This window comes from Moschus berezovskii, chromosome 1 (genome assembly GCF_049115385.1).
Source record: "Moschus berezovskii isolate FMDL1 chromosome 1, NW_MosBer_1.0, whole genome shotgun sequence".
NCBI lineage: Eukaryota > Metazoa > Chordata > Mammalia > Artiodactyla > Moschidae > Moschus > Moschus berezovskii.
Window position 1 is genome coordinate 50,588,859 of NC_142460.1, and position 144,179 is coordinate 50,733,037.

Consider the following 144,179-nt stretch of genomic DNA (forward strand, 5'->3'; position numbering starts at 1 on the left):
CTATAACCCACCAGGCTCCTCTGTCCATGGGGTTGTCCAGGCAAGAATGCTTTCCATTCTCATCTCCAGGGCATCTTCCCAGCCCAGGGATTGAACCCAGGTGTCCTGCATTGTGGGGAAATTCTTTACCATCTTAGCCATCAAGGAAGCAACACAGACAATGAATTAAAAAATCAAGGTATCTGGGGTCTTTCAAGAAACTTGCTTGAAAAACAAATAACACCATTGAGATGCAGTTTGACTTTTATAGCTTCTGAGAATTATAATGATTCTCTTATGAAGTGTCTATGAAAGGACACTTCTATAATATGATAAATTCCTCCATAAATTTTGTTTAAAATCTTTTTTTAAAAACTTCTCAAATTTTGATTTATTTTGTAAATCAACCATTTCTATTTAATGAAATGGTTCATTCTAAACTTTGAGAAACTGAATTAAATTTTCATACCAAATTGAATTGGCATGAAATCTGTTTTGCTTTTAAAGACAATGATATTAACTTTTTAAAAATTTTATATACTGCCTCATATTCTTCCATAAGTGCTATATTCATATAGTATAAACAAACACGAAGATACTTGTTTATAACATACTAAGAAGAAGTTACAAATTCTTCTGTAACTGCTATATTCATGTTCTTAAGCTTAATAATGTAACTCTCTATTAAGTGTTTGCATAAAATAAGTTGTGCATTTGTGTGAAGAAACTATTATAAGAAACATGTAGAGGCAAGTGCCATTACCACAAACATAAAAGAAGCAAACAAAAGAATGCTTTAATAATTCAGTATTAGGTATAATGATAAACTCATTCAATGACTATAAAAAGAAAAATCAAAGAAATAATAAAGGGAAAGAAAAGTATGGCATTGACCAGAGAAATTAAGCAACAAGTGGTAATTTTGGAAAAGGGTAAAACACGGTGATTAAAGATTACAGATTTATGGGCTTAAATATTTCTGAAGAGATTTCTGTAAACAAAAGGAAGATCTATTCTTCAAAGTTACTCTATAATCCTTGGACTCAGCATATTCTAAGATGAAGAGAATTGCTCTCTATTGACTAATAAAACTGTTCAGTGCAGTTCAGTTGCTCAGTCGTGTCCGACTCTCCGTGACCCCATGAACCAAAGCACGCCAGGCCTCCCTGTCCATCACCAACTCCCGGAGTTCACTCAAACTCATGTCCATCGAGTCGGTAATGCCATTCAGTCATCTCATTCTCTGCCGTCCCCGTCTCCTCCTACTCCCAATCCCTCCTAACATCAGACACTTTTCCAGTATGTCAACTCGTCGCATGAGATGGCCAAAGTACTGGAGTTTCAGCTTTAGCATAAGTCCTTCCAATGAACACCCAGGATTGATCTCTTTTAGAATGGACTGGTTGGATTTCCTTGCAGTCCAAGGGACTCTCAAGAGTCTTCTACAGCACCACAGTTCAAAAGTATCAATTCTTCGGCGATCAGCTTTCTTCACAGTCCAACTCTCACATCCATACATGATCACGGGAAAAACCATAGCCTTGACTAGACTGAGCTTTGTTGGCAAAGTAATGTCTCTGCTTTTTAATATGCTATGAGGCTGGTCATAACTTTCCTTCCAAGGAGCAAGCATCTTTTAATTTCATGGCTGCAATCAGCATCCGAAGTGATTTTGGAGCCCAAAAAAATAAAGTCTGACACTGTCTCCACTGTTTTTCCATCTATTTCCCATGAAGTGATGGGACCAGATGCCATGATCTTTGTTTTCTGAATGTTGAGCTTCAAGCCAACCTTTTCACTCTCCTCTTTCACTTTTATCAAAAGGCCTTTGAGTTCCTCTTCACTTTCTGCCATAAGGGTGGTGTCATCTGCATATCTGAGGTTATTAAGATTTCTCCCGGCAATCTTGATTCCAGCTTGTGCTTCTTCCAGCCCAGCGTTCCTCATGATGTACTCTGCATATAAGTTAAGTAAGCAGGGTGACAATATACAGCCTTGACGTACTCCTTTTCCTATTTGGAACCAGTCTGTTGTTCCATGTCCAGTCTTAACTGTTGCTTCCTGACCTGCATACAGGTTTCTCAAGAGGCAGGTCAGGTGGTCTGGGATTCCCATCTCTTTCAGAATGTTCCACAGTTTATTGTGATCGACACAGTCAAAGGCTTTGGCATAGTCAATGAAGCGGAAATAGATGTTTTTCTGGAACTCTCTTGCTTTCTCCGTGATCCAGCGGATGTTGGCCATTTGATCTCTGGTGCCTCTGCCTTTTCTAAAACCTGCTTGAACATCTGGAAGTTCATGATTCACATATTGCTGAAGCCTAGCTTGGAGAATTTTGAGCATGACTTTACTAGCATGTGAGATGAGTGCAATTGTGCGGTAGTTTGAGCATTCTTTGGCATTCCCTTTCTTTGGGATTGGAATGAAGACTGATCTTTTCCAGTCCTGTGACCACTGTTGAGTTTTCCAAATTTGCTGGCATATTGAGTGCAGCACTTTCACAGCATCATCTTTCAGGATTTGAAATAGCTCAATTGGAATTCCATCACCTCCACTAGCTTTGTTTGTAGTGATGCTCTCTAAGGCCCCCTTGACTTCACATTCCAAGATGTCTGGTTCCAGGTGAGTGATCATGCCATCATGATTATCTTCATCGTGAAGATCTTTTTTGTACAGTTCTTCTGTGTATTCTTGCCACCTCTTCTTAATATCTTCTGCTTCTGTTAGGTCCATACCATCTCTGTCCTTCATCGAGCCCATCTTTGCATGAAATGTTCCCTTGATATCTTTAATTTTCTTGAAAAGATCTCTTGTTTTTCCTATTCTGTTGTTTTCCTCTATTTCTTTGCATTGATCACTGAGGAAGGCTTTCTTATCTCTCCTTGCTATTCTTTGGAACTCTGCATTCAGATGCTTATATCTTTCCTTTTCTCTTTTGCTTTTCACTTCTCTTCTTTTCACAGCTATTTGTAAGGCCTCCTCAGACAGCCATTTTGCTTTTTTGCATTTCTTTTCCATGGGGATGGTCTTGGTCCCTGTCTCCTGTACAATGTCACGAACCTCCGTCCAGAGTTCTTCAGGCACTCTATCTATCAGATCTAGACCTTAAATCTATTTCTTACTTCCACTGTATAGTCATAAGGGATTTGATTTAGGTCATATCTGAATGGTCTAGTGGTTTTCCCTATTTTCTTCAATTTAAGTCTGAATTTCGCAATAAGGAGTTCATGATCTGAGCCACAGTCAGCTCCTGGTCTTGTTTTTGCTAACTATATAGAGCTTCTCCATCTTTGGCTGCAAAGAATATAATCAATCTGATTTCGGTGTTGACCATCTTGTGATATCCATGTGTAGAGTCTTCTCTTGTGTTGTTGGAAGAGGGTGTTTGCTATGACCAGTGCGTTCTCTTGGCAAAACTCTATTAGACTTTGCCCTGCTTCATTCCGTGCTCCAAGGCCAAATTTGCCTGTTATTCCAGGGGTTTCTTGACTTCCTCCTTTTGCATTCCAGTCCCCTATGATGAAAACGACATCTTTTTTGGGTGTTAGTTCTAAAAGGTCTTGTAGGTCTTCATAGACCGTTCAACTTCGGCTTCTTCAGCATTACTGGTTGGGGCATAGACTTGGATTACTGTAATATTGAATGGTTTGCCTTGGAAACAAACAGAAATCATTCTGTCGTTTTTAAGATTGCATCCAAGTACTGCATTTCGGACTCTTTTGTTAACCATGATGGCCACTCCATTTCTTCTAAGGGATTCCTGCCCACAGTAGGAGATATAATGGTCATCTGAGTTAAATTCACCCATTCCAGTCCACTTTAGTTCGCTGATTCCTAGAATGTCTATGTTCACTCTTGCCATTTCCTGTTTGTCCACTTACAATTTGCCTTGATTCATGGACCTTAACATTCCAGGTTCCTATGCAATATTGTTCTTTTCAACATAGGACCTTGCTTGTATCACCGATCACATCCACAACTGGGTATTGGTTTTGCTTTGGCTCCATCGCTTCATTCTTTCTGGAATTATTTCTCCACTGATCTCCAGTAGCATACTGGGCACCTAGCGACCTGGGGTATTCCTCATTCAGTATCCTATCATTTTGCCTTTTGATACTGTTCATGGGGTTCTCAAGGCAAGTATACTGAAGTGGTTTGCCATTCCCTTCTCCAGTGGACCACATTCCATCAGACCTCTCCATCATGACCCTTCTGTCTTGGGTGGCCCCACATGGCATGTCTTAGTTTCATTGAGTTAGACAGGGCTGTGGTCCATATGATCAGATCAACTAATTTTTTGTGATTATGATTTCAGTGTGTCTGCCCTCTAATACCCCCTCCCAATACCTACCGTCTTATTTGGGTTTCAATAAGAAACCTTGGTCGTGGAGTATCTCTTCACAGCTGCTCCAAGAAAGCGCAGCCGCTGTACCTTACCTTGGACGAGGGGTATCTCCTCAAGGCCACCCCCTAGTCCTTGACGAATAAAACTATAATCCACTCAAGAAAGATAATTCTCACTCTTTCAGAGTCTGAATGCTGAGATGGACTTAGAAAACTGAAAGATAAAAAGTAGACTATGATTCATAACAGTAAGGTAATTTTAATATTAGTGAGGCTTGAGGTATTCAAAATGTTAAGATCTTGAAATATATAAGCTGTTCATATATAATTGAGTAAATACTGCTGCTGCTGCTGCTGCTGCTAAGTCGCTTCAGTCGTGTCTGACTCTGTGCGACCCCATAGACGGCAGCCCACCAGGCTCCGCCATCCCTGGGATTCTCCAGGCAAGAACACTGGAGTGGGTTGCCATTTCCTTCTCCAGTGTGTGAAAGTGAAAAGTGAAAGTGAAGTCGCTCAGTCTTGTCCGACTAGTAGCGACCCCATGGACTGTAGCCCACCAGGCTCCTCTGTCCATGGGATTTTCTAGGCAAGAGTATTGGAGTGGCTTGCCATTACTACTATCTATATAATTGTGTTGGAAGTTTGGGATCAATTTGATTACAATATACAGAAATACTACAAGATATAAAAATCATGTAGATCCCAGTAACAGTAGAGTTGCAATATTTTGTCTTCATATACTTAAACACTAAAGATTAGGAATTGAAATCCCATAACTGTGGTAGAACCCCCATGTTCTACCTTCAACAAACATGAAAACGATTCTAAATTGTAGATCCCACCTCCCTTGTAATGTGTAAATATAGCCCTTTACAAAAGTTTTATAGAAGTAATAAGGCAATTTCTTCATTGAACATCACCAAAATGAATTTACACATTAGGGAGGATCTTTTATTTACTGGAGAAATTTCATGGGCTATAGGTTTGCAATATTAAGCTATTTCCATATTCTGTTAATGGCTTCTCAGATAAGGCTTTGTATGGTAAATATTGTACTTCTCACATTTTTATGTTCTAGATAAAAAAACAAGAAAATTATCTTATATGTTCTCTTCAAGTGTTTAAAACATTTCTTTAATTTTTTTGCACAAGTCTTCTGGGAGGTACAAGCAGCTTATTCAAGGCTTTGAAATTATTCACACAAGTCATTTATTGCTTTCTTTGCTAAAATTCTTTCCCTTTCTCTTTTGATTGCTTCTTTTCCTTCTTTTCTGATTATTCCCTCGTTGGACAATTTTTCATGCTACTAAGAAATATAAAGTTATTTTTATCACAGAAGAATATGAATAACTATTCAAAACATATTCAATTTATTTAGCCTTTTCTGGGATAAAGTCCAATTACACATTTTCAAGTATGCCCTAGTTGATACTATGCCTGCATTGAACTTTCAAGATGCTTTATGATAAAGAGCCATTTAAGGAGTGTATATTGGTGTGTGCTGATTTTAAGGAACTGTTTTAGTTACTATTTTTTTTTGCCAATTAATCTTCCCTGTATAATCTGTGTATACATGTAAACAGCATACATTTTTAAAAAATCACATTAAGCAAATGAGCACTTTGCAAACACAATTTGTTTTATCAGTGCTTAAATTAATTGTAATTGCTCACTATATTTAGATGACAAAATAATTTAAACTGACTACTGGGGTAAACTTTCATATTTTTCCAATTTGAAACATACAATCAATTTGTTCATTTTATTAAAGAATATTTTTCTACAATATTTGTGAATGCCTAAATAAAATAAGGTTCATATGTAACAAATTTCAAATACAATTTTCAATTTTAATAAAGCTTGGGTACTTTATGCTAACCACAAATATACCAGTATTCAGAATGGCAGGTCCTTTAAACAAGTAAATATTAGTTCAAAAATTTATAAGAATTATCTTTTGGTTCAAGATGTTTCTATCCCAGGTTGCATTAAGTGGAATATGGCCCTTGCCCTTTTCCTAATGCAACTATTTCTGTCATTTATCTCCTTTTAATCATGCTTTTTCTGATACTAAAGAAGTTGCCTTATTTCTATTCATTGAAATTATCAACTTTTAGTGGATAACTCTTGGTAAACATAATTGAACTTGTAATCATAGGACCTTAAATATGTGATTCAGAGTAAGCAGAGCATCTCATTGAGTATAGAAAATAATAACTATTTAGTTATCTGTATATTGGGAAAAATAAAATTCATTTTTATTTGTAAATAAACATATCAGGGCTCTTCAATGCTACTTGAAGTATGGAATTCAAAAAAATAAATCTCTACATTCAATGTACTTATGTGTTTTTCATTTAAGTAAGATAATAAATTTTGTGACTATTTGTTACTGAAGAAACTTTTAATTGATTATTTTGAAAATACATGCATAGCTGGTTTATAGCCTTGAGTAAGGGTAGAGAATGGACTGGTTGGATCTCCTTGCAATACAAGGGACTCTCAAGAGTCTTCTCCAGCACCACAGTTCAAAAGTAGGGAGGCCTGGCGTGCTGTGATTCATGGGGTCACAAAGAGTTGGACATGACTGAGTGACTGAACTGAACTGAACTGAATGGTAGAGAGGAGAGAATAGCAGGGTACTCCTTTGGAGGGAGTGTTTTAATTGTAAATTAAATATATTAAATAGATTAATATATCCCTTCATTTAAAATTTTAATAAACAATATAGTTTCAGCAAGTTTAATAACTCATGCTTTCCCCCCCCAAAATTAAATAATTATCCTACGACAGAAGGGGTCTTTTACTAATGATTCTTCTCATTCTCATTGCTTAGATATGAGATGTAAAAAATGATTTGTGAAAATGATGATGTTCATCACCTTAAACATGTATTCTCAAGTTCAAATATCTGCCAAAATCTGCCAGATACAATTTGCATTTGATTAGTCCTTTGAATTCAAACTTGTTCATAAATAAAATGACTTCATGGTCAAAAATCACTTGACAAAATTTTATGATTTATCATTATGAGGTCACCTATATTATATAACTTAGTTATCAGAAAAAACATAAGCCAGAATATAAAGACTATAGGCCATGATTAATGTAGTACCGCTATTTCCCTCCTGACCTCTTGTCATTGTAGTCCAGAGTTGTAAATGCTCCATAGTGTACACAGCACCAGCACAACCATTTCATGTTCTCAAAATCACCGAAAGAGGAAGACTTATGATAGCCCAGACATCCAGAAAAGGCTTCCAAGAATAACAGAGTTTAAATCTATGTAAGCCTGGCCTTTATTTTGTTTAGTTGAGTCTGACTCTTTGTGACTCCATGGACTGCAGCACACCAGGCTTCCCCTGTCCTTCACAATCTCTTGGAGTTTGCTCAAGTTCGTGTCCATTGAGTCAGTGATGCTGTCTAACAATTTCATCTCTCTCTCACCTCTTCCTTATTTTGTATTCAATCCTTCCCACATCTGTGGGAAAGACTGACTCATTTTCCAATGAGTCAGCGGTTCACATCAGGTAGCCAAGTAATGGAACCTCAGCTTCAGCCTTTCCAATGAGCATTCAAGGTTGATTTCCTTTAGGATTGACTGGTTTGATCTCCATGCAGTCCAAGGGACTCTCAAGAGTCTTCTCCAGCATCACAATTTGGAAGCATCTATTCTTCAGTGCTCAGGCTTCTTTATACTCCAGCTCTCACATCCATACATGCTAGAAAAATCATAGCTTTGACTATTTGGACCTTAGCTGGAAAAGTAATGTCTCTGCTTTTTAACATGAAGTCTAGATTTGCCATAGCTTTCCTTCCAAGGAGCAAGTGTCTTTTAATTTCACGGCTACAGTCATCATCCACAGTGATTTTGGAGCTGAAAAAAAAACAGTTTCTCACTGTTTCCATTTTCCCCATCTGTTTGACATGAAGTGATGGGATTGGATGCCATGACCTTAGTTTTTGATTAAGTTTGATTGAGTTTTAAGACAGCTTTTTCACTCTTTTTCACTCTCATCAAGAGGCTCTTTGGTTCCTCTTTCTGCCATTAGAGTGTTATCTGCATATCTGAGGTTGTTGATATTTCTCCCAGCAATCTTGATCCCACCTCATGATTCATTCTGCCCAATATTTTACATTATGTACTCTAAATATAAATTAAATAAGCAGGTGACAATACTCAGCCTTGTCATACTCCTTTTCCAATTTTGAACCAGTTCATTGTTCCATGTCCAGTTCTAACTGTTACTTTTTGACCTACATACAGGTTTCTCAGGAGATGAAAACAGGTAAGATGGTTTGGCCCTTATAAATATTGTTTATTATAGATAACTGCTGTTATAGGGCAGTTATTTTAAATAGCCAAATCAAGTATGCAGGAGAATACTGATAATACAAAGACAAAAATGCCAGAAAACCTGAATTTTATTTATGTATTTATATTTGTTTTTCCTATGATTTTGTTTTTCTTCTCCTAGCTAATCCAGTCATGTTGAAAATCATTGATGTTAACTACATAAAACTAAAGCATTTTCTTAAAATTTTGTAAACCACTGATATTTGTGTGTGTGTGTGTGCCTTGTTTTGTTTGTTTGTTTTTTAATTTATTTATTTTAATTGGAGGCTAATTACTTTACATTACTGTATTGGTTTTGCCATACATTGACATGAATCTGCCACGGGTGTAAGTGTGTTCCCCATCTTGAACCTCCCTCCTACATCCGTCCCCATCCCATCCCTCTGGTTCATCCCAGTACACCAGCCTCGAGCATCCTGTATCATGCATCAAACCTGGACTGGCAATTCGTTTCACATATAATATACATATTTCAATGCCATTCTCCCAAATCGTCCCACCCTCATCCTTTCCCACAGAGGCCAAAAGACTGTTCTATACATCTGTGTCTCTTTTGCTGTCTGGTATGCAGGGTTATCGTTATCATCTTTCTAAATTCCATATATATGCGTTAGTATATTGTATTGATGTTTTTCTTTCTGGCTTACTTCACTCTGTATAATAGGCTCCTGTTTCATCCAACTCATTAGAACGAATTCAAATGTATTCTTTTTAACGGTTAAGCAATATTCCATTGTGTATATGTACCACAGCTTTATTATCCATTTGTCTACAGATGGACGTGTAGGTTATTTCCATGTCCTGGCTATTATAAACAGTGCTGAGATGAACATTGGAGTACATGTGTCTCTTTCGCTTCTGGTTTCCTCAGTGTGTATGCCCAGGAGTGTGATTGCTGGGTCGTATAGCAGTTCTATTTCCAGTTTTTTAAGGAATCTCCACACTGTTCTCCATAGTGGTGTACTAGTTTGCATTCCCACCAACAGTGTAAAGAGGGTTTCTCCACAACCTCTCCAGCATTTATTGCCTGTAGACGTTTGGATAGCAGCCATTCTCACTGGCATGAAATGGTACCTCATTGTGGTTTTGATTTGCATTTCTCTGATTATGAGTGATGTTGAGCATCTTTTCATGTGTTTGTTAGCCATTTGTATGTTTTCTTTGGAGAAATGTCTGTTTAGTTCTTTGGCCCATTTTTTGATTGGGGCATTTATTTATCTGGAATTGAGCTGCAGGAGTTGCTTGTATATTTTTCAGATTAATCCTTTGTCCGTTGCTTCATTTGCTGTTATTTTCTCCCATTCTGAAGGCTGTCTTTTCACCTTGCTTATAGCTTCCTTTATTTTGCAGAAGTTTTAAATTTTAATTAGGTCCCATTTGTTTATTTTTGCTTTTATTTCCAATATTCTGGGAGGTGGATCATGGAGGATCCTGCTGTGATTTATTTCGGAGAGTGTTTTGCCTATGTTCTCCTCTAGGAGTTTTATAGTTTCTGGTCTTACATTTAGATCTTTAATTCATTTTGAGTTTATTTTGGTGTATGGCATTAGGGAGTGTTCTAGTTTCATTCTTTTACAAGTGGTTGACCAGTTTTCCCAGCACCACTTGTTAAAGAGATTGTCTTTTCTCCATTGAATATTCTTGCTTCCTTTGTCAAAAATAAGGTGTCCATAGGTGCATGGATTTATCTCTGGGCTTTCTATTTTGTTCCACTGATCTATATTTCTGTCTTTATGCCAGTACCATACTGTCTTGATGACTGTGACTTTGTAGTAGAGCCTGAAGTCTGGCAGGTTGATTACCCCAGTTCCATTCTTCTTTCTCAAGATTTCTATGGCTATTCAAGGTTTCTTGTATTTCCATACAAATTGTGAAATTATTTGATCTAGCTCTGTGAAAAATACTCTTGGTAGCTTGATAGGGATTGCACTGAACCTATAAACTACATTGGTTAATGTATTCATTTTCACAATATTTATTCTTCCAATCCATGAACATGGTATATTTCTCCATCTAATGTTTTCCTGTTTTCTTTCACCATTGTTTTATACTTTTCTATATATAGGTCTTTTGTTTCTTTAGGTAGATATATTCCTAAGTATTTTATTCTTTTCATTGCAATGGTGAATGGAATTGTTTCCTTAATTTCTGTTTCTATTTTCTCATTATTAGTGTATAGGCATGCAAGGGATTTCTCTGTGTTGATTTTATATCCTGCAACTTTGCTATATTCATTATAGCAAAGTTGCAGGAGAGGATCATGTCATCTGCAAGCAGTGAGAGTTTTACTTCTTTTTTTCCAATTTGGATTCCTTTTATGTCTTTTTCCACTCTGATTGCTGTGGTCAAAACTTCCAAAACGATGTTGAATAGTAGTGGTGAGAGTGGGCACCCTTGTCTTGTTCCTGACTTTAGGGGAAACGTTTTCAATTTTTCACCATTGAGGATAATGTTTGCTGTGGGTTTGTCATATATAGCTTCTATTATGTTGAGAAATGTTCCTTCTATTCCCACCTTCTGGAGGGTTTTTATCATAAATGGATGTTGAATTTTATCAAAGGCTTTCTCTGCATCTATTGAGATAATCATATGGTTTTTATTTTTCATTTTGTTAATGTGGTGTATTACATTGATTGATTTGCAGATATTGAAGAATCCTTGCATCCCTGGGATAAAGCCTACTTGGTCATGATGTATGATATTTTTAATGTGTTGTTGGATTCTGATTGCTAGAATTTTAAGAAAATTAAATAAATAATCCCATTTACCATCATATTAAAAATTATTTTGAATATTAATAATCCTCCTTAAGGAAACATAAGACCTGTCCTCCAAATAATACAAGATGTTGATTAAGGAAAGTGAAAGTCTCTCAGTCACTTTCAACTCTTTGCAACCCCATGGACTATACAGTCCATGGAATTCTCCAACCAGAATACTGGAGTTGGTAGCTACTTCCTTCTCCGGGGGATCTTCCCAACCCAGGGATTGAACTCAGGTCTCCTACATTGCAGGTGGACTCTTCACCAGCTGAGCCACCAGGGAAGCCCATAATACTGGAGTGGATAGCCTATCTCTTCTCCTGCCACTCTTCCCCACCCAGGAATTGAACCAGAGTCTCCTGTATTGCAGGCAGATTCTTCACAGCTTAGCTACTAGGGAATTGATGATAACACAAACAGATGGAAAGATATACTGTTTTCTCAAGTTTTAAGAATCAATATTCTTAAAATTACCACTTTGCCCAAAGCAGTTGACAAATTAAATGTAATCCCTATCAAAATACCAATGGGATTTTTCACAGAACTAGAACAAATAATACAAAATTTGTATGGAAACATAAAAGACCCCAAACAGCCAAAAGAATCTTGAGAAAAAAGAACAGAGGTGGAGGAATCATGCTTCCTGATTTGGGACTATAATACAAAGCTATAGGAATAAAAAAAATATAGCACTGGTATGCACACACACACACACACACACACACAAATCAACAGAACAGGCTAGAGAGCACAGAAATAAATCCACACACTTATGGTTCATTAATCTATGACAAAGAAGGCAAAAACATACAATAAGAAAATAATAGTCTCTTCCATAAAGCTCCTAGAAGAAAACATATGCAGGACAATCTTTGACATAAATCATAATGATCTTATTTTTGGATCTGTTTCCTGAAGCAAAGTAAATTAAAGTAAATACCAACCAATCAAACAAACAAACAAAGGTGACGTAACTAAACTTAAAAGATTTGGCACAGCAAAGAAAAATACTGATGGCACAAAAAGACAACCTACTGAATGGGAGAAAATATTTGCAAATGATATGATGGATAAGGTATTCACATCTAAGACATATAACAACTCATACTACTCAACACTGAAAAACTAACATCCTGATTAAATAATGGGCAGAAGATCTGAATAAACACACTTCAAAGAAGACATACTCATGATCCACAAGCATATTAAAAGATGTTTAACATTACTAATCATTAGGAAAATGCAAATGAAATCCACAATGAAATTATCATCTCACATCTGTCAAAACGGCTATCATCAAAAAGAAACACAAATAAAGGTTGCAACAGTGTGGATGGAAGCAAATCCTCACATACTGCTAAGGAGAATGTAAACTGGTGGAAAACAGTTTAGAGATTCTCAAAAAACTTTAAGTAGCACTATCATATGACCCAGCAATCTCCGTCTTGGGAATATAGCCAATGAAAGCTAAAATTCTAATTCGAAAAGATACATGCAGCTAAATGTTCATGGCAGCATTATTTACAATTGCCAAGATAGGAAAGCACACCAAGTGTTCATCAACAGACAAAAGGATGAAGATGTAAGCCATGCACTCATAATGGCATACTACCCAGGCATATAGAAGAATGAAATCTTGCCAACTGTAGCAACATGGATGAACTTGGAGGGTATTATGCTAAGTGAAATAAGTCCAACAGAAAAAAACAAATATTGTATGATATCACTCATATAGGGAGTCTTAAAAATACAAACTAGTAAACATAACAAAAGGGAAATAGACCCACAAATATTGAGCACAATCCATTGGTTACCAGTGGAGTGAGGAAAAAACGGTGAGGTAAAATACAAGTGTAGAAGATTAAGAAGTACAAACTCCTACGTGTAAAATAAGCTACAAGAATATCTAGTCCAACACAGAGTATAGCCAGTATTTTACAATAACTATAAATGGAGTATAAGTTCTAAAAAGTATGACTCACTATACTGTGCAACTATAAATATATGATATTATATATTGATTGTCCCTCAATTTAAAAAATAGAAATGCTGAATCTCCAGCCCCACCCTCGTTGATTAACATACACATTGGAGTTTATGTTTGTAGACACAAATTTTATGTTTGTAGACACAAATTTTACATAGTCACATTCAAAAAGGTAAAATTCCTAATTGTTACCTAGGGTATATATAGCAAAATAGCTATCATTTCAGTTTAAGTTAAATCTCCTTCTCCAAGTACACCCGGGTTATCAGAGAAACAGGAATGTACACTATAAAGTGTGCTATTGCCACTCAACCTTCCAAAGCTGGGTGCAAAACAGTATTAGAAAAATTGTAACTTAGGAATCCTATGAATATAGATGAAAATCAATTTTTAAAAAGACAGAAAATTAAACTTTTTGCAGTGTTTTTGGTAAGAAAGAATTTTAATTCAACAGCACTCACAATGAGTATTCAAGGAAATTGCTAAAGAGCACCAAATCTTCTTTTCACTCAGGCCTGAATATTATTCAGCCCCTTTTAACAGGCTGGTGATTCTTAATAAATAGATTATCTGCTGGAGTGTCCTTATCTCATAAATAAATTGGGGATACCAAGAATTTTGTTTAGGTTGGTTGGGGATATTATGAATCATGTGCAGAAATCATGTGGTTAATAAAAGGAGATTGATTATTTTAAAATCATACATTGTGTGATACATGTTGATTAAAAAAAACAAAATCTTACGGCATATTTTATATGCTAGTTAACAAATACATTTCCCAAACTTGGAAACTAATAGTGATTCTTTTAACTTTATCATTGTTATTGCAGTGTTCCAGGAGTGTAAGCAGTCTCAGAATGAGGAGCGAGGGAGCATTAACCATCGATGTCAAAGTCTAATTCCATTATGATATACCGTCCATAAGAATAGAGTCTTAGTCAGTCTTTCCCAGGATATGAGAACTGATTTTACTGAGCTGGTACCTTTGGTTTGAAGAAACTGACCTTGCCTGGATTGGTTTATTCTGAGTTTTACATTTTAGTTCTTGTCTGCAAATAAGAATTGTAAATGTGGGGAGGTGGAGAGAGGGGAAAGATATGGTATTTAATTTACTTCAGAATTCATAGGAGCAGTGATCACTTTGGCTGCAGATCTAAACTATGGTTTCTATAATAATCTTCAACAAAATAAAAAAAAAATAGCTGATGTTTTTCATTCCTACATTTTTCCTGTCTTTTATGGAAATCAATTTTTGCTGAACTTGGAGGTCATGTTTATTGGTTCCATAAACCTTAGCAGAATCATAGGTATTACTAACAAAATGATTATTGCATATGAATATACCCCAATGGTTTAAAGTATGTGTTATTTTGGAAGTTGCTCAGTTATATTTTAGCATTCTGATTTGAAAGAATTATGACACAGGGGCAGGGCTAACTAAGGCTATAAAATATTTAATTTTAGAGGAGATACTGGCATCATAATCAAGGTTCTTATTCAGACAAAACACACTTGCCCAGCTCATTGTTAAAATATCCTTTTTCTTGTTGACAATTATTGTTGTCAATCTCCCCACCCCACTTTCTTCCTATAATCTATAGGAATAGATTTCAAGAGTTAATGCTTGCTTCAGTGTGGCACTTCCCAATCAGTCTATCTTTTCTACTTTTGAATGTGTCCTGCCTATAATTTTGTATCTTTCCCCTGCATCCTGAACCCATTATGAAATGTCTCTGTGTAAGGAGAGAACCTCTTCTTTGGTTCATACCAGGTGATCTAGTGGAAGAATCAAGTTGCTTTCTGTTTCTACCTTCAAGGAAGTCCAGTTTACTCACTTATTTGAACCTGTCTTTACTATGCTAGGGAAACAAGAGATTTTTAAACATAGTATTTTATTGAAATTGTTTATTTTTTCTTTTCTGTTTTCAGTATAACTCAATGCTCCAAATTGGAAAAATATGGTTTTCAGGTAAGTTGAGAAGGAATTTTGGTGAAGAATATGATAGTTTTCTTTCTAAAAACTAAACAAATAACATACATATAGATTAATTGTATTCTTATCCCCAGTTGTCTGGTGCTAACACATAACCACAAAATTATGTGCTAGCCTGATATCACCATTAGGATTAGAATGAGAGCAATACAAAGGATTCTACTTATCAATGTCACCGTAGTTCTAGTACAAATTAGTAGCTAAGGCCAAAAGTGCAAACGCTATGATTCTTCAGAGATAGACAACATCAGAAGATACATAGAATCAGAAACAGTAGAGGAAAAATCGATAAAGAATAAGATAGACTGAGTACTAAGTACTATTGAAGCCTGAAGAAAAGACAGTAAAATTCTTGCTTTATTTTTTCAATCACCTACTTCAGTATATTAACATATAACTATATGTCAAATTATTAATTTGATATTGATATTGCAATGCTGTGTTCACTTAAATATTAGTCAAGTTTTGCCAAAACTTGATTGACAGAATCACAGGGAACATTGGCCTGAACACTTTTTTGTTTTGATTACTATCTTTCTACTGTAGCCAATTATGAGATCCATGTGGTGAGAAACCATATGTCTTATCCCTTACCAAATGCATATCACTATCACTTAGGATGGAAGTCAATACAACTGTATCAAATTGACTGAAATCTCACTGTTTATATATAACAAATATTTTATACTCATGAAGGTCTTCTGAGAATTAGAAGGATCTTTAGAACTACATTGTTCCAATCAATTACTCATGAATCTAGACTGCTTTCATTTTACATCCTGTAATATCAATGGTTGCTTTTAGCTCTCCCAGAAGGGAATATAATGAGAGAGTTGTCACGTTGTGACTCTAAATTATTTCACTCAGAAGTGATACATGGCCCTTTCAAACTTCAAAGGGGCTGGAAGAATATGGGGAAATGTGGGTATAATTGTGGGCCTTGAATATGTTTATAATATTTGGTAAATGACTGAAGCATATTAGGCACTAGATAATTGGTACCAGACAATTGTTCATATAACAAATGTACTAGTGAAATATACTTTATCCATAAAAATATGCTGATTTCTCAATAATTTGACTAATGATATAAACTTTTAAAATACAACTCTTACAGTAAGTTGCAAATCAGGTTAATTTAGTGAAGTCAAAGTCGCTCAGTCATGTCGGACTCTTTGCGACCCCATGGAGCATGGAGTATACAGTCCGCAAAATTCCACAGGCCAGAATACTGGAGTGGGTAGCCTTTCCCTTCTCCAGGGGTTAATTCCGTATTCTAATTCAAAAATAAGGTTCACAACGTAGAGTTCTTCCTCTACACGTTGAAGCCCCTGGTGGCTCAGATGGTAAAGAATCTGCCTGCAATGCAGGACACCCAGATTTGATCCCTGTGTCAGTAAGATTCTCTGGATAAGGGAATTGTAATGACCAACCTAGATAGCATATTAAAAAGCAGAGACATTACTTTGCCAACAAAGGTCCATCTAGTCAAGGCTATGGTTTTTCCAGTGGTCGTGTATGGATGTGAGAGTTGGACTCTGAAGAAAGCTGAGCGCCGAAGAATTGATGTTTTTGAACTGTGGTGTTGGAGAAGACTCTTGAGAGTCCCTTGGACTGCAAGGAGATCCAACCAGTTCATTCTAAAGGAGATCAATCCTGGGAGTTCATTGGAGGAACTGATGCTAAAGCTGAAACTCCAGTACTTTGGCCAACTCATGTGAAGAGTTGACTCACTGGAAAAGATTCTGATGCTGGGAAAGATTGGGGGCGGGAGGAGAAGGCGACGACAGAGAGTGAGATGGCTGGATGGCATCACCGACTCAATGGACATGAGTTTGAACTCTGGGAGTTGGTGATGGACAGGGAGGCCTGGTGTGCTGTGATTCATGGGGTCACAAAGAGTCGCACATGACTGAGTGACTGAACTGAACTGAACCCATTCCAGTATTCCCTCCAGTAAAATCCCATGGACAGAGGAGCCTGTGCCATGGAGTTCGCAAAGAGTCGGCCAAGATTTAGTGACTAACACTTTCCTTTATACATTAAATTGGGGAACTACTCTGTATGTAGTATTTAAATCTGTACACTATGCCCCTAATCAGTTTCCTAACTATGTAGCAATCCTTCAGGTGTTTCAGACTTATTTTCTCTGGGAAACTCAGAGACAGGCACTCTATTCATACTCAGAATGTGTGCGTATGCTCATTCCTGTCCAACTCTTTGGCGACCCCATGGGCTGTAGCCTGCCTGGCTCCTCTGTCCATAAAGGCAAGAATACTGGAGCCGGTTTCCATTTACCAGTTCAGGGGATATTTCTGACCCAGGAATTGAACCTGCATCTCTAGTGTCTCCTGCATTGCAGGCAGATTCTTTACCACTGCAACCCCTGGGAAGCCAGGTAATAATAATAATAAAGTGAAAGTGCAGTCGCTCAGTCGTGTCCAACTCTGCGACCCCGTAGACTATAGCCCACCAGGCTCCTCCGTCCATGGGATTCTCCAGGCGAGAATACTGGAGTGGGTTGCCATTCCCTTCTCCAGGGTATACTTCCCGACCCAGGGATCGAACCCAGGTCTCCCGCAGTGCAGGCAGACACTTTAACCTCTGAGCCACCAGGGAAGCCCAATAATAAAAATAGGCCTTCTAAATACCTAGCTTCTTTTCTGGTGCGCACATAAAGCAGATAGTGAGGTCTATTAAAACGTTTTCACTGTTGAACTGATCAGGAAATGTGACAAAAATTATAGCTACATACTATTCATTGATAGTGGTTGAAAGTACAGACTAAAATTAAATTCCAGTTCTGTTATTTCCTGATTATGCAATACTAGTCAAGTTATCTATAGGAATATTGAGACAGGGTGAGGGAATTTATTGAAATACTTTTTAACAGTGCTTGGCACAAATTAAGGATTTTCAAAAGTTAAGTATTAATGCATAAAAATAGAAAAAGATGAGCTTTATAATTAATGTCATTGGAATTGAATTGTTTTTCTTGGACTTAGTTATGCATTGTACAATTTTGATCAGGTGTGGATAATTACAACTTGACAAATAATTATATTAATCTATTTTAATATTTTAATTATTCTTAGGACTGATACTACTATTCAGTCATTTGACTTTACAAACCATCATTCTATTAAAAGGAGGGTGTGTAATCTAATTAATGTTCTATTAAAGAGGCAAATTTCACATTTCCTTTAGCAGTATCATCAAAATTATCCATGTAAACACGCACACATATGGGAATGTTTGTGTGACTGGAAAATTTATATAAAATATATGAATGGCCTTTCTTAGTTCTATAAAGAGTACAGCTTAAAAAGAAAATGATATTTATTGCCTGCTAATTATTTTATCCATGCTAAGAAATTAATGTCTTATAACTTGATCATTGTATCCTTTAAACTTTTTTCTAATTTACTGATATCTCAGATTCATTGAAGAGAAAATACAAAATTTCTGTTTCATAGGTAAATGTAACCATTTATATGTCGAGCTTTTAAATTTCTTTTAACCAATTTCTCTTTACAAATCATATTTTCAAATATTCCACATACTTTCCAATATTGGCCTTGCATTTCTTAAAAGGCCTATTTTGATTTCTTTACTAATATATACTATTTTACTGCTTTTACTCTACTCCATATCAAAATGCTGCACTTTTGAGTTTTGCACCCTGATGTACATAATTACTAACTTTTAAAATTATGGTCATTTCATGTAGACTATTTTTCTCATAATTTTTAACATATTTGACTATAAATTAAAAACTGGTGTGAATATAGTATGTATCATACAGGTAAGGATTCAATAAAGCTATATTACTTTTTTTCTGATGTAGATGACTAATTAATTTTCTTACAAAATTATAATGGAATTCAACCATATTCTCATCTTGCAGTACGTGGTATTTTAATGTGTTTAAAATTTGCTTTAACCTTTGAGTCATTCATATTGGAAGGCAAGAAGCAACTGCTAGCTAAATCAAGTATGTATTGCAAATAAGGATATTTCATATTGCAGTCAAGGAAACAGAGCTTTTATGATAATGCTTCAATTTTTATCAAAATTGATCCCCTTTCTAAAATGATTCCACTCAACTCACCCTACTCATTAACATGAAATATATGAAGGACGTGTGCCTGGGAAACCAATAATACTTCAGTCCCTAGAGAAAACTTTATCTGAATACCAAGATATGATGAGCTGGATTGCCTAAAAAAATGGGGTACAGGTGGGAGGTCTCATTTTAATTATTCAAAAGTAACTCTATCTAAAAGTTTGAAGTGGAATTTTTTACAATTTATTGAGGTCACCTTCATCTCTTACATATTAATTGAAATGAGTTTTTTCATACTTGTCTCCAAGCATATAGAAGAACATTTGAAGGATCTTGTTAAGCACACTCTGGTACTTAACTATAATATAATTTCACAATGTTCTGAAGAGTGTGCTAGTGAAATAATACAGTTAATAAAATGTTACATCATAAAAGTTATAAAGATTTAAATCAAACAAAAATTATCATATTCCACCCAATGCTTCCTTAATGGTAGCAAATAATTGAGACCTGCTAATTGTAAAGATAAAAGTATCATTTCCTTAAGGAATAATAGTCTGGAATGGGTTCAGAGAAAGATTAAGTAAGCAATGCACTTTGTAATTTGTCTTTATAAATCAATAAGACCATTAAAACTCAAGTGCATTAAAACATGCTATCAAAATTGGGCTATCAAATAATGATAAGGTTGCCAATGATAAAGTTCCAATTTGTTATAAAAACAAAGAGATACCCACTTTTCTATGTAAACCTCTTTGAGCTCCTTTCATCTTACTATCTGAAAGACTGCACAGTAAGCAGAATCTCCATCCCCCTGGTCAATATACCACTGGAAAACAAAATAACTATTTTAACTGCAGCAACAAAATGGTCCCAAATATTCATTTTGCCAGTATACAGAAGTAGTTTATATTCAAAATTATACAATAAAAATAGTATCTTCTCTGACATATGAAAATCTGCTTTTTATGCAAAATGTATGCTAATGTTTTAGGCCAACCAAAGCCCAAAATGTCAAAGATTGGCTCTGAGGCCAAGATGCCCAGACAAATTTACACCATCCTAAAGAGGAATGCCTACTGCAAGCAGATTTGTGGTCTGAAATCATAAAATCAACTTGAAAATATAATGTTAATATAGATGAGAGTATTTTTTATAGTTTACAGTTATGACTTTGCTTATATAATGTTTAATTAAGTTATTTTCCATGTAAACTTTTCTCAATAATGATATTAAAAATATTAAAGAAAACACAGTAGTTAGGAGATAGATGCTTCATTTTTGATCTGTCACCCTTAATTAACTATAATTAAATAACAAGTTTAATTTTACTAATTCTTGAATATATGTGTTGAAAATGATTTAAAATTCAAGGTCATATAATTTTTATGATAAGAAACACTCTGAAATATTTTAATAGGAAATTAGATATTTACAATTATAGATATGATTAATGCAACTGTGAAAAAAGTTGTCATTTTTGTTTATAACCTACCGCTAGTAAGACCAGATCTCTCCTACTTAGGTATCCAGAGTAGCTGCTTCTCTTTTACTTGACCTTACAAAATCTATTTGATACACTATCCACTATTAAAATATGAAGGAAACTTAGGAAAGCATTCATTTCATTACCATATATTATATTGGTTATTAATACAGTTAACACCTAAAACCAATACCAATCTCTATTTTTCAGCACTGTGTATTATTACAAATGCTTATAATTTATACTGATAAAACTCACTGTTATTTTTATTAATTTACTCATTCTGAATGAGGGTTGTGACTAGTCAATATTAGAATTAAGTATACAGGATTGATGCTGAAGCTGAAACTCCAATACTTTGGCCACAAGATTGAAGGCGGGAGGAGAAGGGGATGACAGAGGATGAGATGATTGGATGGCATCACTGACTCAATGGACATAAGTGTGAGTAAACTCTGGAAACTGGTGATGGACAGGGAGGCCTGGCGTGCTGTAGTCCATGGGGTTACAAAGATTCAGACACGACTGAGTGACTGAACTGAACTGATACCCCAATAATTTAGCAATGACACAGCAGAATGTTCAGAAGTTTCTTTTGTTCTTCTTTAAGTACTTTGGACTTCAAAAATACTTTGTGAAGAGAGCACAAAGGCTCTATAAAATTATATTACCTTGTAGTAACATTGTAAACAATAATTAAGGTAAATTAATTATAGGCATTTTTTATTTCTTGAAAATTTCTTAGAGTGTAAACCATTTTGAGTACCAGCATACAACAAATAAGAAAATAAGTTTACATTTATCCTCTATATTTTATTTAATTTTTTTTAATTCTTATTTATTTTTTTTTTTAGTTTTATTGGAAGCAAATTACCTTACATTAATATATTGGTTGGTTTTGCCATACATTGACACGAATCCGCCCCGGATGTACATGTGTTCCCTTTCTTGAACCCCCTTCCCACCTCCCTCTTCCCCATATCCTCCCTCTATATTTTAATAGATAGTAAAGAACAGGAAAAAGATTTTGTGGGATCAGAAATAGCTAAGTCCTATTTCTACGCCAACCATTTATCAAACTGTGATCCTCTGCAATTTGCACACCATTTTAGAATAACACCTTGTGCAATTTAAGAAAATAATTCCTTTCAGGTTTATTGTGCCTAAACACAATAGATTGCACATATAAAAGTACTTAACACATCTTATTTTGCCATTCTTCACATTGACACATACATTGTGCTATATTTAAAATAGATAACCAACAAGGACCTGCTATATAGCACAGGGAACTCTGCTCAATACTCTGTAATAACCTAAATGTGAAAATAATTTGAAGAAGGATATATATATGTGCATAACTGAATTACTTTGCTGTTCACTTGAAACTAAAACATTGGTAATCAACTATTTTTGATATAAAATAAAATTTAAAAAATCAAAAGGAATATCCAATTCCTGAATGGCTCATAATAAGAACTATAGTGATATTAAACAAAGCTCACATGACAATTGATTTCTATCACCTTTTCAAAGCTTGTAAGACTCTGAGTCTTTATGTCTTTATCATGACTATGACTATAAAAAGTTGTGCCCTAAAGTTTAAATGAGATACCAGTTGCAAATTAGGTAATGTTAAGACATTATATATATTATAATAGTTTTTTTAGTTATCTGATTAAAAATGACCATTATCTTATTAGAATTGAAGATCAAAACACATCTTACTGACACACCACTGAAGACTCCAATTTCTGATTTATCAAGAATGTAAGAGAAAGCAAACTAAAAATGGACACACCCTTAATACTCACTCAGACACCACTCTAGTCATCAATACCTGTTGACTTCTATTATATATTTCATGGTATCCTTAATGTGCTTTTATTTTCCATAATATGATAGGAAAATAAAAGCATATTGAAAGACTTCATGAGAGATGCTCTGCTAAAATTATATTCCACATAAGAATTTCTTGTATTTTCTTGGACAAAAGGACATATAATATTTGAATGGATGTGTGCAAACTAACAATACCATAGACTATATATCATAACAGCAAAATGTCATTTGATGATATTCTAAACAATAACAAAAAGGGGGGATAAATGGAACCAGGCTTATTATGCCTTCATTTGATTAATAAGATTTAAAGATTCTTCTCAAATGGTTTCTATAGATATTTGAGGAAATTATGCAATATTTGGTTGAAAGACATATCACATTGTTTTTCTTTTAAAGTTCACTTTGTGAACGGGCTTTCCTGGATAGCTCAGTTGGTAAAGAATCCGCTTACTATGGGGGAGACATGGGTTCAATCCCTGGGTTGGGAAGATCCCCTGGAGAAGGGAAAGGCTACCCACTCCAGTATTCTGGCCTGGAGAATTCCATGGACTGTATAGTCCATGGGGTCACAAAGAGTCAGACAAGACTGAGTGGCTTTCACTTTCTGAATAAATTTTTTAGTTTATTGGGTAAAGATGAAATACAATTCAAACAGGTCAACAATCTGAGCCTGATGATTACTGAAGAAGTCATCGAGATACTTATGCAAATATGATGAACACACATAATTATTCGAAATGTAAGAAATGCCATTCAAGATAATGGGTACCATATTCTGGGGTGCTTTTTCTACACTAAGCACCAACTAAATGCTATGAATCTATCACTTATGATGGATAAAAAAAGCATTTTAACAAGTCATATAATGGCACTCAACCCAAGAATCCAAATACAATTAAATAACATAAGAGATTTTATATTTTGCCACAAAGAAATTCATATAATAAATCTTTTACCAGTTGCTATCAAAGACTATCTATGCTTACAAGAGCTAATATTTGTAATGTATTTTATTTTTTTAATTTTTATTTATTTATTTATTTATTTATTTTTTAAATGAGGCTTTTAATTAATGTTTGACAGAGCTGATTCAAGTTGAACAGACTAAATTTCTTTAAATAAACTTACTTATACTCCAGAGTCCTTTAAAAACTTAATAGCATTTATACATTGAAGGTATTTGATTTTCTTGTAACTAGCACTTCAAATGCAACAAGCATTTGAAGCAACAAGCATTTAACCCAACAAGTAAAACTTTCTACAGTTCATAACTTTTATAAATAAAATAAATTAAATGTACAGTGAATAAGTTCTCTGAAATATTTCAATATTTCTGCAGGTTTAGTAACATCGTAAAATACATTTCAACTAAAATTCACAAATCTAAAAACCTATTAGGCATTTTTAGGCGTTTTAAGTTGGAAATGAAGACCAATGTTACATCGTAATATGCCAATTACAAATAGTACTTCAAATAGCAAATACTACAGTTTGTCCCAAACTTTAAAAACTATTCATGAGCTCAACACTGAACTATTGATGGCTATGAGAACTGTTTCCTAGCTTTTTTGAAAATTTCAACCCATTTACGTTTAAGGTAATTATTGATAAGTACGATCCCGTAGCCATTTTCTTTATTGTTTTGGGTTCAAGTTTATATACTCTTTCTGTGTTTCCTGTCTATAGAAGATCCATTAGCATTTGTTGGAGAGCTGGTTTGGTGACGCTGAATCCCCTCAGCTTTTGCTTGTCTGTAAAGCTTTTGATTTCTCCTTCATATTTGAATGAGATCCTTGCTGGGTATAGTAATCTGGGCTGTAGGGTATTTTCTTTCATCACTTTAAGTATGTCTTGCCACTCCCTTCTGGCCTGAAGAGTTTCTGTTGAAAGATCAGCTGTTATCCTTATGGGAATCCCCTTATGTGTTATTTGCTGCTTTTCCCTTGCTGCTTTTAATATTTGTTCTTTGTGTTTGATCTTTGTTAATTTGATTAATATGTGTCTTGGAGTATTTCACCTTGGGTTTATCCTGTTGGTGACTCTCTGGGTTTCTTGGACTTGGGTGATTATTTCTTTCCCTATTTTAGGGAGAAGGCAATGGCAAGCCACTCCAATACTCTTGCCTAGAAAATCCCATGGATGAAGGAGCCTGGTAGGCTGCAGTCCATGGGGTCGCTAAGGGTCGGACACGACTGAGCGACTTCACTTTCACTTTTCACTTTCACACATTGGAGAAGGAAATGGCAACCCACTCCAGTGTTCTTGCCTGGAGAATCCCAGGGATGGGGGAGCCTGGTGGGCTTCTGTCTATGGGGTCACACAGAGTCGGACACGACTGAAGTGACTTAGCAGCAGCATTTTAGGGAAGTTTTCAACTATTATCTCCTCAAGTATTCTCTCATGGTCTTTCTTTTTGTCTTCTTCTTCTGGGACTCCTATGATTCGAATGTTAGAGCGTTTAACATTGTCCCAGAGGTCTCTAATATTGTCCTCATTTCTTTTAATTCGTTTTTCTTTTTTCCTCTGTGTTTCATTTATTTCTACAATTCTATCTTCTAGTTCGCTTATCCTGTCTTCTGCCTCTGTTACTCTACTGTTTGTTCCCTCCAGAGTGTTTCTGATCTCATCTATTGCATTATTCATTGTATATTGACTCTTTTTTATTTCTTCTAAGTCCTTATTAAATCTTTCTTCCATCTTCTCAATCCTTTTCTCCAGGTTATTTATCTGTAACTCCATTTTGCTTTCAAGATTTTGAATCATTTTCACCATCAAAATTTGAAATTCTTTATCAGGTAAATTCCCTATATCTTTCTCTTTTGTTTGTGTTGGTGGGCAATTATCTTGTTCCTTTACTTGCTGGGTATTTCTCTGCCTCTTTATCTTGCTTATATTGCTTTGCTTGGGGTGGCCTTTCCCTCTTCTTGCAGTTTGTGGAGTTCTCTTTATTATGTAGTTTCCTCGCTGTGTGTGGGGTTGGACGGGTGACTTGTCCGGGTTCCCTGGTTAGGGAAGCATGTGTCGGTGTTCTGGTGGGTGGAGCTGGATTTCTTCTCTCTCCTTTAGAAGACAATGGGCTGCTTTTCTGGGAGCCTGATGTCCTCTGCCAGTATTCAGAAGTTGTTTTGTGGACTTTACTCTGAGTTCAAATGTTCTTTTGATGAATTTGTGGGGGAGAAAGTGGTCTCGCCGCCTTATCCCTCCGCCATCTTGTTCCTTCCTCCCCAGAACACTGGATTCTTATATTCCACTTGGTCGTGGAGTATCTCTTCCCAGCTGCTCCAGCAAGGTGCAGCAGCTGTACCTTACCTTGGATGAGGGGTATCTCCTCAAGGCCGCCCCTCCTGCTTTGAATGTGGATCAGCTCCTCTCGGCCCTCTGGTGCCCAAGCAGCCACCGCCTCCTGGACGTGGTACAGCTCCTCTTGGCCACTGCCCTAACCCTGGGCGCAGGGCAGCTCGTCTCAGCCACGATTCTGCACGTGGTCGGTTGCGCCGGAGCTGGGCATCTCTTGCGTCTGCGCCGCCAGAGCCGGGCATCTCTTGCGTCTGCCTTGTAATATATTTTAAAATTCTAAAATCACATTGCTGTTCTTTCTATAATATTTTATACAGGATTAGCAACAAGGCACTAGCCTACACTATGAAACAGTTTGGCAGATACGTAGCTTTATCACCATTCCAAAAAGGCAAAGCTTCTAAAAGGAAAGGACTTAAAAAATGCTAGTTCTTCCATCTACTATTTATAAGTAGGTTTTGGTAAAAACAGTAATTTAGGTGAAAGAAGGTAACATGTAGAAGGGTTTATGAGGTAAACATATTTCATTAGCAAGCAAAGCAGAAAATATATATTCTAGTGCTTTATATTTGGAGAAAAATAAAAACTCAATAATAATTTCTATATTCTAAATACTCTGTTGAATGAATTATTCAAGTCCTTCAGATCATGTTCAAGTACTGTATACACTGGATAAGGAAGCATTTATATTTTTACTGGCTTTTCTTATTTGACAATTTATGTCTGTCTTCTGGTTTCCATTTTTATTGACACCATAAGTATTTTATAACTAACAACTCAAGGGCATTATGGGTTAGATCAGAAAAAATTGGCTGAGAATTGACCTATCAAAAGCATGCATATAACTATAGCAAAAACTGTGAATACTCTTTGTTATGCACATTGAGGTACTAGTGACTAGCATTAAGGATTTGTAGTAAAATTTAAAAGATTTGGTTGCTACCCAAGTCCAAACAGTTTTTGCACACATGCTTTTGCCATATATGCCTTTATCCACATTAATTTTGTCCAAGCTATTATTAATACAGAATCACAATGATTTATAGTTGTGTTCTTTATTGTTGTTTTAGTATGTTGTTTTAGTCACTAAGACGTGTCCAACTCTTTTGCAACCCCATGAACCAGGGCCCACCAGGCTCCTCTATCTACAGGATTTCCCAAGCAATAGAATACTGGAGTGGGTTTCCATTTCCACCTTCAGGGTATCTTCCCAACCTAGGGATTGAACTTGCATTTCCTGCTTGGTTGGTGGATTCTTTACCACTGAGCCACCTGAGAAGACATTAAGACAATATAATTCCACTCAATTTTATGTGGCAGCCTAGACGGGAAGGCCTGGAGTGCTGAAGTTCATGAGGTCACAAAGAGTCAGACATGACTGAGCAACTGAACAACAACATATTCACACATTTCTTGACTAAAGACTTTTACTTTTTAATAATTACCTTCTGAGTCATCTTTTTTATTGCAATGTCTTATTTATGTAAATATCATACTATATATATATATATATATATATATATTTAAATTTTCAATGTCCTGTTGGTTTCTGCCATACAATAATGCAAATCAGCCATAATTAAATATACATCCCCTCCCTATGGGTAGCCTCCCTTCCCTCCCCCATACCTTATACATTTGAATATTTCCCATTTAGAAATAGAAGGAAAAGTATGATGATACACCTCATAATAAAAGATTCTCACAAAGTAAAATTTTCTTGCTCTTACACAATAGGAATTGTTTATATTTTGGTCTGGTTATCCTTTTATTTAACAATTATCATTGATCTCTTACAAACAATACATTTCAGGTAACAGAGAAAATGCTTTTAAATAAAATGGAAAACATTTTTCCTCAATCATCCAGACATTCAAAAACATGTGTTTTGTACCATTAAAACTTCTATATGTTGGGAACACAGTTGTGAGCAAATAAAAAGCTGTCTTACTTAGCTGCAGTTTTTGTGAAGGAAGAATACTGCTAAAGACAACAGGTCCAGGATGAAGTTGCTTATACAAATTCCCAGGTCATCAAACCAAAAATGAACTTAATTACAGTTTTGGCTCTCCCAGAAATGGAATCTTAGCCAACCAATCAGGAATCACCTGATTAACGTTAGGTATTCTCCCAGATAACCACCCCCAACCCAGTCATCACCTATAAAGAAAGTTTTCAGTAATAAATCTGTGTCATGCTAATATAACATCCTTACTCTTGTTCCCTTCTGCCTATAATCTTTGTAGATCCTTTTTATCTGCTAGATTTGGTGTTGCCTGATTCATGAATGACTGACCAAAGCCAATAAGATCTTAAAAATTGACTCAGTGGAATTTTTTTCTTTGACAACAATTTTAAAAATTATCACTTTAGATGTTAATATATGTTTGACATATATTTTTAAAACATAGGATTTAAAAGAATATAATCAGAAAAGTGCTCAAATATAAGCTAACATTTTATAAAATGCCTGAAAGATGAGAAATGGAACTACATGGGTATCAGAGGGAAGAATGTCTTAAGCTCAGAAATACCAACTATAAAGTACTCAAGTTTTATTTGCCACACTAGAGGAATACAGGCAGAAGGCAACGGCAACCCACTCCAGTACTCTTGCCTGGAAAATCCCATGGACAGAGGAGCCTGGTGGGCTGCAGTCCATGGGGTCGCTAAGAGTCGGACATGACTGAGCGAATTCACTTTCACTTTTCACTTTCATGCATTGGAAAAGGAAATGGCAAGCCACTCCAGTGTTCTTGCCTGGAGAATCCCAGGGACGGGGGAGCCCAGTGGGCTGCTGTCTATGGGGTCATACAGCATCGGACATGGCTGAAGTGACTTAGCAGCAGCAGAAGCAGCAGAGAAATACAGAGGACATATGTGCATCTGGATTGACTGATCAAAGGGAGAATAGGAAATTAATTGAGATATTTGAGAGGGAGGCCAGAGTATTTGAAAATATTTTGTAAGAAATTTTAATTCCAATTTGAAGAAACTAGGAAGCCATTTGAGGAATATGATTAGAAGAGTGACTCCCCAAAAAGGATCTCCTTAGCTGCTATGTTTGGAATGAATTGGGGAAGGGAAAAAAGGCAGAAATATGGATAGCAGTTTCAGGTTATTGGACAATTTTGCCAAGAGTTAATGGTAGCTTGGACTAGTTTGCTAAGACATATGTGCTGAAAAGTGTTGGATTCTGGTATGTTTTGAAGATAAAGTAATCAGGATTAGCAGAATTTGCTAGGAGATATGATGGAAAAAATTTTTAAATATTCCAAGTTTTTTGATCTGAGCAACTGAAAAAGTGGAGTTGCTATTTATAAGAGAATGCAAAATAGCCAATTTTGGAGGGAAGATTATGAGATTAAATGTGACTTGTTAAGTTTGATGTATCTAATAGAAATCAAAGAAAATACAGTTAGATATACTAATCTACACAAGATTGGTCTTCCATAGATATTTAAATTAGGAAAAAATAATTTGACTGAATTTACATGACATATGCCATTAAATGAGAAGAGAAAATGTATAGAACTGGTCCAGATAGAGAACAGAATTATGAAGTCTTAGCATTGAAGCAAATGAAATTTAAATTTTGAAGGGATAAGAAGGAAAAACTAAAGGAATTTAAAGGCAGCAGCTTGTAAGCCAGGAATGAAATCAGGACTGTGTGATATTATGAAGCCAAAGAGGGAGGGAGTGCCTAAAAAATAGGTCAAGTAAAAGGTCTGAATATTGACCATTAGAATTAAGACAATGGGATTCATGTCCATCTTGATGAGCAGTTTGTGTAAAGTGGTATGGGGGAAAGATCTCTATTGTAGTTAAAGGGTGAGATCCTAAGATTGAGGACAAAGCAAGACAGTCCTCTCTCCCCACTTTTGTTCAATAGTGGACTAGAGATCCTAGCCAGTACTTTGTTAACCAAAAGGAATAATAAATGAATAAAAATAAAACTGCTTAAGATGGAAGATTATCTGCATATGAAATCCAAAAAACTTAAAGTGTCTTAAGTAGTTAGTAGAATTTAGGTTCTATCAAAGTCCTTAGGAAAATAAAGAAATGGGATTATCAAGGACTCAGCAATTATTGGTAGTAATGGATTTAAAGATGAGTTGATCTAGTGTTTTGGTTTTTTTAGACATGTACTTCAGAAGGAGAAAGAGAATTTAACACATGAATAGACTAACAATAACAACAAATAAAACAGTACAAATTCAGTTAGAATCAATAGATTTTCAGATATAACAAGTTCTAAAAAATTTGGAGTCAAGGTGTTTGTGGGAGAGAAATAGAAAGGTTGTTCCTTGTAAAGTGGGATGCTTAAAACTGAGACTAGCATATAGGTACAATTCTTGGTAATGACAAAACCTCTGGTGACACAGTATAGAAGAAAAGCTCCCTGAAAAACTCAAGGACTGAGAAGCTTTGAGATAGAAGTGAGTGAAGTTGCTCAGTCATGTCCGACTCTTTACAACCCCATGGACTTTAGCCTACCAGGCTCCTCCATCCATGGGATTTTCTAGGCAAGAATACTGGAGTGGGTTGCCATTTCCTTTTCCAGGGGATCTTCCCAACCCAGGGATCAAACACAGGTTTCCCGCATTTCAGGCAGATGCTTTACTGCCTGAGTCATAGAGGTATATAAACATCAATATTGAAATTACTAAATATTATCACAGGAATATTTTAATTAATATGCTGAATAACCATGATATCTGTAGTTGATTATAAAAAGTAGGAAAAATGACAGGATATAATTTGTTTCTCAAAAGACTAAAATATAGGTGCTTATAGGAAAAAAAAAAAAAAATGTGAGAATAGAACCAGAGAGAATGTGTTGATATTGAGTGGAAGTACTATTACTTTGCCCACCCTGATATCCTTAGTGACCTCAAGAGAATGATGGGATTCATGGATACGTTATGAGTCAACTGTATAAATGGAATCATTAATTTGCAGAAAGACATTACATTAAATTGTTTGAGATATTTTAACAACCTAGGACAATGCATTTTCTTAATACATTTCATTTAAAATCTACATTCTTGAAAGACAAGAATATTGTAGAGCAAACTTATTTTTATGAGAATATTGTTAAGGAGATCAATCCTGGGTGTTCATTGGAAGGACTGATGCTAAAGCTGAAACTCCAATACTTTGACTCACTGGAAAAGACTCTGATGCTGGGAGTGATTGGGGGTGGGAGGAGACGGGAACGACAGAGAATGAGATGGCTGGATGGCATCACCGACTCGATGGACATGAGTTTGAGTGAACTCCGAGATTTGGTGATGGACAGAGAGGCCTGGAGTGCTGTGATTCATGGGGTCGCAAAGAGTTGGACACGATTGAGTGAGTGAACTGAACTGAACCAAATGGTGTTTTTTACTAAGGTCTTAGAGAATGAATTTTTTTAAAAAATCTTGTTTAAACCTTATTCTTGTTTTGTCCCTTGATTTGCTTAGATATATCTGAATAAATAAGTTTCATATTTCTTAGTCATATATATGGAAACTAAATTTCTCTAGCTGAGGATAAAACAGTGTTCTGTTATTTAAAATATTTTATTTCTTAAAAATAAATCAAATAATATATATTTATATAATTTAATCTCTCATGTAAGTATATTTTGCTCAGTCATGTCCGACTCTTTGCAACCCCATGAACTGTAGCCCAGCAGGCTCCTCTGTTCATGGTGTTCTCCAGGTAAGAATACTGGAGTGGATTGCCATGCACTTCTCCAGATATTTCACCCAACATAATATGGACACTGATATACAATCATTTCTGTTGGATCAATTGATTTTGAGAATAGCATAGAAAATCAATGATACCAATAGCTATCAATTGCTGAGGCACTGTGAGGAGGGTTTTTTCATATATAAATTCTATAAAGGTATTTAGAATTCAAAAAAAAACCTGTAAAAGACTCCATTTTGATCCCCACTTTACTTATGAGGGAATTGAAGCATAGAAAATGTAAGCCACATGCCTAATGTCAAAGATTTAAGTAAAGGGGCTGAGATTTGAACCTTAGAATCTTGGCTCCAGATGCCATGTTATTAACTACCACATTAATTTATATTACAGATCACCCAATACCCCCAAATTGCATATTTTAATCTGGTTACAAAAAACCAATTCTTCACCTGTCGTCAAAAGTCTTATTTTTATTTATGCTTTTATGATTCGTTGCATTAGTGAAATGTTTTTCCCAGTGTACAGACTATTGAGGGAAAAAAAAAAAAAAAACAGAAGGCAACTTATATGCCTCAGGTTCCCAACAGTTTTGCTTTAGACGATACACATGGAGATAAATATAAGTTATTTAATTTTGGAGCATAAGAAACAAAATTTGAAAGTAAAAACAGTAACAAAACTAATTTGAAAATGTATTTTTCCATTTTCTAGCAAAATGGAAAGTTTTGAATTTAATTTCCTAAACATCAGGGTTCAAACTGTAGTTCTTTCAGCAACTAACTTAATAATGCTGCTAGACAAGTGAAGTTAACTTTCTAGGCTTCTATTTCATCTGCCCAATAAGGGTAATGATACTTCCCTTATAGAAATTATTGGTAATTGAATAAAATTAGAAATTGAGATACCTAGACAGAGACTGGCTCATTGTGAGCATTCAGTAAATGTTAATGCCATACTCCATCTCATCTATAACCAAAAAGCTTTCCTGGGTGGAGGGACAGGAACAAAATTTTTTATTAAAGATCATTAAATTAAGATTTACATGAAATATTTAACAGAACTACCCTCCAATATTGTCATTTGACCCACCCATATTTCCAAAATACAGTGTCAAGCTAAGCAATATGTAAACATGGTACAAATAGAAACTTGAAAAACATTTTTAATTTAATCTTAGTTGCTATTCTTACAATTTTGTCTTTTATGTCTTAGATTATATATAGAAAACTCTTACAAAAACTAAAATTCTAAGAATATCTACTATCTTTCAATATTCATTAAATATATCTTAAAGATGCCTTTTTTTTTTTTTTTAATGAAAACAACTACATAGCACAAAGCTAAATGGCTTGGTATTCCTTCCCTCCTAAAATGAAAGCAAAATGAATTTTCTGAGTTTTGTTTTAGTTAATGCAGGCTTTCTTCTTTTTTGAAGATATACTTTGTGATAGCAGATACCTCATTATATTTTCATGGCCCATATCTACACACAAGATAGAAAACCATCATTGGTTCTTAAGCAAACTGATGATAGAACCAAAAGTTAGGGGGAAAATAATTCTTGCTTTTATAAATCCTTTATAACCCCAAAATCAGTAAGATCTTTTTAGTATCAAGTCAAAAAATAATTCAAGTAGATTACTCTTTAAGTATTCAATAACTTGAAATGCTGCCATCCTATTCTAGACTTTTGGAAATCAATACTAGAAATGAATCAAGCTGAAAGGGATTCATCTACTAAAGCTTTCTTCTGAATCCAGACAAAATAAGAAGGGTTATGTTATATATCACTGGAAAAGTGTCATGGAACATTGATTTACTATGTTAGTGACAGAACTGAAAAAACAAATCAAACTACCCAAGAAATAGCAAAAAATGTACTCTAAAAATGTCCTTTGGATAACATTATTAGCCCTGGGTAAAATCATGAGGCAGAAAAGTATTGAAAGTAGGCATAAACCTCACTCAATTCATTTGACCTCTTACCTTACAAAACTCTAAAATTTTCAGTTTATTTTAATATATCTGTTATACATTTGTCTCTATGAAATGCAGTTCTACTTATATCTATTAAAAACAAGGTCGAATGAATAAATGACACAAACTTGTAGAAAATGTATTCTTTTGAAACAATGCAGCCTATGTAATTTGAGCATCCAATTCTTAAGCAATGCTCCGAGAAGTCAAAGGTGAATTCTTTTTTCCTAAGCAACAGGTAAGATATTAAATACACATATTTTCTATTTAATATAGAATAATAATTTTTTATCACAGCACAGGCTTTTCACAAGCCAATTTGGCAGATATCTCATTATTCATTTTCTTTTGCTTTATATCAAATTTTGATTAATATTTCATTGCAATATAATGACATTTCTTTCCAAGTAGCCACAGAGAGTTTAATTTTATCCTATGATGGTGTTATGTCATATAATAGAGGCTCTTTGGTTATCCATAAATTCAGACATATGTTATAATTAAAATGTAATTGAACAGTAGCCTAAGGTAGGTAAAAGGATTGGGATATATAATTCAAGTAATATGCCTTTTTTGCCCCATCTCATATATTAGGTAAACTCATGGCATAAATGAAAGTCAAATGAGATTTAATATTTAATTAAATTGTTTCAGATTAAGAGGATAATTTCTATTGCCATTTAAGAACTGATATGTAAATCTAAAAATTAACATTCACCTAAAATATTTTTAATAATTAAAAATCAGAAAGTCACTCCTTTCCATAATTATATTTATAATTTCCTCCATACATGAAATATTTATGACTATGAGTCTTACAAGAAGATGAACAGATGCAAATTCAGATGCAGAATTGTGGTCATTTTTGAGAGAAGAATCACAACTTCCTAAGAATTACTGCTTGGATTAAGAACACTTTGTTTCATAGAACATCAGTTTCTAGTTTTTAAAAGAGCAATTTCACAATCCTGAATGAGAAGGCATGACTATTGGCCCCCTTACAGAGACTACGGCCATGTGAGCAGGTATGGTGCCCAGTAGAAACTGTGATTTATCATGCTACTGTCAACAAACTACAGAAAACTTTGGGCCAAACAAATAGGAAGCCATGGTGGAGGGCCATGGTACAAGAAAGCCAAGTAACTGGGGAGCCAAACTTGTGCTGGGCTAATTTAATTTTTTAAAGCTGTAACTCAGTCCATGCCTTAGGGACACTATTTCTGTTTGGCAACATTTTCTGTGAAACTAAAACAGCTGCTCCACCTATCTCATATCAGATACTGTGCTATTTCAAGCAAATGTTTACCAAAAATAACAATTGTCAGGCATGCTTTTCCAGAAAACTTAGATTGAACAAAACAGGTCACTGTGCCTCTATCAATTGAGGGTTGATACAAATTATATTTGCTAATAAAATTACTGATATTTCTAGTAATGTTAAGAAATTAAGCAAATTTCTAAAGATGCTAAAAATAATATATAACCATATGATTCAATAACATCATTTAAAAATTAATTGTAGGCATAAAGGGTAAAAGATTGATTAAATATATACCAATCCAATTTGGAACACTTTTAACCTTTTACAGAAGAGTTCTAGAGTACTGAAAATACTGGTTTAGTAATGAAAATTTAACTACCATTATATTTTGCTAGCTTTTCATCCTCCTAATGAAAAGATAGTCTTACCAGAATGCCTGGTTTGATATCTGAAACACTGAGTGTACTTTTCATACTCCTTTGGGTTTTTCAGTACATTGATTGAAGTCTAAATCAGAAACTGCTAAAGGACTAGCCAGCATACATTTGAAAAGAAACTTTCACCAGTTTTGACAATGAAAATACAACATATTTATCTATTCATCATAGCGCATAGAAGTCAGCAAAATTCAATATGGTAGCTGAAGCAGGACTTGTTTTGCTTTGTTTCCCAGTGCTAAATGCCAGCTCCTCTTTTGTAATCTGAACCTTTAATCTTACAAAGATAGAATGAACATACTAAACAGGATAAAGCACGCATGACTTAGTATTTTTCTATGAATGTCAGTTGGAATCAATATTACTTAAGCACAAAACATATTCGACAGCACAATCTTAGATGACTCTTATATGCCTCAGGAACAGAAAGGCTACAAGACCTCAGCAGAAACTGAAGGTCAGGAGGTAAAGAAACCTGTATCTAGGTTCAGGAAATGCATAAAAAAATGCTAGAAGGCAAATTCTCTAGCTTCTGGCTAAATTCAGTGAGATGTCACAGTCCAGATGAATCAGGTTTCAGGAAGTAGGATGAATGTCAAATGGCTTATGCCAAAGAGCAGCTTGTTCTTGGAGCATGCTTAAGGCCATTTTGTTCAGAGATTTCAGAGAGGAAACAACCTGCAATTGTAATTCTGAAAAGCCCACTAAAAATCATTTAAAAAAAATATCTTTCAGACACACTGAATTATACAAAATGACTGACTAGACCAGAAGCTTCCTGAAAAAATTTTTTTGTTGTTAGAAAATTGTTTCAAGAGCAGAATGACTGAGAATAAGTCCATGCAGATTTCTGAGCCAAAGTTAGCAGATGTCTTCTTATCTTAAATGTTACATGAACAACAAGGAAAACAGAGTAAAGCATATGGACTTGACAAAATTCAGAGTTGGGTTTAAATAGAAACATACAGTGGCCAGTTTTAGTTTTGACTATACCTCCCTTCCAAATAATATGACTGACAGTTACGTGCTCGGTTGGCCATAGACTTCCAGCCAGTCATGACAGCCCTTCCAGTGCTGCCAAGATGACTTCAATGGTTCCAAGTGGCAATGCCACAGCTATCACTTTAGTACCATACTTTCAATGCTCATAGCACCCAACATTAGTTACACGGATGTTCCATCTGTCAGAGACATATCTGGCACCTGAATAATAAATGATGCTCTATTAGCATGGCTTAACAGAGTAACAATTAATAGCCACCATCTGTTTATTAAAAGCAAGGAAATTTGTCTAAACCTTGGCAAAATCTTGCTTTGTAAATATTTTCGACTGGTGAATTGGGTCAAAAATATTATAACAAATCTTATTTAAAATAAATGTTTTTAAATGAACTAAATAGTTTATCAAATATGATGCTGCTTTACAATACAATATATTCTGTTAAAAAGTATTTAAGTAAAAATTATATTTGGTGAGAGAATCAACAATGCTTGTTCATGGAAGTAGAATGGAATAAAAGACTGTAGACATAAAAATAAAGATCACCCATATACAGAAATAATAGTCTTCCCTTGGTTTTTTCAGGAGATTGGTATCCACAGGGGGTCCCAGAACCAAACTCCAAGGATGCTCAAGTTATTTATAAAAAAATGGAGTAGCTCTGTGAGTATAGAATCTGTAGATTCAGGTGGTTTACTGCATTAAATATTACATTAAAAGTCACAAGAAATTTGAACTCTTTACAACATATAATATAATCTTCCAGAGGAAAACAAGTTTAAGAGCACAACAAAAAGAAACTTCTACCCAACTCCTTTCCCTACTTAAAATTACTAACTATGCTCCCCCAACATTTTACCTAGTTATTAAAGAAAGAAAATACAGAAGGAAACCAAAATCTGTAAGTGAATAAATGGGGAAATTGGAGGTTGGTGAAGTCAGATTTCTATAAACATATAACTTAAAGAACTTAAAAAGTCCCCATTTTTTTTTTTTTATGTAAGACACAGAAAGCAAATACGCTGAATTAGAAATGTTCTTAAAAAGTATCTACAAATTTATTTTCAATTTAGGATGACAAATATATAATTCCACTTTTATTCCAAAGAGAATAACTTCTTCAATGATACATGTGTGGGATTCTCTAGGCAAGAACACTAGAACAGACTGTCATACCCCACTCCAGGGGACCTTCCAAACCCACAGGTAGAACCCATGTCTCTTATGTCTCCTGTATTGCCAGGTGGATTCTATATCACTAGCACCATCTGTGAAGCCTTCAATTATATATAGATAGTATATAACTGACTTTTCACTTGAAATTTATAATTCACACTTTTTGGAAAATATTAATTTATGTTGTTATTCTTGATAGCATTATTAAAATTATCAGAGAAACTGAACACTAAATGTAAAATCAGTCTTCCTAGATTAGTAATAATTGATTACTGCATGAAGGCACTTATAGATTTCTCATGGAGCCAGTTAGTTTTATACTTATTCTTCCTGTTTTAAAATTTCACAGATATGGTACACCAAGATATTAATGCAGCTAAATATTTATTAAGCATTTAGGAGGAGAAGGGGACAACAGAGAATGAAATGGCTGGATGGCATCACCGACTCTGTGGACATGAGTTTGAGTGAACTCTGGGAGCTGGTGATGGACAGGGAGGCCTGGCATGCTGTGATTCATGGGGTCGCGGAGAGTCGGACATGACTGAGCGACTGAACTGAACTTAACTGAAGTACAAGGAATTAGTCTAATTTCATATTAATTATTTAGTTTAACTCTAACAACTCTTTGAGATAAGCTTCATTATTCATTTAATTTTACATACGGTGATTTGAGTGACACAGCCCAAAAAACAGTCACTCAAAGTATTAGAACTGGTTTTCAGCCGCTGGGACTCTGGATCCAAAGCCTGCATTCTCACTTCATGAGCATGTTTCTCCACGAAAACTTTGAATACTACATTAGGTTTTTGTTCTTGTTCAGTTGCCCAGGTGTGTCCAACTCTTTGCAACCCCATGGACTACAGCACTCCAGGCCTCCCTGTCACTATCTCCTGAATTTGCCCAAGTTCATGTTCATTGCATTAGTGATGCCATCCAGCCATCTCATCTCATGATGCCCTCTTCTCCTCCTGCCTTCAATCTTTCCCAGCATCTGGGACTTTTCCAATGATTGTATCACTTTTCCATTGATTGATACAATGTTTGTATCAGATGATCAAAATACTGGAGTTTCAGCTTCAGCATCAGTCCTTCCAATGAATATTCAGGGTTGATCTCCCTTAAGATTGACTGGTTTGATATCCTTGCTGCAAAAGGGACTCTCAGGAGTATTCTCCAGCACCACAGTTTGAAGCCATCAATTCTTTGGTGTTCTGCCTTCTTCATGGCACAGTTCTCACAACCATATATGACCACTGGAAAAACCATAGCCTTGACTATACAGACCTTTGTCAGCAGAATAATGTCTCCACTTTTCAATACTATCTAGGTTTGTCACTTTGTTAGATCAGATCTGATATATCACACATACTGTGGGATTATTTCCATTCAGCTATTAATACACATATGTTTCCTACTTCCTGTCATTTACAGGGCACCCACTCCGGTGTTCTTGCCTGGAGAATCCCAGGGATGGCGAAGCCTGGTGGGCTGCCGTTTATGGGGTCGCACAGAATCGGACACGACTGAAGCGATTTAGCAGCAGCAGCAGCAGCAAGATGTGGATACACTAAAACTGAATCTAATTTTATACTAATAATTTTAACTCATGTCATTCAGTAGGGAGCTTAGTTTCAAGCAGGATTTCCAGGTGTTTTTGAAACAATAAACCTTTTAAAACTGTTTTTCAGCATTATAAGAACTAGAATGAACTTTATTTTTACTTTTTTTTGTGACTTTCCCTTTTATTTTTATTTTTTTTTTGCAAGTGCATGAGTTTTTATTTATTACAATAAAATGAATATGTATTCATTAGTCCCATAAACATGTTGAGCACCTATTTTATATCAAGCAAGCAGTACCTAGGCACTGAGGATACAAAGACAATTAGGCCCTATTCCCTATATCATGGGGCTTAGTCCAGCAAAGGAGATAAGCAAGTAAAAGCATAATCACAATGAAGTGGTATAATAACCACAAAATCAGGAGTGTGTAAGAAATATTCTGTGGCATACATAGAGTTCATTTTTATCTTTTTCTTATTCAGGATTTTTATAATATTTTTTAGTTTGGCAGAGTCATTTATGGGTGTATTTGATTTCTGAACTTTAGTTTTATTGTTTTCTCCTTTGTATTTTTCCTCATTGTTGCTAGTTTTTACCATTTAAAAATTCTTTACCTGTTTTATTTTATTTTTTTTTATGTCTATATAATAACATTTATTTCTTTTTTTTTTTTTTTTTGAACAGAGGAAAATTTATGCGTCGAACCTGGACTGGTCACTTATGATAATATACATGCTACAATTCCATTCTCCCCAATCATTCCACCTTCACCCTCTCCCACAGAGTCCCAAAGACTGTTCTAAATGCCTATGTCTCTTTTGCAGTCTCTTATACAGGGTTCAGGTTACCATTTTTCTAAATTCCATATATATGCGTTAATATACAGTATTGATGTTCTTCTTTCTGGCTTACTTCACTCTGTATAATTGGCTCCAATTTCATCCACCTCATTAAAACTGATTCAAATGCATTCTTTTTGATGGCTGAGAAATACTCCATTGTGTATATGTACCAAAGCTTTCTTATCCATTCGTCTGCAGATGGACATCTAGGTTGCTTCCATGTCCTGGCTATTATAAACAGTGCTGCAATGAACATTGGAGTACATGTGTCTCTTTCAATTCTGGTTTCCTCGGTGTGTATGCCCAGGAGTGCGATCGCTGGATCATATGGCAGTTCTATTTCCAGTTTTCTGAGGAATCTCCACACTGTTCTCCATAGTGGCTGTACTAGTTTGCATTCCCACCAACAGTGTAAGAGGGTTCCCTTCTCTCCACACCCTCTCCAGCATTTATTGCATGTAGACTTTTGGATAGCAGCCATTCTGACTGGTGTGAAATGGTATCTCATTGTGGTTTTGATTTGCATTTCTCTGATGATGAGGGATGTTGAGCATTTTTTCATGTGTTTGTTAGCCATCTTTATGTCTTCTTTGGAGAAATGTCTGTTTAGTTCTTTGGCCCATTTTTTGATTGGGTCACTTAGTTTTCTGGAATTAAGCTGCAGGAGCTGCTTGTATAATTTGGAGATTAATCCTTTATCAGTTGCTTCATTTGCTATTATTTTCTCCCATTCTGAAGGCTGTCTTTTCACCTTGCTTAGAGTTTCCTTTGCTGTGCAGAAGCTTTTGATTTTAATTAGGTCCCATTTGTTTATTTTTGCTTTTATTTCCAATATTCTGGGAGGTGGGTCTTGGAGGATCCTGCTGTGATTTATGTCAGAGAGTGTTTTGCCTACGTTCTCCTCTAGGAGTTTTATAGTTTCTGGTCTTACATTTAGATCTTTAATCCATTTTGAGTTTATTTTGGTGTATGGTGTTAGGAAGTGTTCTAGTTTCATTCTTTTACAAGTGGCTGACCAGTTTTCCCAGCACCACTTGTTAAAGAGACTGTCTTTTCTCCATTTTATATTCTTGCCTCCTTTGTCGAAGATAAGGTGTCCATAGGAGCGTGGGTTTATCTCTGGGCTTTCTATTTTGTTCCATTGATCTATATTTCTGTCTTTATGCCAGTACCATACTGTCTTGATGACTGTGGCTTTGTAATAGAGCCTGAAGTCTGGCAGGTTAATTCCCCCAGTTCCATTCTTCTTCCTCAAAATTGCTTTAGCTATTCGAGGTTTTTTGTATTTCCATACAAATTGTGAGATTATTTGTTCTAGTTCTGTGAAAAATATTGTTGGTAGCTTGATAGGGATTGCATTGAATGTATAAATTACTTTGGGTAGTATACTCATTTTTACAATATTTATTCTTCCAATCCACGAACACGGTATATTTCTCCATCTATTAGTGTCCTCTTTGATTACTTTCACTAGTGTTTTATAGTTTTCTATGTACAAGTCTTTTGTTTCCTTAGGTAGATATATTCCTAAGTATTTAATTGTTTTCGTTGCAACAGTGAATGGAATAGTTTCCTTAATTTCTCTTTCTATTTTCTCATTATTAGTGTATAGGAATGCAAGGGATTTCTGTGTGTTGATTTTATATCCTGCAACTTTACTGTAATCATTGATTAGCTCTAGTAGTTTTCTGGTAGAGTCTTTAGGGTTTTCTGTGTAGAGGATCATGTCATCAGCGAACAGTGAAAGCTTTACTTCTTCTTTTCCAATTTGTATTCCTTTTATGTCTTTTTCTGCTCTGATTGCTGTGGCCAAAACTTCCAGAACTATGTTGAATAGTAGTGGTGAGAGTGAGAACTATAAACATCGTGAACCATTCTTTAACCAAATGTACAAGCATAACTGCATAGAATCATCTTTCCCTTTCTCACAGAAATCACAGAAATTCAAAACGAATAGAGGAAAAGTCCCAAAGTTACATGACCAGTATAAAAATCTGACAGATATAGTCTATATTTCATAGTTTAGGCAGTATTTGTAAAAGCAAATTGGGCAGAATAGAGTTTTGAATTGAAATTAGGCAGAAGTTCTTGAAAAAGTAAGAAAAATAGTTCACCAGTGTCAAGAAAGATCAGCCACTAAAGTTCCCAGAAAACAACAACCAAACCATTAAAGGAGCAGAGTTAATCATGAAATGCAAAACTATGGTGTAATTTCAATATGGCTTCTTAGAACAAGGATTGAGGAAGTTTATTGACTGAAATAGTTCTGGATCTATTTTGGGTCAGAAAAGCAGAACAGCCAGAGCCACACAAAAAAATCCATAGATAAACCATGTGTGCAGGAAAGAGTCCTTCTGTAAGAGTATAGGAATAGAATATCTTAGATTCAATTGAGTTTCTTTCCTCCAAAGAATCGTACAAATGGTTGACCAAGGAATTTAATTCCATTCAAAGACAATGAATATAAAACAGAACTGGTCAAGAAATAAATATTTAATATGTTTAAGTGTTTCATCATTAAAATTTTGTCGATTTTTATCTTTTAAAAAATCTGGAGGAAAATAAACAGTATGCCCATTATCACCACTCTTATTCAATATACTACTAGAAGTTTTAGATAGAAAAATTAGGCAAGAAATAAAAAGTCATCCAAATTGGAAAGGAAGAAGTTAATTTAATTATGTGCTGATATTTTGTATATAGAAAAATCCCCCAAATCAAAAAAACTATTGGAACTAATCAATGAATTCAGTAAAGTTGTAAGATACAAAATCAACACACAGAAAACAATTGCATTTCTACAACCTAGTAATGAAATACCTGAACAAGAAATAAAGAAAACTATGCTATTCACAATAGCATAAAACATTAAAATATCCAGGAAAAAACTGCTATTCACAATAGCAAAAAACATTAAAATATCCAGGAAAAAACTGAACCAGAGCAGTGAAATATCTGTACAGTGAAAACTTTGTACGGAGAAATATGATGGTGAAAACTCCAAGACTTTGATCAAATAAATTGAAGATACAAATGGAAAAACATCTAGTACACATGAATTGGAAGAAATAATATTGTTAAAATGTCCATAATACCCAAACTCATCTATAGAATCAATGCATCCTATATAGATTCAATGTGTTCCGTATCAAAACTTCAATGGTATTCTTCACAGAAAGAGAAAAAATAGTTCTTAAATTCATGTGGAATCTTTAAGACACTAAATACCCATAATATTTGAAAAATAATCAAACTAGAGGTACTATACATTCTGATTTCAAACTATATCACAAAGTTATAGGAACTAAAACACTATAGTACTGGCATGAATACAGACACAGAAATCAATCAAACAGAATAGAAAGCCCAGAAATAAACCCATGCATGTACATGCAGTCAACTAAAATGGACAAGGCAGCCAAGAACACCAAATGGAGAAGAATAATCTTTCCAATAAATGTGCTGGGAAAACTGAATAAATACATGCAGAAGAAAATTTGTCCCCCATCTTATATCATTAACAAAATTTACCTCAAAATGCACCAAAAACTTAAACTTAAGACCTGATACAATTAAACTCTTAGAAGAAAACGTACGAAAGATCCTCAATATTGGTCTTGGCAATGAATTTTTTGAGTGCTATAACTAAAGCACAAACAACGAAAAGTACAAATATACAAATAGGACTATACCAAACTCAAAGATCTTCTGCACAGCAAAGGGAACAACAAAATATAAAGACAACAAACAGAATGGAAGACAATATTTGCAAACCACATATAAGTGTTTAATATCAAACATATATAAAGAACTCATACAAGTTAACAACATAAAAAGCAATTTCAAAACTGGCACAGAAACTAAACAGACATTTTTCCAAAGAAGATGTATAGATGACCAACAGGTACACAAAACACTGTTGAACACCATTAATCATTAAGGAAATACAAATTAAAGGCACAATGAGATATTACCTCAAACCTGTTAGAATGGTTATCATCAAGAAGTTAAATGAAAACAAGTGATAGAAAGGATGTGGAAAAAAAAATAAGCTTGTACACTTTTGAAGGTAATATAAGTTGATTCAGCCATTACAGAAACAATATGGGGGTTCTTCAAAGAGTTGAAAATTGATCTATCATATGATCCAGCAATTTCACTTCTGGGAATATATCAAAGGAAATGAAAACAGTATATCAAAGAGATATATGCACTCCCATGTTGACTGAATTATTATTCACAATAGCCAAGACATAGAAGCAACCTAAGTGCCTGTTAACAGATGAAAAAAAGAGAATGTGGTATACACACATATATATATAATGGAATATTATTTAGTCACAAGAAAGAAAGACACCCTGCCACTTGCAACAACATATATGGACCTTGAGGACATTAAACTTAGTGAAATAAGTCAGACAGAGAAATAGGAATACTGTATGATATCATTTATATGTGGAATATAAAAATGACAAAGTCATAAAATCACAGTACAGTGACTGTTACCAGAGGACACAGGGTGAGGGGATACAAAAGAAAGCATTTAAGGGTACAAAAATGCAAAAAGTAATTCATCAGCTCTAGAGATATAATGTACAGTTTAGTGAATATAGACAACATTATTATAAACCTGCTAGGAGATTAGATATTAATGGTAATGATCACTAGAAACAAATAATTATGTGATATCATAGAGGCATTAATAATTGCTATAATACAATCAAATTGCAACATATGAAATATCAAAATATGTTGTTATATATTAAAATAGGATTATAAAAGATTTTTCTTAACATCTTTGAGATATAATTAACATATCATATGATTGACCTGTTTTAATTATAAAGTTCAATGGCTCTTTCTAGATTCACAATAGTTTGCAGTTATCATTTACAAAATATATATATATTATAGATATAAAATCTATATCTAGCTGCTGCTGCTGCTGCTGCTACTGCTAAGTCACTTCAGTCGTGTCCGACTGTGTGCGACCCCATAGAGCCCACCAGGCTCCCCCGTCCCTGGGATTCTCCAGGCAAGAACACTGGAGTGGCTTGCCATTTCCTTCTGCAATGCATGAAAGTGAAAAGTGAAAGTGAAGTCACTCAGTCCTCTCCGACTCTTAGCGACTTCATGGACTGCAGCCTACCAGGCTCCTCCGCCCATGGGATTTTCCAGGCAAGAGTACTGGAGTGGGTTGCCATTGCCTTCTCCACTATGTCTATCTAGATATAGACATAAAATCTATATCTATAAAATCGAATCTATCATCTATGAAATATATATTATCAAAATATAATCATTTTTTAAAAATATTTGATTACCTTCAAATAAAACTCTGCACCCATTAGTAGTCACTCCCACTTTTCCTATTCTGGTAGTTTTCCCAATCATTTCCCTAATCTAATTTCTGCCTCTAGACTTGCTTATTCTTGACATTTTTCACACATGGAATCATAAAATATGTGGTCTTTTACAATTGACTTCTTTAGGTTAAAAATTTTCAAGAATTATCTATATAGGTAGAATGATCACTGATTCACATTTTTAAAATGCTGAGTAATATTCCATTATATAAAATATTATTTTATTTGTCCATTCATCATTTGGTGTATATACAGGTTCTTTCTATTTGGGGACAAATACAAAATTTTAATTTGCCTTTTGCTATACTTAACTGAAAAAATAATACATATTTAAATGTAAAAAAGAGCTAAAATTATTAATTCAAATTAAATTGAATTGTCTTCTTAAAACAGTGAATGATCATCTTTGAAAGTGTCGATAAAATAATCACAATAATTGACCAGAACCTAATCTCACCATATTCAGTAACTTTACAAACATAGACTGAGTACAGACATTAATATATTCTTCCATTGCAGTAAAGTCTGAATTAAAAAAAAAAAACACTTTAACTTTTGCTAAATAAAAAGTATCAAAAATTCTTTGTATCACAGATAATAGATATTGATGGTAAAATTAAAAACACAAACATTAAGTAGCTAAAACTATGTGATAAGATGAAGTACTTCTCAGAGGTAAACATAAAAAAGTGATAGAATTAATGCTTAGATTTATAAAAGAATGAATGACAATTATTAAATTAAGCACCTCACCAAAAGTTCAAAAAAAAGGACATCAGAAAAAGAAAAATAGGAAGGTCAAACACATAATAGGGTTAAAATTAAAAATTATATAGAAAATACTAGAAATATAAACAAAGAAATAAAATAGAAAAAAATTCCAAACATTTTGACTTTTAAAAAATCATTGAAAATTATAAACTGTTTCAAGAAAAATGAAATGCAAAAATGTCAATAAACATTGATAAGGTTAAAACTGTCACAGAAACAGAGAGGTACCAGTATTATTTAAATTTTGTAATACTCTGAAAAATATTTGAAAACCAAAAAATTAAATTATTTTCTAGGAAAATAGTCTATTTCAGCATATTTTTAAAAATAACAGACTAAAACTATGACTTTCTATAGGTGGAATACATATTTTTTCAATTAATAAATATATGAATAATTTTTTTTAAATATTAATTTCAATTAAGAGTAGATTTAGATGGTTTTGCAGATGAATACTACCAAATGTTAAAAGATAAATCTATCTTTATTAAAAGCTATCTATTTTAAAAGAAAAAGAATGTTCTGTCTCAACTACAAATTGGCACTTGCCATTTACCTCTACAAGGTTAAGTCATGTGCTGATTTATTTACTGACTTTCAAACCTGCTGAAAGGAGTTCAGGGTGAAGAACAGAAATGAAGCACTCTGTGCTGGAGGAAAAACTGACAGAACAGGTCTCCAGATACATAGATATTTTCAGGAGCTTATTTCATGAGTCCAATTCTTATATCTCCTCATATCTAGACAAGCACTAAAATCCTTCATGGTTTAACTATTTCTTGTGACTGGCCAAAGCTTCACAGGACTAGCAGTAACCTTCTGGAAAAATATGTGCCTGATTGCATGTACTCTCCCTTCACCAAAATCTCATATATACTGTCCTTCCCCACCACCTCTTTGGAGTAGTTTCTCAGAGCTATCTGAGGTGCTGTCTTCTGGGCTGCAGTCTTCAAGTTGCCCCAGATAAAATTCAAATTGCAACTCTCACTTTGTGGGGTTTTTTTTTTTTTTTTTTAAGTTGACGGTTCTTAATAAACATCAGGCTGCCTCCACCCCTTTCCATCAATCCCAATCCTGATTCTAACTCCATGCTTATTTCTTGTGTGTGTGTGCACACATACACACACACACACACACAGAACAAATTCACTCATGAGTATGTTCAGAAAAATCTTAAGTAAAACATCAGTATGTAGGAAAGAATAAGCTACATTCAGTTTAGCTGTTCAGTCGTGTCCGACTCTTTGCAACCCCATGGACTGCAGCATGCCAGGCCTCCCTGTCCATCACCAACTCCCGGAGTTTACTCAGACTCATGTCCATTGAGTCAGTGATGCCATCCAACCATCTCATCCTCTGTTGCCCCCTTTTCCTCCCACCTTCAATCTTTCCCAGCAACAGGGTTTTTTCCAGTGAGTCAGTTCTTTGCATCAGGTGGCCAAAGTATTGGAAGCTACATTGCAGTTTTTCAAAACTCACCATTTGGTAATACTGCTTTTATAATGGTGAGACCAGAGAAGCCCAAGAGTACACAAAGGAGTTGATAGTGTTGAAATAAATTTCTAGGCTCAAGATAAGCTGCTGCTGCCCAGGGTGCCAAGTCAGCAAGCCAAAACTTACAATCAACACTTGTGTCCTTGTTAACGCTTTGCTTGACCATAAAGGCAATGCAAACAGCCAATGATCCCCCAAATGCCAAGCCAACCCTGGACACTACATTGATTTACTCAGTTCCTCTTCCCCAAACAAGGTTGACTATGTGATCCCAGCCCTTCAGATATATTTTTCTCTTTCTTGTTCCTTATCCTGTAAAATCTTCCTACTTTCTCCTCCATTTTGCCATTCTCCAAAAGGAGACAGTCCCTTTCACCAAGAGTTGAAGTTTGTTTGTATCACCTAAATTGTCTTATTTTTCAACACCAGTCACATGGACATTCATTTTTCAGTGATGATACTCACTTACTGAATATTTGTACTGCAAACACTGAATTTTAGGATTTAAAACTAGAGCTCCAAGTTGGAATTATTGCTAGAAGTTGTTTTTTTGTTTGTTTGTTTGGGGTTTTATGTGTGTGGCATCACTGCATTCTGAAAAGTAAACTGATGTTTGATATCTACTGGCAGTGAGTGACAAGTTGACACAGAAATGTTAAAAATATTGTACAAAATCACGTAGAATCTTGGAATCACAGACTTACCATTTAGAAGTAACCTCTCGGAACAGCAAGATCTAAGCATTTCAGTGCATCTGTAGCAATTGCTCCAGTGTCTGAGATTTGAGTTTTTATAATGGGATCATTCACAGTTGTTTTCAAACTTGAGTGTGTATCAAAACAACCTGGGTGGCTTGTTAAAACATATTGTTAAGCCCCACCACCAGGGTCTATACTTCCTAGATTCGAAAGAGGTTTGAGAATTTACATTTCTAATGTGTTTCCAGGTGATGATAATGATATTGTTCCAGGGCCGTACTTCAAGAAGTAAACAATGGCAGTTTTTGACACAGCCAGAAGTCTTCTTCAAGCATATGCAGGTTCTATTACTTCTCTCTCTCTTTTACCCATTGCATTTTTTATATGTATTATTCCTTTATAGCAAAAGAATGCTTGTCCATCACTACAACAAATATGTTGTGTTAGAAAATTATTACATTGAAATATAGAGTAGGACCATGTTTCTAAAATAAACTATCTTTATGTAAAAAGAAAAAAATAAATAAATCCTCCAAATTCAATAGTTTAACACAACAAAAGATTATTTTTCACCTACTCTGCATGAACATCAAGGAACAGTCTGTTTGTTTTTTCCTCACCCGTGACACAAGCTGCTTGTGTGCTCAGTCATGTTCTACTCTTTGACCCCATGGATTGTAGCCTGTGAGGCTTCTCTGCTCATGAAATTTTTCAGGCAAGAAAATTGGAGTGGGTTGCCTTTCCTTCTCCAAGGGATCTTCCTGACTGAAGGATTGAGCCCATGTCTCCTGCTTTGCAGGCATTTTCTTTACCTGCTGAGCCATCAAGGAAGCCCCCGTGATACACGCTATAGAAGAAATTATCATTGATTATATTGTTAGTCATTGAGAGAAGGAATGGGAAATAAAAAATGCACAGTGGCTCTTAATGTTTCCATCTAGAAGTGACATATTTCACCCCCACTCATTTTATTTTCTGGGGAAAGACATTTGACCACAGTTAAAGTGTTGAACATCATTTATGCCTCATCTCAAAACAGCTCAACCCTCCATTTGGCTTTGACTTTTGCTGTACTGAAATAACTGTATTCTTACAGCTTTATAGTACCATGGCTTAGTGGCATGTTGTATATTTTTCTTTCCATGTAGTTTTCTTTCTCAGCCATTGAAGTGAATTTGGAGGAGAGCTCATGCAGTCATCCAAGAATATGCAAAAACCCATGCCTGCAAAAAGGTAATATCCCCTGGATCAATCTTTGGATCAATCTTTGACCAATAGGGGATTAAAATAACCCTCTTCTTGCCAGGCAGTTAATACCATGTTTGATTCTGCATGATTTCTGAGTTTTTGCCGAGAGATTGAGTTCAAATTTCCACTGAAATAATAGCTCAATAATTCACCGTGGATTGACTTCCCCTCATTTTTGTTTGCTTTTTTAATTCTTCCCAGTTTCCTCTTTCCTAGTCTTTGAAATTATTTCCCCAAGTAAAATATCTACATATAAATCCATCACTCAAGCTCTGTTAAGATAACTAATTTCAAAAGTGTTAAGAAAGTACATTTGTACAATATGCCAGAAGAAAGCAACCCAGAAATATTTGTTGAACATCACTGATAACTATAGTTAGTAAATTATTGATATGGACACATCAAAAGTAAGAAATATTTTGACATAGCGAGATTTGTGCAAGGAATGAAAATTGAGGTAAATATTTAGAAAACTATTGATATAAATTATGTGCTTAATAAATATGTTACCTGAACACATTATTTTAAAAGATCAAAAGATAAAATCTACCCAGCAATCTACATAGATGATGAAAAAATATTTGCAAAGCAATTGTAAAACCATTAATCAGAATGATTATGATTGGATGAAAATATTCTTTATATGATAATTTACATACGCACTAAGTCACTCCATTGTGTCTGACTCTTTGCAATCCTGTGGACTATGGCCCACCAGGCTCCTGTGTCCATGGAATTCTCTAGGCAAAAATACTGCAGTGGGTGGCCATGTCCTTCTCCAGGGGATCTTCCCTGCATCTCTTATGTCTCTGGCATTGGCAGAGTCATACTATAGCTCTACCTCAATTATAAAATGGATATCATACTTAATGGGAAAATATACTGGAATTTTCACTAAAGCTAAAAACAAATGCATTCGCCAATGCAGAAAGAAAAGGAAGGATGCAATAATTATAAAAAATGAAGGAAGGAGATAAAAACAACATTTGCATAAATAATACACCAGAATACTTGAAAGGAAAAAGCAAAGAACTATTAAAAACAACTAGGAAACTATAACAATTCAGTTGTATACATGACAACTATGTTCATGCATATGAAGAACAGCACGTAGGAAATAGCACAAAAATAAATAAAATATAATATTTTATTAATAAATTTAAAGAAAAATGCTAGACATGTATTATAATAAACCAAAAATAACTTAAAATACTACTATAGACACAAAGGAAGAGTTGGTACAATGAATATACATAATATATTCTTTCTAGACAAAAACAAAAAGAGTTAACCTGGAGTCATACCATGTGCCATGGTAAATTACAAATTGGTTTAAGCTTCAAGTTTAAAATAAAATTAAATCAAAAAGGTTGGGCTATTTCTTTGAAAACATGGACAAAAGAAGGCCTTTATAAATCTAATTCCAAATACAAAACAAAACTAAATATAATACAATAAAAGATTGACAAAATTAATTTTTTAATTAAAATCTTCCTTTATTAACACAGACAATGAACATGCACATCATAAGCATAATCGCAATACAAAAGGCAAATCAGGAAAAATACTGCATCTCATACCTTAGATAAAAGACCTTTATTTTTAATATGTGAAGAAACCTGGAAACCAAAACCCAACAAAAAATTGGAAAGGACATAAACAGTGATGAATTTTTTTTAAAGATCATTTACATATATGAAAAGATGTTTACCTCCCTCATAAAAGGTACTGTTTTATTCTATCTGGTTGGTATATCTGAGTATCTTTTACTTTTACACTTGTCAGGTCTTTGGGGAAGGAGCTACTCATACTTTGCTGATGGGAGTATCAGTTCAGTTCAGTTCATTTCAGTCGCTCAGTCGTGTCCGACTCTCCGCAACCCCATGAATCACAGCCAGGCCTCCCTGTCCATCACCAACTCCCGGAGTTCACTCAAACTCATGTCCACAGAGTCGGTGATGCCATCCAGCCATCTCATTCTCTGTCGTCCCCTTCTCCTCCCTCCCCCAACCTTTCCCAGCATCACAGTCTTTTCCAGTGAGTCAACTCGTCGCATGAGGTGGCCAAAGTATTGCAGTTTCAGCTTTAGCATCAGTCCTTCCAATGAACACCCAGGATTGATCTCCTTTAGAATGGACTGGTTGGATCACCTCGAAGTCCAAGGGACTCTCAAGAGTCTTCTCCAACACCACAGTTCAAAAGCATCAATTCTTCGGCGATCAGCTTTCTTCACAGTCCAACTCTCACATCCATACATGACCACGGGTAAAACCATAGCCTTGACTAGACAGACCTTTGTTGGCAAAGTAATGTCTAAACTAGTACAAACCCTATGAAAAGGATTGTATTAATAGCAATAGTCACATGACTTTTGATTCAACAATGCTGAGTGTTCATCCAAATGATGTATTTGCAGATGTATATAGAGATATGTCTGGTCCTGCCACTTCATGGCAAATAGAGGGGGGAAACAATGAAACAGTGACAGACTTTATTTTCTTGGACTACAAAATCACTGCAGATAGTGACTGCAGCCACGAAATTAAAAGACGCTTGCTGCTTGGAAGAAAAACTATGACAAATCTAGACAGTGTATTAAAAAAACAGAAATATTGTTTTGCCTACAAAGGTCTGAATAATCAACACTATGGTTTTTTACCAGTAGTCCTATAAAGAAGGGAGAGCTAGATATTAAAAAATGCTGAACGCCAAAGGATTGATGACTTCGAAATACAGTTTTAGAAAGACTCTTGAGAGTTCCTTGGACAGCAAGGATATCAAACCAGTAAATCCTAAAGGAAATAAACCCTGGATATTCATTGGAAGGACTAATGCTGAAGCTGAAGCTCCAGTGCGTTGGCCACCTAATGTTAACCTATTCATTGGAAAAGACCCTGGTGCTGGGAAAGACTGAAGGCAGGAAGAGAAGGGGATGACAGAGGATGAAATGGTTGGATGCCATCACCAATTCAATGGACATGAGTTTGAGCAAACTCTGGGAGATGGTGAAGGACAGGGAAGCCTGGTGTGCTGCAGTCCATGGGGTCGTGGAGTCAGACACGACTGAGCTACTACTGAACAACAACAGAGAGACAAGTTTATAGTATGTTGTTGAATCATTTATTTTAAATCAAATGATTGGAAATAGTCTAAATATTAGTTAAGATTTGAATGATATACTGGGTTGGCCAAAAGATTCTTTCAGGTTTTTCCATAACATTGTATGGAAAAACCCTAACAAACATTATGGTCAATACAATATCTAAACACAAATATTATACAACTCTAAGAAAGTTCTTTACAATGTTACAAAGTGTCCTTTAAAATGTATCTTTATAATTAAAAAGTATAAAGTAGAACAATGTACATAGGAAATAGGAATTTTTTTAATGGTAGGAAATTAGAAATTCATAAATTTGTATTTGTTTAAATATGCATGAAAAACTCTGGAATGATACACCAGAAAGTGCAAGTGATTCACTTCTGCGGAAGAATGTCAAGAACAATCAGAATCAGGAAAAATATTTTTTATTATAGCTTGTTATGTTTTTTAAATTCTCAGCCTTAACAAAACATTGTGCTGTGTGTGTGTGCTCAGTTGTATCCAACTCTTTGTGATCCCATGTACTGTAGCCTGAAAGGCTCCTCTGTTCATGGGATTTTCCAGGCAAGAGTACTGAAGTGGTTTGCCATTTCCTCCTTCAGGGGATCTTCAGACCCAAGGATAAAATTGGTATCTCCTACATCTGCATTTCCAGGCTGATTTTTTACCCCAGTCATGTTAAAAGCTAAGTTATCTTCATGGTTCAAGCTGTAGTAATCTTGCCAGTATTATCTTCCTGTTTCTATTCTTTTTCTCCAAGAAAGACATGATCATCTTTTCATTTCCCAAGGCAGCCCTGAGACAAATACAGGTAAAAACAGTGCTTATCTAAAGCTTTAACGTGGGAGGTTAAAAAAAGGATGGAGTACCGTGCTGGTACTGGAGAGGAGGTACTTGTGTTTAATAAAAGGGAAAAAAGGTACTTTAGAATAAAAAAAAAAAATTAAAAACCATTATTAACCTATTGAAATTAGAATATTAAAATTTAGCTATTTTATTTAACATTTCTTACTCCCTGTCTCTTTCTTCTGTGGCAAGATATACTCTTTGCCCAATATACCTTTAAGCTTTCTTCCCTTTTGAGTCTCAAGGACCTGAACAATATTCTCTATACCGACAGGAAGTCCAATAATCATTTAAGGTTCTAATAATATTGTACCCACCATTTTATGATTTTATGCAAAGTAGCCCAATTCTTTTTTACCTCAAACTTTTCGTTGTAGACAATGCCTTTCCTTTAATAACTAAAGGGTGATGAATGTATTGTATCAAACAAAAAGTCATGTACCTTTAATTTCCACTATTAGAGATACAAAGTACTGGCCAAGTTTTGAAATAAATGCTTTTCTTTCATTCTTCCAACACACTGTTTGAGTCCCAGGGATTTATTTGGATGACTCACTGGTTTGTACTTTAATGATTCCTTTTCTTTTCTTCTCTTAAAACAGTTTAAAAAGGAATTCTAGCCACAGAAATATGCTTATTTTCTAAACTTACATTGATATTTTTTTCTGATGTCAGCACAAAAGGAAGCATCTCCCTTATTTTCAAAAGCGATGATCTTCAGACATCTTCTATAAATATTAATGTATTGTAATGGATTCATAGTATATCCACCATGTATTTCAGCTCCCCTCCATATCCACCCACTTGCTATTTGTATGAACTTGGAAAAGTTATTTAAACTTCAAGTTTCTCATTTTCTTCACCACAGAATGGAGAAAACATCAAGGGCTGATATGAGGATTAAATTCTTCCTTATGGGCTCTGACATCCTTTACCAAGATGAGTTTATGTTTGACACTCTTCTAAACTTACTTGATCATTCAACTACACTTTTAATTCTGATCATTTTCAGACACCCTGTGAGAGGCACCATCCTACAGTCACACTTCTTATTTTGTTCATGCTCTAATGCTGCAATTTTGGCCAGTTTTCTCTTCCTACAGTCTCCATCTTGGATGCTTAACCTTGATGTAAAGCATACAGTGGTTTTAATATTAAATTATTCGGTTTTAGAAGAGAAGGTAAAGAGGAGGAATAATTTACAGGATTTGACACACTTGTTTTCATTATTACTCCATGTGCAATATTTTTGTAATTTTCTTTGACTCAGTTATTTAAAATAGTTTGCTTAATTGGCAATATGTGAAAATGTTCCATATACTTTTGTTATTAATTTTCAATTTAATCCCATTGTCATCAGAGGCTATTCTCTGCATTACTGCAATACTTTGAAATCTACCAGGACCTTCTTATGCCCCGTGGACTTACTTGGAATGTCCCAGTGCAGTGTGAATGCCATTATGTTCATTCTGTTTATAGAGCTTTACAATTTCCTGAACATTCACTGATTTTTATTCTTATACTGGATTCTGAGAAGTATTAAAACTCCACCCAAACATATATTTATTTCTTTCTCCGTTTCTCTCCATTGTTACATCTTGTTTTTTGACAAACAGTGAAGTTAAAATTTTTATTTTAAATTCTCTAATTACATCATTAGAATTATCTTTATTTCTCACAAATATCTTTGTTTTGACACCTACTTTTTCTGATCCTAATTAGACAATCCATTATGCTTGTCCAGAAGAAGTGGCAAGAAGTATACAAAAGAGATCTTAATGACCCAGATAACCATGATGGTGTGATCACTCACCTAGAGCCAGAAATCTTAGACTGTGAAGTCAAATGCGCCTCAGGAAACATCACTATGAACAAAGGTAGTGGAGGTGATGGAATTATATCTAGCTATTCCAAATCTTAAAAGATGATGCTGCAAAAGTTCTGCATTCAATATGCCAAAATATTTGGAAAACAGCAGTGACCACAGGACTGGAAAAGGTCAGTTTTCATTTTAATCCCAAATAAGGGCAAAGCCTAAGAATGTTCAACCTACACACAAAGCTATACTCATGTAACATGTTGGTAAAGTAACGCTCAAAATTCTCCAAGATAGGCTTCAATAGTATGTGAACTGAGAACTTCCAAATATTCAAGCTGGATTTAGCAAAGGCAGAGGAACCAGAGATCAAATTGCTAACATTCATTGAATCATAGAAAAAGTAACGAAATTCCAGAAAAACATCTGCTTCTGCTTTGTTGACTATGCTAAAGCCTTTGACTGTGTGGATAACAACAAACTTTGGAAAATTAAGAGACGGGAATACCAGACCACCTTATCTGTCTCCTGCGAAACCTGTATGCAGGTCAAGAAGCAACAGTTAGAATCAAACATGTAACAACAGACAGGTTCCAAATTGGGAAAGGAGTTGGTCAAGGCTGTATATTGTCACCCAGTTTATTTAACTTATCTGCAGAGTACATCATGAGCAAAACAGTGCTGGGTGAATCACAAACTGAAAGCAAGATTGCTGGGAGAAATATCAATAACCTCAGACATTCAGATCACACCACCCTAATGACAGAAAGTGAAGAGGAACTAAAGAGTCTCTTGATGAAGGTGAAAAAGCTGGCTAAAAACTCAACATTCAAAAAAAACTAAGAGCATGGCATTCAGTCCCATTCAGTTGAGTTCAGTTCAGTCACTCAGTCATGTCCGACTCTTCGCGACCCCATGAATCACAGCACACCAGGCCTCCCTGTCCATCACCAACTCCCAGAGTTCACTCAAACTCATGTCCATCGAGTCGGTGATGCCATCTAGCCATCTCATTCTCTGTCGTCCCCATCTCCTCCCACCCCCAATCCCTCCCAGCGTCAGGGTCTTTTCCAGTGAGTCAACTCTTCACATGAGGTGGCCAGAGTATTGGAGTTTCAGCTTTAGCATCAGTCCTTCCAATGAACACCCAGGATTGATCTCCTTTAGGTCAAATAGATGAGGAAACAATGAAAACTGTGACAGACTATTTTCTTAGGCTCCAAAATCACTGCAGATGGTGACTGTAGCCATGAAATTAAAAATCACTTGCTCCTTGGAAGAAAAGCAGTGACAAACCTAGACAGTATATTAAAAAGCAGAGACATTACTTTGCTAACAAAGGTCTGTCAGGTCAATGCTATGGTTTTTCCAGTGGTCATGTATGGATGTGAGAGCTGGACAATAAAAAAGGCTGAGCACTGAAGAACTGATGCCTTCGAACTGTGGTGCTGGAGAAGACTCTTGAGAGTTACTTGGGCAGCAAGAGATCAAACCAGTAAATCCTAAAGGAAATCAACTCTGAATATTCACTGGAAGGGCTGATGCTGAAACTGAAGCTGCAATACTTTGGCAACTTGATGTGAAGAACTGACTCATTAGAAAAGACCACAATGCTGGGAAAGATTGAAGTCAGGAGGAGAAGGGAACAGCAGAGAAGATGGTTGGATGACATCACTGACTTGATGGACATGAGTGTGAGCAGGCTCCGGGATATGGTGAAGGATAGGTTGGCCTGGTGTGTTGCAGTCCATGGGGTGGCAAAGAGTAGGACACAACTGACAGACTGAAAACAACAACATAATGCTTAATATGCTTAATTGTTAAAAATATATCTTTATATCCCTTTATTTTTGTCTTCTCAGTGTTTGTTTAAACATTTAAATTAAAAAAAATGAAAAACACATAAATGTTTTTGTATTTATACACACATGCACATAAAAGATAATGCTGTGAAAGTGCTGCACTCAATATGCCAGCAAATTTGGAAAACTCAGCAGTGGCCACAGGACTGGAAAAGGTCAGTTTTCATTCCAATCCAAAGAAAGGCAATGTCAAAGAATGCTCAAACTACTGCACAATTGCATTCATCTCACACACTAATAAAGTAATGCTCAAAATTCTCCAAGCCAGGCTTTAAAAATACATGAACCGTGAAATTCCAGATGTTCAAGCTAGTATTAGAAAAGTCAGAGGAACCAGAGATCAAACTGCCAACATCCGCTGGATCATCAAAAAAGCAAAAAAGTTCCAGAAAACCATCTATTTCTGTTTTATGGACTGTGCCAAAGCCTTTGACTATGTGGATCACAACAAACTGTGGAAAATTCTTAAAGAGATGGGAATACCAGACCACCTGACCTGCCTCTTGACAAATCTGTATGCAGGTCAGGAATTAACAGTTAGAACTGGACATGGAACAACACAACAGACTGGTTCCAAATCAGGAAAGGAGTAGGTCAAGGCTATATACTGTCACCCTGCTTATTTAACTTATATGCAGAGTACATCATGAGAAACGCTGAGCTGGATGAAGCACAAGCTGGAATCAAGATTGCAAGGGGAAATCTCAATAACCTCAGCTACGCAGATGACACCATCCTTATGGCGGAAAGCGAAGAAGAACTAAAGAGCCTCTTGATGAAAGTCAAATAGGAGAGTGAAAAAGTTGGCTTAAAACTCAACATTCAGAAAACTAAGATAATGGCATCTGGTCCCATCACTTCATGGCAAATAGATGGGGAAACATTGGAAATAGTGACAGACTCCAAAATCACTGCAGATAGTGACTGCAGCCTTGAAATTAAAAGATACTTGCTCCTTGAAAGAAAAGCAGTGACAAACCTAGGCAGCATATTAAAAAGCAGAGACATTACTTTGCCAATAAATGTCCGTCTAGTCAAAGCTATGGTTTTTCCAGTAGTTATTTATGGATATGAGAGTTGGAATATAAAGAAAGCTGAGCGCCAAAGAATTGATGCTTTTGAACTGTGGTGTTGGAGAAGACTCTTGGGATTCCCTTGGACTGCAAGGAGATCCAACCAGTCTATCCTAAAGGAAAACAGTCCTGAATATTCACTGGAAGGACTGATGCTGAAGCTGGAACTCCAATACTTTGGCCACCTGATGCAAAGAGCTGATCCATTTGAAAAGACCCTGATGAAAGAGAAGGGGATGTTGGAGGATGAGATGGTTGGATGGCATCACTGACTCAATGGAGATGAGCTGAGTAAACTTCAGGAGTTGTGATGGACAGCGAGGAGTGAACTGATGAATGCACATGTTTATATGATATAAATTTCTGTTTAACAACATACTTAATGTTTTTAGTGCTGTGTTTCCTTGCTGTATACGTTTATATTGACTAGTGTTTTTTCTCTTGATTATATGTTACCTTTTCCTGTTGTTTTCATATCTAAAATTGTTCTTGTATGTTGGCATTGTGCATATTACATTGCTGAAAGTCGGGATTTCCTTTTATTCTTTCAAAGATTTTGAATCATTGACTCTATGGACGTGAGTTTGAGTAAGCTCCGGGAGTCGGTGATGGACAGGGAAGCCTGGCATGTTGCAGTCCATGGGGTCACAAAGAGTCGGACACAACTGAGCGACTGAATTGAACTGAACTGAACTGAGACACACAGTAATTTTCCTAGTGTCTTCACTTTGTCCTATAAGGCTCATGCTTCGTTCTGACGAGGCTGATTTTAGAGTTCTACCTTAATGGTTAAAGTATTTCCTATTAAGGTGTGACCTTTCTGAGATCTTAACTGATTGTCTGGGGAATGAGTGAGACTGTTCTCTATCTGATATAAATATGTCTCTAATCACTGTAAGTGCTCCAGAATTCCCATATAATTCACAAGCTCTTTTTTGGTGGCTCTTTTCTAAAAAGCTAGTTTTTATTTTCTGCCAGGTTTCATAGAGTCTCACCATGAGCATGTGCAGCTCAGTAATCTGTCAGAGAGTCAAGAGACCTTCTTTGAACTTCTAGACCTCTTTCTTTTCATAGTTCCCTACCAGTCATTCTCTGTGCTGAAAATTATAGATACATTAGCAGTCAAGAATGTAGCTCTTTACTTATCATTTTATTCTGTTTTTAACTGACTTCTCAGTAGTACAGTTTGAAAACTGACCATGGAAAAACAAAATAATTATGAAACTGATGTTTTCCTTATTTGAATGGTAGTATCTCTACATTTGTTGTCTCATACTTGAAAAACTTTATTTAATATAGCCTATCAATTTTTATAATTATTTGTGGTATAAGAATAAGGGTGATGTTCACTACTCTGTCTGTGCTGAAACAAAATAACATCTATTAAACTGCAGTTTCAAATTTCTCTTCAGTCTTCCTGTCTTCTCTCATTATATTATCTCTAATATTAACCCTTCCCTCTATATTATCACTCATTCATTAAATCACAAGTATTATCTCTTCCCTTGATCTGATTAAAATCTCTAAAATCAAAATATCTCACAATCCAAAGTGCCAACAAACTTTCAATATTGTTGATTCTTTCTTTGCTATATATTTCATACCTAAAACTATAGTTGCTGTTGTTCAGTCACTATGTCATGTCCAACTCTCTGCAACCCCATGAACTGCAGCACACCAGGCTTCCCTGTCCTTCACTGTCTCCCAGCTTGCTCAAACTCAGATGCATTGAGTTGATGATACCATCCAACCATCTTATGATCTGTCACCCCTCCCTTCTTCCTGCCCTCAATCATTGCCAGCATTAGTCTTTTCCAATGAATTTGTTCTTCACATCAGGTGTCCAAAGTATTGGAGTCTCAGCATCAGTCCTTCCAATGAATATTCAGGGTTGATTTCCTTTAGGATTGACCAGTTTGGCCTCTTTGCTGTACAAGAGACTCTCAAGAGTTTTCTATAGCAACATAGTTCAAAAGTATCAATTTATGGTCCAGTTCTCACATCTGTGCATAACTATTGGAAAAACCATAGCTTTGACTAGGTGGATCTTTGTTGGCAAAGTAATGTCTTTGCTTTTCAGTATGCTGTCTAGGTATGTCACAGCTCTCCTTCCAAGGAGCAAGAGTCTTTTAATTTCATGGCTACAGTCACTGTCTGCAGTGATTTTGGAGCCCAAGAAAATAATACTTGTCACTTGTTTCCACTTTTCCCCATCATTATCCATGATTGATGGGACTGAATGCCATGATCTTAGCTTTTGAATGTTGAGTTTTAAGACAGCTTTTCACTCTGCCCTTTTACCTTCATCAAGAGGCTCTTTAGTTCCTCTTCACTTTCTGCCATAAGGGTAGTGTCATCTGTACATTTGAGGTTGCTGACATTTCTCCCAGCAATCTTGATTCCAGCTTGTGATTCATCTAGCCCAGCATTTTGGTGATATATTCTGCATATGAGTTGGATAGAAAGGTGACAATATATAGCCCTGTTATACTCCTTTCCCAATTTGGGACCAGTCTGTTGTTCGATGTCCAGTTCTAACTGTTGCTTCTTGACCTGCCTACAGGTTTCTCAGGAGACAAGTAAGGTGGTCTGGTATGCCCAGATCTTGAAGAATTCTCTACAGTTTATTGTGATCCACACAGTCAAAGACTTTGGAGAAGTCAATGTAGCAAAGTAGATGTTTTTTTCTGAAATTTCATTGCTTTTTCTGTGATCCAACAGATGTTGGAAATTTGATGTCTGGTTCCCTGGACCACCAGGGAAGTGCAAAATTATAGTAGGACAATCTAACTACACATGACAAATACACTGGCATTAATTAAGTGGGTAGGTTAATTTTCCTCTAAGTTACAAGTTGGTTTATGTAATAAAATGTCTGAAATCACCCATAATTTAAAAATGGAGTGAAACATTGAAGGAACTTATAATCAATGCTCTAATTTTCTCCTTGAATTTTCTCCTGTCTGAATATCTACTTTATTTTTCTTACTACACATGAACTTTCCTTGCTTTACTATTTAGGTGAAATAAAATTGCTATCCAGAGCACCAAACTTTACATAGCAACTATGAAAAAGGCAGGATTAGAAAGAGATTGGTTCGCCCCAAAATTAAATTTGTTTAGAATGGCATCGTTAAATTAAATTAGATGATACTGTCTCCACAAAGGTCTATTAAAAGACTGATATTGTTTACATTGGCTAGCAAAGGTCACCTCTGCTAGCACATGCATAGTTGTGTTTCATGGGATGTTGCATCATACTAGGCCAGCAACCAATAGCTGGTTATAACATTTAACCTCTAAGTACTCAGACTATTCACACACTTTTTTTTTTCAAATACACATAGAAATTCCCTTTGACCAATTATTTTATATGAAAGACACCCTTATGATAACACTTATTGCCATCTGTCTTGTATTACAGTCTATGTAATTGTGATGGGAAGAATCGAGCTGAAATCAAATACATTTTCAAATAGAGCCTCTATCATTAATTACCTTTGTGACTTTAGGAAAGGTATTTAGTATTTATGAAGTTTATGTTTCTTTTAAGTATAGATCACTTAGTACCTATTTCATAGGCTTGTTATGAGAATACATAATGCAGGGAGTATTCAATACAACACCTAGTGCATGGTATGGTTCAATAAATCTTAGCACTACTATGCTTACCTTTCTCAGTAGGATTTAAACCTTTAGAAATTAGGGATTAAGTCTTAAATGTTTCAAATAGTCATTGCTCAATAAACAATTACATAGTTATTTATTTAAATTAATTATTTACAAATCAAATATTCTGGCCAAAAAGTCAGTGATGTCCTAACAACCAAATTAATTTTTCAATCTGATAGTTCTTCAGCATCAGTTCAGTTCAGTTCAATCGCTCAGTAGTGTCCGACTCTTTGCGACTCCATGAATCACAGCATGCCACGCCTCCCTGTCCATCACCAACTCCCGGAGTTCACTCAAACTCATGTCCATAATCACTGATTTTTTAAAATGTTCTTTTTTTGGTCTCTGTATTTGCATTTCTCCTTTGAATTTTGTGACTTCTTTTCTTCTGCTTCCATTGTTTCTATTCTTGTTTCCATAACTTAAATATGGGGGAATAAAATTCAGGTTATGGTTCACAGTTCTCATTTCTTTCAGTCATCTTACTTAACTATATCATAAAACCCCAGGTTTATGTGTTAACTCTATGCAGATTAATTTCAGATCTTCAGCTTTGGCTTCTTTCCTAAGCTCTAGGCTTTCAAATTCTATTACCTACCATAAATTGCTTTCCAAATACTTTGCTAGTTCCACAAACTCAAAATTGTGAGACAATTTCAGTGATCTCTAACATTTGTCTCAATCCTTATTCCCTTTAACTTTCAGGTTTCTATAAATATCACCATCATTCCCTCAACCACATAGGATTGAATTCTGGCAATGTTATAATTTTGGGGAATAAAACTGAACATGTGTAGAAGAAATAATGTAAACGAAATCTAGAGTAGAAGGTGGGATATATCAGAATGAAAACAGATACACAAAACAATTTCACTATTTGAGAAAACTAATGTATATTTTTAATAATGTATTAATTGAACACATGTTTACTGAGAAACAACTAAATATTAATCATTGAAGAGGTCAGATATTGTCCTTGCTTCATGAAACTTGACCATAGTGGATAGGGAGACAAGGAAACAGGAAGTAACAAAGCATATTGTTAAGTGCTAAGAGAACATACTGGAAACATGCATGATGAACACCTAACTCATTTCTGGAGACTTGAATAAGACTTTCCAGAAAAAGCTTAAGTAAGCATACAAATGTGAGTGAAATAAAGTATGAAAAAGTGCTCCAGGAAGAAACAACAAACTGGCTGACAAAAATGTAGCAAACTGAATATCAGGGAAAAAGTTCATTAAGAAGGGTTTACAATTTATGAAGCAACATGAGATATGCCTAGAGAGCTCATTAGAACCAGGCTAACAGAAAACTTCAGTTCAGTTCAATCAAGTCGCTCAATCATGTCTGACTCTTTGTGATTCCATGGACTGCAGCATGGCAGGCCTCCTGTCCATCACCAACTCCCGGAGTTTATTCAAATTCTATTGAATCGGTGATGCCATCCAACCATCTCATCATGTTAATGAGTGTGGATATGTGTGTGAAAGTTGCTCAGTCACATCCAACTCTTTGCGACCACATAGCTCACCAGGCTCCTCTGTCCATCGAATTCTCCAGGCAAGAAAACTGGAATGGGTAGCCATTCCATTCTCCAGGGAATCTTCCCAACCCAGAAACCAAACCACAGTTTGCTGTATTGTAGGTGGATTCTTTCGGAGAAGGCAATGGCAAGCCACTCCAGTACTATTGCCTAGAAAATCCCATGGATGGAGGAGCCTGGTAGGCTGCAGTCCGTGGGGTCGCTAAGGGTCGGACACGACTGAGCGAATTCACTTTCACTTTTCACTTTCCACTTTCACACATTGCAGAAGGAAATGGCAACCCACTCCAGTGTTCTTGCCTGGAGAATCCCAGGGACGGGGGAGCCTGGTGGGCTTCCGTCTATGGGGTCACACAGAGTCGGACACGACTGAAGTGACTTAGCAGCAGTAGCAGCAGGTGGATTCTTTACCATCTGATCTACCAGGGAAGTGTGGACCTGATTCTAAGTCCAAGATTCTGAATGTGGACTTGATTCTAAATGTGATGGAGACTCAGTGAAATGTTTTGATCAAAGGAGTGATTGTAATCTGATTTAAGATATAGAAAGTTGACTCTACATGTATGTAACTGAAGGAATTAGAGAAAGTTAGGTTTTATAAGAGTATAAGTAAAGAAACTGTTATAATAATTCAAATAATAATGGATGTGGTCTTTATTAAGTGATAACAGTTGATGGAGTGGGCTTCCCTGGTGATTCAGATGGTAAAGAATCTGCCTGCAATGCAGGAGACCTAGGTTTGATCCCTGGTTTAGAAAGATTCCCTGAAGAAGGAAATGCAACCCACTCCATTATTCTTGCCTGGAAAATTCCATGGACAGAGGAGTCTGCTGGGTTACAGTCCATTGGGTCAATAAAGAGTCAAATAAGACAGAGTGCTAAACATGAGTGAATGGGGTAATGGATAGACAAATTTGGAACAATGAGGAAATCTTTTTGAAAGGATATTGTGACTGGATAGCTCTTGGGAAAACTGGATATTATGTATTAAACACAGTTACACCAGTGTATGTATAGATCATAATTCCATGTACAAATATTAAGGTAGCTTAAGTCAAGGCTATGGTTTTTCCAGTGGTCATGTATGGATGTGAGAGTTGGACTGTAAAGAAAGCTGATCTCAAAGAATTGATGCTTTTGAATTGTGGTGTTGGAGAAGTCTCTTGAGTTCCTTGGACTGCAAGGAGATCCAACCAGTCCATTCTAAAGGAGATCAGTCCTGGGTGCTCATTGGAAGGACTGATGCTAAAGCTGAAACTCCAATACTTTGGCCAACTCATGCGATGAGTTGACTCACTGGAAAAGACTCTGATGTTAGGAGGGATTGGGGGCAGGAGGAGAAGGGGAAGACAGAGAATGAGATGGCTGGATGGCATCACCGACTCAGTGGACATGAGTTTGAGTGAACTCTTGGAGTTGGTGATGGACAGGGAGGCCTGGTGTGCTGTGATTCATGGGGTTGCAAAGAGTCGGACATGACTGAGCAACTGAACTGAACTGAACTGAACTGAATGATACAAAGATAGAACATGATGTGTTTGCTTGGGGATAACATAAAGCTAGAGAAGAGAGAAGAGGAGTGATCCTTAAGGAATGACAATATGGTGGGGAGTATAAAGAGGGAAAAAGGAGTTGCTCAATGAGAAAGTCTCTGAAGTAGAGTTATTGAAAATCAGATAGTGTGGCAATATGATCACATTTTTAAAAGTATTTCAAGAAGGAAGTAATTAATGACAAAGTCAAAACTGCAAAATGAACAACTGAAAAGAAATTGAAATTGTCTTATGGATTTTACACAGAGAGTCAGTTCAGTTCAGTTCAGTCGCTCAGTCGTGACTGACTGTTTGCGACCCCATGAATCACAGCACGCCAGGCCTCCCTGTCCATCACCAACTCCCGGAGTTCACTCAAACTCATGTCCATCGAGTCAGTGATGCCATCAGCCATCTCATTCTCTGTTGTCCCCTTCTCCTCCCGCCCCCAATCCTTCCCAACATCAGAGTCTTTTCCAGTGAGTCAACTCGTCGCATGAGGTGGCCAAAGTATTGCAGTTTCAGCTTTAGCATCAGTCCTTCCAATGAACATCCAGGATTGATCTCCTTTAGAATGGACTGGTTGGATCTCCTTGCAGTCCAAGGGACTCTCAAGAGTCTTCAGAGGGTAGAAGACACAAATTATTTTCAGGAGATAATAAACAGTGGTCGTCAAAGTAAATGAAAGTCAAGGTGAGAAGAGTCTTTGTTTTTTTATTATTAGCAGTACATAATATTATACTTTGATGGTGAAAAAAAAAAGAACAGCTGGAAAGAGATCTCTATTTATAGATTTTGTTGTTTCATTGTTTTAAGCCTAGAGACACTTGATCATAATTAAATTCTTAGGATAATAAATTGTGACGAAGAGATTCACTAACCAGGGGAGATTAAAAAGTGGATGCAAGGTGCCATGAGAAAAATGGAGAGGATAAACTCTGATTGGTAAGTGGGGAAATTAGCTTTAGAAGTCAATACTTATCTAGTCAAACAAGAGGAAAAATGAGGAAAAAGTTAAATGCATACAGTAAAAATTATTGTATGGTAGCAGAAAATGGAAAGATTTCAAACATAAGGCTCCTATTGCATAGGAAATAGAAGAAATTTAAATGTAGCATTTAAAAACATAAGCTTTGTACATAGATTGCTTGAATTCTAATCTCATCATTGCCACTTACTCTCTGTGATAGTAACAAGTCCTTGAATTAGTATATGCTTCAGTTTTCACATAAGGAAAATGCTAATGAACATAGGCCCCTGTCTCATAGGGTTGCTATGAGGATAAATAAGACTGCTCTTAGTGAATTGCTTAGGATTTTCCTAGTGCAAGTAGCAACATATTATTACTGTTATTGATTCATAAATTTAAGTAGAAAGTTTGTAGGTAATTGTAGAAAGATTTCATATGAAAGAAAAATCTTATTGAATCTATTTAATGTGAAACAAATAATTTACCCAGGAAACATAGCAAAAGCTAGGGAGTTCATGTTCCCATTTGAGATTGAATACCATAAATATGCATTCACTGTTTGGGTTAATCAACTGATTTGGTGAGTTTTGACTAAATGAATAATACTTTGATCAAGCTGATTGATTGAAAATGCAAAGACTGTTTCACTCTGAAAATTATCTGAGTTTATGGCACAAGTAAATACTATTTTCAAAAAAAATAAAGAACATTTTTACAGAAGGTACATCTCCAAAATATATGAATAACAGAGAAAGTAGACCTTGATACAGATACTGAAAAACTTTGTCCATATTTATATTTCTGGGTAAGTGACAATTTTTCTTGAAACTCTACATCCATGCACAAAGATTTAGCAAAGATGATACTATCTTCTATCAAGCATTCTGATAATTAATTCCAAAATTCTATTCAAATGTCTACTTTAGTACCTGAAGAACATGGAAAAAAGGCTCAAAACCACCAATTACTAGAGAAATGTAAATCAAGACTACACTGAGGTATCACTTCATAGTGGTCAGAATGCCATCATCAAAAATCTACAAACAATAAAGTCTGGAAATCGTGTAGAGAAACAGGAACCCTCTTACACTCTGTGGGAATTTAAATTGGTATAGTCACTATGGAGAACATTATGGAGGTTCCTTAAAAACTAAAAATAGAGCTACCATATGATTCAGTAATCCCACTCCTGGGCTTATATCCAAAGAAAACCATAATTTGAAAAGATACTTGCATCACAGTGCTCATTGCAAAGCTATTTATAGTAGCCAGGACACAGAAGCAACCTAAAAGTCTATCAGTAGAGGAATGTAGAAAGAAAATGTGGCACTCAGCCATTGAAATGAATGATATAATGCCATATGTAGTAACATCGCTGGACCTACAGATTGTTGTATTGAGTGAAGTAAGTCAGACAGAGAAAGACAAAATATTGTATGACATCGCTTATATGTGGAACTTAAAAAAGGATACAAATGAACTTATCTTCAAAAAAGAAATTGAGTTGCAAATATAGAAATCTAATTTATGGTTGGGGGTATTAGAGTAGGGGTAAATTGGAAGATTTGGATTGATATATACGCAGCAATATATAATATAGAAAATTAATATTAATATAAAATTAATATGAAATATATAATATATATAAAACAGATAACTAATGAAGACCTAATGTATAGCACAGGTAATTCTACTCAATACTCTGTAATAACCATATGGGGAAAGAATTTTAAAAAAGAATGGATATATGTGTGTATATATATAAGTGATTCACTTTGCTGTACACATGAAATTAACACAACATTGTAAATTGACTATACTCCAATATTTTTTTAATTGCATGAAGAATCTGTATTTATTCAGATAACAGGTGTATCCTGATTTTGTGTCATCCATTAAATATTTAGTTATTTATAAGTTACTAGACATGATATTTTAAGTTCTTAAGTCTTTGAAAGTAAGTCGCACAGTTGTGTTCAACTCTGCGATTCCATGTACGGAAGCCTGTCCCGCTCCTCTGTCCATGGAATTCTCCAGACAAGAGTACTGGAGTGGGTTGTCATTTCCTTCTCCAGGGGACCTTCCTGACTTGGGTATTGAACCGGGGTCTCCTGCACTGCAGGCAGATTCTTTACCAACTGAGCCACTTGGGAAGCCCCATAATTTTTTAGGTTCCATCAATATTTTGGAGACGAATCACTTATATTTCTAGATGTGGTCATGAGAGTCCAAGAGCACACTGTGTACACAGAATATTTGATTTTCATCATATCTCTACTCCCTGGTGACTCAGATGGTAAAGAATCTGTGTGCAATGCAGGAGACATGGGTTTGATCCCTGGGTTGGGAAGATCCCCTGAAGAAGTGAATGGCACCCCACTCCAGAATTCTTACCTAGAGAATTCCATGGACAAAGGAGCTTGGAAGGCTACAGTCCATGGCATTGCAAAGAATCAGACACAACTGAGCAATCAACACACACACACATATCTCTACAGCCTGGTGGTAAAGAATCTGCCAGCAATGCAAGTGATCCAGGTTCAGTCTCTGAGTTGGGAAGATTCCCTGGAGGAGGAAATGGCAACCCACTCCAGTATTCTTGCCTGAGAAATCCCATGGATAGAGAAACCTGGTTGGCTGCAGTCCAAGGGGTTGTGAAAGAGTCAGACACTACTTAACGACTAAACCACACAACTACAGCCATTATTAGATACATTAAGTTTACACATGAGCCAATTATTATTTCACTCTATAGAAAGCTAATTGTTAAAATGTTGTATGCCTATTTCCAATAATTGGTGATTGTTTTAAAAAATCTGAAAGAATACAGTTAGGTATAAAATGGAGGTGACCATCTAACATTTAGTAAAATGAGTCTGCATAATTTTCTAAAAGCGTTCTTGTACTATGCAACTTTCTACAATACAATTATTTGATGAAAACAAAGTGACATTTTAAGATCCTTTCATAATTCTATGCACATTATAGCAAAGATCTGTGAGGAAGATCAAAGGTGATCTTCAATGTAGGAAACTATTATGTCATGCCAGAAAACTTGTTTGTACTCATCCTGAAATGCCAATAATGGCTTAGAATACTATTTCATGCTCAGTAATTTTAAATAAAAAATATTAAATTTGTCCTACTCAAGAAATTGGTCTTTAGCCAAAAGCCACGGCTAAATTCAAAATAAGGAAAACATATTATTTGCAAGACATGTTTGTGTTATATTTCAAGGCAGACATTATTACATTACAACATATTAATTGATTAGATACAGTGAGAGAATGGTGTTTTACACAAAGAGAGAAAAAAAGAGAGAGAAAGGCTTCTTTGGCATAATATTGTGTCAACTACTGCCTTGAATATCTCTCAAATTATTCTTGGACACTGTTTATACACATTGATCATCCATACCAAGATAAAATAATGATGCTGAAATTATTTTGTAAATGGTAAAGAAAACCACAGCTAATGCAAGATAATGTGATACTACAGAAGGCTATTTCTCTACCATCTTATTTAAAACATCTTTTGGAAGCATGGTTACAATCTATGAAAATAACTCATAATGAGGTTTCTGAGGAAGCACATGCTTATTAAAACCACTAATCCAGTTTTTCTCCAAGCCTTGGGGCATTCTGCATATTCTCCTGGATATTAAATTTAATTGCAAGACTATAGTTTTCTAATTTAATTACTTTGAAATATAATTTAGAAACATCAAAAGTCCAGTCTAAACAGGAAAAATGTATTTGTACTTCTAAATTTTTGGTTTTGTATTTGAATTAAAGTTAATAATGTAACTCACTAAATTATATTTACATGTTTCAAGCTCTTATAAAATTATCTTGTTTGTTTTTATTATGGACAATGTTATAAAAAGTATTTAAAGTGAGATGCAATTTGCTTACCTGAACATAACAGAGGGATGACCACAGAGATGAGGACTCTTTCAAATTAATATCTTTGAAAATAATGATATTTTTACAAAATAAAGCCTTCAGGAAAGTTTTCATAAAATTTTCTTCGTAACAATAATTTTGAAATTAAGTTAGAAATTCTGACAAGTGTGCACAACAAATATTAATGTTGTCCATTCACCTCTAAGCAGGTATAGTATAAAGTGGTTACAAATTCCTGGGCATACATACCGAGGAAAGCAGAATTGAAAGAAACACATGTACTCCAATATTCATTGCAGCACTGTTTATAATAGCAAGGACATGGAAGCAACCTATTTGTCCATCTGCAGACGAATGGATAAGAAAGGTTTTGTACATATACACAATGGAGTATTATTCAGCTATTAAAAAAAATACATTTGAATCAGTTCTAATGAGTTGGATGAAACTGGAGTCTATTATACAGAATGAAGTAAGCCAGAAAGAAAAACACCAATACAGTATAATAACACATATATATGGAATTTAGAAAGATGGTAACTTAAACCCTGTATACAAGACAGCAAAAGAGACACAGTTATATAGAACAGTCTTTGGAACTCTGGGAGAAGGTGAGGGTGGGATGATTTGGGAGAATGGCATTGAAACATGTATACTATCATATGTGAAATGAATCACCAGTCCAGGCTCCACACATGATACAAGATGCTCGGGGCTGGTGCACTGGGATGAACCAGGGGGATGGGATGCGGAGGGAGGTGGGAGGAGGGTTCAAGATGGGGAACGCATGTACACCCGGGGCAGATTCATGTCAATGTATGACAAAACCAACCAATATAATATTGTAAAGTAATTAGCCTCCAGTAAAAAAAAAAAAAATTCTAAACATTTAAAAAGCATGACTTTAAATTCAATGCAAATCTTTAGTACAATAATGTATATGAATAAAAACAACAGTGTTATTGGTTATTTCAGTGATCACTGAACATACAGCATTCAGTCCTTCAAAGAGATTTCTAAACTCTATATTTGCAGAAGATAAGGAAGGATTGATATTTGAAGTCTTATTTAATTAGTTGAAATCATAAATCTAGATCTAATATTTTATCTTTTAGATATGAACTAAATTAAGGATAAAATGTAGAATTTAGCTGAGAAAATACTGATTTATTAAATAGACTGCTTAGCCAGGTTGCAAGAAGCCTAGAAAAAAATGAGAAATATAAATTGATCACACTAAAAATAACCAATTAGTTATTTTTCAACTTCTTTATTTATTATTTTTGAAAACTCTGATATAAGATTTTTTTATTGCTGTACTTACATTACTGGCATTAAAAATAATTTCCTCTTAAGTGGTCAAAGATGGAAGAAGAAATTTTAAAACTGATTTAGCTTTAGAAGATTTAATGAGTTCCCTTAGAGTAATCTTGATTCTGGTCATTGCGTGCAATTGAAAAACTATGCTGCATTTGTTGTTGAAAGATAAAAGCAGTATTTCTGGGTGAGGCCAAGCTTAATTTATCAAGTACTCAAGGGTCTCTTTTAGGCTCACTTGCTGCCTAAAATGCTTCAGTTTGACTATTTAAATCTTGTAATTTCAAAAAAAAGCAAAAATGAAATCATTGTGGGTTTTTTTTGGTTCTTGTTTTTTTTTTGTACTGGGTGACTTTAATGATAAAAAGGACAAGACAACCAGAATATGTTTGCTATATGTGCATACATATCTGCAATTAAACACTGTTTTTTGTAATATATCACAGACCATTTCATCAAACTGTGCCTATTATTCTTAATATTTTGTACTCATGGCTTTTACAACATAAATTAACACATTAGGATGGAATTTATACACAAAACATTTCAAGATGTTGGTCACTAGATTATGAACTCAAGAAAAGAGAATACAAAAAAAAAAGAGCAAGTGAAATTCGATTAACTAAACATTTGATATCAAATCATAGGTTCAATGCAAAGTCAAGTAGAATACAAAGTCAAGCGGGCTTTAGGAAGCATCACTATGAACAAAGCTAGTGGAGGTGATGGAATTCCAGTTGAGCTATTTCAAATCCTGAAAGATGATGCTGTGAAAGTGCTGCACTCAATACGCCAACAAATTTGAAAAACTCAGCAGTAGCCACAGGACTGAAAAAGGTCAGTTTTCATTCCAATCCCAAAGAAAGGCAATGCCAAAGAATGTTCAAACTACCGCACAACTGGACTCATCTTGCTGCTGCTGCTGCTGCTGCTGCTGCTAAGTCACTTCAGTCGTGTCCGACTCTGTGTGACCCCATAGACGGAAGCCCACCAGGCTCCCCCGTCCCTGGGATTCTCCAGACAAGAACACTGGAGTGGGCTGCCATTTCCTTCTCCAATGTGTGAAAGTGAAAAGTGAAAGTGAAGTCGCTCAATCGTCTCCGACCCTTAGCGACCCCACGGACTGCAGCCTATCAGGCTCCTCCAGCCATGGGATTTTCTAGGCAAGAGTACTGGAGTGGCTTGCCATTGCCTTCTCAGGGACTCATCTTACACACTAATAAAGTAATGCTCAAAATTCTCCAAGCCAGGTTACAACAATATGTGAACTGTGAAATTCCACATGTTCCGGCTGGTTTTACAAAAGGCAGAGTAACCACAGATCAAATAGCCAACATCTGTTGAATCATCAAAAAAGCAAGAGTTCCAGAAAAAAAAAAAATTAACTTCTGCATTATTGACTAGGCCAATGTCTTTGACTGTTTGGATCACAACAAACTGGAAAATTCGTCAAGAGATGGGAATACTAGACCACCTTACCTGCCTCCTGAGAAATCTGTATACAGGTCAAGAAACAACAGTTAGAACCAGACATGGAACGATGGACTGATTCCAAATTGAGAAAAGAGTACTTCAAAGCTGTATACTGTCACCCTGCTTATTTAACTTAAATGAAGAGTAAAATCATGAAAATTGCCAGCCTGGATGAAGCACAGTTGGGAATCAAGACTGCCGAGAGAAATATATATATAACCTCAGATATGCAGATGACACCACCTTTATGGCAGAAAATGAACAAGAACTAAAGAGCCTCTTGATGAAAGTGAAAGAGGAGAGGGAAAAAGTTGGCTTAAAACCAACATTCAAAAAACTAAGATCACGGCATCTGGTCCCATCAATTCAGGGCAAATAGATGGGGAAACAATGGAGACAGGGAGAGACTTTATTTTTTTTAGGCTCCAAAATCACTGCAGATGATGAATGCAGGTATAAAATTAAAAGATGCTTGCTCCTTGAAAGAAAAGCTATGACCAACCTCAGTTCAGTTCAGTTCGGTCGCTCAGTTGTGTCCGACTCTCGGCGACCCCATGATTCACAGCACGCCAGGCCTCCCTGTCCATCACCAACTCCCGGAGTTCACTCAAACTCATGTCCACAGAGTCGGTGATGCCATCCAGCCATCTCATTCTCTGTCGTCCCCTTCTCCTCCCACCCCCAACCTTTCCCAGCATCAGAGTCTTTTCCAGTGAGTCAACTCGTTGTATGAGGTGGCCAAAGTATTGCAGTTTCAGCTTTAGCATCAGTCCTTCCAATGAACACCCAGGATTGATCTCCTTTAGAATGGACTGATTGGATCTCCTTGCAGTCCAAGGGACTCTCAAGAGTCTTCTCCAGCACCACAGTTCAAAAGCATCAATATTTCGGGGATCAGTTTTCTTCACAGTCCAACTCTCACATCCATACATGACCACAGGTAAAACCATAGCCTTGACTAGACGGACCTTGGTTGGCAAAGTAATGTCTCTGCTTTTTAATATGCTATCTAAGTTGGTCATAACTTTCCTTCCAAGGAGTAAGCGTCTTTTAATTTCATGGCTGCAATCAGCATCTGCAGTGATTTTGGAGCCCAAAAAAATAAAGTCTGACACTGTTTCCACTGTTTTTCCATCTAATTCCCATGAAGTGATGGGACCAGATGCCATGATCTTAGTTTTCTGAATGTTGAGCTTCAAGCCAACCTTTTCCCTCTCCTCTTTCACTTTCATCAAGAGGCTTTTGAGTTCCTCTTCACTTTCTGCCATAAGGGTAGTGTCATCTGCATATCTGAGATTATTGATATTTCTCCCAGCAATCTTGATTCCAGCTTGTACTTCTTCCAGCCCAGCATTCCTCATGATGTACTCTGCATATAAGTTAAATAAGCAAGGTGACAATATACAGCCTTGACGTACTCCTTTTTCTATTTGGAACCAGTGACATTACCCTTATGGCAGAAAGTGAAGAGGAACTCAAAAGCCTCTTGATGAAAGTGAAAGAGGAGAGTGAAAAGGTCGGCTTGAATCTCAACATTCAGAAAACAAAGATCATGGCATCTGGTCCCATCACTTCATGGGAAATAGATGGAAAAACAGTGGAAACAGTGTCAGACTTTATTTTTTTGGGCTCCAAAATCACTGCGGATGCTGATTGCAGCCATGAAATTAAAAGACGCTTACTACTTGGAAGGAAAGTTATGACCAACCTTGATAGTATATTAAAAAGCAGAGACATTACTTTGTCAACAAAGGTCCGTCTAGTCAAGGCTATGGTTTTACCTGTGGTCATGTATGGATGTGAGAGTTGGACTGTGAAGAAAGCTAATCACCGAAGAATTGATGCTTTTGAACTGTGGTGCTGGAGAAGACTCTTGAGAGTCCCTTGGACTGCCAGGAGATCCAACCAGTCCATTCTAAAGGAAATCAATCACAGTATATTAAAAAGCAGAGACATTATTTTGCTGACAAAGGTCCATCTAGTCAAAGCTACGGTTTTTCCAGCAGGCATGTATGAATGTGAGAGTTGGACCATAAAGAAGGTTGTGTTTGTTTGTGTGTGTTAGTCCCTCAGTAGTGTTGGACTCTTTTGACCCCAACTTATGGGGGTCAACAGGCTCTTCTGTACATGGAATTCTCCAGGCAAGAATACTGGTGTGGGATGCCTTTTCCTTCTCCAGGAAAGAAGGCTGACTGCAGAAGAATTGATGCTTTTGAACAGTAGTGCTGGAGAATATTCTTAAAGAGTCCCTTGGACAGCAAGGAGATCAAACCACTCATCTTAAAGAATATTAACCCTGAATATTCACCAGAAGGACTGATGTTGAAGCTGAAACTCCAATAGTTTGGCCACCTGATGCAAAGAGCTGACTCATTGGAAAAGACCCTGATGTGGGGAAAGATTGAAGGTAGGAGAAGGGGACTACAGAGGATGAGATTGTTGGATGGCATCACAGACTCGATGGACATAAGTTTGAGCAAACTCCAGGAGTTGGTGATGGACAGGGAAGCCTGGAATGTTGCAATCCATGAGGTCGCAAAGAGTCAGACATGACTGAGCAACTGAACTGATATCAAATCAATACATTAAAGGTAAAACATATCAAATAACTGAGCTTTATTGCAAAGGACAGAACAGTTTTCTACAACAAGTACTAGGCTATTTTTAATATAGGTTAGCAAGTAAGTCTCATATATGTACTCTAAATTGTACATAGTCACAAAGTTTCCCTATGGCATTTATCCAAAGGAATTTTTCCTAGGTAAGTAAATGAAGACTCAAGTTTGATTCCTTTTGTAGTTAGAATGAATATTCCTTCTTAGTTATGTACACCTACACAGTCATGCTGCTGTCATTTTAACAATTATTTATGCCAAGAATAAGTAAAAAAGACGATGAACACCTGTACTTTGCTGAAAGATGATTCAAGACAGTTGCTTTCCTTTCAAAGCTAATTAAACAAAAATGTACATTAATCCTCTAGCTTTACTGTCTAAGGTTGTATTCTTCATGCCTGTGATCTATGCAACATTCAAAAGCCAACACTTCTATCTATGTGCTCAGTCACAAACAGACTCTCCTCACGAGATTATTCCTGAAATCATATCAGGATTTGACTTACTTCCATTAATACATCATCAGCTGTTTTTTCTAGTGAATTCTTTCCACTGACATTCAAACATTCTCCCATTTTTGGTAAAACAGAACTTTGCTACTCAAACCCACTGTTTATGTTGCTCTCTCCACTTCCTCACCTCCCATTTTTCTTTGTTTTCTATGTATATAAATATAAACTACAAAAAAATAATGCAATGAGGCATGCTTTCTCAATATTCCACATAATGTAAATATTTTAGATGTGCTTTATATCTTTTACCTAAAGTACCAAACTACAAATTAAAATAGGTATCTCAAACTGCTTTTCTGTTTTCCTTTCACAACCCAATTATCACCCACTTCTCCAACACCAACTACCGTTATGAATTAGTCATGTAACAGGGCATATTCTTATAATTTTCATACACACATGCACAAACCCATATATCTATTTCAGAACACATGAACACATATGTGTCTGTGCATGCATGAATATTTATGTACCCACACAAATATAACACATTCATAGACTAAAAAATTTGAAAATGTCGGTACAAAAGAGTTTTTAAAATTTCCTGAAGATCAGAGAACTAATAGCTGCTGGTCTTAGCTATACAGACCAGCTACTGGTCTCAGTGATACAGAGAGTGTCACTCTGGAGATCACATTCCTAGTCAGTACTTGACATTCTGTGAATACTTGACACTATTCTTATGCAACTCTCTAATAGGAAATGGTGCATGTATGTTATACACCAAGAATTTTTGGAAACATGCCAGTTATCTTTACTAAGGAATTGCATCAATGAATATGGCATGACAAAGTACATACAGATTTCTGTTTTCCTATCACATTGCATATTAAATTCACATGCACTACTTTTCACTGTTCCCTTCTTACTTTTTATAATTTCTAGAAATCATTTATCATCTTTTCAGTTCAGTTCAGTTGGTCAGCCATGTCTGACTCCTTGTGACTCCATGGACTGCAGCACGATAGGCTTCCCTGTCCATCAGCAACTTTCACAGCTTGCTCAAACTCATGTGCATTCAATAGGTAATGCCATCCAACCAGCTTATCTTCTGTCGTCCCCTTCTCCACCTGCCTTCAATCTTTCCCTGCATCAGGGTCTTTTCAAATTAGTCAGTTCTTCCTATGAGGTGGCCAAAGTACCGGAGTTTCAGGTTCAGCATCAGTCCTCCCAGTGAATATTCAGGACTGATTTCTTTTAGGACAGACTGGTTGGATTTCCTTGCTTTCCAAGGGACTCTCAAGAGTCTTCTCCAACACCACAGTTCAAAAGCATCAATTCTTCAGTGCTCAGCTTTCTTTATGGTCCAACACCCACAACCATACATGACCACTGGAAAAACCATAGCATTGACTAGATGAACCTTTGTTGGCAAAGTAATGTCTCTACTTTTTAATATGCTGTCTAGGTTGATCATAGCTTTTCTTCCAAATGGCAAGCATCTTTTAATCTCATGGCTGCAGTCACCATCTGCAATGATTTTGGAGCCCCCAAAATAATGTCAGTCACTGTTTCCATTGTTCCCCCATCTATTTGCCATGAAATGATGGGACCGGATGCCATGATCTTCATTTGAGTTTTAAGTTGATTTTTATGCCAAATTTTTCACTCTCCTCTTTCACTTTCATCAAGAGACTCTTTAGTTCTTTTTTGCTTTCTGCCATAAGGGTAGTCTCATATCATATTTTATTAGCTTTTTATAGAAAAGTTCTGTTGGTTTATTTTTTTATATATAATTTTAGTTTTGAGTTTGCAGGTAGCACAGAATCTGACTGCCAATGCATGAGACACAGGATACGTGGGTTCGATCCCTGGATTGGGAAGATCCCCTGGAGAAGGAAATGAAACCCAGTCCTGTATTCTAGCCTGGAAAATCTCATGGACAGAGGAGCCTGGCAGGCTACTGTCCATGTGGTCACAAAAGTATTGGATACAACTTAGCAACTAAATAATAACAAGGAGTGAGTCTGAATTATAAAAGTCTGTTACAGTTGCTTTTACATAAAGATAACTGTATCAAGAAGTAATATTAGTCAAAAACATTTATGTTGTGCTATGATACCAATCTTCAAATATCACTGATTTAAAACAGTAACTATTTATGCTAAGCCTCAGTAGAGTTTCAGAAAATTCACAATGCATTTGAAACAACATTGTCACTAGTGAGTCAAACTGTTTCTATAACTGAATATTAGGACTGGAACATGCAACTTCTTTTATTTGCATGATCAAAGAAGAAAACACTGGATTTTCATATGAGCAATTACATGTTTCAGATTAAAAAAGCAAATGACATTCCCACTCATAACCTATTGGCTGGAAAATGTCATGTTACTCAACCTAAATTCAAGGAGGTCAGGGAAAGATAATCCATCATGTGTTGAGAAAAACAAACAGTAGGATGAGACCAAGCAATTAAATAGGTATTAGCTATGGCCACTGTCTTTTGGAATATATGTTTTAACCTTTAATAGATACCACCTAATTTGTTTAAAATGTTGGTAACAGCTTAAATTTCTACCACAGGTATATAAGTTGCTAATGACTCCCAGTCTCACCAACCCACAACATTTAAGCTTTTTCCAAGTCAAAAATATGCATACAACTGCAATGAATCCTTGTTCCCTATCTCTAAATTGCCTATTCATATTTTCTTAAATTTTGTAGTTGAATTTTTTAATGTAATTTTTAGTTTATATTGGAGTTTAGTTGATTTACAATGTTACTTTAGTTTCAGGTATACAGCAAAGTGGTTCAGTTATGGTGCTTTAGTCCCTAAACCATGTCTGACTCTTGCAATCCCATGGACTGTAGCCAACCAGGCTCCTCAGTCCATAGAATTTTCCAGTCAAGCATACTCCTCTCCAGGGGATCCTCCTGACCCAGGGACTGAACCCAGGTCTCTTACCTTGCAGGCAGTCTCCTGCACTGCAGGTGGATTCTTTACTGACTGAGCTACCAGTACAGCAAAGTGGTTCTAGTTATACATGTACGTTTATCCATTCTTTCTCAGATTCTTTTCCAATGTAGATTATTACAGAATACTGAGTAGAATTACCTGTGCTATACAGAAGTTTCTTGCTGATTACTTATATATAGTAGTGGCTATATGGTTAATCCCTAACTCCTAATCTGTCCCTCCTCCCTAACTTTCCCCTTCTATTGTTCTTTTTTACAAATGTTCTTACCTATATGGAGAATATCCTACACATTCTGACTACTAATGCTGCTTTAATTATGTATACAGTAAATAGCTTTTATCAGCTGGTGTCTTGTCTTAATTTTGTTTAAAATCTCATTCTTTGTATATAAATGTTTAATATTAGGTCAGTTCAGTTCAGTCACTCAGTCGTGTCCGACTCTTTATGACCCCATGAATCACAGCACGCTGGGCCTCCCTGTCCATCACCAACTCCCGGAGTTCACCCAAACTCATGTGCATAGAGTTGGTGATGTCATCCAACCATCTCATCCTTTGTCATCCCCTTCTCCTCCTGCCCCCAATCCCTCCCAGCATCAGGGTCTTTTCCAATGAGCCAACTCTTCGTATGAGGTGGCCAAAGTATTGGAGTTTTAGCCTCAGAATCAGTCCTTCCAATGAACACCCAGGACTGGTCTCCTTTAGGATGGACTGGTTGGATCTCCTTGCAGTCCAAGGGACTCTCAAGAGTCTTCTCCAGCACCACAGTTCAAAAGCATCAATTCTTCGGCAATCAGCTTTCTTCACAGTCCAAATCTCATATCCATACATGACCACTGGAAAAACCATAGCCTTGACTAGATGGACCTTTGTTGGCAAAGTAATGTCTCTGCTTTTTAATATGCTAACTAGGTTAGCCATAAATTTCCTTCCAGGGAGTAAGTGTCTTTTAATTTCATGGCTGCAATCAGCAACCGCAGTGATTTTGAAGCACCCAAAAAATACAGTTCTGACACTGTTTCCACTGTTTCCCCATCTATTTCCCATGAAGTGATGGGACCAGATGCCATGATCTTTGTTTTCTGAATGTGGAGCTTTATGCTAACTTTTAAACTCACTTCTTTCACTTTCATCAAGAGGCTTTTGAGTTCCTCTTCACTTTATGCCATAAGGGTGGTGTCATCTGCATATCTGAGATTATTGAGATTTCTCCCGGCAATCTTGATTCCAACTTGTGCTTCTTCCAGCCCAGCGTTTCTCATGATGTACTCTGCATATAAGTTAAATAAGCAGGGTGACAATATACAGCCTTGACGTACTCCTTTTCCTATTTGCAACCAGTCTGTTGTTCCATGTCCAGTTCTAACTGTTGCTTCTTGACCTGAATATAGGTTTCTAAAGAGGCTGTCAGGTGGTCTGTTATTCCCATCTCTTTAAGAATTTTCCACAGTTTATGGTGATCCACATAGTCAAAGGCTTTGGCATAGTCAATAGATGTTTTTCTGGAACTCTCTTGCTTTTTCCATGATCCAGCAGATGTTGGCAATTTGATCTCTGGTTCATCTGCCTTTTCTAAAACCTGCTTGAACATCTGGAGGTTCATGGTTCATGTATTGCTGAAGCCTGGCTTGGAGAATTTTGAGCATTATTTTATTAGCATGTGAGATGAGTGCAATTGTGTGGTAGTTTGAGCATTCTTTGGCATTGCCTTTCTTTGGGATTGGAATGAAAACTGACCTTTTCCAGTCTTGTGGCCACTGCTGAGTTTTCCAATTTTGCTGGCATATTGAGTGAAGCACTTTCACAGTATCATCTTTCCAGATTTGAAATAGCTCAACTGGAATTCCATCACCTCCACTAGCCTTGTTCATAGTGATGCTTTCTAAGGCCCACTTGACTTCACATTCCAAGATGTCTGGCTCTAGGTGAGTAGTATCTATATTTATTAAAACTTTCCATTTTAAAAATGCCTGTTATTTATGTGCTCTGGGCAGTGTAATCCCACCAATCCCACCAGGTTTTTCTCAGTCTTGTCTTAAGCAGAATCTTTATCAATAATTCCCACCCTTTTGGCCAATAGAAATTTGATAATACCTTTTGAAACTATCTTTATGTTCGTAGAGAAAAATAGCCCAGGGAAATAAAAGGATTGATAAATGTATGCTTCTGGCTTGATAGTTCTGAAATCAAAGGCTGAAACAATTTCATAACCCATACCTCCTCTCACACAATCTTCCAAAATGAATCTCTGAAAAGAAAGAATTTTGGGGGAAAAAGAGAGAAAATGAAGTGAGGTAGATAGAGAAAATCACTCAGAAAAATTGAGATTCTTCTAAAATACTGCTGAATTTCAATCATAATTTATGTTTGAAACTTATGAAAGTAGAAGATATTTGGAAATTTATTATCATCATGAGAAATTCCTTTAGGGGAATTCAAAGCTATATTGTTCTCTGTGAACATAGTAATCAACACCAATACAGTATATTATTGCATATATATGGAATTTAGAAAGATGACCCTATATGTGAGACAGCAAAAGAGACACAGATGTAAAGAACAGCATGTTGGACTCTGTGGGAGAAGGTGAGGGTGGAATGATTTGACAGAATAGCATTGAAACATGTGCATTATCATATGTGAAATAGTTCGGCAGTCCAAGTTCGATGCACGAGGCAGGGTGCTCAGAGCTGGTGCACTGGGATGACCCTGAGGGATGGGATGGGGAGGGAGGTGGGAGAGAGGGTCAGGATGGGGAACACATGTACACCCATGGCTGATTCACATGAATGTATGGCAAAAACCACCACAATATTGTAAAGCAATTAGCCTCCAATTAAAATAAAAAATAAATAAATATTTTCAAAATGGAATTGTCAAAAAACATAAATGTGTATATCTTTAGAGGAACGTTGAAAGCAAAGAATAAAATGTTTGAACCCCATTGTATGTCAAATTGAAATTTAACATTCTTTGATATATTTTTCTAAAAAATACTACATTTTATCTTATATTAAAAATGATCATGTATGGGTGTACATACACCCATACACATCATTTATGTCTTATTTCACTTCAAACCCCTATTAAATTCAAATGATATGACTCTGAATCAATTAAATATTAATTGCAGTTTCAATTATTGCAGTGTTTATTTCAAAGAATATACTACCAGTGTGTGCATGTGTGCTCAGTCGTGTCTGACTCTTTGAGACACTGTGGACCATATAGCCTGCCAGGCTCCTCTGTTCATGGTATTGTCCAGGCAAGAATACTGGAGTGGGTTGCCATTTCCTTCCCCAGGGATCTTCCCGACACAGGGATTGAACACCTATCTCCTGCATTGGCAGGAGGATTCTTTACCATTGAGCCACCTGGGAATCCCTGCTGATAGGGAAGGTTTTATGAATTCTAGAGTTTTAAGTGGCTATTTTACCACTGCTAACCTTTATAAAACCTTATTTGCCTTAGTATGCTGAATTAAGTGGTATCTGATAACATGAATTTTTGTGCAATTTTTGCTAATTTTCAAAATGAAAAAGAATTCTTTTTTAATCTATAAAATAGAAAGTTTAATTGCACTGTAAAAGCTAGAATTTATCATCACATTTAATTGAGTCATTTGATAATTATTATCTATGATTCATTATTTTTATTTTTGAAGCCATTTCAGACAAGATGTCAAAGATACGTATGAAAGTACTATATAATTGAAGCCTCTATTGTTTCCACTAAAAGTAACACTTTAGTTTTAGTGCTTAATACATGTTTAAGCTTCAGTGGAGTCTCATAAACTATGCATAAATATAGAATAAAGGAAAATGGAACTTTTAGAAGGTCCATGTTTACATCTTATTCTTTCCAACTTCTCTTTGTCTTTCCACCATCATCTTGTTCACTCATTTGATTTAATTTTTTTAAGTCTACAGCAGTAAAAATTACACCGACTCTTAGAAAAATAATAAAAATAAAATGTCAATCTGGGAATTAATTAGTATAAACACCCAAATTAATTGGTTGAAATCTCTAAAAATATGTAACAGCCATAGCAATTCATATGGTTACAATAATTAAACTTTATTATCAAAGTAGTCTATGGGACTGCTGCTGCTGCTAAGTCACCTCAGTCGTGTCCGACTCTGTGAGACCCCATAGAAGGAAGCCCACAAGGCTCCCCTGTCCCTGGGATTCTCCAGGCCAGAACACTGGAGTGGGTTGCCATTTCCTTCTCCAATGCATGAAAGTGAAAAGTGAAAGTGAAGTTGCTCAGTCGTGTCTGACTCTTCGCGACCCCATGGACTGCAGCCTACCAGGCTCCTCCGTCCATGGGATTTTCCAGGCAAGAGTACTGGAGTGGGGTGCCATTGCCTTCTCAGATGGGACTAGTCTTTGAATAAGCCTATTTTTATATTCTATATTTATCTAAAGCATAAAAGAGTAAATGTAATCTTTATCAATACCACTTGGTTTCAGATAAATAAATGTCCTATTTTATTCATCAAAGATAACTAGGTAACCAAAATGTAGTTCTCCTTTTAACAGGAAACCATTTCTTTTCTCTCTCTGCTTTCTTGCTTTTCCTAAACATGGTAAGTTAATGACTATCCCATATACAAATGATTTGCAATTAAATTCTTTTAAAAACCTGCAAAATACACTTAATGCCAAACACTAAACAAGAACATGATTAATTGCTTGCAATATGCTTGGATTTAATGGGTGGAAATGAAGATGATGTAGCAGCTTAATGTCTTCAAAACAATTCAACATTCAACTGGTATAAAAGGTCACTATTTACTGTATACTAAACCAGTCATTTTGAAAGAATTTACAAGATCTCTTGAGGAAATGACACAATGGTCTTTCTTTCTAGTCAAGTTGATAACATTTTATCTTATTTTTAATGTAATTAGAGAACAATTTTCAAAAATATAAAAGATCAAAATGCATAAAAGTGATTATAAAGTAATACAAAGACGCAATTGACAATTAAGAAATTCCATTACGCAATCTTTGTTGTTCTGAGAGGTACTGGCCATAAAATAAAGAACAAACTTTACTTTTCTCTTATTCATCTGAAAGCAGATTTTCTCTTTGTCTTAGTCTAAAAGTGAATCCTTGTCAAGCTGCAACCTGACCTTTTCCAGATGACATACGTGTACATTTTAAATTTTTATGTTTGCATATGGACACCTCCCCAAATTCTTTCTCATGAAATCACAACAGCCTGATCTCAGATTTAGAGAAGACTGTAAATGGAGTAGAAAGCAATGCTGTTCTTTGCCAACTTTGGAAGTAATGACTAGCACAGCTTTCAAACAGGATATGCATTTCCTATTAGGCAATAACAGCATTATTGTTCATACACTGCCAGTTTTGTTTTTATGCTTGTTTTCTTCTCCTAATCATTGTATGGTAAAATGTTGCCCTATGTTTTCTAATCTGTCACTAGAAATATGGCTGTAGGCAATATTCATATAAGCCAAATATTGTCAGATCATATAAATTGAAGAGAAGATTTGGGGAAAACGTAGGCAGAATACTCTTTGAAATGAATCCGTCTCTGAGAATAAGGGAGATAAAAACAGAAATAAACTAATAGGACCTAATTAAACTCAAAAGTTTAATTAGGAAAAGAAAACAAAATAAAAAAGAAAGGAAACCATAAACAAAATAAAAGGACAACCCATAGATTGGGAGAAAAATATTTGCAAACAGTAATACTTTTTAAGAATTCTGAATCATTCTTTGAAAGTAGTTAGTGATTAATATTGCAAAATTCAAGCTTAAACTAAATAAAACGGAAAAATACTTGGCCAGCCAGGTATAATTTAAATCAAAACCTGGATTGAATTTGCATAGATTTCAAGGTGCTAGATCTAGATAACAATGTGACTGAAGAAGTATAGACAGAGGTCCGTAATATTTACAGGAGGTGGCAAACAAAACCATCCCAAAGAAAAAGAAAAGCAAGAAGGCAAAGTAGTTATCTGAGGAGGCTTTATGGACAGTGGAAGAATAAAGCAAAGCGAAAAGCAAGGGAAAGAGGGAAAGGTGTTTCCAATTAAACGCAGAGTTTCAAAGAATAGGTAGAAGAGAAAAGAAGTCCTTCTTCAATGAATAGTGCTTAATAATAGAAGAAAACAACAAAAGAGGAAAGACTACAGATCTTTTTGGAAAACTTGGAAACATCAAAGGAGCTTTCCCAAAGATGGGCACAATAAAGGATAAAGACGGTAGAGACCTAGTAGATGTTGAAGAGATCAAGAAGAGATGGAAAGAATACATGGAAGAACTGTATTAAAAAGATCTTAATGAACCGAATTACTGTGATGGTATGCTTAGTCACCCAGAGCCAGACATTCTGGAGTGTGAAGTCAAGTGGGCCTTAAGAAGCACTCTTGTTAATTAAGCTAGTGGAGTCGATGAAATTCCAGCAGAACTATTCAAAGCCCTAAAGGAAGATGCCTTCAAGGTTTTGCATTTATTACGTCAGCAAATCTGGAAGATCCAGCAGTGGCCACAAGACTGGAAAAGGTCAATCCTCATCTCAATCCCCAAGAAGGGTAGTATCAAAGAATGTACTAACCATCGGGCAATTGCACTAATCTTTCATGCTAGTAAAGTCATGTGTAAAATCTTGAATGCTAAGCTTCAGCATTATGTGCACCAAGAACTTCCAGATGTCCGAGCTGGGTTTAGAAAAGGAAGAGGAACTAGAGATCAAACTGCCAACATTCACTGGATTATAGAAAAACCAAGGGAATTTCAGAAAAAACTCTATTTCTGTTGCATTGACTATACTAATGCCTTTGCCTGTGTAGATCATGACAAACTGTGGAAAGCTTTTAAAGAGATGGGAATACCAGACCATCTTACCTGTCTCCTGAGAAGCCTGTATGCGGGTCAAAAAGCAACAGTTAGAACCCAGTTTGGAACAACTGACTGGTTCAAGATCAATGAAGGAGTATGACAGGGCTGCCTGCTGTCACCCAGTTTGTTTAAACTATATATTGAGCATATCATGAGAAATGCCAGGGTGAATGAGTTGCAAACCCAAATCTGGGTAGGTGGGAGAAACATCAACAACCTCAGATAGATGGATGATACCACTCTAATGGCAGAAAGCGAAGAGGAACTAAAGAGCCTCTTGATGAGGGTGAAGGAGAAGAGTGAAAGAGCTGGCTTAAGATTAAATATTAAACACACACACACAGATCATGGCATCTGGCCCCATTACTACATGGCAAATAGAAGGGGAAAAGGTGAAAGTAGTGACAGATTTCCTCTTCTTGGGCTCCAAAATCACTGCGGATGGTGACTGCAGCCATGAAATAAGAAGACGATTGCTTTTTGGCAGGAAAGCAATGACACACCTAGACAGTGTGTTGAAAAGCAGAGACATTACTTTGCTGAAAAAGGTCCATATATTCAAGGCTATGGTCTTCTCAGAGGTCACATATGGTTGGACTGTAAAGAAGGCAGAATGCTAAAGAATAGATGCCTTCAAACAGTGGTTCTGGAGAAGCCTCCTGAAAGTCCCTTGGATAGCAAGGAGATAAAACCAGTCAATCTTTTTTTTAATTTTTATTTTTATTGGAGGCTAATTATTTTACAATATTATATTGGTTGGTTTTGTCATACATTGACATGAATCCGCCCTGGATGTACATGAATCTTAAGGGAAATAAACCCTGAATAGTCACTGGAAGGACCGATGTTAAAGCTGAAGCTCCAGTGTTTTGGTCATCTGATACAAACAGATGATTCATTGGAAAAGCCCCTGATGCTGGGGAAGATCAAGGGCAGAAGGAGAAGAGGGTTTCAGAGGATGAGATGGCTTGATGGCATCCCTGATGCAATGGACATAAGCTCTGGCAAATCCAGGAAATGGTGAGGGACAGGGAGGCCTGGTATGCTACAGTCAGTCCATGGAGTCACAAAGAGTTGGACATGATTGAGCAACTGAACAACAAGTTGATTAATATGAAAGTTCTAATAATGTAATTTAGTAATAGTCATTTATAAACAACATGATATTTAGGTGAAATATGATCATGCATTTGGAAATAAACTTATACTACCAAATGTGAAATTTATTCCTGCAGCTTTTTCTAATTTTCATGTATTTCAATTAGAAACCTAGAACTTTCACCTTAAGGAACACCAAAGGAAAGCATTAATAATTATCCTCAATATGACTGGCATTTATCTGAATCAAAAAATCCCTAACATGTCTACTTACAATGCCTATATGTTTTATCAAGAATATAATTAAGGACTAAGTTATTCAAATTGAAAGATAAAACATAAAATATTTTTGATTTTACAATACAACAAATGCTTAGGTTTACTTTTCTTCTCAAGTGTAATAAATAATTTTCATGCTAGACATTTTCAAAACATCTTATTAAACTCAAGTTTCATTTATCACCATAAATTATTTGAAAATCATTATATTATGGTATTTAATATTATTGCAGGTTTTACCTTAAGAATTTTTATTTAAAGGTGGATTCATGTCAATGTATGGCAAAATCAATATAATATTGTAAAGTAATCAGCCTCCAATTAAAATTTTAGAAATTTAAAAAAACAGCTTTTATTTTTAAAATGATGTGTATCTCTAAGGTACAAAAGTCCAGTGTGTCATAAAGCCACCCGATTTCAACTGGGACTGAATGGTTCATAAGCCCCAGAGTCAGCTCAAACCAGGCTCAAATATAACCATATTGGGTAACTGTATTGGATAAGTGAATCAAGTAAAGTTCAGAGGGTTACTTTGATTAAAAAGAATCATCTCCCACAAAGGCTACTGATTTTCCCAATGGTTGTTGATATATCTTATGAAAAAAATTAAATTTTACTATCTGTATCTGCTACATTTTTCCTTAGACAATAAGACACTTGTTATGAAAGCAAATTTTTAAATTTTCATCACTGCTGATACAAATGTGATAATTTTATTATGGCATATCTTACTTTGAATCATATATATACATATATGTTTTATATCTTCATAAATATGGGCTTCCTTCATGGCTCAAATGGTAAAGAATCTGCCTGCAATGCAGGAGGCCTAAGTTCAATCCTTCGGTCGGGAAGATGCCCTGGAGAATACACATCTGTTTCTCTTTTCTACTATTCTCTGAACCCCTTGAAAATAGATCCTTTCTTACACCTGAAGTGTAACACCTGAAAGAAATTTTAAAATCTAGAGAGTATAAGCTTAATTTATGATGTTGAACAGATAAACATAACAAGGAATATATTGGAAAATAAGTGAGTATTCACAGCATTTAAAGTCTATGCACAGATAAAATTTCTTAGAAAGTATACACATAAATAGCTGGGACTGGGTTTAACTCTGAAACATATGGGGAAACAGCAGTCACATATGTCCAAATAGTTCATTCTATTAAGTTATTTAATTTAATTAAAATGTAGAATTATGGGCTATATGACAAATTTGACCACCACCTTCCAATAGAACTTTGCTGAAAAGAGCAGAGTAATATAAAAATGTGGAGATACTCAAGCATCCTGAATAGAAATTAGGGAAAGACTTCCACCACTACAGAGATATTTTGAGTCTTGTTGCTAGATATAATGTAGAAGGTCCACGGCAATTCTGCCTCCAGAGAAAGTAACCCAGTGCTGCAGTGACATAAGTAGCAGAAGAAAGGACTGATCTCTAAAATCAAGGGTGAATGTGCAACTGAATATTTCCTTGATGGTGCGTTCATGAGGCCACCCATAGGATTCAGAAGCACCAGTAGGGACTAGCATAACCACAACAGAACAGAAATCTGCAGGACATGTGCTATTAGGAGTGGGCTCAGTCATGAAACAATGAATGGTAGCTGTGGAAGGGAGAAACGACAGATCTGAGAGGTACTGAAGAAAGGGTCAAACATAATATTAGATAGAGAAATGGGGCTGTCAGTAAGTTGATTTCATTAAATCTGAAGAAACTCCACATAAAACTGGATTTGTCTATGACTGTTTTTCTCCAAATCCCTTAGGTATAGAGATCACTAAACTGTTAATATAAACTCTCATCAACCAGTCATCCAACTTATCTTCCAGAGAAAGGATTTAAACACTATATTGAAAGACAGGAAATATATATGCATAGGATTTTTGAGCAAATGTCATGAATGAATAAACCAATATTATTCAAAGATCAGTAAAGAAATAGAAACAAAAAATTGAGAGACAGTATAGGTTCTTGTTTAATCACATTTGATTTTGAAATATAGATTTGTGCTCAGTTCTAGCACGGTCACATTGTCGGTGTGTGACCATAGTCCAAATATTCAGTTTCTTAATCTCTAAAATTAAAATAATAGAACATATTATGCTATTGTTGTAGCAACTGATTTAATAATATCATAAAACATAAGACATAAAAAAATCGCAATTTATATTAACTTATGAATGAAGCTTCCTTAAGCCACAACAATCTAAGTTTATAGAAAGTTTTATGCTCAAATATAATATCAAATTTCTACTCAGAATTTAGAGAAAAGGAATATCAAAAATTTATTCAAATGTTGAAGGCTGCTTTAGACACTATTTGTACCAATAAAGTTCAAGAAAATATGTATTGTTTAACAGAGTTTAAAAGATGAAATGATGAAACAAAACATTTAGGAGACATAAGCAACAATTTACAATAAAATGCAAAATAATAAAACCCTTAAAAACAATAAACATTTTAAAGCTACCAATTTAAACTTTTAAATGGGCAAAGATCTTCAAAAAAGATCTTATATCTTAGAGTAATATCAAGAAGAAAATAGAACTGGATGCAACAATATTACATTCCTCCACAGAAACAATGAAAAACTAGCATAAACTGTTGGAACCAACTTCATCAGAACTTTGGAAAACAACTTAAGGTTTAATATCAAAGGTTACAGGGAGAAAGGCAACATTCAGTTCAGTTCAGTCGCTCAGTCGTGTCCGACTCTCTGCGACACCATGAATCACACCACGCCAGGCCTCCCTGTCCATCACCAACTCCCGGAGTTCACTCAAACTCATGTCCACAGAGTCGCTGATGCCATCCAGCCATCTCATTCTCTGTCATCCCCTTCTCCTCCCGCCCCCAACCTTTCCTAACATCAGAGTCTTTTCCAGTGAGTCAACTCGTCGCATGAGGTGGCCAAAGGATTGCTGTTTCAGCTTTAGCATCAGTCCTTCCAATGAATACCCAGGATTGATCTTTAGAATGGACTGGTTGGATCTCCTTGCAGTCCAAGGGACTCTCAAGAGTCTTCTCCAACACCACAATTCAAAAGCATCCATTCTTCGGTGATCAGCTTTCTTCACAGTCCAACTCTCACATCCATACATGACCACAGGAAAAACCATAGCCTTGACTAGATGGACCTTTGTTGGCAAAGTAATGTCTCTGATTTTTAATATACTATCAACACCATAAAAAAGCTTTGTGGCATATTTAGATGTCTTCTCCTCATTCACTTCTTTAGCTTGTTGGAAGTTGTAAAGTTGGCAATCCATGTTTCCAAAATGGGAACAGGATTTCTGCTTCTGCAGATAGCAAAATAAATCTACTCCCATATTCCTATGTATGTCTACCCTGACTTACCTAGGATTTGCCTGAAGGACTGATTCAAGATGAGCATTTATGTTTTGTTTAATCCAGAACTCACTCAACCAAGAGAAGCAGTGTTCATTACTCGAACACAACATAAGGCAGGTAGATGGTCAACCTGAAGAAACCTGGAGTAAAAGATCACATGCAAACAGATTAAACATACACTAGCTACAGATGATGCTGTGAAAGTGCTGCACTCAATATGCCAGCAAAATTGGAAAACTCAGCAGTGGCCACAGGACTGGAAAAGGTCAGTTTTCATTCCAATCCCAAAGAAAGCCAATGCCAAAGAATGCTCAAACTACTGCACAATTGCACTCATCTCACACTCTAGTAAAGTCATGCTCAAAATTCTCCAAGCCAGGCTCCAGCAATATGTGAACCGTGAACTTCCAGATGTTCAAGCAGGTTTTAGAAAAGGCAGAGAAACCAGAGATCAAATGGCCAACATCTGCTGGATCATGGAAAAAGCCAGAGAATTCCAGAAAAACATCTATTTCTGCTTTATTGACTATGCCAAAGCCTTTGACTGTGTGGATCACAATAAGCTGTGGAAAATTCTGAAAGAGATGGGAATACCAGACCACCTGTCCTGCCTCCTGAGAAACCTGTATGCAGGTTAGGAAGCAAGAGTTAGAACTGGACATGGAACAACAGACTGGTTCCAAACAAGAAAAGGAGTATGTCAAGGCTGTATACTGTCACCTTGCTTATTTAACTTAGATGCAGAGTACATCATGACGAACGCTGGGCTGGAAGAAGCACAAACTGGAATCAAGATTGCTGGGAGAAATCTCAATAACCTCAGATACACAGATGACACCACCCTTATGGCAGAAAGTGAAGAGGAACTAAAAAGCCTCTTGATGAAAATGAAAGAGGAGAGTGAAAAAGTTGGCTTGAAGCTCAACATTCAGAAAACTAAGATCATGGCATCTGATCCCATCACTTCATGGGAAATAAATGGAGAAACAGTGGAAACATTGTCAGACTGTATTTTTGGGGGGCTCCAAAATCACTGCGGATGCTAATTGCAGCCATGAAATTAAAAGATGCTTACTCCTTGGAAAGAAAGTTATGACCAACCTAGATAACATATTAAAAAGCAGAGACATCACTTTGCCAACAAAGGTCCATCTAGTCAAGGCTTTGGTTTTTCCAGTGGTCATGTATGTATGTGAGAGTTGGACTGTGCAGAAAGCTGATCACCGAAGAATTGACGCTTTTGAACTGTGGTGTTGGAGAAGACTCTTGAGAGTCCCTCGGACTGCAAGGAGATCCAACCAGTCCATCCTAAAGGAGATCAGTCCTGGGTGTTCTTTGGAAAGACTGATGTTAAAGCTGAAACTCCAATACTTTGGCCACCTCATGTGAAGAGTTGACTCACTGGAAAAGAGTCTGATGCTGGGAACGCTTGGGGACAGGAGGAGAAGGGGATGTTAGAGAATGAGATGGCTGGATGGCATCACCGACTCAATGGACACGAGTTTGAGTGAACTCCGGGAGTTGGTGATGGACAGGGAGGCCTGGCGTGCTGTCATTCATGGGGTCACAAAGAGTCAGACACGACTGAGTGACTGAACTAAACTGACTGAGCTACCCTAATATTTGGAAGGAACAACCAGAGAGAGTTTATTTGGGAAATCAGGACATTCAAAAGAACCCATGTTGATGGAAGAATATAGAAATCCACATATATTCTCAGAGAAAGACAGATGTACAGAAAAGTCCTGAGAAGACCCTCAGTTTTTACCTCAGGTTGGTCCGTAGGCTGGGGGTAAGCCTGGCTGAGTTTTAAAAGAAGTCTCCAGTACAGACACAATCCTCAAAACTGAGATATTTACTTGTTTGTTTAGCCCCTGGTGTTTAAGGAAATCTCTGTCAAAACAATAACTGAACACAATCTAAGGCATAAACACTTCAGTGACCATATTCAATAAGAAATACAACCTCTGATAAAAACAGTTTAGAAAAGTCACTAATAAATGGATCACTAAGGGTTACAGTGACTGTGTGTGTTAGTCACTCAGTCATGTCCAACTCTTTGAGACCCCATGGACTGAAGCCTGTCAGGCTCCTCTGTCCATGGGATTCTTCAGGCAAGAATACTGGAGTGGATTGCCATTCCATTCTCCAGAGGAACTTTCCAACCCAGGGATCTAAATTAAATGATGCTACCAACTGCTGTATATGTTTCTTATTATTAATCTCAAAATTACAGTCAAAACAAGACGTCTTTGAAAGAATAAAAATTAAAACATTGAAAAGATTTTAAAAACTTTAAAAATGATTAAACCTACTAGTTCTCAAAGTCTATAGGATATTGAGAGTAATAATCACTAAATCGGAAGGAGTAGGGGAAAGTGAATTAAATTCAGGAAGCTCAGAGTACGTACAGTTGGCTCTTCATATCTTCGAGTTCTGTATCTGAGGAAGGAAAATATTCAGGGAAAAAAATTCCATAAAGGTTCATAAAGCAAAACTTGAATTTGCCCTGTGCCAAGGACTTCCCTATTGGCTCACACGGTAAAGCGTCTGTCTACAATGAAGGAGATCTGGGTTCGATCCCTGGGTCAGGAAGATACCCTGGAGAAGGAAATGGCAACCCACTCCAGTACTGTTGCCTGGAAAATCCCATGGATGGAGGAGCCTGATAGACTACAGTCCATGGGGTCGCAAAGAGTCAGACACGACTCAGTTACTTCACTTTCACTTTCCTCCTTGGAAGAAAAGCTGTGACAAACCTAGACAGCACACTACAAAGCAAAGACATCACTTTGCAAACAAAGGTCTATGCTATGGTTTTTCCAGTATTCATGTATGAATGTGAGAACTGAACCATAAAGAAGGCTGACTGCAGAAGAATTGATGCTCTTGAACTGTAATGCTGGAGAAGACTCTTCAGAGTCGCTTGGACAGCAAGGAGATCAAACTAGTCAATCCTAAAGGAAGTCAACCCTGAACATTCACTGGAGGGTCTGATGTTGATGCTGAAGCTACAATACTTCGGCCACCTGATACAATGAGTGGATTCATTGGAAAAGACCTTGGTTCTGGGAAAGATTGAGGATAGGAGGAGAGGAGGGTGACAGAGGTTGGATGGTATCACCGACTCAATGGACACGAGTTTGAGTGAACTACAGGACATACTGGAAGGATAGGGAAGCCTGGCGGAGAAAGCAATGGCAAGCCACTCCAGTACTCTTGCCTAGAAAATCCCATGGATGGAGGAGCCTGGTTGGCTGCAGTCCGTGGGGTCGCTAAGATTCGGACACGACTGAGCGACTTCACTTTCACACATTGGAGAAGGAAATGGCAACCCACTCCAGTGTTCTTGCCTGGAGAATCCCAGGGACGGGGGAGCCTGGTGGGCTTCCGTCTATGGGGTCGCACAGAGTCGGACACGACTGAAGTGACTTAGCAGCAGCAGCAGCAGGGAAGCCTGGCGTGCCAGTCCATGGGTTCTCAGAGTCAGGTAGGACTTAGTGACTGAACAACAACAAGGGCTATAACAATCAATCTTTTAAAAATAGCAAACACTAGAAGGGGAAAATCTGACATTCAGGTTTACCCATTATTATAATCAATGACTAAGTTTCAACAAAATATCACATAGTATATTAAGAAACTAAAAAATATGGCCAATTCACAGGAAAAATTGACAGAAATAATTATAACGAAGGTCAGAAAATACACTTATTAGAAAAAGACTTTAGATCAACTCTCTTAAATTTTCTCAAAGCATTAACACAAAATAATGGGTAAAGAGGTAAAGGAAACCAGGAGTACAATGCATAAACAATAGAAAATGAAAAAAAAAAAAGAAATCATAAGTATCAATACATTATAAAAAGGAAACAATTAGAAAGTCTGAAGCAATAAAGTTTAATAACTGAAATAAAGAATTTACTGCAGGGACTCAACATCAGACTTGATAAAAGAGAGGACAGAATCATAAAACTTGAAAACAGAACATGACATTTTCTGAGGAGAAAAAAAAAGAATAACTGTGAACTTAGCCTAGGGGCATATAAGACACCATCAAACTGACCAACTTATGGATCATGGGAGTCCCAGAAATAGAAGAGAGAAAAAAGTTCAGAAAGAATATTTGAAGAAATAAATGCATGAAACTTTTCAAATTTGCTTAAAAATATGAATATATACTCCAGGTAGTTCAATAAACTGAAAGTAGGATAAGCAAAGTGACCCACACTGAAACACATTGTAATCAAACTGTTGAAAGAAATAATCAAAGAAAAAATCTTAAAACTGACAACAGAAAAGTGTCTCATTATATACAACAGATCTTCAATAACATTAACACTCAATTTCTTATCAGAAACCATAGAAGATAGTCACTTATCAGTCACTTATCACTTATCAGAAACCATAGAAGATAGTCACATCACTGGGATGACATGTTTAAAGTGCTGAAGGAATAAAATAATGCCAACTAAGAATTCCATATCTGGCAAATCTGTTCTTCACAAATGAAGACACTATTAAAATATTCCCATATTTAAAAGGAAGAAAAAAGCTGAAGAAGCATGTTTCTGTCTGAGCCATCAGAGAATCCTGTTACTACTACTCGTGCCCTAAAAGAAGTAAAGATTTCTTGCAAATGTTACTTCGTGGGCAAATATAAAATCCTGTAATCATTTTGGGGAGGGAGACTGTAACTCTACCTTTTATCTCCCACATGATATAAAAGACAAATGGTTGAACATTTTCATAAATCTCTTGTGTGAAACAATGTAAAATGTAATTCATGGTAACAATAACACAAGTAGGAAGAAAATCAGTTTAAGAACAGAGTATTCATATTCTATTCAAAGTAGATGGCTATCAAAATAAACTAGATTGTTATTAATTTAGGATGTTAAATGTAATCTTCACAGTAACCTAAAGAAAATATTGAAAAAATTGTTCACATATAGGTGGAGTATTCTGGGGGTAGTTAAAATACTGTGTGCTGCTGCTGCTGCTGCTAAGTCACTTCAGTCGTGTCCGACTCTGTGCGACCCCATAGACAGAAGCCCACCAGGCTCCCCCGTCCCTGGGATTCTCCAGGCAAGAACACTGGAATGGGTTGCCATTTCCTTCTCCAATGTGTGAAAGTGAAAAGTGAAAGTGAAGTCGTTCAGTCGTGTCCGACCCTTAGCGACCCCACGGACTACAGCCAACCAGGCTCCTCCATCCATGGGATTTTCTAGGCAATAGTACTGGAGTGGCTTGCCATTGCCTTCTCCGAAAATACTGTGTATGGTACCATAATAATGGATAAATATCATTACACATTTGTTCAAACCCACTGGATGTACAACACCAAGAGTAAATCATAATGTAATCTATGGACTTCAGATGACTGTGATGTGTTAACGGAAGTTTATCAATTCTAACAGGTTTATGTTCTGGCGGATGACATTGATAAAGAGGAAGGCTGTGCATGTATGGCAGCAGGAAAGTACGGGAAATCTCTGTATCTTCCCCTTAATTTTGTTCTCAATTAAAACTCTAAAAACATAAAATCTTAAAAACAGGAGTTTGTGGACGTGGTGTTGAAAAAAATCTTAATCTAGGTAAAGAAAAAAAATTATATATGTGTGTGTATATATACAAAAGAAAACAAAAAGAGAATCAAAAAAGTTAATTTCCTCAAAAAAATTTAAAAAATAAATACAAAAGAAGGTAGTAATGGAGGAAATTAGTGACAAAAGAGACATTATAAATATATACACGAACAAAAATTTTTTCATTAGCTATTACTTTTAATATGTGGTTTAAAATCTCCAGTTGTTCATTGTTGTTAAGTTGCTAAGTGTTGACTGACTCCCTTGTGACCCCATGGATTGTAGTTTACCAGACTCCTCTCTCCATGGGATTTCCCAGGTAAGAATACTAGAGTGCATAGTCATTTCCCCCTCCAGGCGGTCTTCCCGACACAAGGATTGAATTCACATCTCTGGCTTAGCAAGTGGATTCTTTACCACTGAACTACAATGGAAGCCCAAGTGTCCAATACTTAGAAATAACTGAACACAAAAACATAACATACCAAAATTTATGGATTGGCATGCAGAATCAGTGCTCAGAGAATATTCATAGTGGGAAAAAAACCTATATTAAAAAAAAAGAAGAAAGATCTCAAATCAATAACATAACTTTAAAATTTGAATAAATAGAAAAATAATAGCAACATCAATCCAAAACTAACAGAAGGAAGGAATTAATAGAGATATTAGCAGAGGTAAATGAAATAAAGATTAGAGAAACAATGAGAGTGCTAATAAAATCAAATTTTAGTTTTTGGGAAATATTTTTTAAATTAATATATCTTTAGCTATATGTGACAGTTGGAACATAAAGAAAGCTAAGTGCCAAAGAATTGATGCTTTTGAATCGTGTTGTTGGAGAAGACTTGAGAGTCCCCTGGAGTACAACATCAAACCAGTCAATCCAAAAGGAAATCAGTCCTGAATATTCATTGAAAGGACTGATGAGGAAGCTGAAGCTCCAATACTTTGGCCACCTGATATGAAGAACTGATTCACTGGAAAAGACTCTGATGTTGAGAAAGAATAAAGAAAGGGGGAGAGGGGGAGGACAGAAGATGGATGATTGGATAGGATCAGAGATTCGATGGTCATGAATTTGAGCAGGCTCCAGGAGTTGGTGATGGACAGGGAAGCCTGGCATGTTGCAGTCTATGGGGTTGCAAAGAGTCAGACAGGACTGAGTGACTGAACAGAACAGCTATATTGACAAAGAAAAATAAATATTGATAAAATTTGAAAACAGGGAAATTGTTACTGACCTTACAGAAGTAAAAAGGTTTATAATATTAATAGAACTCAATGAAGAATCGTGCATCAACAAATTATATAATTCATAAGAAATATACAAATCCCTTGAAATAGACAAGTTACCTAAACAACTCTAGAAGAAATTTCTAAACAGAATTATAACAAATAAAGAGACTGAATTAGTAAACAAAACTTCCAATAAAGAAAACTCCAGTATTATAATCTCTGGTGAATTCTTTGAAACATTAAGAATTAATTAATCCCAATATGTCTCAAATACTTCCAAAAAATGTGAAACACATTCTATGAGCAAAGACAACACAAGAAAAATTACAGACTAGTATTCCTAATTAATATGGATACAAAATTATCAACAAAATTCAGCAAACCAAGTCTGGCACTATATTAGAAGTACTTTATACCATTATGATGTGAAATTTATTGCAGGAATAATAGTTCAACATAAGGAAATAATATAATATAACAACAACAACAACAAAAACCCTGTATCATTTCTGTTGATACATTGAAGCCATTTGACAAAAATCTACTTTCGAAAAGGATAAAAATGCTCAGAAAACCAGGAATGGAAGGAATCTTCTTCAACATAATAACAGGTATTAAAAAAAACACATCATATTCAAGGATGAGATTTTCTGAATTGCTGCTGGAGTTACTTTCCTTTTTTAATGATTTTTTATTAGAAAACTGAAATTTACAATGTGTTTATATCACTCACTGAGTACATGGCATTTAAAAACAACATCATTAAAGGAAGATAGCAAAAATACAAAGTCTTAAAACCTACGGGATATGGAAAACATTATCCACTGAAGCCTTAAATGTAGTAGACTTTACATAAAAAGGAAAAGCAATGAGTATACAAGTACACAGCCAGTTTAAGAAGTTAGCAAGATAAGCAGAATAAAGAAAACAAGTTACTCTTTTTGGAGTTACTTTCTAAAAGGAAAAATCATAATTGTAGTAGATGCTATGACTTCCATTAAAAAAGTACCATAAACTGGGTGGCTTATACAATAGTAACCTATATTCTTACAGTTCTGGAGACTACCCGTGCCACATGAACGTATTGGCAAGTTTGGTTCTTTTCAAGGGCAGTGAGAGGATGTAAATGATGGCAATAATGATCTTTGTGGAAATTATTGACAGTTTTTACAATGTGCCTGAATTCTACTGTCATTTATGTATTCACGACAAAGATAATCACGATGGCGTGATCACTCACCTGGAACCAGACATCTTGGAATGTGAAGTCAACTGGGCCTTAGAGAGCATCACGACGAACAAAGCTAGAGGAGGTGATGGAATTCCAATTGAGCTATTTCAAATCCTGAAAGATGATGCTGTGAAAGTGCTGCACTCAATATGCCAGCAAATTTGGAAAACTCAGCAATGGCCACAGGACTGGAAAAGGTCAGTCTTCATTCCAATCCCAAAGAAAGACAATGCCAAAGAATGCTCAAACTACCACACAATTGCACTCATCTCACACGCTAGTAAAGTCATGCTCAAAATTCTCAAGCCAGGCTTCAGCAATATGTGAATCGTGAACTTCCAGATGTTCAAGCAGATTTTAGAAAAGGCAGAGGCACCAGAGATCAAATTGCCAACATCCGCTGGATTATGGAGAAAGCAAGAGAGTTCCAGAAAAACATCTATTTCTGCTTCATTGACTATGCCAAGGCCTTTGACTGTGTGGATCACAATAAACTGTGGAACATTCTGAAAGAAATGGGAATCCCAGACCACCTGACCTGCCTCTTGAGAAACCTGTATGCAGGTCAGGAAGCAATAGTTAGAACTGGACATGAAACAACAGACTGGTTCCAAATAAGAAAAGGAGTACGTCAAGGTTGTATATTGTCACCCTGCTTATTTCACTTATATGCAGAGTACATCATGAGGAACTCTGGGCTGGAAGAAGCACGAGCTGGAATCAAGAATGCTGGGAGAAATATCATTAACCTCAGGTATGCAGATGACACCACCTTTATGGCAGAAAGTGAAGAGGAACTCAAAAGCCTCTTGATGAAAGTGAAAGAGGAGAGTGAAAGGTTGGCTTGAAGCTCAACATTCAGGAAACGAAGATCATGGCATCTGGTCCCATAACTTCATGGGAAATAGATGGGGAAACAGTGGAAACCATGTCAGACTTTACTTTTTTGGGCTCCAAAATCACTGCGGATGCTGATTGCAGCCATGAAATTAAAAGACGCTTACTCCTTGGAAGGAAAGTTATGACCAGCCTAGATAGCATATTAAAAAGCAGACATTACTTTGCCAACAAAGGTCCATCAAGTCAAGGCTATGGTTTTTCCAGTGTTCATGTATGAACGTGAGAGTTGGACTGTGAAGAAAGCTGATCGCCGAAGAATTGATGCTTTTGAACTGTGGTGCTGGAGAAGACTCTTGAGAGTCCCTTGGACTGCAAGGAGATCCACCCAGTCCATTCTAGAGGAGATCAATCCTGGGTGTTCATTGGAAGGACTTATGCTAAAGCTGAAACTCCAATACTTTGGCCACCTCATGAGACGAGTTGACTCACTGGAAAAGACTCTGATGCTGGGAGCGATTGGGGGTAGGAGGAGACGGGGACGACAGAGAATGAGATGGCTGGATGGCATCACCGACTCGATGGACATGGGTTTGAGTGAACTCCGGAAGTTGGTGATGGACAGGGTGGCCTGGCGTGCTGTGGTTCATGGGGTCGCTAAGAGTCGGACACGACTGAGTGACTGAACTGAACTGATGTGTTTAATATTACTTAATCATGATAAAATCTCTACAATATGGAAATCCAGTTTTTGGAGAAATTAAATATAGGCCCCAAATCATGAAGGCTTTCCAGAATTTAATTCCACAATATACAATAGACGGCCTTGTATCAGCTTTCTACAATAATACTTCATCTTCTAAACTGTTATTAGTTTTGTCAACAGAGCCATGAAGACTAAAATGTAGGCAAGGAAGTTAGCTTGAATTTTTTAAGTTTGTCTTAGATCCTGAAAGCTTCAGTGTTATGATTTTTAGTTAACTAAGAAATGTAACACAGTAGGCAAGCTATTGAATTTTGCATAAGCTAAAGCATATTTTTGCTCTCCTAAACCATACCTCTGTATATAGTTAAGTTTTTCAGGTAATTACTTCCAGGTGCTTGCCTATAGGAATTCATTGCAATGCAATGAAATCAGAGTAATAAACTCATCAGCAAAAATTAACCCATAGGCATGTTACAGAGACACGTATATTTAAAAGGCATCAGTATTATAATTTGTGGATTCTAGATGTTTATGTTCATGATGAAGACAATCTCCTCCTAAGTAATTAGGAAGATCTACATACAACTAGGTATGCTTGGCGTTATCTTAAGCTCATTAGAATATTACACACACTTAATTTTTAAATGGGTCATTTAGATTTTTGCAATTAACCATAGAGAAATCTTTACAACTTGATTGTCCCATTGTTATAGTTAAGTAAAGCACAATGCAGCTTTCTTTTTATTATCTTTTCCTGTCGATTATAATTCTATTAACTGTTGGGGAACTTTGAATATCAAAATTATTTCAGTGAAGAAAACCAAAACACTTTCTACAAGCCTTCTACTATAGCATCTTTTATTTCATAAAGAAATTTTGTCTTAGGTGACTGCTGACTTCAAATCATGTATACGAAAGATAAAGTTACATCCATTTCAAATAATTAACTGTGGTACTGTGGCACTCAGTATTGTTGCATTTAAAAATGTTGAAAGAAAATCAAGACTCCTGGTAAGACTGTACTAAATTAAATATAAATAAATAATAAAATTGAGATGATTCCTGCTATCATAACGATCGACTTTCCCGACATGCAGATTGTGAAACTGGAATACTCATATCAGAATAATATCCTAGAATTAAATTTTATGTGCATATATAAAAATGTTATGAAAAATAAAATTCTGATGATTCACAGAGACAACAAAAACTTTATGCTACCACTTATGTTAAAGTAAATGATTTCCATTTTCATAAACTCTTAAGTAAATAGCTATGTATGTATTTTTGCCTGATTTTGGGTCTTAGTTGTGGTATGCGGTATTTTTCATTGTGGCACGGAGGCTTTCCAGTTGAGACCTTAGAGCTTAGTTGCCGCATGGCATGTGGGATCTTAGTTCCTTGACCAGGAATTAAACTCACATCCACTGCACTGGAAGGAGGATTCTTAACCACTGCACTAAAAGGGAAGTCCCAAATGGAAATTCTTGAAATAAAATATATGAAAAAAAATTGCATAGATGAAAGTTGATCACTGAAGGATTGATGCTTTTGAACTGTAGTGTTGGAGAAGACTCTTGAGAGTCCCTTGGACTGTAAGGAGATACAACCAGTCCATTCTAAAGGAGATCAGTCCTGGGTGTTCATTGGAAGGACTGATGCTAAAGCTGAAACTCCGATACTTTGACCACTATGAAGAGTTGACTCACTGGAAAAGACTCTGATGCTAGGAAGGATTGGGGTCAGGTGCAATAGGGGAAGACAGAGAATAAGATGGCTGGATGGCATCACTGACCCGATGGACATGAGTTTGAGTGAACTCTGGGAGTCGGTGATGGACAGGGAGGCCTGGCATGCTGTGACTCATGGGGTCGCAAAGAGTAGGACACAACTGAGTGACTGAACTGAACTAAACTGAACTGAACTGAAGAACAGCAATGTGATGTCTGAAGATAGCAAATGAATTTAACGATATGTCAATAGATGTTACCTAATCTGAGAAATAGAGAAAATTAAAAATGTAAACATGAATCACAAAAGTGTTATATATTATGAAAAAGTATAACAAACATTATTAGAGTTTCAGAAGAAAAGAAAAAGCATAAGAAATATAATTTAGCAAATACTGAAAAATTAAGAAATTTGATAAGAAATAAATTTACATATTTATACGTTCAATAATACTAAGAGAGATAAAAGTTTTAAAAACTGTGCAAATTCAAATTTTAACAGTTAAGCTCTTAAAAGTCAAACAAAAAGCATGAGTTGTAAAAGCAACAACAACAACAAAATGTCACTTTGATATTTTAAGTACATATTTTCTATTGCACGTTGATTTAACAAAGCTGAAGTACAAACATTACCTAATTTTAAGGCTTATTATAAAACCAAAGTAATCAAAATACCGTGATACCACTGTCAAGTTAGATAAATAGTTCAATAGAATAGAACAGAGGGTAAGGTAATAGAAAAACATATAATGGAAAACTGATTTTAAACAAGGTGCAATGCCAATACAGTGGAGATTGGATAACTTTTTTAATAAATGGTTTTGGGACAATTGGATAACCATATTAAAAATTAAAGAAGCCTGGATCCACATGTTTTTATCATATATAGATATTACCTCTAAATTTTATCATATATCTAAATGAAAACCTTAACTATAAAACTTCTAAAGCAAGACATAGAGAAAAACATTTGTGATTTTGGCTAGGCACAGCTTTCTCAGATATGACACCAAAAATATGAATTGACCAAATTAATAAAATGCACTTCACAAGATGTAAATAAAATCTCTACTGTTTGAAAGTCTAAGACAATGAAAAGTAAGCTACAGGCTTCCAGTTCTGAATGATGGAGTAGAAGGATGCATGCTCATCCCCTCCTGCAAGAGTACCAGAATTGCAACTTACTATTGAACAGCTATCAACGGGAGGATACTGGAACCCACCAAAAAGACACTTCACATCCAGAGACAGAGAAGAAAATGCATTGAGATGGTAGGTGGGATGTAATCACGGTAAAGTCAAATCCCATACCTGCCAGGGGGTGACCCACAAAGAACAAAAACAGCAAAGAAGATTTCCCACTGTTGTGAAAGTTCTTAGCCTCACGTTAGGCTTCTTAGCCTGGGGATCCAACAAAAGGATTGGGATTCCAAAGGAATCTGACCTTGAAGGCCAGTAGGATTTGATTATAGGACTTCCACAAGACTAGGAGGGCACAAATAAAATCTTGTACTCACTAAGACCCAGAGGAAAAGAGCAGTGACCCCACAGGAGACTGAACAAAAATTATCTGCTGGGGAGGCATGGGTCAACAGGAGCTTGCCAAAGGGATGGGGATACTGGCAGCAGCAGTCCTGGAAGGTCCCCCTGGGCATAAGCCCTCTTCAGTTCAGTTCAGTTCAGTTCAGCCTCTCAGTCATGTCTGACTCTTAGCGACCCCATGAATCACAGCACGCCAGGCCTCCCTGTCCATCACCAAATCCAGGAGTTCACTTAAACTCATGTCCACAGAGTCGGTGATGCCATCCAGCCATCTCATTCTCTGTCATCCCCTTCTCCTCCTGCCCCCAATCCTTCCCAGGATCACTTTTCCAGTGAGTCAGCTTGTCGTATGAGGTGGCCAAAGGACTGGAGTTTCAGCTTTAGCATCAGTCCTTCCAATGAACACCCAGGATTGATCTCCTTTAGAATGGACTGGGTGGATCTCCTTGCAGTCCAAGGGACTTGCAAGAGTCTTCTCCAGCACCACAGTTCAAAAGCATCAATTCTTCGGCAATCAGCTTTCTTCACAGTCCAACTCTCACATCCATACATGACCACAGGAAAAACCATAGCCTTGACTAGACGGACCTTTGTTGGCAAAGTAATGTCTCTGCTTTTTAATATGCTATCTAGGCTGGTCATAACTTTCCTTCCAAGGAGTAAGCGTCTTTTAATTTCATGGCTGCAATCAGCATCCACAGTGATTTTGAAGCCCAAGAAAATAAAGTCTGACACTGTTTCCACTGTTTCCCTGTCTATTTCCCATGAAGTGATGGGACCAGATGCCATGGTCTTTGTTTTCTGAATGTTGAGCTTCAAGCCAACCTTTCACTCTCCTCTTTCACTTTCATCAAGAGGCTCTTTAGTTCCTCTTCACTTTCTGCCATAAAGGTGGTGTCATCTGCATACCTGAGGTTAATGATATTTCTCCCAGCATTCTTGATTCCAGCTCGTGCTTCTTCCAGCCCAGAGTTCCTCATGATGTACTCTGTATATAAGTTAAATAAGCAGGGTGACAATATACAACCTTGACATACTCCTTTTCCTATTTGGAACCAGTCTGTTGTTCCATGTACAGTTCTGACTGTTGCTTCCTGACCTGCATACAGGTTTCTCAAGGGACAGGTCAGGTGGTCTGGTATTCCCATTTCTTTCAGAATGTTCCACAGTTTATTGTGATCCACACAGTCAAAGGCTTTGGCATAGTCAATGAAGCAAAAATAGATGTTTTTTGGATCTCTCTTGCTTTCTCCATGATCCAGCGTAAACCCTCTTGGATGTCATCTTTAACCCTACTATAAAGCCTACAGACCTCAGGGTTGAGTCACCTCAGGTCATACAACTAACAGGGAGGGAGCACAACCCAACCCATCAGCAGACAATTGGATTAAAGTTTTACTAAGCAAGCCCCTGCCCACCAGAGCAAGATGTACTTTTTTCCCACCCAGTCTTTCCCATCAATACTTTTGCGGAAGCCTCTTAGCCTCATCCACCAGAGTGCAGACAGAGAAAACAAGAAGAACCACAATCCCACAGCAGCTAGAACAAAAACCACATTACAGAAAGTTAATCAGGATGAAAAATCATAAAGTTATGTCCCAGACAAGAGACAATATAAAACCCCAGAGAAACAACTAAATGAAGTGGAGAGGAGGGGGAATCTTTCAGAATAAGAATTCAGAAAAATGATCGTGAAGATAATCCAGGATCTCAAAAGCAGAATGTAGAAGATACAAGAAATATTTACAAAGACTTAGAAGAATTAAAGAACAAGCAAACAGAGATGGACAATACACTAGAAGGAATCAATAGCAGAATAACTGAAGCAGAAGAATGGGAAAGTGATCTGCAAGATGGAATGGTGGAAATCACTGCCACAGAAGAGAAAATAGAAATAAGAATGAAAAAAATGAATACAGGATGCTCGAGGCTGTTGTGTGGGGATGACCCAGAGGGAGGATAAAGGGAGGAGGTAGGTGGGAGGTAGTTTCAGGAAGGGAAACTCCTGTACACCCAGGGCAGATTCATGTCAATGTATGGCAAAACCAACCAATATAATATTGTAAAATAATTAGCCTCCAATAAAAAAAAATAGAAGGATAATAAAATAAAATAAAACAAAACAACCTAGAGGAGTGGGATGGGGAGGGAGATGGGAGGGAGTTTCAAGAGGGTGGGGATATATATATACCTATGGCTGATTCATGTTGAGGTTTGACAGAAAACAACAAAATTCTGTACAGCAATTATCCTTCAATTGAAAGTAAATAAATTTTTAAGAAAAGAATAAAAATTTTAAAAATATATTAAAAAAGAAAAAAACAAATACAGTCTAAGAGATTTTTGAGACAACATTAAATGTACCAACATTCATATTACAGGGATCCCAGAAGGAGAAGAGAGAAAGGATCTGAGAAATATGTGAAGAGATAATAGCTGAAAACTCCCCTAACATGGAAAAGGAAATAGTCAAGCAAGTCCAGGAAGCACAGAGAGTCACAGGAAGGATAAACTCAAGGCGGAACACCGCAAGACACATAGTAATCAAAGTGACAAAAATTAAAGACAAAGACAAAATATTAAAAGCAACAAGGGAAAAATGACAAATGCCATACAATGGAACTCCCAGAAGGTTATCAGATGATATTGCAACAAAAAATCTACAAGCCAGAAGGGAATGGCACAATATATTTAAAGTGATGAGAGGGAATAACCTACAACCAAGAACACTCTACCCAAAAAGACTCTCATTCAGATTTGATAGAGAAATCAAAAGCTTTCCAAACAAGCAAAAGTTAAGAGAATTCAGCACCACCAAACTAGCTTTACAACAAATGCCAAAAGAACTTCACTAGGTAGGAAACACAAGGGAAGGAAAAGACCTACAGAAAATAAACTCAAAATAATTAAGAAAATGATAATAGGATAGTGGGTATGCTAAGTCACTTCTTATTTAACTTGTATGCAGAATACATCATGAGAAACACTGGGCTGGATGAAGCACAAGCTGGAATCAAGATTGCTGGGAGAAATATCAGTAACCTCAGATATGCAGATGACACTACCCTTATGACAGAAAGTGAAGAACTAAAGAGCCTCTTCATGAAAGTGAAAGAAAAGAGTGAAAAAGTTGGCTTAAAACTCAGCATTCAGAAAACTAAGATCATGGCATCTGGTCCCATCACTTCATGGGAAATTGATGGGGAAACAGTGGAAACAGTGACAGACTCCAAAATCACTGTGGATGCTGATTGCAGCCATGAAATTAAAAGACGCTTACTACTTGGAAGGACAGTTATGACCAACCTAGATAGCATATTAAAAAGCAGAGACATTACTTTGCCAACAAGGGTCTGTCTAGTCAAAGCTATGGTTTTTCCAGTAGTCATGTATGGACGCGAGAGTTGGACTATAAAGAAAGCTGAGTGCCAAAGTGAAAGTGAAAGTTGCTCAGTCGTGTCCGAATCTTTGCGACCCTGTGGACTGTATAGTCCATGGAATTCTCCAGGCCAGAATACTGGAGTAGGTAGCCTTTCCCTTCTCCAGGGGAATCTTCCCAACCCGGGGGTTGAACCCAGGTCTCCCACATTGCAGGTGGATTCTTTACCAGCTGAGCCACATGGGAGTGCCAAAGAATTGATACTTTTGAACTGTGGTGATGGAGAAGACTCTTGAGAACCCCTCAGACTGCAAGGAGATCCAACCACTCCATCTTAGAGGAAATCAGTCCTGAATATTCTTTGGAAGGACTGATATTGAGGCTGAAACTCCAAAACTTTGGCCACCTGATGCAAAGAATTGACTCATTTGAAAAGACCCTGATGCTGGGAAATAGTGAAGGGAGGAGGAGAAGGGGACGACAGAGGGTGAGATGTGTGGATGGCATCAACTACTCAATGAACATGAGTTTGAGTAAACTCTGGGAGTTGGTGATGAACAGAGAGGCCTGGCGTGCTGCAGTCCATGGGGTTGCATAGAGTCAGACACAACTGAGTGACTGAACTGAACTGAACTAAGTCACTTTAGTGGTGTCCAACTCTTGGAGAACCTATAGACTGTAGCCTACCTCGCTCCTCCTTCTATGGGGTTTTCCAGGCAAGAATACTGTAGTGGGTTTCCATTTCCTTCCCAAAGTAGAATCATACATACTGATAATTACCTTGAATGTAAATACATTAAACACACCAACCAAAAGACATAGAGTGGAGAGGGAAATGAAAACGTGTGTGTATACATTTCCACTTACCACATCATTCTGCTTGACCCCCTAGATTGTATGTAATTATTTTATATTGTTATGTTAATCAAGCTCCCAATATGACTTGCAATTGAAGTTATCTTTTATCTTCTGTCTGGCTATTGATTGTGAAAATTGGTAAACATCTTTTACTGTTGTCATTATGTAGCTATTACTCAATACCACTGTATCGTGATTAGTCAACAGACAAATAATAGAATCCTGTATCACCCTGCTTATTTAACTTATATGAGGAGTACATCATGAGGAATGCTGGGCTGGAAGAAGCACAAGCTGGAATCAAGATTGCTGGGAGAAATATCAATTACCTCAGATATTCAGATAACACCACCCTTATGGCAGAAAACGAAGAGGAACTAAAAAGCCTCTTGATGAAAGTGAAAGAAGAGAGTGAAAAGGATGGCCTGAAGCTCAACATTCAGAAAAATAAGATCATGGCATCTGGTCCCATCATTTCATGGGAAAAAGATGGAGAAATAGTGGAAACAGTGTCAGACTTTATTTTTCTGGGCTCCAAAATCACTGCAGATGCTGATTGCAGCCTTGGAATTAAAAAGACGCTTACTCCTTGGGAAGAAAGTTATGACCAGCCTAGATAGCATATTAAAAAGCAGAGACATTACTTTGCCAACAAAGGTCCTAGTCAAGGCTATGGTTTTTCCAGTGGTCAGGTATGGATATGAGAGTTGGACTGTGAAGAAAGCTGATGGCTGAAGAATTGATGCTTTTGAGCTGTGGTGTTGGAGAAGACTCTTGAGAGTCCCTTGGACTGCAAGGAGATCCAACCAGTCCATTCTAAAGGAGATCAGCCCTGGGTGTTCATTGGAAGGACTTATGCTAAAGCTGAAACTCCAATACTCTGGCCACCTCATGGGAAGAGTTGACTCACTGGAAAAGAGTCTGATGCTGGGAGTGACTGGGGGCGGGAGGAGAAGGGGATGACAGAGAATGAGATGGCTGGATGGCATCACCGACTCAATGGACATGAGTTTGAGTGAACTCCGGGAGTTGGTGATGGACAGGGAGGCCTGGTGTGCTGTGATTCTTGGGGTCGCAAAGAGTCGGACACGACTGTGGGACTGAACTGAACTGATATCACCAAAACTACCATTTAATAGAAAAACCTGTAGTCACTTTGTGGACTCCAGATGCATACCAGAATTACCTTGGAATTTTTAAAAAAGTACAAATGCTCAGGTATTGCTTTTTTTCTCCAAAGTTCCAGCTGCATTTGTAAAGAACAGCCATGTTTAAAAACAGCTGGACTATATGATGATCTTTTGCTTTTATCTACTTTTGTTCACATTTTCTATTTCATATTTAGTGCTACCATTTCATTTATTTTCTGTTTTCCAATTTCTCCATCTCTTCTTTCTTTGATGTTCTTTCTCAAGCTTTTATCAAGCATACTATAAAAGATTTTGCATACATATATATGAATAGGATGTATAATATATATATATTTTTTAAGGAACTTATCAATTTTTGCTTAACTAAAAAATTTATGACATTTTGATTTTACTTGACTCAGTATGCATAGAATGACAGCTTTCTAATTAAAAAAAATAGATATGCAACAAGCAGTAAAGGTTTACTCTATAGCAGAGGGAACTATAATCTCTATCTTGCAATAACTTATAGTAAAAAATAACCTCAAAAATAATATATATGTACATGTATATACTCATTTCTGGAGTAGCCATCATGGTCAAAAAAAGAGTCCAAAATGCAGTACTTGGATGCCATCTTAAAAACAACAGAATGATTTCTGTTCGTTTCCAACACAAACCATTCAATATTACAGTATCCAAGCCTATGCTCCAACCAGTAATGCTGAAGACGCCGAAGTTGAACGGTTCTATGAAGACCTACAAGACCTTTTAGAACTAACACACAAAAAAGATGTCCTTTTCATTATAGGGGACTGGAATGCAAAAGTAGGAAGTCAAGAAACACCTGGAGTAACAGGCAAATTGGCCTTGGAACACAGAATGAATCAGGGCAAAGGCTAATAGAATTTTGCCAAGAGAACACACTGGTCAGAGCAAACACCCACTTTCAACAACACAAGAGAAGACTCTACACATGGACATCACCAGATGGTCAACACCGAAATCAGATTTATATTCTTTGCAGCCAAAGATGGAGAAGTTGTATACAATTAGCAAAAACAAGACCGGGAGCAGACTGTGGCTCAGATCATGAACTCCTTATTGCCAAATTCAGACTTAAATTGAAGAAAGTAGGGAAAACCAGTACCACTCAGATATGACCTAAATCAAATACCTTATGATTATACAGTGGAAGTAAGAAATAGATTTAAGGGACTAGATCTGATAGATAGAGTGCCTGAAAAACTCTGGACGGAGGATCATGACATTGTACAGGAGACAGGGGGCAAGACCATTCCCATAGAAAAGAAATGCAAAAAAGCAAAATGGCTGTCTGGAGAGGTCTTACAAATAGCTGTGAAAAGAAGAGAGGCAAAAAGCAAAGGAGAAAAGGAAAGATATATGCAACTGAATGCAGAGTTCCAAGGAATAGCAAGGAGAGATAAGAAAGCCTTCCTCAGCAATCAATGCAAAGAAATAGAGGAAAACAACAGAATAGGAAAAACAAGAGATCTCTTCAAGAAAATTCAAGATACCAAGGGGACGTTTCATGCAAAGATGGGCTCGATAAAGGACAGAAATGGTATGGACCTAACTGAAGCAGAAGATATTAAGAAGAGGTGGCAAGAACACACAGAAGAACTGTACAAAAAAGATCTTCACAGCCAAGATAATCACGATGGCATGATCACTCAGCTGGAGCCAGACATCTTGGAATGTCAGTCAAGTGGACCTTAGAGCGCATCACTACGAACAAAGCTAGTGGTGGTGATGGAATTCCAGTTGAGCTCTTTCAAATCCTGAAAGATGATGCTGTGAAAGTGTTGCACTCAATATGCCAGCAAGTCTGGAAAACTCAACAGTGGCCACGAGACTGGAAAAGGTCAGTCTTCACACCAATCCCAAAAAAAAGGCAATGCCAAAGAATGTTCAAACTACCACACAATTGCACTCATCTCACACGCTAGTAAAGGTATGCTCAAAATTCTCCAAGCCAGGCCTCAGCAATATGTGAACCATAAACTCCCAGATGTTCAAGCAAGTTTTAGAAAAGGCAGAGGCACCAGAGTTCAAATTGCCAACATCCACTGGATCATGGAGAAAGCAAGAGAGTTCCAGAAAAACATCTATTTCTGCTTCATTGACTATGCCAAAGCCTTTGACTGTGTGGATCACAAGAAACTGTGGAACATTCTGAAAGAGATGGGAATACCAGACCACCTGACCTGCCTCTTGAGAAACCCTGAATGCAGGTCAGGAAGCAACAGTTAGAACTGGACATGGAACAACAGACTGGTTTCAAATAAGAAAAGGAGTATATCAAAGTTATATATTGTCACCCTGCTTATTTAACTTACATGCAGAGTACATCATGAGAAACACTGGGCTGGAAGTAGCACAGCTGGAATCAAGATTGCCAGGAAAAATATCAATAACTTCAGATACGCAAATGACACCACCCTTATTGCAGAAAGTGAAAAGGAACTCAAAAGGCTCTGGATGAAAGTGAAATAGGAGAGTGAAAAGGTTGGCTTGAAGTTCAACATTCAGAAAACAAAGATCATGGCATCTGGTCCCATCACTTCATGGGAAATAGATGGGGAAACAGTGGAAACAGTGTCAGACTTTATTTTTGGGGCTCCAAAATCACTGCGGATGCTGATTGCAGCCATGAAATTAAAAGACGCTTACTCCTTGGAAGGAAAGTTATGACCAACCTAGATAGCATATTTAAAAGCAGAGACATTCCTTTGCCAACCAAGGTCCATCTAGTCAAGGCTATGGTTTTTCCCGTGGTCATGTATGGATGTGAGAATTGGACTGTGAAGAAGGTTGATTGCCAAAGAATTGATGCTTTTGAACTGTGGTGCTGGAGAAGACTCTTGAGAGTCCCTTGGACTGCAAGGAGATCCAACCAGTCCATCCTAAAGGAGATCAATCCTCGGTGTTCTTTGGAAGGACTGCTGCTAAAGCTGAAACTCCAATACTTTGGCCACCTCATGCGACGAGTTGACTCACTGGAAAAGAGTCTGATGCTGGGAGCGATTGGGGGCGGGAGGAGACAGGGACGACAGAGAATGAGATGGCTGGATGGCATCACCGACTCTGTGGACATGAGTTTGAGTGAACTCCGGGAGTTGGTGATGGACAGGGAGGCCTGGAGTGCTGTGATTCATGGGGTCGCATAGAGTTGGATACTACTGAGAGACTGAACTAAACATGTATAACTGACTCACTTTGCTTTTACCTGAAACACTGTAAATCAACTATACTTCAATAAAATAAATGTATTAAGTAAAAAAGAAAACCAAGCTACAAGTTAGGAGAATATGGTTGTAAATTACATATCTGATAAGGAATATAGACTTAAAATACATAAACACCTAATGAGTGAGTGAAGTCGCTCAGTTGTGTCCGACTCTTTGTGACCCCATGGACTGTAGCCTACCAGGCTACTCCATCCATGGGATTTTCCAGGAAAGAATACTGGAGTGGGTTGCCATTTCCTTCTCCAGGAAATCTTTCCAACCCAGGAATTGAACCTGAGTCTCCCGCATTGTAGGCAAAAGCTATACCATTTGAGCCACCAGGGAAGCCCTAAACACCTAATACTATTCAATAAAAATAAGTAAATCACACAACTAAAAAATTGGACAAAATATTTGAATAGACACCCTACTATAGAAGGTTTATGCATATGAATATTCACAAGAAAATATGCTCCATGTTGTCAGTAACTAAAAAAACAGACATTAATGTCTTTAAAGACACAATGAGATGCCTCTTTTTACCTATTAGAATATCTAAACCTAAAACAAACAAATAAACAAAAAGCAGTGATAGTATTATTGGCAAATATTTGGGACAATTGCAATTCACATACAGTGCTGGTGAGAAGGTAACACATATATAATATACTCGTATGTATGATACACATATAGATTCAGTAATCATTTATTTATACACAAACATTGGTATTATACAACAATAGGAAAAAATGTATTGCAGAATATGTATTAACATATAAATTGTAATAATAAAATTCTGACAGAACAATGCAAATCATTTTTCCAGTGTTTAACAGTTATCAAAATAATAAGGATAATATAAGGAATTACATGGCCTTAGGAGCGAGTTTCTAGATTGGATTATTAACCAAACACTACACACAATAGTTGACCCAGCATAAAGTTTAGTTATGTTTAGGAAAGGATAAAGTGTCATTCATAGCAGCAGGATCTGAGAAACTTTAATTACCCACTTACAACTTCTAATGTCCCCAAACACATAAGATGCCCTTTATTGCTCAAGATGCTGTTGTGCAGGATGATGACAAGAGTTGACATGTAAGTCAAGAACACATACTGGTTGCCTCTGCTAAACTTGCCAGTCATGACCACCTGGTGGGATATATATTCTTTTCCCATTCTTTAATGAACCTGAAGTCCACAGTCGTACAATGAATAATCCCAATAACAACGTCTTGAGGTGCTTGCTTCAGTACTCATTAATTAATGCAAAGAAATCCCAGCTAACCTCTCCAAATAGGTACAGACCTTTAGATGATTCCATTAGAAACATGACTAGAGGCTAACATCCTTCAAATATCCCTGAAGCAGTAAGAAAGAATCACATCAGAGATTTTAACTATTATAGCAAACAAACAAAGAGAGCAACCAAAATAAAAGATACTTTAGTGTCACAGAAACAGAACACATCTAATACCAGGCTTGTGAGGAAGGTTAATTGGAGAGGAGTATAGAAATTGAGTGCTGAAGCATTTTAGCAATGTTCCAGTTTTTCTTATATAGGTGGTAGGTTCATGAGTATAAGTTACACTATAAAAATAAATACAAAATTGATGAATGAAAACAAAATAAACGTATAAAATATAAAAATAAAGGGTAGTCAGATATAAATTAATACTAAAGATTAAAGGAAATTTTTGTGCTTGAAATTTTTACTAAATGAGAGTACTTTCTTGACATGTTTTATGACGTATGAGTGAGTGAATGAAAGTCATTCAGTCCTGTCTGACTCTTTGTGACCTCATAAACTATACAGTCCGTGGAATTCTCCAGGCCAGAATACTGGAGTGGGTAACCTTTCCCTTCTCCAGGGGATCTTCCCAACCCAGGGACTGAACCCAGGTCTCCCGCATTGCAGGCAGATTCTTTACCAGCTGAGCCACCAGGGAAACCCAAGAATATTATTGTGGGTAGCCAATCCCTTCTCCAGCAGATCTTCCTGACCCAAGAGTCGAACCGGGATCTCCTGCATTGCAGGAGGATTCTTTACCAACTTGAGTTATCAGGGAAGCCCTCTTTATAAAGTATATATTTCACAGAAAGACAAGTACACTGTTCTGCTTAATACTGATTTTCATAGAAAGAGAAAAAGAGAGAACATAATTTATTATATTGGCAACATTCTAGCTACTTGAACGTTTTGTTTTCCTTATTATTTTCCCCCTAATTACTCAATTATATAGAATTCTTAAGACTTGAGAATTCTAATTAGAGCATATGTAAGTGATTTTAATTCTTCTTTAGTCTAACTTTTAAATAATTTATTATTATAAGCTATTAATAGTATCTAATGAGTTATTTCTTTATGCACGGCACCATTCTTTGTTGGGTTATTCTATTTTATCTTCATAATATATGAGGTGGAAATTTAAATATTCATTTTATACACAAAGAAATTAAGGTTAAATTAGGTAACATAAGAAACCAATTTATTTATAAAGCTTGAAGTTATCAGGAATTTATCCCATTCAGTTTGATTGCAAAATTCATATTATCATGACTCTGACAGAACCTACCTCAGCTCTTGATTCTGGTCAAGCATCAACATCTTTCCTTGGTGGTGGGAGAGAAATAAATAAGAAATTTATCTATGATCTCTGATTCTGTTCATGACTGAATCTGGATGTATAGCTTCTATACAGATTACTATTGAAAAAAGGAACTTAAACTTTTTAACCTAAGTGAGACTAAGAAGCCCTAGCTCATAAGGGCAGCTCTGGCCATGTGGGCCTTTCACATCTCATATTTATGTGCCATGTATACCAGGACCCAATACTATGGTAGCTACTAATTTTAGAAAGATGTATATTTTTCTGTTATACACAGCAGGACTTTCCTCTAATCCTCTAGGGGTCTACCTTCTGGTTCTTCTATTGGGCCTGTAAAACTCTGTAAAGCCTGTTTTATAACACTGTAGATATCTCTAGTGATATGTGGTCTGCTGGATCACCTGGCTCCACTGGCAGGCTCAATCCTTTACCTGATACAGAGTTTTTCCCTGTTTTTGATCCCACTCAAATCTGATAGACTTTCATACCATTCAGTAGATAGTTAAAATATTACTGTTATGAATCATTCAAATTAATACTTATTAAGTGGAACACAGTGTTTCGGATGGTGAATTATGTTTCAAAAACAGACAACAAGAGGAACTGAAATAAAATATATATGTATATTACTCATAGGTCTGGTACATTTCTTGACAGACAATGGCATTCATCGGGTTTTTAACTAATCTATGCCATTCACTAATCTATGCCATTCTTCTTTGTATATGGAATTTTTTATGATGCATTATCTTGGCTGAGGATGGGGGTGAGGAAAGTGTTCAAAGTCCTCTATTTGGCCTTCTCTGTATATTGTTTTCTTATCCAATAGGATTAGGAACGAATGTGGGTGTCCTGCCAACTATTAAGAATATCCATTATAGATGTGTTTTCTGTGAAAGGGAAGTGATCACTGGGTAATTTGGTTTTACAAACAGAATCTTGACTAGAACTCTATGTGATTCCAGAGCAGCCAATGTGATACTTTAAGTCCCTGAGTCATGACGTCAGTTTAACTATGTATCAAATTATCCTAAATATTTATGTGTTATCTCTTTCCCAATGTATGGCAATTGGAATAAATATCTTCAGTGGTTCTTGGAGGAAACACATAAATCTGCTGTGGTGTTATAAGTTCTTTCTTCATAGAGATGAACATACCTTTCAAAGAATACCAAGTCTGAAAATTTTCTCAGGCCCTAAAACTAGGCCACGGATTGTGAACTACTAAACTGGGGACATTGCCCGCAGCATTCTGATACTCTATCCTTGATAAATAAAGCAAAGTACTTGTTGATTCTCATTCAATATTGTTGCCAAAAATCATGGGATATGTTAATTATTGACAAAGTTCTCATGATTAGGGCTTCTTGGCTGATATTCTGACCTTGCAATTCAGTATATAACACTTGTACCTGCCTTGATTCTAATGGTTAGGTGTTCCTGCTTGATCTCTATTATATTGGGATCTTATTATCTCCATGCAGTAATGGAAGTCCTGTTCTATAATAGAATCTATTCTATCACATTGGAAAATGGTTCTTCAGGTCCTCTCACAGTATATAATCAGGTAGTAGGTATTGTGGGTTGAATTATGCCCCCTAGAATGCATATGTTGAATTCTTTACCATGTGTACCTCAAATGTGACATATTTAAAATGTGTCATTGCACATACAATTAGTTACATTAAAATGAGGTCATACTGGAGAAGGTGGCCCTCTAATCCAACATAGCTGGTATCCTTATAAAAAAGAGAAAGTTGGAGACAGACATGCAACCAATAGGAATTACATATGAAGAAGGCACAAATTGGGGTTGTGGATCTACAAACAAAGGAATGCCGAAGATTTCTAGCAGACTACCAGAAGCTAGGTGAACAACATTGAACTTTTTTTTTTTTTTCTCATAGACTTCAGAAGAAACCAATTCTAAATTTCAGCGTTCCAGTCCTCCCTAGTTAGTGTAGCACATTGGCTGAAGCTGAGAATTCAACTTTATCTGGAGCTTTTCTTCAAAAATATTAAATCTCAAGCCTGATCATCAGCATGAACAGCCTTCCTTCTGCATTAAATGCTTGATGCTTCACGTGCTATCAAGAAAATCCTCTGGTTTCCATATTTTACTCAAAATAGGTGTATATCGCCCTCAGCCTTATATTTTCCTTTACCAATGATTTAATAACCTTCAGTAGTAGTCATCCAATTTCACAGTCATCATTATTATTTCTTCCTATGAACCTCTCAAATACCTGAGATATTGTGCATTCCATACCATTCCCTTTTGTCAGTATCCTGTTGTAGGTCCCTCCAAGTTAAATCATAGCAACTTCATCACTATAGCTATAGTCTGCTATAGGCTATCAGGATCCTACCTTCCATTACTGATGAGGACCTACTCCACTGTCAAGCAAGAAACATATGATGATGTTCCTGTCCTCATTTTTATAATTTGCATCACAGGGCTACCTTTTGTTCCAGCTGTCTTAGTTTTGTTTCCTGCGAAGCACACTCTGAAATCCAGATTGGTATGCAGGAAATTTATCAGAAGATGCTTTGGGGAAAAAAATCTATAAGGAGGTCAGAATAGTGGGATTTGGCTGACAGAAAAGTTGAACTGGCATAAAGTAAATTGTTAACTTGGGAAAGGCAACTCCCTTTGTCAGTGGCTAACTCTAGGAAGGCTGAGTTGTGAGCAGCTAACAGCTAGAGAAACAAGTGCCTTCATTCGATTTGAGTGCATAGCACTACATCCACTTAAATTGTTTGTGTCTGCTCTAGAGTTTATTACAAATGGATTTTACATGGGTTTTTGCCTTGTTAAGCCAATTGTTTATACATCCTCCATTATAAGCACTACACTTTCTGAAAGAGTCTTTTGTAGATGTCATCCAGAGATGTCTTTAAAATCACCTAGTTAACCATTTTGAAATCCCACACATCTCTATGCATTCAACCAATTCTGACGTGGAGAGGTTCCCCACAAGACTCAGACTACTTGAGAAACACTGTCCTAAAGGATCAACAGATTTCTACAAATACAGATACAAAAAAATTGTAACTATTTCTTTTAAAATACACATTTTTCTAACATAAATATTAGTTTAGATTGATGGTATACAGCTTTCCTGTTAAATACTAAACATGAATGACTTGTTTCATAAATTTTCCCCAATCCCTCTTTTTGAATTGCCAATGATTAAATTGTGGCTGTTAGGATGGTACATTGTTGTAGGAGGCAGCCAAAGCATCCTGGCCATTGATTCATTACTCTTCTACTTCATAAACCTCCCTGGAAGCAAAAAAGATACATATCTTCGATAAACCCAATGGAGGAAATGAAATGTCTCTCTTTTATCTTTGGGTTTTATAAAATACCTAATACACTAAAAAGCAATAAAAATTATCTATGTTTAGCTCTTTTGGTCAGGTATTCATTGGTTTACAGTGAATATTATGTATGTATATACTTCCCTGTACTTTATTCACTGTACTTCAATATTACATTCTAATTTAACAATTTCTTTATGAATTACCAAGAAAAAAACCCTAAAACAAAGCAACTGTACTTGCTAGCCACTCCTAAAGCCCAGGCCTCAAGGATATTATCTAATTATCAAGTCTTATTGATCTCTAAAAATTATATTCAAGAAAGAACATTTGCAATTATGGAATCTTAAAATATAAGTATAGAATTTTTTAAAGTACATAAGGATATTATATTCTCCTAAAATATATTAAAATGTATAAAAATATTAAAACATATATATATATAAAATGTATCATATGATCATCAGTTCAGTTCAGTCCGGTTGCTCAGTTGTGTCGGACTCTTTGTGACCCCATGGAGTGCAGCACGTCAGGCCTCCCCATCCATCACCAACTCCCAGAGCCTACTCAAACTCATGTCTATCGCGTTGGTGATGCCACACAATCATGTCATCCTCTGTCATCCCCTTCTCCCGCCTTCACTCTTTCCCAGCATCAGGGTATTTTCCAATGAGTCAGCTCTTCGCATCAGGTGGCCAAAGTATTGGAGTTTTAGCTTCAGTATCAGTCCTTCCAATGAACACCCAGGACTGATCTCCTCTAGAATGGTCTGGTTGGATCTCCTTGCAGTCCAAGGGACTCTCAAGAGTCTTCTCCAACACCACAGTTCAAAAGCATCAATTCCTTGGTGCTCAGCTTTCTTTATATTCCAACTCTCACATCCATACATGAACACTGGAAAAGCCATAGCTTTGACTAGACAGACCTTTGTTGGTAAAGTAATGTCTTTGCTTTTAATATGCTGTCTAGGTTGGTCATAGGTTTTCTTCCAAGGAGCAAGCGTCTTTTAATTTCATGAGCCTAGACAGGTGTTTTCAGGATAAGTAAATGGATAATAAATGCCATGAGAAGGAATACCTGTTTATCTAATTTATTTCAAGTTCATTTGTATGAATTAATTAATAATCAAACTAATGCCTTAACTTGGTTTCTACAAAATATCTCTCTGGTATTTGATTAATTTTATAGTAAATTTGTAAATCTGTTTTGAGCTAACTGACATTTTAAAATTCTAATTCAAATAACTTATGTCTTCTTTAATAGAAAAATTAAGTTTTCCTATTTTTTAGCATATATTTGCATATATTTGTCAGCTTTATACCTAGCTTTTAAATGACCTTGTGAACTTAATAAATACTTCTTTCAATTTTAAATCACAATTATTCAATATTAGTATTGAGAAATAAAACCACCTTTAATATACTGACATGTCTTTGACATTGCTAAGTTCACTTATTTTTTTTTAAGTGTATATTTGTTAGACATTTTACATGGAGATGTTTCTTCCGTGACAGTTTTTTGTGTGTTTTTTTTAATTCTCTACATACTTTTTTTTAATATAGTTATATTCATGAAGATATAAAAGCTATCATTTAGGAGGACTGACAGTGGACATCCTGATTCTGTTTCTAATTGTAGGAGCAAATAATTAGTCTTTCATCATACATATATAATGTTATCTGTACCAATTGTTTGTCTGTATGTACATCCCTCATTTTATTAAAGTTTCATCAAATTCTGAAGTTGTGGAGCCTTTTTAAATATGACTGATGAATTATGAATTTTGCAAGTGTTTTTTCTGCATCTACTGCTTCTTTATATATATATGTGCAAAATTATTTTCTTTTCATATTCATTCAATTGAAAATACTTTTGCATTTCATTTGTAGCATTGTATTTGATCTATAGTTTAATGAAAGTAAAATTAATTTCCAAATATTTATGATATCAAAGTTATCTTTCAGTATTGTTTTCTAGCTTAATTCCATGTCAACAAGGACAATTCTTTGTATAATTCAAAATTTAAATTTGTTGAGATGCATTTATCATGCAGAGTGTGATCTACCTAGATGCTGCTGCTGCTGCTGCTGTCACTTCAGTCGTGTCCGACTCTGTGTGACCCCATAGACGGCAGCCCACCAGGCTCCCCCGTCCCTGGGATTCTCTAGGCAAGAACACTAGAGTGGGTTGCCATTTCTTTCTCCAATTTGTGAAAGTGAAAAGTGAAAGTGAAGTCGCTCAGTCATGTCTGACTCGTAGCGACCCCATGGACTGCAGCCCACCAGGCTTCTCCGTCCATGGAATTTTCCAGGCAAGAGTACTGAAGTGGCTTGCCATTGCCTTCTCCGCTACCTAGATGAATCATGTACAATTAAAGAGAATGTACATTCTTCTGTTGTTGGGTAGATTTTTTTTATAAATGTAAATTAGGTCTACTGATGAGCTTCTGTAAGGCATGTTTTACTTTTGTTCCCATATTGTTGGTTTGATTTTTAGCACTTCCATTTGAGTCTTATAGTTTCTATTTGTTGGTTTAAATTCATCAACTGTTAACACATGTGGTCTCCCTTTTCCACTAGAGCATTTAACATGGTAATCACAGTCATGTAAAATTTACTTATGGTAATGCGACGAGTTGACTCACTGGAAAAGAGTCTGATGCTAGGAGGGGTTGCGGGTAGGAGGAGACGGGGACGACAGAGAATGAGATGGCTGGATGGCATCAACAACTCGATGGACATGAGTTTGAGTGAACTCCGGGAATTGGTGATGGACAGGGAGGCCTGGCGTGCTGTGGTTCATGGGGTCGCAAAGAGTCGGACATGACTGAGCGACTGAACTGAACTGACTGAACTGAATGTCAACACTGGAGCAGAGTAGGCAATGGCACCCACTCCAGTACTCTTGCCTGGAAAATCCCATGGATGGAGAAGCCTGGTAGGCTACAGTCCATGGGGTCAAGAATAGTTGGACACGACTGAGCGACTTCACTTTCACGCATTGGAGAAGGAAATGGCAACCCACTCCAGTGTTCTTGCCTGGAAAATCCCAGGGACGGCAGAGCCTGGTGGGCTGCCGTCTATGGGGTCACACAGAGTCGGACACAACTGAAGTGACTTAGCAGCAGCAACGGCAGCAACACTGGAGACATCTATGAGCCTGGGTCAGGATCTGAGTTCGTTTATTGCTTTGACTCTTACTAATAAGTTGTTGTGCTCATGCCACAGAGGCTGTCAATTTCCACGCTCTTGTTTTTCCCCAGGGCTGTAACAATTCTGCTGTTACTTGGCACTTACCAAGCCAAAAATGAGGGTTAGACGTAATTCTTTAAATACTGGATTCAAACTCATGCTCGAGTCTCAGGAGAGGTCTATTCTCAGTAGTCCTGTCTCTTTTCTACTGCAGCTAAAATTTAATTAGCATCTTTGATAGTTACTATAAGAGAAAGTAGTCCCTGCTCCTCTTGCAGTGGTAAAAGACTTTGAATGCTATGAACATAGGATCTCTGGTCCAGTATTCTTTCCTATCTCACTTCAGTGAGTAGAGGTTTGTTTTCCAGGAAACTTCTCCAGGTCTTCATCCTGGCTCTGGCCATGAGAGCATGTCTATGGCTTCTCCAGTGGCATAAACCTTTTGGTTCATAATGGATAAGGCTTTGTGTGGGGCTCTGTGTATTTAACACAGCAAAAGTTGATTCCCTCCTTTAGGATGACACTACCATGTGAACCCTCCAGAGTCCACACCCTGTTCTCCAGTCCTTCTGTGAGCATTGCACAGAAGTTTATAGAAAAGACAGATGACTATATCTCTGATTCCAAGTGCTTCTATACATTTATTCTAACCTAGAAGAGTTGACTTACTGGAGAAGGCTCCGATGCTGGGAGGGATTGGGGGCAGGAGGAGAAGGGGACGACAGAGAAGGAGATGGCTAGATGGCATCACCGACTCAATGGAGGTAAGTTTGAGTGAACTCCAGGAGTTGGTGATGGACAGGGAGGCCTGGCGTGCTGTGATTCATGGGGTCGCAAAGAGTCGGACACGACTGAGCGACTGAACTTAACTGACACTCAACATATAGCAATCTACAAAAACTTTATTTGGATTATTTTGACCCATTTTATGCAACCAGCACCTCTCCCTCCTATCTTTTACCACAGGTGAATAATTGCTTGTGTCCTGCCTCTTATAGAAAGTGTGAAAGTGTTGTCACTCAGTCATGTCTGACTTTGTGACATCATGAAATGTAGCCTGCCAGGCTCCTCTATCCAGGAAACTCTCCACGCAAGAATACTGGATTGGGTAGCTATTTCCTTCTCCAGGGGATTGTCCTGACCCAGAGATCAAACCCAGGTCTCCTACATTGCAGGCTGATTCTTTACCATCTGAGCCACCAGGGAAGCCCCATCTCTTATAGAAGAGCCTGTCATTTCTTAGATTTCACTCTACTTTATTTCCCTGCAACTCTGATGGGTTCAAGAAAAATTATGATTTACTTTATCCGTAGTTTTATTTTATTATGGTGGGAGCATCACCCTTTCAAGCTTTATAAACCCTTAACAGAAGTGGAATAAGCTCTCATTGATGGTGAGGTTTCTCTTTGTCTTTTAACTTCAATATGACTGTGATCTGTCTATGATTGATTTTCTTTGAATTCTGCTTAGACATAGTTGACATTCCTGTATTTGTGGTTTTATATCTTTCATCATTTTTGAAAATTCACAGTTATTATCTTTCAATTATATTTCTGTACATTCTCATATTTTGTTTGTTTTCTGTGTGTGAATGAAATACATGTTAGACTATGTCTGGCATGTCCTTTCCATGCTTCTATTTGTACCTTTTCTTTTTTCTTTTTGCCTCTATTTGAGTGAGAGCTTCCCTGGTGGCTCAGAAGGTAAAGCACCTGCCTACAATGCGGGAGACCTGGGTTCAATCTCTGGGTCAGGAAGATCTCCTGGAGAAGGAAATGGCAACCCACTCTAGTATTCTTGCCTGGAAAATCCCATGGATGGAGGAACTTGGTAGGCTACAGTCCATGGGATCGCAAAGAGTTGGACACTACTGAGCAACTTCGCTTTCTATTTGAACACAATATATTCACTTGCTTTTCATTTTGCTTTGTCTAATATGCTATTAATACTACCTGAATGCTATTTTTAGCTTTTTAAAAAATCAATGCTAAGCTATCCTTGTGATATTTTTCATCTTTTCCTCTTTCAATTTTCTCAAAATATTAATCATAATTATATTTTTTCAGTATCTGTTAACTCTATATTTTTAATCACTTACATGTGGGTTTTTTTTTTTTGGTTGTCTAACATATGGTTCTATTATTCTTGAATGCTTTAAAGTATTAAATGACTGTGAGAACTGGTAATTTGTATAATTTTTCAGCATATGAAAATGGCTTTTAGTTCTTCCCATTAAATATGGACCATATTTCTCTAACATTGAAATTGGAATATATCGTGTTACTAATTTGACTGATAAACATTAGTAAATATGGTTCAAGGTACAAGTTTAAGGTTGTTTTTGCATGCGAAATACTGTCTTGCTTCTGCCATTAATATGAATGTACCCGAAAAGAGTCACAGGCCACAAAAGAATGTGGATCATAATTGAATCCAACATTGGACATGGGTCAAGCCCAGCCAAGTCTACCAAAGACAAAAGTACAGACATTGGAACCTATGAATATAAGAAAAAGTGGCTATTTCAAGCAATAAATGTTTGTTTGCCTTATTACCCAATCTTATGGTAGCAATAGCTGACTTTTGCAGCAAACATATGTATGAGGAAAAAAAATAGTAAGTGTGAACTATTACCTTTCCCTATGGAGTATTTATGTTTCTTTGATAGAGAATGGGTATATTACCTCAATCCAGAATGATTTGCTTGCATTTTAAAGTAGAATTCTTCACAATTTTAACTAAAAGCTACAGATTTTTAGTAAGGCTCATTATTCCTAGCTAATTGTTCTCTTCTTGATAAGAAAACAAAACAAAAACAAAAACAGAAAACCTCTCTTGCCCTCTCTCTCTCTCGGTAAATTTATAACTGCTTCTTTATTCTGGATTTCTTCCAATGCTACCCTTCACACTAAGCACCCACACACAAATAGACACAGCCTTAGAGGTGACAAGTGCCTCAGAAAACCTGTGTTCTGAGTAATGGATCTGTTAGCCTGCAACTCTCTTTCCTCTAGAATATTGGTCCTCCAATCCCTGGCTATCTTGATAGTTCTAAATATAAATTTCTGTCTCTCCAGGCCATTGTAACTACCCTAAATTTTAGGTTGTTATTTACTTATTTAGATAGTGTGATCTATATCAATAATCAGCAAACAGAAAAATGCCAGCAGACAAATGTAAGTCTCATTTTATTTAATCTTCCTTATATTTTGTTCTCTTAAATTCTCTCTGATTTGGTTGCCTTCCAATACCTCAAGAAGGCTTTTTTTTTTTTGTTTGCTGTTGTTGCAAATAATAATGATAATTACAGTGATACTAAATCTAGCTCTTTAGCTGGTGAGTATAAATAATAATTTGATATGACCTACCCTATTATATCTGATGCTGAAGCTAAAATTCCAATACTTTGGCCACTTGATGCAAAGAACTAACTCATTTGAAAAGACTCTGTTGCTGGGAAAGATTGAAGACGGGAGGAGAAGGGGAAGACAGAGGGTGAGCTAGTTGGATGGCATCACTGACTCAATGGACATGAGTCTGTGTAAACTCCAGGATTTGGTGATGGACAAGGAGGCCTAGTGTGCTGCAATCCATGGGGTTGCAAAGAGTTGGACACGACTGAGTGACTGAACTGGCTGATTCTATCTGAAAACACTAATTTAATTTTTAATGTAGTCTTTACTTCCTTCCTTGTGGTTAATAGGCTTTCGTCACTTTTTCTAGATATACTGTCTTCTCATTACTGTGCATCAAACTGAGAATTTACTTTTTTTTATTTATCTTGCTTGGAAATCAGCATGTGCTTATTACTGAAGAACACAAGTCTTTCTTCAGTTCTGGAAACTTAGTAATTATCATTTCCAGTATTTCTTATCTGCCATATTATATATTTTATTCCATTAAAACTACATTTGTACCAATTACATAGTTTATCTCTTATTAATCTGTCACTAAAGTTTATCTATCTTTCCTTAATGTCTTTTATGACTCATAATGTTTATATAAACCACTGTTGCCAATATTGGGGATAAGAATCCTTAAGGTAGTTTTATGCTTCTTTCTGGATAAATTAGCTAGAATGATACAGTGATTAATACATTAAAGTAGGTATTGTATCTATATGTATGTGAAGATGCATTATAATATTTAGCAGGAAAGTAATACTCCATTGTGTATATGTACCACAGCTTTCTTATCCATTCATCCGCAGATGGACATCTAGGTTGCTTCCATGTCCTGGCTATTATAAACAGTGCTGCAATGAACATTGGAGTACATGTGTCTCTTTCAATTCTGGTTTCCTCGGTGTGTATGCCCAGGAGTGTGATTGCTAGATCATATGGCAGTTCTATTTCCAGGTTTTTGAGGAATCTCCACACTGTTCTCCATAGTGGCTGTACTAGTTTGCATTCCCACCAACAATGTAAGAGGGTTCCCTTCTCTCCACACCCTCTCCAGCATTTATTGTATGTAGACTTTTGGATAGCAGCCATTCTGACTGGAGTGAAATGGTATCTCATTGTGGTTTTGATTAGCATTTCTCTGATAATGAGGGATGCTGAGCATTTTTTCATGTGTTTGTTAGCCATCTTTATGTCTTCTTTGGAGAAATGTCTGTTTAGTTCTTTGGTCCATTTTTTGATATTACTCAGCCATTAAAAAGAATGCATTTGAATCAGTTCTAATGAGGTGGATGAAACTGGAGCCTATTATACAGAGTGAAGTAAGCCAGAAAGAAAAACACCAATGCAGCATACTAACGCATATATATGGAATTTAGAAAGATGCAAATGATAACCCTGTATACGAGACAGCAAAAGAGACACAGATGTATAGAACAGTCTTTGGGACTCTGTGGGAGAGGGTGAGGGTGGGATGATTTGGAAGAATGGCATTGAAACATGTATCTTGTCATATGTGAAACGAATCTTCAGTTTAGGGTCAATGCATGTTATAGGATGCTCGGGGCTGGTGTGTGGGGATGACCCAGAGGGAGGATAAAGGGAGGAGGGAGGTGGGAGGGGGGTTCAGGAAGGAGAACTCATGTACACCTGGGCCAGATTCATGTCAATGTATGGCAAAACCAACCAATATAATATTGTAAAACAATTAGCCTCCAATAAAAAAAAAAGAGAAAAAAAATATTTAGCAGGACAGTAAGACAATTTTAACCAAAGAATTCAGCTGATAGGAGTGTTTGCCATGTTTGGATACCACAAAAAATGACAAAAGGCGGTATCCACATAAAGACAACAGAAAAGTTTGGCAAGGAATACAAAACCACAGATGGTTGTAGGTGGCAGTCTCTTAGCAGCAGAAACAGATTTTCCTGAGAAAACATTTCATCAAAACTTTGCTTTGAACCAGTCTGTTCTGCCATATTGAGGACAATATTCAGTGAAAAAAAAAAAAAATCTTTGCTAACATACAGCCAACAAAAGTTGGAATCTGTTTATGTGGTGGTTATACTCAAAAGAGGAAAAGATGATAAATGTACATTCCTCATCTTATTTCTATCACATAGTCCTGAATATGGCCAGACTCAAGCAAAACAGTACACTAGGTAAAGTAATTTCAGAGACCACAGATTCTCTGTCCATTTCCTAACATCCCTTCAGTTGTTTATTATAAGACTCCAGAAGAAGCTTCTTCAAACCTCTATGAGGGATCTATAGCTTTCAAAGAAGATTATACTGACAAGATTTCATGTTTACTTTTTTCATGAGGTTGTGACATTTAAAATAAGATAAATATTTATACTTATGGACTGAATCTCACTGATTCACCTTGGAAAATCAGAAATAATCCAAAGGAAATTGTTTTGTCTCTTAGAAATACTATACTGTTGACATGTTTTATTATAACAAGGCTTCTTTTAACTGTAGATATAGTTATAACTTATCCTTTAGCCATTATAGGAAATTGTGCATAACATTATCTACAGTTGGCAAACAAGAGTATAGTGTCTGGTAAGTGTGGACTCTAATTATCAGAGAAAATTCCTACCACTTTCAGCCTTACCTGTCTTAGAAGTACATCATTTTCTGTTTGATTGAAGTAAAAAACCCAGTGTATTGTAGGAGCTACAATTACAGGCCCTTTCCCAGGTGAATTTTCAAAATCTCAACTTACTCAGTTGTAAAATAAACATTAATTTTTCATCTCATGAAGTCTTTTATAAGCAAAAATTTGAAAACTTATATAAAACACAACACTAGACTAAGTACTCAGAGAAATATTAACTATTATAGCTCATATTTTTAACTATAAACTAATGTTCTTAAGGTAATAAAATTTTCAAATTATTACATGCACCACTCACCAGCCAGGTGGTCACAGCTCAGGCACCAATGGAGACTCAGCCCTGCCCATTAGCAGGCCAACCCTAGCTCTGCAACTCCTTAGACCCCCCAGTTAGCCTCCCCAGGATCTGACCCTACCTACCAGCAGGGAGATATCAGCTTTGGGACACCCTGGACTTACAGCCAGCCAGGACAGGAACTGACCCCACCCACCAGTGGACTGTTATGAGCTCTGGAACTCCTAGGACCCTATAGTCAGAACACCTGTGCCCTGGCAGCTCCCATAAGCAAGACAACACCAGCTTTGAGACACCTTGGACCCCTCTGCCAGCTACTGTGGGAGCCAGTCCCACTCAGCATCAGTTTGGAAATGTCCCAAACACTACAGCCAGACATGTCAGGAATAAGCCTCACTAACAGAAGGTCAAAATTAGATCCAAGACACCTGATCCCACAATCACCCACCTCAAAACCTGATGCCATCCACCACTGGGCTAGCATTAGCCCCAGGACCCCCTGGGACTCCTTAGCCATTCACTTCACTACTCAGCCCCACCCACCTGTGGCCAGCAGCCTCTGCACAAAGCTGGGTTTGACAGCAAACCTGAATGGGGTGTAGTCACATCTATCAGACCACCCACCTCTATAGCCCACCTCTATAGAAGTATCTGTCCAGCCTACACATGGGGAATTCCTAGAGCATATAGCTCTGGTGACCAGAAGGTAGTGGATTGTTCAAAAGCCTTGAACATCTCCTACATAAGGCCATTTCTCCAAGCATGGGAAATATAAGCAACCTACCAAATATGTAGAAATGAAAAAAGCAAATTAGGCAAAGTGAGGCAAAAAGAAATATGTTTCAAATGAAGAAACAAGATAAACCCATAGAAGAAGAACTAAGTGAAGTGGACATAAGCAATCTACGTGAGAAAGAGTTCAGGGAAATGATCCTAAAGATGCTCAAAAAACTTGGGAGAAGACTGGGTGAAAAGAGTGAGAACTTAAAAGTTTCTAATAAAGAATTTAAAAATATAAAGAGGAATCAAACAGAAATGAAGAATACAATACCTAAAATTTTATAAACATACTGGAGGGAATCCACAGTAGACTAGCTGATACATAGGATCAGATGAGCGATCTGATAAACAGAGTAGTGGAAATCACTGAAACCAAGGACAGGTCGAGGGACCTTCAGGACATCAAGTGTACTAATATTTGTATTTTAGGGTTCCAGAAAGAGAAGAGAGACAAAAAGGGGCAAAGAACATATTTAAAGACACAATAGCTGAAACTTTCCCTAATGTGGGAAAGGAAAAAAGACACATAGGTCCAGGAGACACAGAGTGTCCAAAACAGGATCAACTCAAAGAGACACATACTGAGATATACTGTAATTAAATGGCCAAAATTAGAGACTATTAAAAGTTACACATTATGTACAAGAGAATTCCCATAAGGCCATCAGCTTACTTTCCAGCAAAAACTCTGCAGGCCTTAAAGGAACAGCATAATATATCTAAAGTGATGAAAGGTAAACACCTACAAACAAGAATATTCTACCCAGCAAGACTCTTGTTCAAATTTGATGCAGAGATCAAAAGCTTTATAGACAAGCAAAAACTAAAAGATTTTGGCACCACTAAAATAGCTTTACTAGAAGTGTTAAAAACTTCTCTAAGCATAAAAGAAAAGGCCACAACTAGGAAATACAAGTTATAAAAGGTAAAAGTTCATCAATAAGGCAAACATATAGTAAAGGCAGGGAATCATCCATGTACAAATTTGTAAGAAGGCTAAAAGATAAAAGCATTCTACTGGCACAAAAAGAGACACATATATCAATGGAACATAATAGAAAGCCCAGAAATGAATCCACACTTATATGGCTATTAATTTATGACAAAGGTGGCCAAAATATAAACTGGGGAAAAGACAGCCAACAAAAACAGCCAGTATATGGCAGTAGGAAAACTGGAGTGCTACATGCAAAAGAATCAAACTGGAATACTCTTTAACATCATGCACAAAATCAAATTCAAAACAGGTTAAAAACTTAACAATGAAAAGAATTAAATACTTAGGAATATATCTACCTAAGGAAACAAAAGACTTGTACATAGAAAACTATAAAATACTAGTGAAAGTAATCAAAGAGGACACTAATAGATGGAGAAATATACCGTGTTCGTGGATTGGAAGAATAAATATTGTGAAAATGAGTATACTACCCAAAGTAATTTATACATTCAATGCAATCCCTATCAAGCTTCCAACGATATTTTTCACAGAACTAGAACAAATAATCTCACAATTTGTATGGAAATACAAAAAACCTCGAATAGACAAAGCAATCTTGAGGAAGAAAAATGGAACTGGAGGAATTAACCTGCCGGACTTCAGGCTCTACTACAAAGCCACAGTCATCAAGACAGTATGGTACTGGCATAAAGACAGAAATATAGATCAATGGAACAAAAGAGAAAGCCCAGAGATAAATCCATGCACCTATGGACACCTTATCTTCGACAAAGGAGGCAAGAATATAAAATGGAGAAAAGACAGTCTCTTTAACAAGTGGTGCTGGGAAAACTGGTCAGCCACTTGTAAAAGAATGAAACTAGAACACTTCCTAACACTATACACCACAATAAACTCAAAATGGATTAGAGAGCTAAATGTAAGACCAGAAAGTATAAAACTCCTAGAGGAGAACGTAGGCAAAACACTCCCCGACATAAATCACAGCAGGATCCTCCAAGACCAACCTCCCAGAATATTGGAAATAAAAGCAAAAATAAACAAATGGGACTAAAGTAAAATCAAAAGCTTCTGCACAGCAAAGGAAACTGTAAGCAAGGTGAAAAGACAGCCTTCAGAATGGGAGAAAATATTAGCAAATGAAGCAACTGATAAAGGATTGATCTCCAAAATATACAAGCAGCTCCTGAAGCTCAATTCCAGAAAAAAAAAATGACCCAATCAAAAAATGGGCCAAAGAACTAAACAGACATTTCTCCAAAGAAGACATAAAGATGGCTAACAAACACATGAAAAAATGCTCAGCATCCCTCATAATCAGAGAAATGCTAATCAAAACCACAATGAGATACCATTTCACACCAGTCAGAATGGCTGCTATCCAAAAGTCTACATGCAATAAATGCTGGAGAGGGTGTGGAGAGAAGGGAACCCTCTTACACTGTTGGTGGGAATGCAAACTAGTACAGCCACTATGGAGAACAGTGTGGAGATTCCTCAAAAACCTGGAAATAGAACTGCCATATGATCTAGCAATCACACTCCTGGGCATACACACCGAGGAAACCAGAATTGAAAGAGACACATGTACTCCAATGTTCATTGCAGCACTGTTTATAATAGCCAGGACATGGAAGCAACCTAGATGTCCATCTGCAGAAGAATGGATAAGAAAGCTTTGATACATATATACAATGGAGTACTTTTCAGCCATCAAAAAGAATGCATTTGAATCAGTTTTAACGAGATGGATGAAATTGGAACCTATTATACAGAGTGAAGTAAGCCAGAAAGTAAAACATCAATACGGTATACTAACACATATATATGGAATTTAGAAATATGGTAACCTTAACCCTGTATACGAGACTGCAAAAGAGACATAGGTATATAGAACAGTCTTTGGGACTCTGTGGGAGAGGGTGAAGGTGGGATGATTGGGGAGAACGGCATTGTAGCATGTATATGGTCATATGTGAAATAAATCACCAGTCCAGTTTCGACGCATGATACAGGATGCTTGGGGCTGGTGCATGGGGATGACCTGAAGGGAGGATATGGGGATGAGGGAGGTGGGAGGGGGGTTCAAGAAAGGGAACACATGTACACCCGGGGCGGATTCATGTCAATGTATGGCAAAACCAACCAATATATTAATGTAAGGTAATTTGCCTCCAATAAAATAAATTAAAAAAAAATAAATATCTAGTATTAATGTGTGTTTGCTAATCCAATATAGACATATCTAAGAGTCATTAGAGAGTTGGACTGTGAAGAAATCTGATCGCCAAAGAATCTATGCTTTTGAGCTGTGGTGTTGGAGAAGACTCTTGAGAGTCCCGTATATTGCAAGGAGATCCAACCAGTCCATTCTAAAGGAGATCAATCCTGGATGTTCATTGGAGGGACTGATGCTAAAGCTGAAACTGCAATACTTTGGCCACCTCATGCGATGAGTTGACTCACTGGAAAAGACTCTGATGCTGGGAAAAGTTGGGGGCGGGAGGAGAAGGGGACGACGGAGAATGAGATGGCTGGATGGCATCACCGACTCTGTGGACATGAGTTTGAGTGTACTCCGGGAGTTGGTGATGGACCGGGAGGCCTGGCGTGCTGTGATTCATGGGGTCGCAGAGCGTTGGACACGACTGAGCGACTGAACTGAACTGAACTAAGGTTTATTATAAGTTAAATATTGTTATTTTGTTATATCTGTCACAAGTTTGTCGGCCAAAAAGGTAACTCTAGTAAAAAAAAAAAAAAAAAAAAGTAAATGAGATATGACTTTTTAGATAAACTCTATTAAGATTCAAAATGTCTGTCTAAAACAGTTTCTCCAGATTTTGGTAACCTGAATTTCTAAGGTTGTGCTAAATTAAGTAACAAAACTTTATTGAATAGCTAGGTCATTTCCAAATAAAAGAAGATTCTGAAACATTCACTACTGAATACTGCTACTGCTAAGTCACTTCAGTCGTGTCCGACTCTGTGTGACCCCATAGACGGAAGCCCACCAGGCTCCCCCATCCCTGGGATTCTCCAGGCAAGAACACTGGAGTGGGTTGCCATTTTAGACTATTAATAAATAATGTTTGATGCCATCCTGAGATGTTCGCTAAAAATTTTTCATTATCACTGGTATTTATGTTCACCAATCTATAGAATGCTAATATAAAGGTCAATTCTTGGTTGCTTAACGGAAGTAAGATGTGCGTGTTCAGTAAAGAAGGCATGAAGAATGAAGTTACATTTTATGAAGGAAAAAGGTAGTAGGTCTGACTTACAATTGACTGTTCCAGGATGGGAGAACAAATGGGTACAGAAAGTGATAAAAAGGTTTTGTGGAAAGTGGACCCCAAGGAAAGAGTTTTGTGTATAAATAAACGTTTTCTTGAGATATTAAACTGCAAAAAAAAAAAAATACAAATAAAAACATAAAAGTAAAACTCAGAAATCATAAGTCTTCTAGAAGAAAACACAGAAAGTAAGCTCTTTGACATCTGTCTTAGTAATATATCTTTTGGCTATTTCTTCTCCAGCAAGGGAAACAATAGCAAAAATAAACAAGTGGCACTATATCCAACTAAAATGCTTTTACACAGCAAAGGAAATTATCTATATAACAAAAAAAAAGTCACCTATTGACTGGAAGAAGATATTTGCAAAGGATATTTCTGATAGTGGGTTGATTTCAAAATACACAAAGAACTCATACAACTCAGCACCAAAAAAAAAAAAAAAATTCAGAATTTTACAAAATGGATAGAGAATCCGAATAGACATCTTTTCAAAGATATTCAGATTACCACAGGCACATGAAAAGATGCTCAGAATTACAAATCATCAGGGAAATGCAAATTAAAGCCACAATGAGCTATCACCTCACACCTGTCACAATGGCTATTCTCAAAAAGACAAGTAACAAGTTTGAGAGAGCATAAAGAGAAAAGGGAATAGCCATACACAGTTGGTACAGTTCAGTTGAGTTCAGTTCAGTGGCTCAGTCGCATCTGGCTCCTTGTGACCTCATGAATCACAGCACACCAGGCCTCCCTGTCCATCACCAACTCCCAGAGTTCACTCAAACTCATGTCCATCAAGTCGGTGATGCCATCCAACCATCTCATTCTCTGTCGTCCCCGTCTCCTCCCGCCATCAGAGTCTTTTCCAGTGAGTCAACTCATCCCATGAGGTGGCCAAAGTATTGGAGTTTCAGCCTCAGCAGCAGTCCTTCCAATAACTACCCAGGACTGATCTCTTTTAGAATGGACTGGTTGGATCTCCTTGCAGTCCAAGGGACTCTCAAGAGTCTTCTCCAACACCACAGTTCAAAAGCATCAATTCTTCGGCGATCAGCTTTCTTCACAGTCCAACTCTCACATCCATACATGACCACGGGAAAAACCATAGCCTTGATTAGATGGACCTTTGTTGGCAAAGTAATGTCTCTGTTTTTTAATATGCTATCTAGGTTAGTCATAGCTTTCCTCCCAAGGAGTAAGTGTCTTTTAATTTCATGGCTGCAATCAGCATCCACAGTGATTTTGGAGCCCAAAATAATAAAGTCTGACACTGTTTCCACTGTTTATCCATCTATTTCCCATGAAGTGATGGGACCAGATGCCATGATCTTAGTTTTCTGAATGTTGAGCTTCAAGCCAACTTTTTCACTCTCATCTTTCACTTTCATCAAGAGGCTTTTGAGTTCCTCTTCACTTTCTGCCATAAGGGTGGTGTCATCTGCATATCTGAGGTTATTGATATTTCTCCTGGAAATCTTGATTCCAGCCTGTGCTTCTTCCAGCCCAGCGTTCCTCATGATGTACTCTGTATATAAGTTAAATAAGCAGGGTGACAATATACAACCTTGACGTACTCCTTTTCCTATTTGGAACCAGTCTGTTGTTCCAGTAGGAATGTAAATTTGTACAGCCACTAAGGAAAGCAGTATGAAGATTCTTCAAAAAATTAAACGTTGAACTATCATATGATCTAGCAATTTCACTCCTGGGAATGTATCCAAAGAAAAAAACACTAACTGGAAAAAATATATGCACCTATATGTTCTTTTTTTTTTTTTTTTTTTTTGTGGGGGACAAATACTTTATTTTTTTTTTTTATTTTTTTTAGGTAATTAATTTATTTTTTATTGGAGGCAAATTATTTTACAATATTATATTGGTTGGTTTTGCCATACATTGATATGAATTTGCCCTAGGTTTACATAAGTTCCCCCTCCTGAACCCCCCTCCCACCTCCCTCCTCCCTTTATCCTCCCTCTGGGTCATCCCCGCATTTATAACATCATTCAGTTCAATTCAGTTCAGTCACTCAGTCATGTCCAACAATTTGTGACCCCATGGACTGCTGCATGCCAGAGTTCCCTGTCCATCACCAACTCCCGGAGTTTACTCAAACTCATCTCCCTTAAGTCGGTAATACCATTAAACCATCTTGTCCTCTATCATCCCCTTCTCCTCCCACCTTCAATCTTTTCCAGAATCAGGGTTTTTTCCAATGAGTCAATTCTTCTCATCAGGTGATCAAAGTATTGGAATTTCAGCTTAAGAATTAGTTTTTCCAAATAATACTCAGGACTGATTTCCTTTAGGATTGACTGGTTGGATTTCCTTGCAGTCCAAGGGACTCTCAAGAGTCTTCTCCAATACCACAGTTAAAAAGCATCAATTCTTTGGTGCTCAGTTTTCTCTATAGTCCAACTCTCACATCCATACATGACTACTGGAAAAAACATAGCTTTGACTAGACAGACCTATGTTGGCAAAGTAATGTCTTTGCTTTTTAATATGCTGTCTAGGTTGGTCATAACTTTCCTTCCAAGGAGCAAACATCTTTTAATTTCATGGCTGCAATCACCATCTGCAGTGATTTTGGAAACCCCCCAAAATAGAGTCTGTCACTGTTTACGTTGTTTCCCCATCTATTTGCCATGAAATAATGGGACCAGAAGCTATGATCATAGTTGTCTGACTGTTGAGTTTTAAGCCAACTTTTTCACTCTCCTATTTCACTTTCATCCAGAGACTCTTTAGTTCTCCTTTGCTTTCTGCCATAATGGTGGTGTTATCTGCATATCTTTGGTTATTGTTATTTCTCCCAGCAATCTTGATTACAGCTTGTTCTTCATCCAGCTCAGCATTTCTCATGATGTACTCTGTATATAAGTTAAATAAGCAGGATGACAATATATAGCCTTGACGTACTCCTTTTCTGATTTGGACCTGGTCTTTTGTTCTATGCTCAGATAGAACTGTTACTTCCTGAACTGCATACAGATTTCTCAAGAGGCAGGTGAGGTAGTCTGGTGTTCCCCTATCTCGAGGAATTTTCCACAGTTTGTTGTGATCCACAAAGTCAAATCCTTTGGCATAGTCAATAAAGCAGAAGTAGATGTTTTTCTGGAACTCTCTTGCTTTTTCTATTATCTAACAGATGTTGGCAATTTAATCTCTGCTTCCTCTGCCTTTTCTAAAATCAGGTTGAACATCTGGAAGTTCATGCTTCATGTACTGTTGAAGCCTGCCTTGGAGGATTTTGAGCATTACTTTACTAGTGTGTGAGATGAGTGCAATTGTGTGGTAGTTAGCATTCTTTGGCATTGCCTTTCTTTGGGATTGGAATGAAAACTGTCCTTTTCCTGTCCTGTGGCCACTGCTGAGTTTTCCAAATTTGCTGACATATTGAATGCAGCACTTTCACAGCATAATCTTTAAGGATTTGAAATAGTTCAACTGGAATTCCATCACCTCAGCGCTAAGGATGGGAGAGGGGACTTGGATAAAGGCAGTCAAAAGGTGCAAACTTCCAGTTGTGAGATAAACAAGAACTAGGGGGCTTCCGTGGTGGCTCAGTGGTAGATAATCTGCCTGCCTGCCAACGCAGGAGACACAAGTCTGATCCCTAGTCTGGGAAGATTCCACATGCCACGGAGCAACTAAGTCCGTGTGCAACAACTATTGAGCTTGTGCTCTATAGCCGAGGAGCCCCAACTGCCAAGCCCGTGTGCTGTAATTACTGACGCCTGCATACCCTAGAGCCTGTGCTCTGCAACAAGAGAGGCCAGTGCCATGAGAAGCCCACACACAGCAACTAGAGAGTAGCCTCCATTCTTCTCTGTTACTAGAGAAGAGCCTGCATGGCAATGGAGACCTGGCATAGCCAAATGAAATAAACAAATAAATAAAAGAGAACTAGGCTTGTAGTACACATCATGAAAAATACTTCTATATGTTGAAAGTTAGGAGAGTAAACTTAAGTATTCTCACCACATTTTTCTTTCTTTTTCTTTAATTTTGTATCTATATGAGATTTTGGATGTTCACTAACTTACTGTGATAATCATTTCCTGATATATGTGAGTAAAATCATCATAATGTATACCCTAAACTTACTTAGTACTATATGACAATACTGAAGCAATATAACTATATTTCTTAATCACACTGGTTATGTCAATAAGTGTCATTATGATAGAAAATAAATTCACTGCAATGAACACTGGGCACAAAGAAAAAGTAGGAAGACACTAATAAAAGCAATAAAAGTCAAGGTGATCAGAAAATAAAAAAATAAAAATTGTTATACGCAACATGATACTACCTCCAGCATCAAATTATTAATCATGAATGATTGTTAACAATTACTGATATGATCAACTCCTCTTTACTGTTTAAGATATATGCAAAATAGATGTTTCTTACTTATTAAATTTTAGAAGTACACCTTTTATAATATTATCTATTTATCTTGGAATATGCCATAAACAAACTCTTTATTATTCTTATTTACAGTCTTAAGCAGAAGCATACACCCTAAATGAGTCAACTATAACTAACAAGCTATTAAATTGCATTCACACTTACCAAATTGTTTATATATATTTGATAAAATGTAGGTACAATGTAGAATTAAAAACTGATATAGTCACAGACTTTAGGGGGAATTAAAAACATTTGTTTAATGCTTAAGATTATAACAGCTTTAAAATGTCATCCTCAATAACAACCAAACTTTAACAACAAACACACAAAACAAAAGATTTAGACAAAGTTATTGATAGCTAACAGAAATGAGTTTTAGAAAAATGTCAGCAGAACCAACTCTGTGGTTGAAAGTAGAGGAGAGGACTTCCCCCAGGGGAAAATGTTCCCAGAAATTGGAAAGAGTACTTTCCCTATAGACGGAGCTGCCAAAGGTAGGTCAAAGGCTGAACTAGCCAAGAGAAGGCAGTTAACTAAATGAAAGCCTGAGACAGAATCTTTGGGAAGTTTTTATTAGTTCCAGTATTACAAAGCAGAGTTGGGAGAAAGCGTTGAGGGGAGGGGGGAAACTACTACTATCTTTGAACATAATCTTTCTTTAAGTGTCAATGCACTAAAGAAAGGAAAAATAATTTAAACAACTTTTCACTTCAAAGAATTTAAATAGATGTCATTTTAAAAATGCAGAGATGATAATTTGGCTCAAAGTTTTAAGGGAACACTAAATTTATATTTTCTTTTCCAAATGTTCGCAATAAACAACAATTTATTTCCACTCAGTACAGAATATCCCAAGAAAATCTGTCTTTTAGGAAAAATTATTGCCTGCTTATGCTGTGCTCATATTTCATTTAAACATTTTTCCTACTAAAACATTTGAGGTACTTCAGATACCTCAGTATACTATAAATGATAAGTTCCTATAATATAACATTTGTGGGTTTTTTTCGTCTTTTTGTTGACATTCTTACAAGCTAAATGTAAATACATTTTCTAGTTGACCACTATAATGAGGAACCAAAGATTAAAAAAATAAACTAATTGTCTGAACTAAATGCTCTGTAAAGAGAATAGGATATATAGGAAAACACATATCAAACATATATTTTTTCTAATAACAATAGGTATGAGAAACAAGTGCAGTCATTTAGAGAACATGTAACTTTACTGGTGAAGAAATTTAATGGTGAAGAACTATGTATATTATCTCTGGCTTTTAATGGAGCCTCTGTGGAATTGTGGTTGAAATTTAAATGTAGGAGGTTTGGCTGTAGAAAGCAATAATCCATTTACTCAGGGGAGATTTTTGAAAATCATGTTTGCTCCTTACTTTTTCAATTCTGATAAGCATACTGGCACATTATTTATTGACAAGATAAAGAGAAATTTTCCTTCACCAATTATACCCACGATAACTAGGAAATTACCAGCACATATTTTTGTTGAGATAATGATCACTAAAATGGTATAATTGTTATGCAAAAAATCAGGAAAGGGGTAAAAGGAAGAAAGGGAGGGAAGGAGACAGGCAAATCTGAAGAACAAAAGAAACCTACATATTATTAGCCTAATTAAAAAAAATAATTAAAAGAGAATGCAAAGATGTCACAACCAAATTACTGATTTCATTACAAGGTCTTCTAAACAATGGGAATAAAAAGTTAATTACTTTATATTAGACAGCACATAAAGTTCAGGACTTGTTCTTTCCATCAAGCATAGCCTTGTCTAATCATTAATGGCAAAATGCTAGTAATAAAAGAGAAATAAGCCAAGTGACAGCTTTCCTTATGTTCACTCGGCAAATACATGCTCAGCCATTTAAACCATCTGGTACACAAGTGTTAGAGCAGCAAATGACTGGTGGAAAAATCAGTGATGGGATACCAGTGAGGAGAATCCACTAAAAAAGAGAAAGGTTTCGAACTGTGACAAGAGATATAAACAAAGGACCTGAGTGGTCATTCCCCATGAAGTACAGATAGCTAAGAGAGAAACTGTAGTCAATGGAAAGTTAGAGTTGATAATCTAGGTTGGAAGCCCCACTGCTCTATCCTTTAGTCTGCTGTACTTTAAGAAGTAAACAAACACTGTAAAAATAACACTTGGATGAAACCAAGCTGTCTTCCAACACACAAATCAATATTGTTTGAAAAGGAGGAATTTTTGCTGAGAGCTGTGTCTCACGCATGCTGCTGATGCATGTGTGACTGGTTTGTTCATTTTAACACTTTAGTTGGTGTTAATTATGGCAGGCATTAATAAAGGTAGAATTCATGATCTTGATTTATTCTGCCAAAATTTTCTCTGGGGATTGAAAAATACTTTTCAAAAAAGGTGTTGTAGCTATCCTTACTAGTAGATAACATGATACAGAATAATTGGAGGAAAGGTGGTCAACCAAATATAGAAATTAAAAAGATCAGAGAACGATAATAAGTTCTATAACTCAAAAACATAATTTCCACAATACGGTGATTTAGTGTGATTACTGGAGAGTTTTCTTGCAGTGATGGTGCTACATCGCAGTGCAGAAATGGCTCTTCAGAAGCAAAGCAAAAGTGAAAGTGTTAGTTTCTCAATCCAGTCTGACTCTGCGATCCCATGGAGTGTAGCCCACTAGGCTCCTCTGTCCATAGAATTCTCCAGGCAAGAATTCTGGAGTGGGTTGCCATTTCCTTCTCCAGGGGATCTTCCCATCCCAGGAATCAAACCTGGATTTCTTCTGCATTGCAGGCAGACTATTTACCATCTGAGCCACCAGGGAAGTCCTCAGAAATTTAAAGCAATACATTAAATCTAAATTACATTATGAGGTTTGTATTTGCTTCTTTTTTTTTTCCAAAATCTGATATCATTATGTGTTCAGGTGTATCTCCCACTAAGCTCTACGGTGAAATTTTTATTACAACTAAGCAAATTTTGTTCATTTATTTTGCATTGCTCACATGTAGAAGCTATGTCTACTCTGAACAATGTCTTTTCTGTGCCTAGCCTCATTCAGCATTTCTTCAACTCTGACCTCCTCAAGAATGCTTTCCACATGATGGTTCCCTATGAAGACACTCTATTAAATCACTACCTGGAATGTGAACTGCAACTTACTGTTCAATTCAGGCGCTCAGTCATGTCCGACTCTTTGTGACCCCAAGGACTGCTATATGCCAGGCTTCCATATCCATCACCACCTCCTGGAGTTTACTCAAACTCATGTCCATTGAGTCGGTGATGCCATCCAACCAGCTCATCCTCTGTTGTCCACTTATCCTCCCGCCTTCAATCTTTCCCAACATCAGGGTCTTTTCCAAAGAGTCAGTTATTTGCATCAGGCAGCCAAAGTTTCAACTTCAACATCAGTCCTTCCAATGAACACTCAGGACTGATTTCCTTTAGGATGGACTTACTGGCTCTCCTTGCAGGCCAAGGGACTCTCAAGAGTCGTCTCCAGCACCACAGTTCAAAAGCATCAATTCTGCAATGCTCAGCTTTCTTTATAATCTAAATCTCACATCCATACATGAGCACTGGAAAAACCATAGTCTTGACTAGACGGACCTTTGTTGGCAAAGTAATGTCTCTGTTTTTTAATATGCTGTCTAGGTTGGTCACAATTTCTTCCGAGGAGCAAGCGTCTTTTAATTTCATGGCTGCAGTCACCATCTGCAGTGATCTCGGAGCCCCCCAAAATAAAGTCTCACACTGTTTCCATTGTTTCTCCATCTATTTGCCATGAAGTGATGGGACCAGATATCACAATATTAGTTTTCTGAATGTTGAGTTTTAAGCCAACTTTTTCACTCTCCTCTTTCACTGTCATTAAGAGGCTCTTCGGTCCTTCTTCGCTTTCTGCCATTACTGTGGTGTCATCTGCATATCCGAGGTTATTGATATTTCTCCCAGCAATCTTGATTTCAGCTTGTGCTGCATTCAGTCCAGCGTTGCTCATGATATACTCTGCATATAAGTTAAACAAGCAGGTTGACAATATATAACCTTGATGTATTCCTTTCCTGATTTGGAACCAGTCTGTTGTTCCATGTTCAAGTTAAGGTTTTTCACAAATTCAGTGGGATGGAAACCTAAAATGAAACTGTAGGTGAGTTAAAGAATTCTGTAAAGTTATATTTCTGCCAAACTCAAGCATAAATTATGATTAATACTTTCTAGAGAAGGATGTTGTACCTTGATTAGATTTTAGCTTATGAAGCTGAAGGAAGAATTTCGTGGAACTCACATTTATATTTTTGTGCTTGAAAATATTTGTGTTTTAACAGTGAAGGTAAAAATTTGTCTCTAAGGCAAGAGCACTAAATATGCTATTCACAGCTTTGGACAGCAGATTTATGTCTGTTTTTTTTTTTTCTTTATTCGACTTTGTGGCTTTCAGAATCTTACTTCTTCAACCAGATCAAATCCACACTGCCTGCAGTGGAAGCATGAAATCCTAACCACTGGACCACCAGGGAAGGCCCCAATATAATGAACTTTGCCTTTTAAAAACTTTTTTTGGCCACACCACACAGCATGTAAGATCTTAGTTCCCTGAAAAGTGATGGAACCCACACCCCCTGCATTGGAAACATGAAGATTAAATCACTGGACCACCAGGGAAGTCCCTAGATTTACTTCTTTAACCTTCTGGCAACAGGAGTACAAGTTATAGCTAGATCCGCAGATTTAGTTACAAATACTACCCAACTCTCTCCCTCTTATGCCCTGGCTGTGGTGTTATCGTTCTAAGGCATTTTTGATCAGCATTTCACTAGACTGTTAGGGAATATTACACTAGAAATTATTATCAGATTTTATCATAGATCTTAAAGAATTATGATATTCATTTTCATAGCTTTAATTTTAGCCTAATATTTTATTAGAAATATTTGTATATGAAATTCACACAATCAGTCATTGGGAATGTATGGCCATTCATACTTCAGTCAAATGGCACAAATAACAAAGATTAGTAGAAACAGGTGAAAGAATGAAAGAAAATGAAAATTCACAATGTTGCCTAAACATCTCTAATATGTTGTACTTTTTATTTTTTCCAGATACTTTTATTGGAAAATAATTGCTTTACAATGTTGTGTTATACACAATATTGTGAATTCAGCTATATATCTATCCCATTCCCAAAATATAAAAATTCCATATTTTCTTCCACATTATATCATTGTGGATAATTTATATTTCATCATTACATTAAAAACATATAGAAATTATCCAGGATATGTATATTATAGGCTTCTCTGATAGCTCAGAGTCGAAGAATCCACCTGTCAATGCAGTGCACGTGGGTTTTATTCCTGGATAGGAAGATACACTAGAGAAGGAAATCCACTCCGGTATTCTTGCCTGGGAACTCCCATGGACAGAGGAGCCTTGTGGGCTACAGTCCATGGGTCCCAAAAGATTCAAGCATGACTTAGTGACTAAACAGCAACAATAATGTACATTATATTTATGATACAGTATTCATTAAAATCATTCTTTTTAAAACAGGACATTTTTGGTATGTAACCCACTCCAGTATTCTTGCCTAGAGAATCCCATGGACGGAGAAGCCTGGTAGGCTAAAGTCCATGGGGTCGCATAGAGTCGGACACGACTGAGCGACGGAACGGAACAGAATATTTTCACATTATTAAATGTCAAGCCAGCAGGTTTGAAGGGTCTGAGATTTTACCCTTACTGTAGACTCGAAACTGAAATCAGTTAGCCTCTCGTGGTTGTCCATACCCTGGCAGACAAACACAAGGCCTTTTGGTTAGAGACAAAGGTATTAATCATAGCAACACATGTGACTAACACATTGTATCAAGTCCTCAAGTTCTGATTCTCTCATGGTGACACATTCAGTTCAGTTCAGTTCAGTCGCTCAGTCGTGTCCGACTCTCCGCGACCCCATGAATCACAGCACGCCAGGCCTCCCTGTCCATCACCAACCCCCGGAGTACACTCAAATTCATGTCCACAGAGTCGGTGATGCCATCCAGCCATCTCATTCTCTGTCGTCCCCTTCTCCTCCCGCCCCCAACCTTTCCCAGCATCACATTAAACATTAAAGACTGTGAATTGTCTGTGGATAGAGGCAGAGCATTACAAAAGATGAACCCTGAGATTAAGAAACTGAATATGTTGTCCAAAAAAACTGCCCACTAAAATGAACTGTCTACTTCTGGAAAAAGTTTAAATGTTAGTTCTTTATTAAGCATATGATGTTTATGTCTAGATGGGAAGCAGTTTAATTTTCATTTTACGCTCTGCCTTCTCCTGATAATTTAATCCTAATAACTTCAGGATTGGGCTTTCCAGGTGGCACTATTGGTAAAGAATTCCGCTGCCAATGCAGGAGATATAAGAGATGTGGGTTCCATCCCTGGGTTGGGAAGATCCTCTGGAGGAATGGCAAACCACTCCAGTATTCTGGCTCCATATTAACAAATAAATTAATAAAGGGACACTATTGTACTTTAATATCTGACAATATAAAATGTTAGTAATGACTTTATTTATAGGAAAAAATTTATTCAGTTCTGATTAATCAGTAGAGTTTGTAATTGACAGAGATTCCATATTATGTAGAAAATTCATTTGTAGTATTTCTGATAAATAGTTATCATTATATTTGCTTGACTGATTTCAGTGGTAGAGATTCATCACTTCAACAAAGAATTCTAAATTCTTCAAATGTAATATATTTATATTAAAATATAGTAACACCTGAGAAATCTGTATGCAGGTCAAGAAGCAATAGTTACAACTAGATATGGATCAACAGACTGGTTCCAAATTGGGAAAGGAGTACGTCAAGGTTGTATATTGTCACCCTGATTATTTAACTTATATGCAGAGTACATCATGTGACATGCCTGGCTGGAAAAGCACAAGTTGGAATCAAGATTGTTGGGAGAAATAACAGTAACCTCAGATATGCAGATGACACCACCCTTAAGGCAGAAAGCAAAGAACTGAAGAGCCTCTTAATGAAAGTGAAAGAGGAGACTGAAAAAGTTTGCTTAAAATTCAACATTCAGAAAACTATGATCATGACATCTAGTCCCATCGCATCATGGCAAATAGACAGGGAAACAATGGAAACAGTGAGAAGTTTTCTTTGCTTGAGCTCCAAAATCAATGCAGATGGTGACGGCAGCCATGAAATTAAAACACACTTGCTGCTTGGAAGGAAAGTTATGACCAACCTAGATATCATATTAAAAAGCAGAGACATTACTTTGCCGACAAAGATCTATCTAGTCAAAGCTATGGTTTTTCCAGTAGCCATGTTTGGAT